General features: G+C 37.7%; 3 protein-coding genes, 2 long non-coding RNA genes and 1 pseudogene across 22 annotated transcripts; 4 read left to right on the plus strand and 2 right to left on the minus strand.

Moving 5' to 3' along the window:
• The first annotated feature begins 12,297 nt into the window (after positions 1-12,297).
• LOC140849601 (uncharacterized) lies at positions 12,298-17,963 on the plus strand. The gene is made up of 2 exons (XR_012131685.1): positions 12,298-16,088; positions 16,486-17,963. It is a non-coding gene; the product is annotated as an uncharacterized lncRNA (long non-coding RNA).
• A 718-nt stretch (positions 17,964-18,681) lies between these two features.
• On the plus strand, positions 18,682-36,296 carry ABRAXAS1 (abraxas 1, BRCA1 A complex subunit). Of its 2 annotated transcripts, XM_017655441.3 has the most exons (9): positions 18,682-18,987; positions 20,975-21,065; positions 24,571-24,607; positions 27,486-27,552; positions 28,795-28,988; positions 30,633-30,752; positions 31,733-31,817; positions 33,917-34,031; positions 34,409-36,296. In XM_017655441.3, exons 1-9 carry the CDS (start codon positions 18,901-18,903, stop codon positions 34,846-34,848), a joined length of 1,236 nt encoding a protein of 411 aa, XP_017510930.3. In that variant the 5' UTR covers positions 18,682-18,900; the 3' UTR covers positions 34,849-36,296. The 2 variants fall into 2 exon arrangements, with proteins under 2 accessions (XP_017510930.3, XP_036877019.2); XM_037021124.2 differs by lacking the exon at positions 20,975-21,065 and having other exon boundaries at positions 18,683-18,987.
• On the minus strand, positions 21,948-24,502 carry LOC108394107 (E3 ubiquitin-protein ligase RNF138 pseudogene; annotated as a pseudogene).
• Positions 34,306-42,463, minus strand: MRPS18C (mitochondrial ribosomal protein S18C). 5 transcript variants are annotated; one of them, XR_005062077.2, is made up of 8 exons: positions 42,326-42,463; positions 41,498-41,550; positions 39,683-39,766; positions 38,620-38,677; positions 38,077-38,136; positions 37,889-37,993; positions 36,781-36,867; positions 34,306-34,638 (listed from the first exon to the last, which is right to left on the minus strand). XR_005062077.2 is itself a non-coding variant. In XM_017655443.3 (7 exons), the coding sequence occupies exons 1-6, from the start codon at positions 42,423-42,425 to the stop codon at positions 37,917-37,919; spliced, it is 432 nt and encodes a 143-aa protein (XP_017510932.3). In that variant the 5' UTR covers positions 42,426-42,463; the 3' UTR covers positions 34,306-34,638; positions 37,889-37,916. The 5 variants fall into 5 exon arrangements, 4 of the variants coding, with proteins under 4 accessions (XP_017510932.3, XP_073093472.1, XP_036877020.2 ...); XM_017655443.3 differs by lacking the exon at positions 36,781-36,867; XM_073237371.1 differs by lacking the exons at positions 36,781-36,867; positions 38,077-38,136.
• A 184-nt stretch (positions 42,464-42,647) lies between these two features.
• HELQ (helicase, POLQ like) lies at positions 42,648-85,190 on the plus strand. Of its 13 annotated transcripts, none has more exons than XM_073237362.1 (18): positions 42,650-43,040; positions 44,028-44,745; positions 48,046-48,224; positions 48,763-48,963; positions 49,386-49,458; positions 52,171-52,268; positions 53,488-53,586; positions 54,856-55,001; positions 57,307-57,546; positions 60,517-60,658; positions 61,019-61,123; positions 73,582-73,840; positions 75,014-75,171; positions 76,104-76,202; positions 79,035-79,208; positions 81,281-81,397; positions 82,296-82,430; positions 84,967-85,190. In XM_073237362.1, the coding sequence occupies exons 1-18, from the start codon at positions 42,837-42,839 to the stop codon at positions 85,072-85,074; spliced, it is 3,255 nt and encodes a 1,084-aa protein (XP_073093463.1). In that variant the 5' UTR covers positions 42,650-42,836; the 3' UTR covers positions 85,075-85,190. The 13 variants fall into 13 exon arrangements, 8 of the variants coding, with proteins under 8 accessions (XP_073093467.1, XP_073093463.1, XP_073093468.1 ...); XM_073237363.1 differs by having other exon boundaries at positions 42,655-43,040; positions 81,284-81,397; XR_012131686.1 differs by lacking the exon at positions 84,967-85,190 and adding an exon at positions 80,287-80,434 and having other exon boundaries at positions 42,837-43,040; positions 81,284-81,397; positions 82,296-82,316.
• A 3,584-nt stretch (positions 85,191-88,774) lies between these two features.
• Positions 88,775-105,920, plus strand: LOC140849603 (uncharacterized). Its single transcript, XR_012131691.1, has 4 exons — positions 88,775-89,173; positions 92,240-92,299; positions 92,748-93,273; positions 103,983-105,920. It is a non-coding gene; the product is annotated as an uncharacterized lncRNA (long non-coding RNA).
• Positions 105,921-119,045: the final 13,125 nt, after the last annotated feature.

Here is a 119,045-nt window from a genome sequence, read left to right on the forward strand (position 1 = left end):
GTTCATAAGAGTATCTTGCATAGCTGTTTAAGCATTTCACCTATAAAATGAGGTTTTGGTTTTGTTTTAATTAGTAGAGCATATTAAAGGACTTCCCCAGGTTATAAAAAATAAAATTCATATTTATTTTAGCAAAATTTAAAGCAGGCAAGGAAAAGTTTCAATCTGCCCAGAAAATTTACGAACTATTGTTCAAACATGTTCAAAGCTTTGCAATTTGGGTTGTTAATGGATAATCTATTAGTATATTTTCAAAATAGTTCTTAGAGATTCCAGAGTTGCTCTATTTTTCAGGTTTCCTGGGTTATCATATGCGAATTATGATATGGCGAAGTAAAACCAGGCAAAACTCTTCTCACCAGTGCTGCAGTATTGTTTGAATGGACTTGTCCCTGTCATGTGGGTTATTCCTCCATAGCATTTCATTGTCTTCTTTCTTTAGTTTTCTCTAATCTGGAAACAGTTTCTCAACCGTTGTGTTTCATGCCATTGACATTTACAAAGAGCACAGGTCAGCAGTTTATAAATGTCCTTCAGCTTGGTTTATGAGATGTTTCCACATGAGAAAATTCAGGTTATGCACTTTTAGCAAGAATATTGCAGAGCTGATATCATCTTCTCAGATAATCGTATCAGGAGGTATCTGATGTTTGTCTCTTTATTTGGCTAAGGTGGTGTTGGTAAAGTTATATTTCCTCCTGTCATTCATAAGTGTCTTTTGGGGAGATACTTGGAGACTATATAAAAGGCCTGTTATGCAAACTTTACCCACTGGTTTTAATATCCATTACCTGTATTGATTATTATGATGATAGTTGCTAAAAGGGATTTTCAAAATTCATGTTTCCTTCTACATTTATTAGATGGCATTCTACTGTAAGGAGACGCTTTCTCTTACCTCACTTATACCAGTATGATTCAAAGATTCTTATTTTATTTAATGGGACATAATCCATTACTATCATTATTTATTTTGGTACTTAAATTGCCTCCAATTTGGTCCGCATCAGCTCTTTTCACCTGATTCCTGTCAGGTTGGCATGTTTACATCATGAGCCCATTTGTATTTTCTGGCACCAAAAAAATGTTCCAGGTTCATCCTATATTTTCTGCCCTAGCCCTTAAAATAAGCCCTTAAAAATGTCTCCAAGGAGTAATAGGTCTTTTCAGTAAAGAAAGGAACAAATTATCCCTTTTAAAAAGTCTTTGAAACAATTCTATTGTGTGTATGAATCCAGTGTTTAGATTTTTAGTAAGTGATCTTTGTTACGGTTCCATTTGGGTAATGGCATTAGTCCATTAGTCTTAATTACTAATTGCCTCCTATTCAAGAATAATGGTTATTAATCATAAGATGGGAAGTTTTCCTAAACATGATACCTTAGATGAAAGGACATGAGTGAAAGCCTTAAATACAAAATTTTAAAGCTTCTGTATTTAAAAAAAATTGCCTTGAGCACAATTAAGAGTAAAAAAACTCAGAAAAATTATTTTCAGTATTTAACAAACATATAAACACTTTCAAATCAGTAAGATATAAGAAGCAATAGAAAACGGGTCACTACTGATGTAATTCCCCAAAGAACAAATACAAATGGCCAAAAAACATGTCTCAGCTTCATGAGCAAAGAAGTACAAATTACACCAATTGAAACTACCTAACAGAAAAATCTTTATCTACAACAATGGCAAAGATTCTATTTAGTTATAGTTCATTTTTTTCAAGGCACTCATTTCTTACGGAATTGCACATCAGAACTGATTTATTGTAGGACAATTTGATGGTTTTTAATTAAAAGGTTTTGGGTTTTCATACTAGGTAGGACACATGCTCCCCAGTCAGGTGTAATATTGTTAAAAAAACAGCATTCAACTGAGCAAATTTTAAAGACCTTGATAGCTTTATGCAAGAACTCATGAGTAAGGCAGCATCCAGTCAAGCAGACAGAAAGGAGCTCCAGGGACCAGTACAAACTGAAAGGCTTTTATAGGCAAAAGGGAGTGAGGACAAGGAAGTCATACTAGACAAAAAAGCAGGTTGTTATACTAAGGTTACAATAATCTTGTTTATTAGTTTGATGTCTTTATTAGCCTCTGTAACACCCATGGGGAAGCTGAGACAGCAAATTCTGTAAGACTTCTGGGACAGTTGCTTGATTTTGCTCATGGAGCCCATCATTTATGGGTTTTAATGGAGTTTTCATTACTTAGGCATCATTGATTAAATCATTGGCCATTGGTGATTGAATTCAATCTCCAGTCCCTCTCACCTAAAGGTCAGGAAGGAGGCTGACTTTAATCCTCTGATCAAGGTTTGGTTTCTCTGGCAACTAGAGTTCCCATCCTTAAGTCATCTCAGGAGGCTCCAAGGGTAGTATTATGAAAGCAGGGACAAAGACCAAATGCATTTTTTATTATATGTGTGACATGGTATCCAAATTATGGTTTTTATTTGCATCTCCCTAATAATTAGTGATTTTAAAAGTTTTTTTTCATGTGCTTATTGGCCCTCAGTTCTTTGGAGAACTATGTATTCAACCCTTTGCTCATTTTTTCATTGGGTGGTTTTTCTATTTGCTGTTGAGTCACAGTTCTTTATATATATTCTGTATATTAATCCTTTATCAGCTATATGGATTGCAAATATTTCTCCCTTTCTATGGGTTGCCTTTTCATTCTCTTGATATCATCCTTTCATGGGCAAAAGTTTTTAATCTGATAAAGTGACATTTGTCTTTTTTCCTTTGTTGTCTGTGCCTTTGCTATCACATCCACGAAATCATTGCCAAATCAAATGCCACAAAGCTTCCCCCCTATATTTTCTTCTTAGAGTTTTATAGTTTTAGGCCTTACGTTTAGGACTTTGATCCATTTTGAACTAGTTGTTGTATATGGTGTAAGATACGGGCCTAACTTCATTCTGTTGGATCTCCCTAAAGGAGGATGCTACTCCAATTCACTCACGGAAGATGTCTCTTGATGCAACAAGCAAGAGGACTTTATTCAGGAGCCAGCTAGCTGGGGTCTAAGTGTCAGCCCGACGCAGCGGGTTTCAACAAGGACCCCGAGCACTCAAAGCCAAGGGTTTATATAGCATTTTCAAAACACTTAACTCATAGTAATTTTCCACAGCTGCACATTATTCTTGCAAGACATACATCCTGGGGTTAGGCAAGAGCAAGATAAGACCACTCTTCAATTGTCAGGGAGGTTCTGCATGATAAGCTTGGTATGTCAGATTAGCTGACCAAGGTTAGCTGACTAAAGGCCACAGCTGCCCACCACCTGGTGTTCATGATTAACTTGTTTTTCAAGACCTTACCCAGTTCTAGTTTTTCTTTCTATGTCACATACTCAGAAAATGGCTTCTAGGCCCTTAAGATGGCTATGCTTATGCTAACCTATTTCTATTCTCATTTGATGCTTAGATTCTACATTTCCCCACTTTCTTTTTGGACTTTCCAATCATGGAATGTTCGTTTCTTTTTGCTGTGTGAGAGAATGATATTGTTGTCTTAGCATTAGTACCTGAACAGCACTTACTCTTTACCTAACGAAGGTCACCAGCCGGTTTAAAATACAGGGGCCTAAGGTGAGGAGTAATACAAAAATGAGCAAGGGCCCTGCCAGGGTAGATATTAGGGTTGTAAGCCATGGGGACTGAGTAAACCAGGATTCAAATAGACTTTGGTTAGCCTCCCACTCTCTCTTCGGTTGATCTAGCCTCTCTCTAAGTTTAGACATTGAATCTCTTACTATTCCAGAATGGTCTGCATAAAAGCAGCATTCTTCTTTCAGGGCTGCACACAATCCTCTTTCTTTTAAGAACAGTAGATCTAGTCCTCGCCTATTCTGTAGCACTACTTCAGAAAGGGAAGTTAGGGACTCTTCAAGTTTAGTGATGGATTGTTCTATGGTCTTTAAATCTTCATCAATAGCTGTTCTCAGTCCCTTGTAATTTTGGTTTCTTTGAATAATGGCGGTTGCCCCTGTTCCTACTTTTGCCGCAACTCCCATTCTTAATAATACGGCTAGAGTCAACGAGACGGGCTCTCTTTTATATCTATGTCTGGGTTCAAATTCTGTTACAAATGAGAAATCATCATGATACATTAGCCTAGGCACTAGCTAGACCATAATACAGAAATTGTGGGAGGAATTAAAGGCTGAGGTGGAGACACACAGGGTGAGTCTAGTATTACAAGCCCACCACCTCTCGGGGGAAGGGACTAGATATCTATTTTCACTTGAGGAGGCTATAGATATGGTTTCGTTACACAGATTCTTATGAGTCGAGGGGACCGTTCCTAGACACTTCCCTTTCCCAGTTACTTCGGTCAGGGTCAGCTTCTTGTGGCTGCCCCAACTACAGATTTCGTGGCTGGTTGTATTGTTAAAGCTGCCCGACAGCCTTAACTTTTCATAATAAGGAGGGCCAGAGGAAAAACATAACTAACAGGATTCGGTAAAGCTAGGGTTGGTTTTGTTTAAAACTCGGAAAGCCCCCTTGACGAGGTTGAGGAGGTGTTGTCCGGTGCCAGGAAAGAGGGTTACTTGGTCAGGAGTGGGGGTGGAGGAAGTGGTGGCAGAGCCCGCTGGTGGAACTAGGGCCTGCTTCGGGGCTGGGGTTGGGAGACGCGGCTGATCTCGTAGGACAGTATTGGGTCTTACTGGGGCAGCCAGAAGGGTCTCAACTTTAAGTCTGATAGTAAATATGAGGCCTTTGTCATATTTAGATTTATAGTATCTGAGCCCCCACTGTCGTTCAGTGGCCCACTTATCATACTGGCGCCCTTTATCACTGAACGTGATATTTAAGGGGTTGCATAGCCCTGTCTGCTCACAGTTAGGGGATGTGTGGTTCCGGACTACTTTAAGGAGGTCTCAACTGGAGACGGGGTTCCAATAAGCATTACCTGTAGGTCTCACAGCCCCAAGAGCTACAATAAAAAGAGTTTAAGCCCCTACACTGTCGGGCTTGTTGGTGGGTTCGTCTGTCACAGGGGCAGACATAGAAAGTAGTGGTTTTTATCCTATTGCGAGCTCGGGGATAACTATACCCGCTATCTCTATAGGAAACTTGGCTCTGGGCTGCAGAATAATCATGGTCTGGTGGTCGAATTAGGTGGGCCTGTCTCCAGGGTATATTAGGTATGTCCCAGGTATCTAATCTAGCAGCTAGGGCACAAACATCGGGGTGCAGGGACGGCCACCAGGTCTTAAGGGGGGCAGCCTTAGAAACAGACCACACTGCCTCTCCTGTCTGAGAGTAAACCTGCCATGTCAGCAACCTGGGCCCATGGGGGTTGGGGTTCTGGAGGGTTGGAAGTAGCAGGAGCATCAGAATCACTAATAACATGGTTCTTTCTACACAAACGAAGCTTAAGTGGGTTATCAGTCCGAGTTACTCGCCAGTCCGGGTCCAGCGGGGGTGCTTTCTTCAGATGTGAAGCATGTACCCAGGAGGAGATGCTATCTACTTTCAAGGCTGTGGGAGTAGTCAAGAGGACGATGAAGGGGCCTTTCCACCGAGGCACAAGGTTTCCCATTTGGTGTCATTTCACGTAGACAGGGTCTCTCACCCGGAACTGATGAGGTACTGAGAAGTCCTCTGGCTGATAGGCTTCCCTGATGGAGGCCCACACTTCTTTCTGCACGACTTCTAAGGCCCGTAACTTTTCAAGCAGAAACTTATTAGTTGCACATTCAGGGAATGTATAAAGATGAGCCGATTGGAGTGGAGCCAGGGCCCCAAACATTATCTCAAAGGGCGTTAGTCCAAAGCGGCCGGGGGTGTTCTTGACCTTAAATAAGACGGAGGGAAGGAGGACTAACTAATCACATAAACTAGTCTCTAAGGATAATTTAGTCAAGGTCTCTTTTAAAGTTCTGTTCATCCTTTCTACCTGTCCTGAGCTCTGGGGTCTGTATGCACAATGCAGTTTCTAATCTGTCCCCAGGATCTTGGCCAATCCTTGACTTACCTGGGCAACGAAGGCAGGACTATTATCGGAGCTGATTACTTTTGGGATTCCGAACTTTGGAAATATCTCTTCAAGTATCTTCTTGGACACTGTCTGAGCTGTCTCAGTCTTGGTAGAGAAAGCTTCTGTCTATCCTGAAAAGGTATCTAAAAAGACTAGGAGGTACTTATGTCTATACTTAGCAGGCTTAATTTCAGTGAAGTCAACTTCTTAGTAAGCTCCTGGTCGATCCCCGCGAAGCCTTTTTCCGTATATTACTTGATGTTTGTTCACATTTACCAACTGGCAAGGAATGCAATTTTTCACTACCTCGTCTGCCATTTCTCTTAAGCTAATGATGTGATAAGGGGAGTTTCGAACTAGGGCTTTTAGGTTCTTGGCCTACAAATGTGTCAACTGATGTAGTTGCCTTAAGTATTTTCCTGCCTCTTTCTGGGGCAGAATATTTTTCTCATTTCCTGACTCGTATGTTCCAAGGGGCGAGGATTTTTGGAACCCCAGCTTGTCCATCCGAGCGAGGTCTTCGGGTGTATACTGGAAGCTTTTAGCACATGTGTCTTCCGGGTATACCCAGAGGGGTAAAATGTTCATTCCCTGGGCTGCTTGTTTTGAGGCTTGGTCCGCTCTCCGGTTCTTTCGAGCTATCAGAGATTCATCTTTCTGATGTCTAGGGCAATGTATTATTGCTACCTCCCTGGGTCTATGGATGGCTTCTAATAAATCTAAAATTTCCTGTTTGTTTTTGATATCTTTCCCAGCAGAAGTCAACAGCCCTCTCTGTCTGTAGATAGCCCCATGTATATGAGCAGTGGCAAAAGCGTATCGGCTGTCAGTGTAGACATTGAGTCTCTTACTTTCAGCCATTTTTAGAGCCTGGGTCAGGGCAACGAGTTCTGCTCACTGTGCGGAAGTGCCTGTTGGAAGTCCGCTGGATCACATGATCCGGTCATCGTCTACTACTGCAGCCCCCGCCATCTTCTTACCTCCCATGATGTAACTGCTTCTGTCTGTGTACCAGGTCAGGAGTCCCAGTCCCTCTAGGGGCTGATCTCATAGGTCCTGGCGGGTCCCTGTCTCTCAGCCAGGATCTCCTGGCAGGTGTGAAGCACTTCTTTCCCTGAGTCAGGGAGCAGAGTAGCTGGGTTTAGGATGGTGGGTGGGAGGAATTCTACACGATTGTGATTCAGGAGCAAGGTTTGGTAGTGAGTCATTCTGGCATTCGACATCTATCTTTCAGGTGGTTGCCGAATTATACTCTCCAGCGCATGGGGAACAACCACAGTGAGTTTTTGTCCCAGCGTAAGTTTGTCAGAATCTTTAACTAGGAGGGCCACGGCCGCCACTACTCTCAAACAGGCAGGCCATCTGCTACTTACTGGGTCTAATTTCTTTGACAAGTAGGCAACAGGTCTCTTCTAAGGTCTCTATTGTTGGGTCAACACTCCTTGAGCTACCTCGCTCCGTTCATCTACGAAGAGGACAAACGGTTTAGTCAAGTCCGGCAATGCCAGAGCGGGTGCGATAGGAGGGCCTTCTTAATATTATCAAAGACCTGCTGTTGTTCAGATCCCCAAACAAACGGGGCCGCCCTTTTCATTAGGGGATACAGGGGGGCGGCTAAGGTAGCATACCCGGGTATCTACAGTCTACAAAATCTTGCCGTCCCCAGAAACTTACGAACTTGGCGTGGAATAGTGGGAACCGGGATCTGTGTCACAGTCTGCTTTCGGGCTTCAGTGAGCTATCTTTTTCTTTCTCTCAGGGAATATCTCAAGTAAGTCACTTGTTGTTGGCAGATCTGTGCCTTTTTGGCAGATGCCCTATACCTCAGTTTAGCAAGTTCAGTCAGAAGGGCTTCAGGGGCCTCTCGGCAGGCTTCCCAGATAGGGGCTGTTATTAATAGGTCATCAACATACTGCAACAAGGTTACCTGTGGGTTGGAGGCTCAGTAAAAAGCCAAGTCCCAGTGTAGAGCCTCGTCGAAGAGGGTGGGCGAATTCTTGAATCCTTGTGGCAAACGAGTCTAGGTCAATTGCCCAGTAGTTCCTGTGGAGGGATCTTTCTATTCAAAAGCAAACAGTGGTTGGCTACTCTGGTGCAGGCACAGACAAAAGAAAGCGTCTTTTAAATCGAGGACTGTATACCAGGTGTTTTCTGGGGCCAGGGAGCTTAGCAGATTATAAGGGTTCGGCACAGTGGGATGAATGTCCTGTACCCTCTTATTAACTTCTCTCAAATCTTGCACTGGTCAATAATCTCCTGTTCCCACTTTCTTTACGGGCAGCAAGGGAGTGTTCTAGGGGGATTTACATTTTACTAATATCCTTTGTTCTATAAGCCTCTGGATATGGGATCTAATTCCATCCCTGGCTTCTTTACTCGTTGGATATTGTCTCACAGTTACTGGTAAAGCTGAAGCTCTCAGTTCTGTGACCCCAGGGGGCTGGTTCGCAGCAAGCCCCATACCCGCCATCTCCACCCAGGCTCCTGGAAACTGGTCAAGCCACTCCTGACCAACTCGGGAGGGTTCTGGTTCCTTAAAAAGGTGGTATTTATCTTTTAATCTTATGGTCAGGATACTTAGGCTCAAAGGTTTCTTTTCTCTATTAGTCACTTGAGTTTCTTCAGCTTGAAAGGATATTTGGGCCCCTACTTTGGTCAATATGTCTCTTCCTAACAGGGGTGTGGGGCATTCCGGTATGACAAGGAATGAGTGGTTTACTCGTTTCACTCCTAAGTCTACTGTTCTTTGGGTAGTCCACGCGTATTGTTTCTGGCCTGTAGCCCCGATCACTCAAGACTTTTTGCCAGAGAGGGGGCCCTTAGCTTGGGTCAGTACAGAATGTTGAGCACCGGTGTCTACCAGAAACTCAACAGGTTGCCCCTCCACCTTCAGGGTTACCCTGGGCTCAGGGAGGGGCTCCGAGCTACATCTTCTCTTATCTTTATCTTCTAGCAGAGACAAGGCATTCTTTCACTCAATGCCTCTTTTCCTTGCAGTATGCACATTGGTCCTTCTCTAAAGGGGTCCAGTTGCCCAGGTACCCTGTCTTGCTAGCTCTGCCACTAGAGGGTGTGCGTCCCTTACCTTTTACTACTGCAGCCAAGATCTTTGTTAAATTTTTCTCATGCTTCCTGTCCCTCTTTTCCTCTTTACCTTCTCTTTTCTTCTCTTTCCTTAACTCCTTCTCTTCCTCAGTCTCTCTCTTGTGATAAACTTTTTCAGCCTCTTTTACTAAACCTTTCAGTGATGAATCTTGTAGGCCCTTCAATCTCTGAAGCTTCTTCCTAATGTCGGGCGCTGATTGTCCGATAAAAGCAAGGGCTACTGAAGCGCTATGCTCTTCAGAAGTAGGATCAAAGGGAGTATACCGCCTGAAGGCTTCTATCAGGTGTTCTAGGAACACTGCGGGTGCCTCAGTGGCTCCTTGACTGACCTCTCTTACCTTGGCCAAATTAGTGGGGCACCTTGCGGCCCCGCAGAGACCCGCCACCAGAGCCTGGCGATAGATGGTTAGTCGCTCTCTACCTTCTGGAGAATTAAAGTCCCAGTCGGGTCTGGTCAGTGGGAACCCCCTCTCTATATCATGAGGGAGTTGCAATGGTCGTCCGTCCTCTCCAGGCACGTTCTTTCATGCCTCCAGGAGGATCCTTTCTCTCTCCTCCGTGGTCTGGTCAGCGGGAACCCCCTCTCTATATCATGAGGGAGTTGCAATGGTCGTCCGTCCTCTCCAGGCACGTTCTTTCGTGCCTCCAGGAGGATCCTTTCTCTCTCCTCCGTGGTGAAGAGCACCTGCAAAAGCTGTTGACAGTCATCCCAAGTGGGCTGGTGAGAAAACATCAGGGACTCTATCAGCCCAGTTAGTCTCTGCGGTTCTTCTGAAAAAGGAGAGTGGCTAGCTTTCCAGTTATATAAATCGGCAGAGGAAAATGGCCAATACTGCAGAGGTTGGAAAGGTGGGTCCCCTTCTTCTCCAAGGATGTGAGCCCTATAAGACCGGACAGGAAAAATACCCGGGGGGTCTAGGGTAGCCTCTCAGCGGCGCCGAGTTCCCTGGGCAGGTCCTGGAGCCGGCCCCACTGCCTCAGCACCAGGGACTGGAGGTGTCAGAGGTGCTGGGGCTGGGGGGGCCATAGAGGCAGGAGGGTAAGGAGGGGGATCATCAACTATGAGTAAATCTTGAGTGTCCTGGTGAACTTTGGTGGTCTCTTTCTTCTTGCTCTGAGATTGGGTCTGGGCAACTAAGACCCGAGGGCCCATTTTCTTTTGCACCCAGGGCTTTACCCAGGGCGGTGGATTCTCCACCAACTTCTGCCAGACTGCAATATAGGGTTGCTGACCCGGGTGTCCCTGAGGCAAGTCCTGAAAAACAACAGCTTTTACTGCTAGCAGAATGGAGTGATCAAAGGTCCCCTCCGGGGGCCACCCAACATCAAAGGTGGGCCACTTGGAGGTGCAGAAAGTCTGCCATGGTCCTTTCTTAACTTTTACTGACAAATTATGTGCCCTCATCTTTACTTCTGTCCAATAATCTAACGTCAGACTGAGGGGGGTCGTCACTGTCTGTCCCATTGTCAGTATAACAATTATTAGGCACGTGAAAGACACAAAAAACAGAGACACACACAGATTAGACACACGGCGGCCGCTCCTTGTTTTCCTCAGATTTTCAATCAGAAACTGAAAGGAATCGGAGGGTTGATACTCTTGGCGCCCGAAAATCAACCCTATCTCATCAGATTCACCTTGCCGAAAAAACAGATTAGAGGCCACCAGGCATCCCTGGCCCTCTGGTCTCCCTGAGGCATCCCCCAGGGTTGCAGCCTGCGGTGCTCCGAGTACATCTACCGACCGCGGTCTCGAACCTTTACAGGCTCGAGACGGCTGCCAGACGGAGGGTACCCCCTTCAGAATTCCGACCGGTCGCACTGAAAGATAGAAGATGAAACACGGACAACCCAAGGCGCCACTAACCTTACCTCTTCCTCCAAGGGCGACTTCGGGAGTGAAGCGGGGTGAATGCTCGATCCCGGACGAGCCCCCAAGAAATGTTGGATCTCCCCAAAGGAGGATGCTACTCCAATTCACTCACGGAAGATGTCTCTTGATGCAACAAGCAAGAGGACTTTATTCAGGAGCCAGCTAGCTGGGGTCTAAGTGTCAGCCCGACACAGCGGGTTTCAACAAGGACCCCGAGCACTCAAAGCCAAGGGTTTATATAGCATTTTCAAAACACTTAACTCATAGTAATTTTCCACAGCTGCACATTATTCTTGCAAGACATACATCCTGGGGTTAGGCAAGAGCAAGATAAGACTACTGTTCTATTGTCAGGGAGGTTCTGCATGATAAGCTTGGTATGTCAGATTAGCTGACCAAGGTTAGCTGACTAAAGGCCACAGCTGCCCACCACCTGGTGTTCATGATTAACTTGTTTTTCAAGGCCTTACCCAGTTCTAGTTTTTCTTTCTATGTCACATACTCAGAAAATGGCTTCTAGGCCCTTAAGATGGCTATGCTTATGCTAACCTATTTCTATTCTCATTTGATGCTTAGATTCTACAATTCTTTTGCATTAGTTGAAAAGACTGTCCTTTCCCTTTCTTGTCAAAATTGTGCTTATATGTGAGGGGTTATTTCTGGTCTCTTGGAATAGTATTATATTTTCTCTCTTTAATCTTTTCTATGGTTACTATCCGTAAAACACAAATTACTTGAAAATCTTTTCATATCAGCAGTGATTTTGCTGAAATGAAGGCAAGAAACTCAGTTTTGGGAGCTAAACATAGTAATTATTAATTAATTAATTATTATTTATTCTTGTCTTCACTGTGTTGCTCAACCAAACACACTGTGGGACCCCTGCCTCCATTTTGTGTCTGCCATCTTGAATAGCTGTGTCCCCTACATGACCCCTGCCTCCATTTTGTATCTTCCATTTTGAAAACTATGTCACTCCATTTTGTTTTGTGTCCCCCATTTTGAGTTTTCCCTGCTCAAGCCACGCCCATTCCCACAGAAACCTTGCCCAGCAACCCTCCTCAGCCAATTAGCTAAGGTCACAATAGACCCCCCACCTTGGAAAGCCCCTAACTGTTCCAAAAGTATAAAAGCAAAAAGGGAACTTTGTTCAGGGTCTCAGACCGAGTCCTGTGTTTTGATGGGCCACTGAGACCCTAGTTCTGTAGGATCTGAAGAATCAAAAGTTAGCATAAGTACAGCCATCTTAAGGCCTAAATACCACCCCCTAACCCAGAAGAAGGAAAATCATTAGAATCTTGAAAAACAAGTTAGTTAGCCTGTGTCAATTGTAGTGACCTTTAGTTAGCCAACTGTAAATCAGTTAATCATACATGCCTAGCTTATCTTGCTAGAACCACCCTAGACATTCCGAAGGTGATCTCATCTAACCAGACCCCAGGATGTGGCGCCAGCAAAAGATTTATGAGCCTATAGAAAAAACCCTGTATTGTAATTATGGAAAATTTTACCCCTTTTGAAAATGCTATAAAACCTTCTGGCTTTGTGTGCTCTGGGTCCTCGTTGAGACCCGCTGCGACGGGCTGACGTGGACCCCAGCTAGTTGGCTTCTGAATAAATTCCTCTTGCTTGTTGCATCAAGAAACGTCTTTGGTGAGTGATTTGGGGCGGCGCCTTCCTCAGGGGAATCCAACATTTGGGGGCTCGTCCGGGATCATGCGCTCACCCCGCTTCACTCCCGAAGTCGCTCTTGGAGGAAGAGGTAAGATTAGTGGCGCCTTGGTTTGTCTGTGTTCTGTTTTCTGTTTTTCAGTGAGACCGGTCAGAATTCTGAAAGGGGGTACCCACTGTCTGGCAGCTGTCCCGATCCCGTAAAGGGGTCGAGACTGCGGTCGGTAGACGTACTAGGAGCACCGCAGGCTGCAACCCTGGGGGACGCCTCGGGGAGGTTGGGAGGCCAGGGACGCCTGGTAGCCTCCCGTCTGTTTTTCCGGCAAGGTGAATCTGATGAGATAGGGTTGATTTTCAGGTGCCAGGAATATCAACCCTCTGATTCCTTTCGGTTTCTGTTTGAAAATCTGAGAAAAAACAAAAAGCGGCCGCTGTGTGTCTAATCTGTGTGTGTCTCTGTTTTTTGTGTCTTTCATGTGCCTAATAATTGTTATACTGACAATGGGACAGACTCAGACAACCCCCTAAGTGTATAAATGAATATATCTTTCTACCTCCGGATGGTATTAATGAAATTGATTTAAAGACAAGCGCTTGTGAAAATTGAGTGTTCTAAAACTTCCAGAAAACCTGGTAAAAAAGTGTTAAGCATTAATGCTAATTTGAGTTTGCCTGAGGCGGGCATGTCCTGGTAGTTGTCCGCTGCCTGAGTTTACCTAGAGTCATTTGAGTCATGTTATCTGCTAAATCTTTTAAGAATAGAATGCTTAGAAGCTTGGCTTTGTCTAGTGTTCAGTGGGGGTCTTGTGAGTAGGCTAGCATAGTTGTTGCAGGTAGGTGAACTGGATAAGTGTGGCAAGTGAACACCTTTTAAATTGTGTGTTGCAGTGTGTATGCCTACCTGCAGCCTGAGAATCTTTGTAGTAACTTAAAGCCTTAGAGTTTTGTTAAGTTGAGAAGATGTGCTCTGTGTTTGCTGGGAGATTGTGCTGTGAAGCTCATGGTTGCAGAAATTGTAGAATGTGTTCGTGAGTTTGTTGGTCTAGAAAATGTTAGTTTGACAGTTTGCAGTGTCCTGCTTCTCAGTGTTCACTAGAAGTTAAAGTTTCTAATGGTTTTAAGTTCTAATTAAAACCACTTAAAGTAATAAAGAAAAACATTTCTCTATGCTAAAAGATGTATGTTTTAATAAGAAAAAGTATAAAAAATGAAAACTCTTCTGCATGCTAAAGAATGTGTTTTGTGATAAAAGAAAGTAACTTTGTTCTAAAGTACAGCTATTTATTTAAAGAGAGACAAAGAGAGAAAACAGCGTGGTGCCTTTTGTTGTAGAAGATCCGCTCAGCCTGTTGCTTTGGGGGGAGGGTTAGGATGTTTAGAAATAAAGTGAGATAAACCCAGTCAAGCCGCAGGCAAGCCCAGGCATAATTCTCACCGGCTTATGTGCTTGGGACCATGGGGCAAATGAAGAATAAATTACTATATTCTTACAGATATAGTCATGCCTAGTGAAATTAAAGCAAGTGAGTCTTGATATCAAGTGCACAGCAAAATTAAAATCTCGTTTCCAGTTAAACAGTTTTCTTTAACTGTTAGTCTGCTCTTAATGTTGAAAGATCACAGCAGTTTCTCATGCTTAAAGTCTCAGTGAGTTGCCATGAAATCGTAATGTTAAAGGGACTAAAAGCTAAAGTTTGTTAACAACTGTATAACCTTTATTTGCCTTTGAAATATTTTGTTATTAAAAATGATTGCATGGCCTGAAAAATTGAATTCCTAAGCAGAATAGTAACAAAGCTTTTTTCAGCTGATTAAATGCACTTAGTTAACAAACCAAAATTTATTAAACTGTAGAATCTGGACAAGATTATGTTTCCCCCAGAAAAACAGGTTTCACTGTGAAGGTTTAGATAGACGAACGTGTGACCACTTTTGAAAAAAGTTGTAATAGATTTTTTGAGAACCACCAGGTCTTCTTGTTTAATGTATATGCTGTATGTTTAAAAAAAAAAAAAAAAAAAACATGGGGGAATCTACTATTAAAGAGTAAAACATTCTTGAAGCTTTCAGGGAAGACCTGTAAACTTAAGCACTTTCTCTGTTTTTTGTATCTGGTCTTAGACACTTATGCTGAGTTATGTTCTTATTATTTTCACTGTTTGTAAGCTATTGATTGTAAGCCAAAGGTCATCATTTCTCAGTCCCTAAATGAAAAAGTAAAATGCCTGATCTCTTTCATCTCAAAGCCTATTTCTGGTCATATCTGAATATCTGGGTGAAAGAAAGAGACATTTAAATTTGAGATTCTGCTTAAACTTTTAAGTTGAATTTGACTATAGCCATATTCATTCTTTGTATGTATCTCTAACAGGTCTTTTGTATGCCTGGTAATATTATACTCTGCCTTGAGTTTAGACAGTTCTTTCAGCTAAATATGAATTCTTATTGTAGCTTTTTTCCCCTCCTGAAGATGAAAGCAGAAGAATCTACCATCTGCTACCATTCTCTCAAGAATGCTTAGTAACCTAGAATTAGTTTGACTTTCTGTATGTTGTCTTTAAAAATTGACAGCAGCAGTCTCCCCTGCTGCCCCACTTTTTAAGATATCTTGTTTACTGTGCTGAGTATATAGACAATAAATGTGTAATGATAGTTCTAAAAAAATTAAATGCAAAAAGGTGCTTTTACCTCTAGTTAACTCTGATATTTTCCAGAGGGCCCCTGGAACATGTCAGAGGAATTTTTTCTCACTAGACAAAGTATTTGACTAATTTGGCTTATTTATCTGATATATATATATATTTATTTACCAAGAAAGCACTGTCAAAGAGAATGATGCTAAACTTTGTTACTGAATGTTTTGTATTACAGAAATATCAGAATTTCCTTATGTCAACTGTTTTACAGTAAGCTCTCATCATATCTTTAACCATTGTCATTTGTAAGTCTTTTGTCATTTATAGTATTATCCCTAAACTAGTAAAGAACTAGATTTCAGCAGAACAGGTATTAGTTACATAAGATTACATAAACTAAAGAAAATGATTTTGTGTCTTTTTGTTTCAAATGTTGCTGGTAAAGTGTTTTAACCTTGTTCTCTTAAACTGACAACAGTTTAGTGAATGACTATCTTTATGAGCAGAATTGAAACATCCTTCTCTCTACTTGATCCCTCCAGAGTTTAAAAACTTTCAGTGACTGTTTTTGTATTCCATGGCAGTATGTTTATTTGCACGAGTTCAATAAGAATCTGCTTTCCTTGTGAGAAGACTACTTAAGAACACTGGTTATACTACCAGGGCTTTGACTGGAATGTCGTACCTGAGAGACATGTGTATAAACTCAGATGTGAACAACTTTAAAGAACTAAAATTGACTTTATAAAGCCAACAAAACCCCTTGGAAGAACTGGCCTGGTACCTTGCTTACAGAGTTCCCAGCAGCCTTACCAGGTGAGTAAAGAAGGTCACTTCCTGGCAGGTGCAGAGACCTCGAGAAGAGAAGAATTCATCCAAATCTACAGGTACTGCAGGCAAAGCCTGATGGCAAGTCTGGCTTGGCTGTCTGGCCTCAAGAGGCCTTTAAAAGTTCAATCTGAAATTCCTTACAAAAAGTTCCGGCAAAGCATATTTAAAAGAGCCTGTGTAATCAATTGCTCTTCTTGCTGCACCTGTGCAAATAATCAAGCCAGCTGTTAATTATTTTCTTAACCTAGTTACTTCTAGTAAAAATGAGAGTGATTTTAGAGAGAAGTATGGTTTCAATAATGCAGCCTCCTTCCAGAATAAAAAATCCAACTCCAGATGTTGCTACATAACCTAATAACACAATTTGTTTTATCTTGCCTAGAAGCCACAAAACTGCAAATAGTAATAAAAATGAAACCCAGAATAGAAGCGCCAGCCTTCTGAAGCCCTCTCAACTGACCAGTGATAGAGACCTAGCTGCACCCTTTACTGCGCCCCCTTCTCAGCATGAAGCAGCCAGAGCGGTCATCACCCCTCTTCCCTAGCAGCAGCTAGAGTCTCTATCTGTAGAAGAAAGAATGAGACCATACCCATAGCCTTCCCTGGTAAAAACAGGTATTTAATCCCTCCTCCCGAGGGATAGTGGGCTTGTAACACTGGAGTGACCCTATGTGTCTCTACTTCTGCCTTCAACTCCTCCCGTGATTTCTGTATCATGGTCCAGCTGGTGCCCAGGTTGATGTATCATGATGATCTCTCATTCGTAGCTGAATTTGAACCTAAGCATAGATATAAGAGAGAGCCGGTCTCGCTGACCTTAGCCGTGTTGTTAGAGATAAGAGTCGCAGCTAGAGTGGGAACGGAGGCAGCCGCTATTGTTCAAGGGAACCAGCATTATGAAAGACTAAGGACTGCTATTGATGAAGACCTAAAAACCATAGAGCAATCCATTACAAAACTTGAAGAATCTCTGACTTCCCTCTCTGAGGTAGTCTTACAGAATAGACGAGGGCTAGATCTGCTGTTCCTAAAAGGAGGAGGACTGTGTGCAGCTTTAAGAGAAGAATGCTGCTTTTATGCAGATCATTCCGGGATAGTAAGAGATTCAATGTCAAAACTTAGAGAAAGGCTAGATCAGAGGAAGAGAGAGCGAGAAGCAGGCCAAGGACTGTTTGAATCTTAGTTCACTAGGTCCCTGTAGTTTACAACCCTGATATCCACTCTGGCTAGGCCCCTACTCATCCTTGTGTTGCTCCTAACTTTGAGACCCTGCATATTAAACCGGTTGATAACTTTTGTTAGAGAAAGAGTGAGTGCTGTTCATGTACTAATGTTGAAGCAACAATACCACTCACTCACCTCACAAGAAGATACAAACATTCCATGATTGGAATGCCCCAAAAAGAGAAGTGGGGAAATGTAGGATCTGAAGAATCAAAAGTTAGCATAAGTACAGCCATCTTAAGGCCTAAATACCACCCCCTAACCCAGAAGAAGGAAAATCATTAGAATCTTGAAAAACAAGTTAGTTAGCCTGTGTCAATTGTAGTGACCTTTAGTTAGCCAACTGTAAATCAGTTAATCATACATGCCTAGCTTATCTTGCTAGAACCACCCTAGACATTCCGAAGGTGATCTCATCTAACCAGACCCCAGGATGTGGCGCCAGCAAAAGATTTATGAGCCTATAGAAAAAACCCTGTATTGTAATTATGGAAAATTTTACCCCTTTTGAAAATGCTATAAAACCTTCTGGCTTTGTGTGCTCTGGGTCCTCGTTGAGACCCGCTGCGACGGGCTGACGTGGACCCCAGCTAGTTGGCTTCTGAATAAATTCCTCTTGCTTGTTGCATCAAGAAACGTCTTTGGTGAGTGATTTGGGGCGGCGCCTTCCTCAGGGGAATCCAACAGTTCGAACTAGCAATAAAGACCTCTTTTGTTCTTACATCTCGCGACTGAGGCTGGTGACTGCAGCTCCACACTGGGGACTCAAGGAAATGGGGCACAACAACACAAAACTCAGTGCAACAAAACCCAGAAATGTGCAATACTAATTTTGCTGGCTTTTAATCATTTAAAAACAGTAACTTAACATATGGTGTGTGGAAAATTGTCAAGCCTTGGTCTTCTCACACCACTTAATTTATATCAAATAATCTAACCCAACATGGGCATACCTGTCATTCAACTACAGGAATGATGATAAAAATTTGGATGTTCTTTAAATTAACCTGAGGCCTGGATTTTCTAAAAGCAAAAAAACAAAGAACCTCCACCTCTAATCCCACACCCCTCTCCACCACACACGGATACACACACACACACACACACACACACACACACACACACGCACACACACGCGCGCGGGCGGCAGAACATCGCTGAAGAGTTCTAGAAAAGAACGCTTTCTGAAACGGGTATTACTATTGTAGAAGTTTCAATGGGTGAAGGGCAGTATCATGCATTTTGAAAACCGTAAATGAGGCATTTCCATTGTGAGCGTCACAAAGCAATGCTTCTATTCTGTCAGCAGTGCTCATTTTTGGTAGCTTTGTACATATATGCCACGGGCCCCTCATCAGCAGCTGGCCACCCAAACGCGCTCGACGCCCTCTGCGGAGGTGTCCACTCAGAACAGCCGGCTCCGCGCGGTCTTCAGCAGAAGCCAAGCGGCACCGCGAGCGCGCAGCGGAGTTGAGCGCCGGCCCGCCGCTTCCGCCCCACCAGGGGGCGCCCGCGTCCCCTGCCCGCCAGTGCGCCGGCGCCGGCCCCGCCTCGCCGCTGCAGCAACGGAAACATGGAGGGCGAGAGCACGTCGGCGGTGCTGTCCGGCTTTGTGCTCGGCGCGCTCGCCTTCCAGCACCTCAACACCGATTCGGACACGGTGAGCCGAGGGGCGGGACGGGATCCGGTGTCGCCTCGGAAGAGGCTCTGCGCGCGGGCGCCCTTTCGCCCCGTGGCCCGGGTCCCCGCCCGCGAGCTGCCGGACGCCGCAGCGCTTGCTCGCCGCGCTCGGGTCTGAAGCCTTCGCCCCAGGGCCGTCTGCGGGCGCCGCCCCCTCCAGGTCGTTAAAGGATTAGCCCCCTCTTGTCACAGGGTTGATTTCCGTGCCCCGACGTCTGTTTCAACACCCCGCCCTACCCCTACCCCGACATACATACACACACCCTTTTCTGGTTAAACTTGGCTGTGAATGGATGGAAAGTTCACAGCGTTCTGCCGCTACCCCTAGGAAGGTTGCCGGTAAAGTTTGTTTCTCTTACTACAGGCAGTGGTTTTCCAAGACATCCTAATTTTTTTATGCACAGCAGCTAGTGTGCATGCTTGTTGAAATGGTAGGATGGTAAGGGAATAATAGATGATGCATCCACTAACAGTTTTGGGGGAACTCTTAGTGAATAAAGAAGCTTCATTTGATATATCGGATAGCAGACTTGTTTGCATTGGTATCAAATTTGTTAAATTGTAAGGCCTCATCTAGTTTTTTTTCTGGGGCATCGAGTTATTTAAATATTTAAGTTTATCCTCATATATTTAAATGCTCATTTCATACTTTTACATAGGTTCAGAAATCTCCAGACGAATTTAGTGAAGTAGTTTCTTAAAATACAGTATTGTGACTATTTTTTTAAAAACTTATAAAATTTAAAAAACACCGTAAAACTTTGAACCTAGTAGTGTCTTCAAGTGCTTAGTAACTTACAAATACAGTTTAGAGAATACGTACCGACAAAGGCTGGTAATTATGAGAAAATTTTGCATCCTTTTTATAATATAAGGTCTGTCTTAACCAGAATCATTTTTTGGCGCAGTACTAAAAAGGTCGGAATTGATATCGTTTATGTATGCAATTTTAAATGACCCTGTAAATTAATAAGAGCAAATATATGATGATGTAAAATGTGTGTGGCCCTGGGAATTATGGAATTTCTTCGGGTAAATATGAACAGAATGGGTACTTAAGTCCTCTGTAGCTTAAAAAGGATTAGCCCTTGCAGGTACCACAGTGTTAGGCCCTTGTTAGATCTTTTTCCTAAAGTGTTTAAAAAGATGCTTTTCAGGGTAGTCAGACTTCCATTGTCCCTGCTTTCTTTCCCGGGGTTTGTCTAGAATACTAGAGTTGTAGATTGTTCCCCCTTGATTCCAGTAAAGACTCACATTGTGGAAACTATTCCTTTTGTGCTCTTCTATTAATGAAATGAAAAAGAAAAAAGCAGTCTTAACTAACTATAAAAATCTACATCTTCTATCAAGCACCTTGGGTCTTTAGATGTGCCAAGAGAAATACTTCAATTCTCCAAAGTTCAAAGAAATGCCACTGCTTGAGGCAAGAACCAAAGGACCGAGGCCCATGGATCTCCTTTTAGAAAGTAGACTCTGATAATGAATATATTGCCCAACTTTTAATCTAAAAGCACAGATCATTGTGTCGTTTCATAGCTCAGAGGCCTCCACAGGTTCCCAGAAGCGCATGCCATTAACCAGAGTCCATGGCTAGTCATATGGAATGTTCCATTACTGACGCTATTCCTATCTATTTATGATTTCCTTACAAGTGGGAGCCTTCTCTTCCAAAGACGAGGCTCTACTCCTTGTTCCTTAAACTCTGTGTACTCCTTTCTGGCTTTAAACCTTTTACAGTCCAAGTTTGCTAAAGTCACAGTAGTCTTTCAGTCTCTTGCATTCATTTTATTTTAATGGTTCATGTTTCCCAACTAAACTGGAAGGTGTGCCTGGTCTTTCTTGCATGTGCCCCTCAGCTGGTAGCACACACTTGCTTACATTGTAAAATATTTGGGAATTGGTGGTAAGGTAAGTAACTGGTAATTCTGACAGTATATTCCATATACTGCTTATTTTTGTCCTCATAGGAAGGTTTTCTCTTTGGGGAAGTGAAAGGCGAAGCCAAGAATAGCATTACTGATTCCCAAATGGATGATGTTGAAGTTATTTATACAATTGGTGAGTCACTTATTTCTGTGTCTCCTGTTTTTAATAGTATTATGCTTAAAAGGATCAGCATAAATTGCCTTTTCAACAGTTAAAAAAATAGACACAAAAATTTATTTCCAAAGAATATATTGCACTCATTTCTCCATATTATGGCCCTGGCCTAAAGCAAAAAACAGTATGGGACATAGAAAGAGGTAAATTTACTGTGAACAAATATCAAGGATGAAATGGCACCTTCATATATTTAAGTGGCAAGAAGGTGGCTGAGCAAAAAGGGAAAGAACCAGTGAGCAACATGAAGAAAGAAGATTAAACATTTTGGCGGAAAGTGTTAAATGCATAAAAGTCATAGGATGAGAACTGAAAAAACTCAGTGGTTAGATAACAAAAACCGTAAATAATTTCTGGAGTGTGGTGGGGAAAGGGCCCAGTTGCAAAGGGTTTGAGGAGTGGGTGGTGAAGCAGCTGCAGCTGGTGGCACCTGTTCTTTCAGGAAAACAAGAGAAAAGGGGAGGGAGCTTTAAAATATATAAAGAGTTTTCTGATTATCTAGCATACCCGGTTCTTTTAAGTATATTTTTTTAAACAAAACTGGTGGTGTACTTTATAAAAAAATTAGTATCATGACATCATACTGTGTTGTGACAATTTTCCCATGTTAAATAGTCCTGTAAGGGTTTTTCATAACTGTGTTGTATTCTCTATGGCCTCACTTATTCTTACAGTTCTATGTGACTTCAGCAGTCCATTAAATAAATAAATTATAGTCAGGGTTTTCCAATTTTTCATTATCATAAATTATACTACAATGAACATCTTCATATGTATATATTATGCTGCATCTATTACAGATCAATTTCCTGTGAATAGTAGTACTGACAGTCTCTTGCATTCGTTTTATTTTAATGGTTCATGTTTAATGGTTCACTGTTCAAAGGGAACAAACATTTTTAAGGTTCTTGATCTGTATTAGCAAATTGCTTTCCAGAAAGATTATGTCCTTTATACTCATAGTGATTGTATTCTTTTGTCTGCCATTTTAAAGGTTAAAAATTAAACTATATATATGTAAACTTCTATGTATTAGTTCATATATGTATGTAAATGTGGTATATTATACTCATAGTGATTGTATTCTTTTGTCTGCCATTTTAAAGGTTAAAAATTAAACTATGTAAACTTCTATGTATTCATATATGTATGTAAATGTGGTATATGTGTATAAAGTATATGAAGTACATTTAAATTGATTCTCATTAGTCTCCCGTGGTAACCATTGTTGATTTCATATTTATCTTTACTCATTCACAGTGCACATAATATACACATGTATAAATGTGTATATACTTTTATTCATACAATGGGGATCATACTATATATGATATATATCTCCACTATATCATTAGTGCAGAATAGTATCAATGTGTATAGTTTGTCATTCATTCTAATGGCTTCATATTTCCACTGTATGAATGTACTATAATTTATTTAACCAGCTATGAATTTTTTGTTAATACAAAATAGTGTAACAATTAATATTATATAGTGTATATCTTTGTGCTTCTGAGTATGTCTGAAAGTCAAATTGTTAGACCACTGCCTTTCGGAAAAGTCATTCCATCTGAGACTCCTCTATAATATGTAGAAGTGCCTACGTCCCCATACTCTTATCACCACTAGGTATTATCAAATCTTTTAATCTTTGTCAATTTTATAAGAAAAAAATAGCATTATAATTTGCATTTCTTGATTACAAATGATATTGTTTATGATTTAAATTTTTTAGCAGGGGGGCCTTTCCCTTTGAAAAGGATAGGTGTGTTCCATGCTTTGACTTTCTACTAGGGTGTTAGGTTTTTTCTTATTGATTTGTAATACCATATTATAACTTAAGGGAATTGGCCTTTGTCATATGTTACACATGCTTATACAGTTTGTAATTTTACTTTCTTAATGTTTTTTTTTTCCTGCTCAGACAACTTTAAAAGCAAGCCCTTAGGGCATTTTTTTTCTGAGTTGTAATTGGCATGCCACCTAAAGTATCTAATATATTTTGAAGATTTAATTAAGCAGCCATATATTGAACAACTTCATTATTCCTAAACAAAGCTAAGCTTTGAGGTTTCAGGCAAGTGCTGTAGGAACACTTAAGTATTTACTCACATATTTTAAAATGTTGGATTACTTTAAAACAGATGCTAACAGGCAAAATCTCAGAATTAGAACTACTGCATTGCTTTAATTAATGAGATCCTCATCATTTTTATATTTTCCCTATTTACATTAGAATATGTCTGACTGGCTATCAGTTATAAAGACTATTTCCGGTGTTTTCTCAGGCAGGATTTACCTGAGGCTAACGTTCATTTGCTAAAAGAAAAATATCTAAAGAGGATGACCGCTTTTCCTTCTTTTTAATAGACTGAATTACTTTTATTAATATACATAGTCAAGTTATTGAAATGGTGACTTCATGAGATTTTCTCCTTAAAGATGGTGCTCGCAGATACAAAGATGCAGAAATGTCTATAGACTTCAGGTATTTACTAGAAATGATTCTTCAACAGCAGTTTGATACTAGATGTCCTCATCTAGCTGAAGATTCACAAATTCTCCATAATCAAACTGATGTCTTTGATTTAGATGACTAACAAACTTTCTAGTAATCTGTCTACGGTTTCTTCAAGGAAGAGACGTACCAATAGGACATTTTACAGGAGTATCTGAAACAGGTGATTACTGTTACAGTGATCTGCTAAATGCTGTCCAGTAAAATTTGATTCTTGTCCAAAGAACACTTGAAAGTGGGATGCCCAGAAGAACTTGTGTTCTCTTGATAAGTTTCTGTGTTAACAGATAGGGATGTTTCACTTCTCTTACTATACCCTACTGAATATTGAGAAATCTGAAGGTTTGGAATGTAAGAGGAAACACCTTGTTCATCTTGATACTTACAAGATTTGTAATGATGTTTCACACAATACAGTTTAATCTGTTTTGCACAGCATATGCAGCTACCAGAATGCAGATGTATTTCTATTGACAAGAGAATAACTCACCTCCAGAAGATGTTGGCTTTTTTTTTTTTTTTCCAGTCTGCAGCTAACACCGACAAGTCCTCTGTGAAACTACTACTTGAAATAACAAGAGGGAATCCTTTTTAACAGCTGTTTTTATCAATTGAATAAAATTAGAACATAACCTTTTTTGGGACTCCATGAAAATATAGCAACTTTGAATTTATCTTTTGTGTTCTCGTTACTAAACCTATGTAGAAGGAATATGGAATTCTAGTTAAGACTGAGGCATTGGTTTGAATTCTGGCTTGGCTGAGCAGCTTAATCAGTTCACCTGTTACTTCACCTTTAAAGCCAAGGGAATGATAACATCTATTTCAGGTTTGCCATGAGAATTAAGTGAGATAATGGTGAAGTACTTCCTAACATGAAGTGCTCAGTACATGTTATTCGGGTGATAATTAATATAATCATAACTAAAAATTCTTTTTTTCCAGATATTCAGAAATACATTCCATGCTATCAGCTTTTTAGGTGAGTAGTATGAGAAAGTAGATTCATTGTGAAAATTATTCTCTTCAAGTTGCAGTAACTTTTAAAACTAACAGAATATCTTAGTTACCAGTTATATGCATAGTGGTACTGATTAAAATGAAAACTTTTTTTTAAATACCTGAAAATTCACTTGTTCACTTCAGCCCTGGCTAATAGTTCTTTCTCTGTATTTATATGCTTGCTTTAGCTGGTCTCCACTGCCTCTCCCAGGTACCAGTTTACCTTGAGGATTGCATTTCCTTCTCACACCAATCACCTCATTGCATATTATGAACTCAGTAACACGTTCTCATAAATCAATGGCAGCCCTTTCTTCTGCCCTTTTATTCCAGTTCATCATGTTTCCTCACTTACCGTATATTTAAATGTTGTCTTTTGTCTGTTAACTGGTTAGGTGCTTTATCTAACCTGCTTCCTATTGCTTTTCTAGGGTAAAAACTTGCACCGTCAGTCCTACAGATGGTAGTACTGTTAGCCCTAAGAGGTTATATTTTTAAAACCTTTTTATGGAGATATAACATATATACAGAATAAGTACACAAATGAATTTTCATAAAGTGAATGTCTATAACCACATGATGTGGTTTTTGTGAAGCAGCTTTATAATTTATATAAATTGTACATGAAAAATTGGCATTGCTATCATACAGTCACACCGTATGTACACATCACTAAGGTTGTGTAAGAGTTGCAGTGGAGGGTATGGTTAAGATGAGAAAGATCCAGGCAGGGGATGACAGAAATAAAGGCTTTGTGTGGTCTGAAACTGCTGTTCTAGAAAGAGGAACACAGCTCCTATAGTGCCTTACAGATACATAAAAATATTGTTGAATGATTGAGGGATTCTTGGTGGAGACTCATAAAAATACTTCCTTGAGAGACTCTGAACCAGCAAAAGATTAGGACAGGAGAGTGGGAAAAAAAGTGATTCAGTATCTTCTGGCAGCTTCCTTAAATAGACAAATTTAGCAGGAGTCTTTTAAGCTGAGGAATCAATCTGATCCAGGGGTGAGAAACCCATGCCTCAGCCTTTCAGCTGTATGAGACTGTGGGGAGAGGATGGGGGAGTGGCATGAGGAGACCCTACCAGAAAAAGCTGTCATTCAAAAAAGTTAACTACACATTTCATTTTCCCTTAACAACAAAGTAATGTGCCTAATATGTTCATGATCTAACCAGTGCCACACTTTGTAATGGTAGGTAGAAGAAGCAGGGTTTCTTGAGTTCTAATCCAACAGCATACCATGTTGTTTCTTCTGTGTTTTAAATAATATAGGTGAACATATTAAAAACAAAGTCTTCTGATACTATACTTCTTGGAGTCCAAGTTGAATAAACTCTAATACCCAGTTTTATGTTCTACTTAAGAGGGTGGCAAAGTGTGGCCCACTGCCTGTTCTTATATGGCCCCCATCAATGAATAGTTAATGTGTTACGGGTTGTTAAAAAAAAAAAAGAAAAAAACTGAGGAATATGCAACAGAGACTTTGTCTCCAACACAGCCCAGAGTGTTTACTGCCTAGCCCTGCACAGGAAAAGTTTGCCAATTGTGCTCTAATACATTGCTTCTCAAAGTTTTCCACTGAAATACACTGATTCCCTTACTTCAGGAATCTTGGGGGAGTACTGGAACATGCCCATTGAAGCCTAAAACTTAGTCACTTTTTTAAAATTATGCAGTTTAACATGAATTCTGCATAATATATCTTTCTGCATAAGAATGTCCCTTTCCCAGAAACTTCATGTAAAGTCATTGCTTACACAGAAGATGTACGTGTTATCTTTGTTATTTCTTATACACCCTGGTGTATTGCCTTATGCCCCAACTTGAGAAGCTCAGAAGTGGACCACCGTAGAGAAATACAGGAATAAATTCTTGTATTTAGATTATTCATGTTGAATTAAAGGAGTAGATAAATTAGAGAAATTTGTTTTGATTTGCTTGAACATTCCCTTTAGATAGGTAGAACACTATTTCCCCATTAAAAGTTTTTGATGGAAAACTTTCAATGTAAGTCTTTGTAAGTGAAAAAGAAAAAATACATTGCCTATTAGGATGTATTTTTTCAGTTTTATATAACTAAATATTTTATCAGTATACAAACTAGGTTTACCAGTAAAAGTCCATTACATTGAATATTACTTGTAAAGGGCTTTGCATAACACGTATTTCACCATCATAGAAAAGAATATTATTGATCTCAATGAATGTTAAATTGAGGAAAATACTATTTGCAATCCCTGTTATTGGAGGGGAAAGAAAGCTAGAAGTAAACACTTTAGAATCTTGTAGAATTATCTTGCAATTCTCCCTGCATTCCAACTACAGAACAAAGACCACTAAACTAAAGCAGTACCTATTCCCCCCAAAAAAACAAAAACAAAACCTATCAACTCCTAAAACATTTCTCCAAATTTGGAAAATTATAGCCTTTGGAATTAGCAATGAATAATTGTCTTTTGTTACTGTGCCTCATTACTCATATTACATATTCTTTTTGAATGTATCAATATTATAAAAAGTTTTAATAAGTAAATTATGAATGAATTGTGTACTGGCTATGTGAATTTACAAATACCTGTATTTAGTGGATAGTTTGTTTTGTTTTAGGTTAAAAAAATGTGATGCTCACTTACCTCTTGAAGTTTCTCCATTCCTTTTCCTTTTTCATGTTTATGAACCTCATTTCTACCACATTAAGTCTGTTAATTTGAGAACTTTCTCCACTATTTATTTTGAACTCCACATGACAGGCAAGTAGGGTAGTTGGGTTATGAGTACAATTAGAAGTGTTTGTTAATAAAATCATTTGTATTTTTAGCTTATTTGAAGTACCTTTAATTTTGGCTTTTACAGCTTTTACAATTCTTCTGGTGAAATAAATGAGGAAGCAGCAAAGAAAATATTGTCAAGTGTCAAAAAGGTATTTCTTGATTTACCTTTTCTTTTTTGGTATTGAATATATTATTTTCAGTGCCTGAGAACATGTAATAGTAATACTTTGACAAAACTTTTAAGCAGCATTTATCTTCACAGTGCCCTACAAGGTAGGTGAGGGAAGGCTTGTTCTTTCCAGAAATCAAAGGGATTGCTCTAAAAGTAAAACTAGTCATTAGAAATATTAATCTTATTCTCGTCCTTTCCCTTGGCTATTCTAATTAACACTGACCTCTTCCTTTTCTACATTCCCACCGTTTTTAACTTACAAAAATTTACATTAAGGTACTGCCTTCCCAGTACATTTATTCTAGGACTTAATCCATTACTGTTCTTTTACATCACTGCAGTTAATATCGTTTGTAGTTCAGGATGTTTTCCTGTACAGCCCCTATTTTGAATCCGCCACAGCTACTTGGTGTTCAGTTAAAACTTGGTGAATGATCAAAAGAAATGTTTTTCCCAAATACAGATTTTTTTCTGGGTATTTTTTTTCCCTTTTAAAACTTTCTGATCTCTAAGTTGAAAGTAAAAATAGATTCAGTAAATTTTCTCAGTTCAGATGTACAAATATAAAACTCAGTTGCTGAAACTGTTACAGATAGATTTCTAGGCAGTGTTTGCCTTTTTAAAAAAATAATTACTGTTTTCAGTAGATGAGACTTATTTTTCCAGTTGTAAAAAAGAAAGGTTTACTAAATCAAAAACATATGTTTAGCATGTTTCAGTTCACAAAATTCTTTCATATGATCTTAATCAATATTGAAACCAATTCTGTGGATAGATGATATCATTCCCACATAGATGTCAGTTCAGAGCTATTGGGTTCAGCTAATTTAACAAACCGAGTTTCCATACAGGAAAATTAACTTGTTTTCACTGACTTGTTTTCATTTAAATTTTGACTAAAGACTAAGATTTTAAGATACCCAATGCCATAAAAGAAACTAGAGGAAGTTGATTGTTTTTTTCTGCAATCTCTGTTGAATAAAATCACAGCCCTGTAAGGAACTGGAGAGTAATTTAACTGCAAGTCAGTGTGTATACTTTACAAAAGTAAAATGTGTACTTAAATGGATACTTTGTTTATATATGCCCCAAATCTTGCTAGATATTAAGAAAACCACTTTTAAGATTGTGGAAGTTACTGCTTAATTATGACAGTCAGACAAGTAATAATTTTAACCATTAAGATACACACCTGATACTTTCCTCTATTTTCTTTCAGGATGTGGTTGGTTGGTATAAATTCCGGCGTCATTCAGACCAGGTCATGACATTTAGAGAGAGACTGCTTCACAAAAACTTACAACAATATCTTTCAAGCCAGGAACTTGTCTTTCTGCTGTTAACACCAAGTATAATAACAGAAAGCTGCTCTACTCATCGGCTGGAGCATGCCTTATATAAACCTCAGAAAGGGTAAATGTTGGCTAGTCGTGGGCTATCTTCAGCCAGTGGAAAAATATGCCCAATGTTTCTATTGTACTTTTGCAGCTTTCCAAGAATTTTCACATAGCGTTGCATTAGATTGTCACAATAACCCTCTGAAGTCTGTCTTCCCTCTATTCTTTAGAGATGGGAAGTGTGAGGTGAGATAAGGAAAAGAGAAGACCAGTATGGAGTCATGACTTGTGTTTTTGGCACTAAGGATTTGCCATTATTTATTCTAAGGTGGAAAAAATACATGTGCTTTCGATATTGGTTACTAAGGGATATAATGTAGAACTTAAGCATGGGTACTTGAGTGTTTTTTCTATAACCTCTACAAAGAAGAAAGTAGTTCTTGATCCACCAAAATGAATTAACAGGAACTCCCCACAGGTTATATAAGCATTTTCATGGAACATGAGAATTAAGTTGAGGGCCAAGATTAGTTTTATTCATGGAAGATAGGCTAAATCTCCATAATATTGCCTTATTTTACATGTGCTAATCAGTGAAAATAGCCATTAAAATATTTTTTTCACACAATTATCTTAATGTTTGCACATATCGCAATGTTTAAAAGACATTTGCCTCAAGTCAGTATATTCTATCTTGGATAAATAGTAAGGAATGAGTTTTTTGTTGTTTAACCTTGTAGGAGAAAGGTAGTTGATAGTAACACGTAGTTACTAATTTTCACTATCCTGTTTATATACATACATTTTTTTATTCTACAAATATTTATTGAGTATTGTGTATTAGGTAGTAAACAAAATAAAAGATTGTTCTGCAACTTTCCTTTTGATGAGGAAACAGCATGCAGTAACTTCGTAATTTTTTTTTTTTGAGAGGGCATCTCTCATATTTATTTATCAAATGGTTGTTAACAATAAAATTCTATATAGGGGACTTAATGCACTATCATTAATCAACTCCGAGCCTAATTCTCAACAGTCTCCATAACGAACAAGTTCTTACATGGTGAACAAGTTCTGACATAGTGAATAAGTTCTTACATGGTGAACAGTGCAAGGGCAGTCATCACAGAAACTTTCGGTTTTGATCATGAACTATAAACAATCAAGTCAGATATGATTATTCATTTGATTTTTATACTTGATTTATATGTGAATCCCACATTTCTCCCTTGTTTTTTTTTTTAAATAAAATGCTGAAGTGGTAGGTAGATGCAAGATAAAGGTAGAAAACATAATTTAGTGCTGTAAGAGGGCAAATGTAGATGATCAGGTCTGTGCCTATAGACTAAGTATTACTCCAAGCTAGACAAGGGCAACAAAACATCCACGGATGCAGAAGATTTCTCTCAGAACAGCGGGGGTGAGGTTCTAAGCCTCACCTCTGTTGATCCCCAATTTCTCACCTGATGGCCCCCCTGCGACTGTGCCTGTCTTAGGTTGTTCCTCCCTTGAGGAATCTTACCCGTCTCTGGCTAACCAGCCATCTTCCGGGGCCTTACAGGGAAACGTAAAGTTGGTAAGTGAGAGAGAAGCCATATTTGAAAAGGTTAGCTTTTTACTTCTTTGCAGATTTATGCCCTGTGGCTTCTATGCCCAGCATTTGTCTTGAGGTATCTTTACCACTTTATCCTGTTTATATTTTAAAACCTTATTTCTTCAGACTTTTCTACAGGATACCATTAGTGGTGGCCAATCTGGGCATGTCCGAACAACTGGGTTATAAAACTGTATCAGGTTCCTGTATGTCTGCTGGTTTTAGCCGAGCAGTAAAAACACACAGGTGAGATTCTTCAGCTACTTCCCCACTGAACTTACTCCTATTCAATTTTTGAAATTAATTTTTGTATTACACAAGCACAAAATAAAAATGAAAGAAATACTGACTGATGACTATATTACTGAAGTAAACCAGACTATTTTTATTTTCATAATTTTTTCTAGCACTTGTCCATTTATAAAATACAGAAGAGAGGCAAGTGTGGTTGTATATCCTGCATATTTTTACATATTTATTCTAAGAATAAGTAGCTAGCCTCGAATTAATAATTTCCTAAGGCAGCAGTTAAGGTTAAAGGCATGTAATTAGACTGGATATTAAATAGACAAAAAATGAAGCCTTGAGACTCATACTATAAGCTGCTAAGCTATAATTTTTTTGTGATCATTAAGGGAATAATTAATGTCAGAAATAATAACACTGGTACTGTATGACACAAAAGTATAAACTTCCTGATAGTAGGAACTAGATTTTATTTTTGTGTTCCCACAGTGCTTAACAGTGTCTTAGAAATTGAATACCACATTTCATTGATTCTAAAATGCTTAGTTTTACATTTACCTCAAATTGGGATGTTCTCCAAACCATGCCTTAGCATTTTTCCTTTGCGGTTTATAAAATAATGTTGCCTCTTTAAAGAGATGATGACTTAAATTCAGTAAAATATTTTAAAAATGGACCAACCCCCTGTCAAGAAAGAAACCTTTTCCCCCCTTCTTTCTTCAGTCTTTATCTCTTTTTACTTAATCTTATTTTAGGGCTAGCAGTAGAACTCAGGAGGCTAAAAAGTTTGCTAATGTGAAGATAGATGAACTAGGTTTTCTGATTTGGTTTTACTGTATTCAATTAGGTTGACAAGATTACTGGTCCCTACAAAGCCAGAAAAAAGCATCTTCCATTGGTCCTCAACTACAAATAAGTTTTTCATTTTATCATGAAAGTGAGTCTGTATATTTGCTTGAGAAAATGGTTATTTTTTACAGCCCTGAATTTTTTACAGAAGATGGATCTTTAAAGGAGGTACATAAGATAAATGAAATGTATGCTTCTTTACAAGAGGAATTAAAGGTAAGTTAATATGTCAAACACGTAATGACTACTTCTAGAGTTCCTATCAAGTTGGTCACAATTTTTTAGAGATAACCTTTCATTTGATTAGATTTGTATTTTTGTATTAGTTTAGCTTCAGTAATAAGACCTCAATCTCAGTGGCCTACAAAAATAGAAATTTACTCTCACTTTATGTCTTGGCTGCAGCTGTTTTAAATTGTCATTCTCATTGTACAATCCAGACTGAAGGAGCAGCCCTTATGTCGGACATGCTCTTCTGATGCCAAAGAGAAAAGAGCAGAAAGGTGGTAAAAATTCATAGCAGCTTAGCAATTTTGGTCAGAGCTGGCATGTTACTTCCACTCACGTTTCATTCGCCAGAGGATGTCATGGCAACAGGCTTTTACAGGATTAACGGGAAGCACTATTTGGGAATGGAACAGTCTACCACAGTACTAAGTTCAATTTCATTGTGTCAGTTCAGGTCCTTTGGGAAGCAGACATCAAGATGGGATTAGACATACAAAAGAACTGGGCCTAAAAAAGATAAAGGGGGAAACAAGAGCAGGCAGGGAAACTTTAGTGCAAGTCTTACATCTGAAAAGGGAGACAGGTAAGGGAGGACATTTGGTTCGGGAGCCTTAGACTGCAGAGCCACAAGAGTTTCAGCTAGGCTGATGGGGAGTCTTTAAGCAAAGTTGACCTACAGGAATGGACTTGAGTACCTCCACTGTGCTTAGTATTGGCTAAGAGCTGCTTAAGGGAAGTGTATACTAAGCACAAACACAGTAGTGGACTCAAAAGGATGGTAGCTGGGGTGTTAATTAACTATGCTTCCTCCAAATAGACATCTGAGTAGTATAATCCATGGCCACCATATTTATCAATATAGCACATTAAGAAAAATGGGGTTAATACTGTGGCACACTACTAATATCCTACACTATTTTTTCAGATGAATGATAACCTAGAAAACTGAATTACACCATTGTAGCTAAACTATTTTTACCTTGCTGGTCTCTAGTTTTCCCTCATGTATACATGCTTTTTCAGTTGACAGTGTGGAGACATAGAAATTTGTGTCATGATTTATATTTGTGTTGCCATATATCATTTTTAATGGCATTGTATTTCATTGAGCAATATATTAGAACTCCTACGATAAAAATACCAACTTGGGTGAAATAGGGAATGTAGAGCTATATTAACAGGAACTGTAGGCAGAGAGCAGCTGAGCTTCAGGAACTAACTGGAGCCAGGAGCTGGAGTGCCATCAGAACTTTTTCTCCCTTTGGGTCTGCAATTGGTTTCCTTCATAGTATCTACAGATCTGTTTATTCATCCACTGGCTGACCAGACAATGGCCAACCCACAGCTCCTGCATTTAAATCTCTTCTGTTCAAGATACTACAATTTGGCAGTTGGCTAAGTGATTCATCTCTGCTTGGGTCAGCTAGGGTGAAAGCTGGTGAGGGGTTGCTGGTGAACTCATGGCAGGGTGAACAAGTTCATGAGAAATACAGTGAGATACTAAAAAGTATGCACCAAAACTGGCTATATACCATCTTATTACCCATAACTAGAAATTAGTTTACTTTTGATTTTATTCTAAGAAACATCTTTTACAAATTTTTGATATATTTCCAAAATGAAATCACTGAATCAAAGGGTATTAGTACATAAAATGTGACACATAAAGCCAGTTTGCTTTTCAGTAATAGGTTTTAACAGGAATTAACATTTCATAGGTTTTTTTTCATATCAGTAAAACATAGTCACTTTTATTTTTCATTTGTTGTCAGTTTCTTAATGGTAAATGTTTGCAGTAAATACACATGCATTTCAAAATAGATAGTATTTTGTTTCAAAGTGGGTTAAACATTTATTTCTGTGTCTCATCAAGGAAATAACTGGTATGATAAAGCTATAAATGGGAAGTGAATACATCTGCAGAGCATGTATTATTTAATGCAGTACCATACAATTGCTTATTGTTAAGTTCCTCAAGAAAACAGGGAAATAAAATTTTTAAAAAAGCAAATATTTGACATTATATGCTGTGAAGAATTTTAGTGCACGACTTGGAACTTGATCTATGCCCTCATTTTATTTTGCAGGATATATGCAAACAAGTAGAATACAGTGAGCAAGCAGTAGAGAAACTACTAACAGATGTAAACAGACTGAAACAAGAAATTAAAAAAAGAAAACAAGCACAGATTCAAGCAGCACGTAAGTAAAGTTCACACATTACTACCTTCTGTGCTTTAAAAAAAATTCTCACTGATGTGACCTATGGATGAGCCAGCTGCACTAAATGATGCATTTGTCCACCTTAGGACTAACTGTTTTATTAATACCTTTAAATCCTCCTGAACAAAGAACATGGTACTGTTAGAGCTATGCTATTCCCTTATTAAAAATATGTGACTTTTAATTTTCTCTTAGAATATTGTGCATATAAACTAAAATTAGGGGTTATACACACCATTTTTCTCAATTTAGATAGTTTGAAAGAATTGTTTTAAGTCTTTTATTATCAAATAGATATTACAAAAGCTTTGTAGAACAAATATTGTATGTTGAACTTTTCTTTTTATTTTGCTTAGGAGAGAAGACTGTTGTCCAAAAAGACCCTCAGGAGAACATTTTTCTTTGTCAAGCTTTACGGACTTTTCTTCCAGATTGTGACTTTCTTCATTCATGTGTTATCTCCTTGAAAAATAGCCGTATTTCTAAAAGTCGGTGTAATACCAGCCATCATCTCAATGAGGTAGACAACCTGACCTTAATGGTGGAATACACAGACATTCCTGAACCTAGTCCAGCTAGCAGTGCGCTGCAAAAGACCAAGCGTAAAGTTTTAGATACAGATGATGGATGGCAAGTTAAGAAGTCACGGCTGTTAGAGATACAAAACAAACCATTTAAAACAGATACTGATAGTAGTAGCCAAGAAAAAACATCCACAACAAGTAGCCCAGAAACAGATGAAGAGATAGAAAAAATGAAAGGTTCTGGTGAATATCCACAGTCACCTACATTTTGATCCTTTTAGGCCAAAAGATTTTTCATTGGCTGAAAGGTAAAGCCAAACATTTCTGTTGTTTTTACTATGTCCAATGATTTGCAGTTACACACAGTAAGTCCTAGTGCATTTATTTTATTAAGTACTTTTAAAAATACCAGATGCTCTTAGTCTAAAACTTTTTCTACTTTTACTAAACTGTTGGAAAAGTAAATATTCTTTTAAACTGGTACAGCACTCTTTAGAACTGGAAAAAGAACTAACCTTGTCTTCACAATATAAGTCTAAAGTTAGTATGAAAAATTTAATTTTTATCTAACTCATTAACATTCCTTAAGTTATGAAAAATATTACATTTATGGCTAGGGTTATCAGATAAAATGCTGGACACCATACAATGTTATTACTTACATTAAAAAATTACCCATTGTTTAGCTGATAATTGAAATTTAATGGCATATCCTGTTTTATTTGTTAAATCTGGCAGTTCTGATATGGTATGACTGTAACGCAGCACAAATAGTAATCTCTCCCTTCCCTAGTCTACAGTCTTCTATACAGTATTGAGTGAATCCAGAATTTGAGTACTGTGCTTGGGATCAGTAGTTGTTCAGCTGAAAAGGCCAGTTAAAATGGGACTTGGAAATGACACATACCTATGTGTACATATATATAATGTCCATCACAGAGATTTAATTTTAACATAAGCAGAAGTGTACATTTGTCAACCTTTTGTTGTAGGGTCAGGGACTTTTCTGCAAGAATATTGGAATTCCAGTGTAAATTGCAACCATTACATAATCATTACAATTCCGTTTTAGTTTCTTTAAAGTGAACAATTTAAAGAAACTTGCAAAGTAACCTAAGTACAAAATGCTACTAGGTTTTTTCATTTCATAGCACCCTCCTACTCCCAGTCTTACTAAAGTGTCCTGACCACACCTAATTTGACAACTATTTTTTAAAGCTAGTTATCAAGTCTTTGCAAAGCATTTACTTAGTTTTTGTTCCAACAGTAACTTTTTCTTAAATGCTTATATTTCATCAACACAATTACAAATGCAACTGACATAGGTCTGGGAACAAAAGAGCACTCTTGGCAATGCAGAACTCAATAGGTTAGGAGAGTCCTGGGCTTCTGTATGATTTTAAAGGATGTAAAGTGCCAGTTTAATTCAGTGAGTTAAGTGGAAGTTGGCTAAGGGAACTCTTACCGTGGTTTTTTTTGGTGTGTGTGTGTGTGTCTTTTCATAATTTTGAGAACTTTCCATTAAGCATATGCATGTTATATGAAGCCTTCATGTTTCACTCACTGGATGAAATGCTGAACAACACACTTTGTCCATTGCTATTCATGACAGAGAAAATTCACAGAATCAAGAACTGTCATCTTTTGTCTCTGTTAACATGCACTGGATACCATGGGGTGCTTACAAGGCCAAAATAAAACTAGAGATGATTTGTACAAATGAGTTTCTGTTGAGATTGTTTTACTGGGTACCTAAGCAGCACTGTGGTGGCATGCAGGGCAGAACGGAAATAGGCTGTCAGTCTGAACCCTAATTTAAAAATAACCACAGACATCACCAAATCATATAGAACTTGATATACAACATCAATGATTATTAAATGCAACCAAAACAAATCCACAAAATTGGAATCTGTTGGAAGATGTCAAGAGATGACCTTGAAGCTGGCCCTGGGCAGAGGCTCCTCAATCCTTCCTGTCCTTGGAATATACACTCTGCCTACTGTTTCCACAGTGGGAACTGTGCCAAGGACAAAGCCCTGAGAGAGTAAGATGCTGAGACCATATGAACTGTGTACATTACTGAACCCAGCTGAGTCCTCAACACAAACTTAAGATTCTGGTGGGTAGGTATGGAGATCTCGTCTTGTGGCCACCTAAGACAAGCCTCATATGTTCCTTTGCTTATTAAAGCTGCCACTTACCAATCTGGAGTAGTCTGCCTCTCTGGTCTTGCTCTTCAGGTGTGGAGCCAGTTTACTAACCAACATATCAACAGGCTAAACCAGAAACTGCAGAAGCAACAAGCAGTCAACATGCAAATGTCTTCTGAAGCCTGAGATTTTTCAAAGACTTAATCAAACTTGTCTAAATGGGCCTTCATACAGATAATTTGCCAACACACTCTAGAGAGGTACAAAAGTATTTAGCTCATTTTATACAGTGATCCATCTTCTTGAGGAAAGAAATCCTAAATTTTCAATCATAGGGAACTTGCTGAGGTCATTAGTACATAGCTAAACTTCCATAATTAAGTTTGATGATCCAACTTTCAACAAAAAGAGAGTCCCTAAAGGACACTTTTTTACCAATTACTCTCCATCTTTTGGCAATTAGTTTGTAGCCCTGGAGTAATAGAAGATGATGTAATTCATTGCCTATGAATCATTTTAAGGACACTACCAATTTCAAGATAAACTAGTCCACGAATAAATGTTAGGTCCTGTGTGACATCACCACTATCCATCCCCATGTACCTCTCTACAAAGCAAAGACCCACTGGGAGGAGGAGGGAAGTGGAAGGCTAGAGCATAGGGGAAGGTAGGGCATGTTAGAAACTCTTCCTAAGTAATTTCAAGTCCACACCATGTCGTGTGGTCTATACATTATACAAGCATTCCACTTTCCTGTACCCATATCCCTAAAATCCCGTCTTATCTGACAGAATCTGGGCCTAAAGTAAAATTCCAATACAAATCATCCTTTCCATTTTTTATACCCCAATATCAGTGGTAAGACTGTATGAGCTATTTGGGGACCAAATATAAGTGGCAACCCCACAATATCAATTCTTTTTAATTCAGGTGAGTAAAATGTAACAAGTTAACATTTTAAATTGGTTTTCTTTAATGAACATTTACTGGTACAGAAAGGAAGCCTCACTCCTGAAATACTTTTTCCTTGTAAGATTTCAAATTAAGAATTAAAAACTTAGTATTTCATAGTTTAAGATTTAGCCTATTAATTTTCTACCCAACAGTTATTAAATAAGTCTTACAGTTTGAGTCAATACAGCACTATACAACCACTTACTGTAAAGTAAGTTTATTGATGATAACCTTCACTCCCGATACTTGATGTTACAAACTTTAGGGTCTTTAAGATATGCAGGATCCTTGTATGTAACTGGCATAAACCCTGTAAAGAAACAATGAAAGTTCTTCACAAAGGACAATGACCAAATTTTGATTAGCCCAATTAAGTTTTTCAGATGCTCTTACCCATTATTTGAGCTCTTTTAATTGCTTTTGTAATTTCTCTTTGTTTCTTCCCACAAAGACCTATAAAAGAAATGCTTTCTTACTTATAAAGAGTGCCAGTATTCAAAATGTATTAACAACTGAAGCGTTGGAAACCTCTAAAGAGCCAGACAGTATCTTAGGCTTTGCAGACCGTACAGTTTCTGTCATAATTACTCAACTCCACTCACAAAACAGCCAGAGATAATACATAAACTAAGCTATTTACAAAAACAAGTGGCAGATCAAATTTGGCCTGCAAGCAATAAAATAGGTCTTTAGTTTCAATAGTCCAGGAATGACTATCACATATCCCAACACATCAATGCAGCTTTTAAGCCCAAGTTTGCTATGTGTTGTCAGCTTATAATTAAACCTAAGCATAAGAAGACATGCCAAGTAATAAAACTTTTGGCCTAAGGAGGCTTTCTCAAAGTATCCTTAGTATCTGGTCTAATAGTGATGTATAGCACAACTTGAAAATATAACAGTAGATGTATCTTCATTTAGGTTGCTATAAAATACCTGTTATGTGTCTTCCATAAATGCATCCAGTAAATGGAGAAATAAACTGGGACAAAAGCTGGAGTTTTATTTGGAAAAGAAAAAAAAGTTAATATATTTATTACTTAACCTTAATTGTATATATTTCAAAAAAACCTAAAACTTTGAAGTCATATAAGCATTTACTAATAAATTTCAACTTCATAAAATATGAATTAAAATACTGAACTAATCCTATTAACAGATCATCTTTGAAAATAAAAAGCTAAAGAAATTACTAAAGTCAACATTTGTATACAATGTGTCAAATTAATGAGCATATTCTTTCAGTGCTAAAGCTGTTTCCATAACTTTTCCATGCATACTTTTCTGAAATACTGCTGCTTTTAACAAGATCCTAAACATTTCATCGATCTTCATACACCATCACATATCAGATTATAAGGAGGTCTTTAGGAGGTACAGGTACATCAGGCCATTTGCTATAATTTATGTTTTATTAATATGACTTCTTCTTTAGCACTGTGCAGTACCAGGCACTGTTCTTGGCACTATGCATTATCCTCCTAATAAGCTGCATTTTAAAGTTTCTTGGTTTTTCTCCCACTATAGCAACTATCACTTTGTACTACTGTCAGTATATTTAACTCCACCATTTTCTCCCCTAAAGTTGCCACTTTTAACTTGCTGAGTGCTAGATAAGAGATAAAATTATATTTGAAGCAGTGATACTGATGCTGAGATACAGAAATCAACTTCACTGGGGCAGTTTTTTTCAAACTCTCAACTCCACCAACTAAGAATCGGTACCATAACGAGCTATTGTAAAGATGTTTGGGGTAGAGAAAAAAGAGGAAGAAACACTGAGCTGAAATGATAGCAAAAGAGGGAGAGCCAAGGGGCTACTGATGGAATAAAATAGCAATGCCTTATACACAGATGTAAGATTTAAAATTACGAAGTTGCTAAATGGTTGCCTCTACACAAAGCGTATTATAAAATTGACTTAATTCTCTTTAGTTAGGACTAATAAAGAAGCAAAATCCTAAAACAAAGTATTGTAATGAAATAAAGCAGATCTCACCTGTACATTCTTATAATCTACACGTTTTCCACATAATACACACTTCTTAAGAGGTTCCTTATAAGGATTTTCCATTGTAATGGGCTAGGATAAAGGGGAAAAAAATCTCATTATACACTTTAATGTGCTAATTTTGAGTTAAAAAATAAATCTTAAGGTTACCACATTTATCTATGCAAAGAATTAGGTGTATCCTTTCTACTCTGAAGAAGAATAAATACAAAAGCTTGGCTTGTAAAAGAAAAATCAAGTGGTTCTGAAAAGGATTCACCATTTTAAAGATTTCAGTGAGCTCATACTTACTTTGTACATGTATTTTATTTCTAGTTTGGCTAAGGAGGAACTAAGCCATGGAGGATGATTCTGGGATAAAATGCAATCTTTGGAGAAAAAAGAGTTTATAAGGAGGAAAAAATTCAAGTCTACAGTGATTCTCTCCTCAAATGTTTTGCCCACACTGCAATTGACTAAACATTCTTAACTTAGATTTAAATTAAGAAAAATTTACAGTACAACAGATATTATATGTGAGTCTTAATACAATCCCTAAATCCATCCCTATATTTATCAGATGTTTTGTCACTATTTTTATGTTTATAAAAAGACAGTGCCCTCATGGCTTACTGTAATAAGGTTCTCTGACTACAGTTTTGTGGCCCAGCCTGCTTTTATAAGTTTGTATCAGCCTTTTTGTTTTTCTGTTTTCACTAGTACCTCTAATGCTTCTGTCACAATGACTCCCTACTATAATCAGTATAGGCTTGTCTCCACTCAAGAGAATCCTAATCTAGAAATGACTTTGAAGTCATTGAACCCCTAGAGTTGTAAGTGAAAATTCAAATGAATGGGACTGAGTATACCTTTTTCTGAAAGAGCCTGTAGCTTTCTGTATAGTCTCAGTGGGATATTTATGACCTAAAAGAAGCTCTAATAATTTCCTTTACTCTCTTAACTATGGTATGAATTAGATGACCAAGATGGATGTTCAGAGGGACTAGAGATCTTTTTCCCAACTCCTCAAACTTTCTTAATCCAACTTACAATCAGCTCATATGTAATAACTCATATGTAATAACTATGTTCCTTTTTTACACTGTGCTAAGTGCTTTGTATGGTCTGATTAGTGTCAAATTATTTTTGTATACAGCAAGAAAACTTCTACTGCCCAAGTCCAATGCTAGTACTTGAAATCCATAAAAATCCCTCTGTGGGTTACAAGAAACTGTAATTAATGTCCTAGTATACAACTTTAAATTTGACCCCTCATTTTTTAAGACAACTCTCACCCCAAATGTGATGAATATGGGCACAAAGAATTGAATTTGAAATGCAAAAGAGAGCCAAAGTACAGGTAAGCTCTATACAATCCTTTTATTGGATTTTCTGCCATTACTGCACCAATCAAAACTACCTTTTTTAATTTTCAAAGCACATATATTAACTTAAAGCCTTAAACTGACAATTCAGGATTAAAATACAATGTTACAGAAGCCATGCTTCTTGCTAGTAATCTAGGAATTCTCATTTCAAAGCTCACTTAAGTGACTGCTCTTGAATGAATTATAATTTTCAAACTCAGACTGATTACTATATTGTTTTGTATTCCAGTTGAACTCTATTCAAATAGCTAATTAAAGAAGTTGGTCATATTTGCAAATGCAAATATGTGACTACTCATAAATAAATTATAATTTTCAAACTCAGACTGATTACTATATTGTTTTGTACTCCAGTTGAACTCTATTCAAATAGCTAACCAAAGAATTTGGCCATATTTGCAAATACCTTATAAAGAGAAAGAAAAAAAATTCTTACCAGGTCCTCATTGCTGGTTCCTTGTTGATATTGTGAATAAAGTCTCCACAGCACTGCAATTAAACAAACAACAAACCAATTTGTTTTGTTAACTCACCAGCTAAGGAAAGGTTTTGTTTTTACTGAGGCAAGATGAATCAAGGGACACCAGAGAAAAGTTTTACATTCATTATACTCACAACGACTGAATAAAAACCTTTAGATTTGAGTTAGATTAAGACTTAAGACGATTGTGCTTTCCGGGGCTTTGGGGAGAAAACATGTATTTTCCCACCTATAAAATCTTTCACCTGCTCACTTCCTAAAATTTCTTTTCCCTTCACTCCAAGGTTAGAGACAAGTTTTAACGCAAATACGGGAGAAGCAACAGAAAAGCATTGTCATACCCAAGGGAAAGTAACAGATCACCTACAGAGGGTAGTTATTGGCAGGGAAGATTAAAGTTCAGAAAATAAGACTTGAGGGCGTCATTTCCCAATTTTGCCCTGACGTGGGACCTCAGACACCTGGAATTTGCTGCTGGGTGACTGGAAATGCCCCTTCCCTACCAAGTCTACCCGAGAACTTAGGCAAGTCCTTGCCTCTTTTTGGATAAGTCCTCCCATCACACCCTTCGTGTCAGAAAAAAAAAAAAAGCACTGGCTATCTAATGCCATCTTCATGTTTACGATACTAGTCACGGCTATCAGAGATTCCTTCCTATCTTGGAGAACCCCTGTATTGCCAAAACAGACGTCGTTCGCCTAGCATTGACCACTCCACCGACCTAATGAGGGCTAAAGGAACGGTTGCAATATGACAAAGGCGCATAGGATATAGAGACTTTACCCGCGTGAATCCCGGGCTCTGTGAGGCAGACAGGAGCCGTTACGATGGGCGTCAACGTTTTCCTTCCTAGACGGCAGCAAACAGCAGCCACAGTCGCCATGGCTCCTCACTCCTCCTCTTCCTTTTCTCCAAAGCGTCCTGACATGTCCCTTCCGGTACTCTTCCCCTGTTGACGCGAGTATTCCATTCAAAGGTTCCGTAGGCGAACGCGGAGAACACAGAGTGGGTGAGGTTTCCAATGCGCCTGCGCAGCACCATTTTGTTCTCGACCTTCCCGCCCCGCAAGCACAGGACACTTATGATTGGACAAGGAGAGGGCGGGCTTCTAACGCTTGTACCTCCGCTTCCGGTCCGATGGCCCTGACAATTGGCTTGTGGTCTTCCTTAAAGGTGCGGAGGTGACTGCAGTTTCTCCGGTTCCTACTCGCGCTGTTCCGCACTCACCGGATCACTGGGGTTTGGCAGCTGGGTCACAGGGCACGACTTCCGGGCAGGGCTCTCAGCCCTTGCCATGGAGGAAGGTGGTCCCCGCATCCGCCGGCGGGTGTCTGTTCGCAAAAGGAGCCGTCCTAGCATAGGGAGCAGTTTTGCCGCCCCTACCGCGGCCGAGCTCAAGCCCAGTGATGAGAAGGACCAAGGGGAGGAGGAGAAGGAGGAGGAGGAGAAGGAGGCTGGCAGCCGGCGGCGGCGAACCGTGGATGTGCGACCGGCCGAGGTACAGCGCGATCAGGGCTCACATTCCGTCGGTGCTTCTTCCTATTTCCACCGCTTGGGGCGGTGATACCAACCCAGGGCTCCCACTGTGCATGCCCTCTGAAAGAGGGCTGGGAAACCAGCTAGAAGGCACAGAACTTGAAACACCAAAATTTGGGCAGCTCCCTTCCCAACTGCAGGCAATCGACCAGTTACAGACTAGCTTTCATTTGCTTACCTCATCTTTGTTATTGCCGTTAATCCTCACTTGTGAGGTATATATGTGTATTTTTACATAGATGACGAAATGTAGACCCCGTGACAGAATTGTTTACGCAGCAAATAAAGTGGCATGACTGAGACGAAAACCAGACTTTCAAGTTACTGCCGTTCCTACTGTACTAATAAATTCTACCATTTATTGCAGACCCATTGTGTGCTGGGTATTTTGTTAAGCTATTTAGGTTGTCTTTTAGAACAGAAACCAAGCCCTGAGAAATCAAGAAACTACACTTCTGACGTAACTTATTTTTAATCACTTCACTATATTGTGCTATCTCCAAATTTACATTCAGTAAATACAGTCAGTGTGCAGACTCCCTCTCAGTTACAGATTCTGATGAAGAGAAACTGGAGAGTCCAGTGGTAGAAGCATTATATGTTTGTTACAGGCCAGTCTCTGTAGATTGGAGTCTGGGAGGAGAAGGGATACTGCTGTTATCAGAAGCGTCCAGTTAGAAAACATCCCAATAGATGCCTGTCAGTCTTGCTACCATTTTAAGGATTTAGTACTGGCTTAAGGATTAGTATTTCAGCGTCACCATTCGCTAGGAATGCAATTTAGGCGACTCACTTAACGTCTCAGGGTCTCCATTTCTTCTGTAAAATGAGGACGATAATGTCTAGCCAAATGCGATCATATAATTACGTATCGGATACAGCCCAAGACTGAAACTTTTATTCTTAGTGAAGCTTCAGTTGGCCATAAATATTTTTATTTTCTTTCCAGAATAATGACAGTGAAGAGGACATGTTTGGTGACTATGATAGCTTTGCTGAAAACTCTTTTTTAGCTCAAGTTGATGACCTGGAACAAAAATATATACAACTTGCTGAACATAGAAAACATGATACAGACCTTGCCACTGAAGATCTTTGTTCAGAGCGCATCAGACATAACAAACTCAGCATTGCTGCTGTAGACAGCTTGACTGAATTAAAAACAGATGAGCACACAAAGAACCCAAGTGGGCATGATGATGTCTGTATTGAACCTGGAGCTGATCTTTTGTTTGATGTGCCTTCTTCACAGGTTTTATACTTTGAAAATTTGCAGAACTCTTCAAATGATTTAGGCGATCTCTCTTCTAAAGAGAAAGATTGGAGCTCCTTCTCTCACAAGACTGTTAGTGAGAAATTGCTCCATAATAGCATAGCACAACCTCAGCAAGCGGATGATTCTGCCTCTAAGGTCAGAACTAGTTCAGATGTGAATAGAAGAAAAAGTCTTAAAGATCAAATAAAAAGTGCCATGACTGGAAATGCCAAGGCCCAAACACCAATATTTTCTAGGACTAAACAACTCAAAGAAACTCTCCTATCTGAAGAAATTAATGTTGCTAAGAAGACAATTGAGTCATCATCAGATGACCTTGGTCCTTTTTATTCCTTACCCAGCAAAGTGAGAGACCTTTATGTTCAGCTCAAGGGAATTGAAAAATTATACGGTAATGCTTTTTGCTAGAATGAAAAGAAACTGCCATCATAATAGTGCAAATCAACAGAGAGCAGATGTTTCCATGGTTATATTTCTCAACTTAAATCAAAATATCAGTCCTCTCTCAGCTTTCCATTTCTATCCTACTACCAAGCCTCCTTCCCTGCTGTTCATGGCATACTTCTCAAACCTTTTATCCTGCTACCTCCATTTCCTCACCTTGAGTAATTCCCAGTCCACTCCAACTTTGGATTCTGTGCTCTCACTTAAGGTGCAAGAGTAGGGTGTCTAAACCCTATGGTACTTTTAATTTTTACCTTCCCTGGCTTCTTAGTAGTTTACCTGACACAATCTACCAGACCCTTTCTTGACTTGACATTCCACTCCTGTTTCTTTGACAGTCTATCCACTCCCTTGTTTCCTTAGCTGGTGTTTCCTTGACTGACTCTGTCTTCTCTACCAAAACTTGGTTGCTGAAATTCCTCTAACCTCTCATATGTCTTGAGTGAAAGAAGTTAGTATTAGTGATTATTGATTTATTCATTAAAACTAAATATCTTTAAAGACAGATGACGTTTAAAGTGCAAAGAGATAGTATTAATAGCAATGTATCTTGTAATGTTTTTTAAAAATCCCAGGTCCTTGCATATATTTCAAATATGTGTCATTTTAGTTGCTGCTATCCTGAAAGATCAACCTATCAGCCAATCACTTCATAAATATTTTTGAAACTTTTCTATTAGTATCTTCTGAACCACATGAAAACATGGGTTCTCATCTTAGGGGGTAGACAATCAGGTTGGAAGTAGGACTGCAGGAAACAAAGTCTAATATAAGACTCTACAAGAGTCTAATAAATTCTAAATTGTGAGGGTCACAGTTTAATAGTTAAAGGTGTGTATTGCTGTTGAAGTAGATGTTAACTTCCCTCTGCTTTCCTCCTAGTACCTTGTTCTTTGTTTAGTGTTCATCTTCTGCCAGAGTGGGTACTCTGAGGACTGGACTCTAAGTCATCTTTTTCTTATGTAACTAACACTAGTGCCTGCTGGGTAGGTTCTCAACTGCTGGGGATTGTCAGCCTAGTTGTGAATGCTGGCCCTGTCACTCAAACACAGGTTTTGCACTCATAGCCCTAGTTCCTCATGTATTAAAAAGGGATGACAATAATAATTGTTTTGCAAGTTTTGTTCTGTGTCAGGACATGCCAAATTAGAGTAATGCCTGTCAGTAATTACATTGGCTACTTCTAAATAAGAATTTCAGTAAGTGACAACTTTTTAAATCTCTTACTTGTAAATCTGGCTTATTGACATGACCAATTTAAAAGATAAATATGTATGCTACTTTTCATTGAGTGAAAGCAGTCGTTCTCAAACTGCAGTTCCTGGACCTCAGCCTCAGCATCACCGTCACCTGGTAACTTGTTGAAATGCGTGTTCTCAGCCTCCACCCTAGACCTAGAACTTGGCGATCTGCTTTCACAAGCCCTTTAGGAGATTTTGATGTGCCTAAAGTTTGAGAACCACTGAGCTAGAGACCTTCACTCTTAGACTGTTACTTTTGCCTTTGTATCATAGAATTACATGCTTAATGTATTTTGTATAAATGTTCAGAACTAAATTAATGTAACTTCTTTTAGTATCTGAATATAAATGATGTGCCTAAATATTTGTTATTTTGGTCTTTTTGTACTTTAAAAATCTAAGTTGGGTATGGTCAAGTTGTATTTTCACACAAACATCTGCAGTTTGATAACTAATGGGTAATACCAGTATGGAGTATTTTTTATTTTTAGGTATTAAATATTAAATATAAGTATTTAAGAATTTTAAAAATATTTTTAAAGAAAATAGTTACCTGCAAATATTTGGGAGTCACCAAAAAGGCATAATAAATTAAAGCCCTTGGCTATCATCAGATGTAACTAGTTTTAATAACTTAGTAATATATCCTATTAGTCATTTTTTATTTAAGTTGTTTAAAAACAAATGTTATATATTCAAGGCCACCTTTTCTATGCATATATTCTTTTCTAATATCTGTACCTAATGGGGTTCATACTATCCAACACATTTATTATGTCTTTTTTTTTACTTAACTGTCTCCTGAGCATATATATTTCAGTCTACCCCCCATTTTCAAGCTGCAAAAAATTAAATCATAAGATTGTATAAGAATTCATGCAACCTTTACCCCTTGATGGCTCATTACATATAAACAATGCTATGAAGAATACCTTCGCATAATCTGTATGTGCTTTTGCTTTTATTTCTACAGTTGTAGAGTCCTAAAAGTAATTCTGCTAGATCAAAGACAATATGCAGTTTTATTTTTCATACCAGTGGATTGCTTTCCAAAAAGATTGTAGCAGCTTTTGCTCTCATCAACCATATACAAGAATGCCTATTTGTTCCCATTCTTATCAGCTCTGGTTTTTACCTGTGTTTGGCTTTTTTTTCTTGTTAGTTTCTTGTTATTTATTTTGCCGACCCATTAGGAAACAGCTGGCATTTTTTCATGTATTCATTATCCATTTGCATTTCTTCCTGCTGTGAAATACACCTTTTGCCTGTTTTTCTAGTGATAAAATACTAATGCACATTTTGAAGACTTTTGAGGATCCACATTATCAAATTACTCTACAGAGTAGTTTTACTAGTTTTTATATCATGTTTTGGATCTGATGTGATCCTTTTCATGAATTCCACCTTGCTAAGTTGTATAAACCCTAGATATGCCAGTTAATAATCCTCATCTATGTTTTAAAGAGTCTTAAAATTTTAAATGGTACTCAGGCCATTCAAAGTTCAGCTCCCCATGAGAGAAAAAGTTGAGTAGTCTTCCTTGGTTTATGCAAAGCTTCATAGATTTTTTTGTCTATCCCTATTTCTCTGTAAGATAGTGTTTGGGTGAGTGGGGAAGGAAAGCTTCCATAATCTTGCAGAACAAAAGAGGAAGGCCTTGGAATTCACACAGATCCTTGTGCTGTCCTTTAGCTCCTCTAATGTCCCAGATGATACCTTTTGTCCAGCAGTCCACCGCCTGCCCTTCTGGAATTGGAGACTTAACATCTGTCGCTGCCCCACGGGTGGGCTATAGTTCCTACCCAGCTGACCAAGCCTGGATTGGACTCATCAGCTGTGCACATCACACATTGAAGATTTTTGACATTTAGTATTGATGTATAATTATGTTTGTCATTATGAGAAGACTACTATACAGGGTAGACTTTGATTTTTACTTCTTAGGAAACTTCCTTGAGATTGAGATTACAATAGGGGGAAATAATGCTTCTTTTCTAATTCTGCAGAATGGCAACATACTTGCTTAACATTGAATTCTGTGCAAGAAAGAAAAAATTTAATATATTCCTTGCCAACAAGTGGTGGAAAAACCCTCGTGGCTGAGATTTTAATACTGCAAGAATTGCTTTGCCGGCAGAAAGATGTCTTACTGATCCTACCATATGTGGCAATTGTCCAAGAAAAGGTGTGATTTTTTTTAAAAGTGGCATTTGCTAGTATTTTTACATTAAGATATAAAAACTATCATAAATCATAATTTTATTGACTGAGAAGAGGCATCTATTAATGAAGAATTATTTTTAGTATGTGCAAAAGCAGTATCGAATACTCAATAAAAATCCTTTTTAATGCCAATTACATGTTGAAGAAAGTTTAATTTTTTTCTGAACTGGTGGATTAAACTATTTTTAAATGTTCTATTCATATTTAGCCTGATTTTTTAAAAGAACTATTTTATAAAAACAAATTACTTATTCCAAACTTTTTTTACATCAGAGGAAACCATTGAAATTTATTTTCACATTTATTATGTAGTTTAAAAGTTGCATTAATTTTGTAAACAACACATCATGACATTTGTTAGAGATGTGTGTGTGTGTGTGTGTGTGTGTGTATCTGTGACCTTGTTCCTGATTAGTATTAAACACTTCTTGATTTTTTTAAATTCCTGTGAGAATTTAGTAATTCTAGTCCTCATTAGTTCATTTTAACTAATATTTTAGATTTCAGGTTTGTCAAGTTTTGGTGTAGAACTGGGTTTCTTTGTTGAAGAATATGCTGGAAGCAAAGGAAAATTTCCTCCAATTAAAAGAAGGGAAAAGAAATCACTTTATATTGCCACTATTGAAAAAGGACATAGTCTGGTGAACTCCTTGATTGAAACTGAAAGGATTAACAGTCTGGGTCTGGTTGTGGTAGATGAGGTTAGTTACTACTTTTATAATTTATCAGCATTTTTATTATACCAACATTTATTATGTAGCTCTGCTTAGTACTCCTATGAGAGTAAATAATTTATTTCAATACAGAGACAATACAGATGGTATTTTATGTATAGTAATCTCAAATTTGCTTTTGTGTCAAATGTTTCTTAAAGGACGATTGTATGTATGTTCAATTTTATGATGGTACTTAGAATTCCAGATGTGTCGTGATGCTGCCTCCATACCTCACTAACTTAAAATACCAGTGAAATAATGCATATGTACTCCAGTCGCCATATCCAAAATGCTTAAGAGTTACAAAGCGAGATTACTTACTCATTTCAAACAAAAAATATATGGATGTTCTATACAGGCCTTATAAGTGGATGTACTTTTCTCCCTTTTTTTTTTAAATCTCATAGCTGCACATGATTGGTGAAGGAAGCCGTGGGGCTGTACTGGAAATGACCCTAGCAAAAATTCTCTACACTAGCAGTGAGTATTTCTTCAAATGTGGTCACTAATTGATTTATAATCAACAGACGTATAAAAGAATTAATTCTATCACTAACTAGATTATGTAACTTAGAGTATAGTATGTAAGTTTTCTGCCTTAGTTCTTTATTTCTAAAATAAGCTTATGAATTTTCACTGGAAGAATGAATAAATGAGCAGAATTGTAAAGATAAATGAAATGAACATTTGAGGACATCCCCTATCAACATCGTTATCGTATAGTTACTAGTTATGTGTGCTTAGGCATGCAACTCAAGCTTTCTGTTTCTTCATCTGTAAAATGAGGATTATTATGGTACCAACCTGGTGGGATTATTGCGAGGACTGTGGGAGCTAACACAGGCGAAGCACTGAGAAGGGCCTAGCATTAGCACTCCAAGAGAGCTGCCTCCACCACCATCCGTCGTCACCATACCCATCGGGCAGTACATGTAAGGAGACACTTTAAGGAGCTATTTTGCAGCATCAGATAGCCTTTAAATGTACATGAAATATTCGTTCTAAATGTCTTCTCTGCTATATATTAATATGCTGGTGCAATATTAGTTAAGTCATATTGCAATAGCTTATATGGAAAAATTAATTATAAAAGTAGAAACTTAGGAATTGTTTTTAAAATTTTGATAGCAATGGTATTTAGGTAGATTGTAGCACTTTCTAATCATTTATTCAAGAAATATTTATGGAGTACCTGCTGTATGCCAGACACTGTGTTAAGCACTATGGATATAACAGTGACTAAAATGAGTCCTTGCTTTCCTCAGACCTGGATTTTAATGAAAGTGAATAGATAATAAGTAGATAAACAGGAAAACATGGTATGTCAGATGGTGACAAGTTCTATGGAAAAATAGAAAGCAGAGAAAGAGGGGAGGGTGATCACCTACTTGTCAAATCCAGTGTACACTGACTGTCTTTATCTTAATTTCTCTTCAGCATTTGATTATCATTCTGTTTTTAGTTTGGGTGCTAAAACTCCATTCTCTCTTGGTTTATCTCCTATCTGTCTGTAAGAGGGATGATGTGTTAACATTGAGAGAGAGCACAGCATAATGTTTGAGGATAGATTCTGGATTCAAATCCTAGCTCACGTTTAACTCTGTATGTGACCTTGGGCAAGTTATAGAAACTTTGCCTCTGTTTCTTCATGCATCAAAAATGGATGAGAATAGTAGAACTTTCCTCCCTGGACTGCTGGGAAGATGGCATGAGGTAATCTTTGAAGCATCTAGCACAGCACCTGCACATAATGGACGTGTGTTTGCTGTGCTGTATACTTATTTGTCTTTCTATGACCAGTGCTTACACTTCATAGATATTTGAATGAAAGGAATCTTTGTAGTTTTTCTTCTCCTTTGTGATACCTTTCTAAGCATGTTTATTATGTACATTTGTGTTACCAAAAACTCATCTTAGACTCTTCTTTTGTTTCTTACTTCATACAGTTTCTGCTGCTTCTCATCCATACTCATGACATTAAGTGCGTCCTGTGTGCTGATGGCTCCCAATCTGTATTTCCAGCTTACACCTCTCTTCTGAGTAATTTTTTCTGCCAATTGGACACTCCTACTTGAATACCCTGTGAATAGCTCAGATTCACCACGTCCGAATCTGAATTCCTTGCCACCATTTGCCAGCCAGCCAAGCCAGAATGTCATAGTCTTCACTCTTGCACATCTGTCAACAACCATATGCTGTCTGGTTTACTTCATAGATGCATTATTAAATTATCTTCCTCCAGTCCCTCCTTACTGCTAAATACTCAGTTTAATACCTCATCCTGTCTTACCTAGATCACCACAGAAATCACAAAGTTCTTTACCTGCAGTCTTGGTCACTGCCCTCTCCCCTCCCAAATCGCTCTTCTTCAGTGCAGTTAGAATGATCTTTCCCAAATGCAAATCCAATTAGTGCATTTTACTCTTTGAAATCCTTTAATAGTTTCCCATTGTTTCTGCATAAATGCCACGTTTCTTCACACAGCCTTTCTTCATTTGGGTGCACCCTCACCTCTTCAGCTTAAAAGTCCGCCCTTATGGAGTAGGATGACACCACACATATTCCTCTCTCAGGTAACATCTTGATAATTTCAAGGCAAAAGACACAGAAATAAAAAAGTATTTGCTAAGAAGGCTCCTTTGGGTTTTGATTAAATAACTAAGTCAATGGGAAGTAGCCATTTTGTACTGCCCAAGAAGTCATGCAGCTTCATGAATTTTACTCCACCTTTTATTGGAAAAGAAGTTAACAACCTGATAGTAGCAAGATCCCATAAGGACTCTTCATGTGGCAAGAGTCTGAGAACTAGTCAGCCCTGGATCCTGCACTGTACATCTGCCTATACCTCTACCTACAGAACATACTGTGATTCTTCATACAGTGGTCCAGGTAGTCAGCAACAAGCGTATTTATACTCATTATTGTTGTTCAGAAATTTTAAGGAAGATCCTACTTCTCTCCAAGTTTGAAATTTTATGAAACTCTAACTAGTAATTTTCATAATACCTGAAGGTTTCAGTCTTTGATAGCCAGATTAGCACTCTGGTAATATGTTTCTATTTGTCTTACATCCTCCCTCCTTCTCCTTCTCAAATCACTCAGAAAGAGTTCAGAATACAAAAAGCTTGCTGAAATTACTATTATGATATATTAACTAACATATTTTCCTCAATACTTTGTATTTTGTTTTAGAAACAACTCAAATTATTGGTATGAGTGCAACATTGAATAATGTTGAAGATCTACAAGAGTTCCTTCAAGCAGAATATTATACCAGTCAATTTAGACCAGTATGTACCTAAGGTTTGCACTGTACTGATTTGTTACATATCATCTTACTTAGAAAGAAAAGTAGCAAACATACTATGTTAAAAAATTCTATGGAAGTAACATAACTCCACTATGCTTTTATGCTAGTGCTAATTCTAATTAGAGTTTGTGCATAGAGAATGTTAACTGTGTGGGGTCAGGAATCTTGGCTTGGTCACTACTGTATCTGTAGCACTTGGAACATGGACCTTCAATGAATATTAATTGAATGAAATTTTCCAGACCCATTCTATTTTTCTATTTCCTATTCTGCAAGATAAATTTTTTCATTTGGTCAAAATTTAGTGATTTCTGTTTTGAGTTATGTAACTTAAGCAATTATCTTAAATTTATCTTGAAACTTACAACATTTATCTTAAATGTTGAAGTATTTTCAAATATATATGATTTGGTAGTTTAATACTTTTTTAATAAGTTAAGATTTGACATAGATTTAAATTTAACCCCCCATAATAGTATTCCCAAAGGCATGAAGAAAGTAAATAAATATAATTCTTAGTTACTTGGAAGAATCTTGTAACATAATACTCTGTCTGCAATACTTATATGCATGTTCTTTGAATAAGTTTTCAGAAAATAATTTTTGAGAATCGTCAAATTTTAATTTGAAATTTGATGTTTTCACATTTGTACCAAATATGAGAATTTTCAAGAGATATTTTCTAACCTTGTCAAATTAAATGCTATTCTTTTTTTTTAAATGAGCTTTACTTACAAATTTTTTTTCTACAAATACTTAAAAGTAGCGTGGTGGTTTAGAATTAAAACTGATGGTGTTGGCCGAGTGGTTAAGGCAATGGACTAGAATTAAAACTGATGGCTAATAAAACAAAATTTTGTATCTTGAAGAATAACACAAATAATTCCTTAGTGAAAGATAGAGTGTGAACACTTTTCTCATGTACATTCTTCTTGTGACAAATACAGAAGTGTCTGGTTTCCTTTTAGATATGTGACTGTTTAATTCAGAAGTATCTCTTCAAGGATGTTAATCTGTATTTTGATATAAGGGAAAAAGAGACAAAGAAATGATAGAGAAAAAACTTAAGTAGAAGCATATTTTATATACCTTAGAAAAGCTAAAATTTTTATATAAATGTCTTTACAATATCACAAAATTTAAAACTCTGGAAGGGGGAATATATATAGTATTAATTGCAAATGTCCTTTTACTACAAGGTTGAATTAAAAGAATATCTGAAAATAAACAGTTCGATATATGAAGTTGACAGCAAAGCTGAGAATGGCATGACTTTTTCACGGCTGCTCAATTTTAAGGTAATATTGATAACCCTTGAATCTTAAGTTCACAGACTTTGTGCCCAAGTGCTCCGGGGCACCACAGAAGTTTCACAGGGGTACCTTGGGATGGTTTAGATATTTGAGAGAAACAGCTGATGTTTGACATCTGTCAGACACCATTCAACAACTACTACTCAAGGTAGTTTCCAATGTCAACATGAGCCATACTGCATTCCTCTCTATGACATCATATCTTTGTGAAGTTGGTGTTTTTTTTTGCAGTTACTATAAACAAATTCCATGTGAAAGTCAATGTGGGACAGGAAATGAGAGTAGCTATGTCCAAACTGATTCTAAAATTTGAAAACTGTGCAGCGCCCCATTGTATGCGTATCCCATGGGACTGTTGTGGTTATTTAAGAACAAAATACAAATATTTCATTCAATAATGTTTATTATTTATTCAAACAGCTACTAAATTCTGAGGAAATATATACTTACCAAGTTGTTTAGATCTAACTACCTAATAAAACTTGTTAGATACTTCTTTTTTCCTTGGGGCCCCACGATGCAAGAAAATGTGAAGACCTCGCGCTTAAATGTGTATTTATTCAGCAGCAACAGGAAAACAGGAAACATTTATATGGACTATGTGGTTCCGATGTTGGTATATGAAAGTGGTAATGCCCACTATATTAGTGTTCTATGAAGGATATTAGAAATGGAAGAAAGGGATTTTACAACAGTTTTAGAATTCTAAAAGGTATATTATTCTAAATCTGTATCTTATTAGTTTTCAACAAAAGTCAAAGAAAGTGAGATTTTAAATAACTACACTTTCTCTATGTTCTTTGAGTTCCTTGTGTCTGCTTGATAAATATATTTTTTATTTCTGAAAATATGTTCTAGTATGATTGAATCTATGGTTTTGAAAACTATTAGTAATAGCAAAAGGTATATCTTATTTATGCAGGCCTTTGACTGTTTTTAGGATCAATCTGTGTTCCTCTCTGTGGGCTTTTTTGTTCTGCATTGGTGGAGAGGGGCATGCAGCGGAGTTATTAATAACATTGACTACTTTTACTTCTTTAATTTAAAATTAAATATACCTAACGAAACCCTAATAACCTAAGAGAAAAGTGGGATTTAAAATTTTAATGTTTAATATAGAGTTCATGTTTTAGATGATCAGGTTTATTAAGTGAGAAGTTCAAAATTACAGATGGTTTACCAACCTTCAAAGCACACTGGTAAAATGACAGGTTTTCATAGTTGCTAACTACCTTGTTCCTACATCTTGTGCAGTATTCTGACACTCTGAAAAAGATGGATCCCGATCATTTGGTAGCATTGGTGACAGAAGTTATTCCCAATTATTCCTGCTTAGTTTTTTGTCCCACTAAGAAGAACTGTGAAAACGTTGCAGAAATGATATGCAAATTTTTAAGCAAGTATGTTAATCTTTTCAAAGTATTCTGTTCTGTTATTTTTATCGTGAATTGTTTGTTCAACAAACTCTAATTACTTCCTGCACAACATTATATTTAATTGTTGCACTAGATTTTAAAGGTCTGGATCTTGCAAAAAGTTTGTGAAATTCACTTATGTGAAATAGAAAAAAATTCTAAGGCTACATGTAAGAGAATGCTTACTAATTAGATGATGTTGATTATGAAAACCTAAGGAAACTAAATTATCATTGAGGTATTCTCAGTAAATCATTCCTTTTCTTAGAATAATTTTAGGTAATATAGCACTGGCTGAGTGATGTGGACATTGAGAGAATAACATTTGACTGGGAGACTTAAGGTTTATTAGTTATACCCTTGACTTATTTTGCTTTGTGATGACAATAGTTTATTTGGGTCATAAATGTTGATGGTTAATATTGAAGCCCTTAAAAATTTGGTTCTCCAGAACCCTTAGTTAATGAATTGTAAAGGATACTTGATACTTTCTTAAAGAGACAGGACTTAACACTTTCTGAAGGAAAATTTCGTCTAAAATAATTTTCCACATTGCTTGCTGCTTTCATAAGCTGAATGCTGAGTGTAGTTTAGCCCCTTGTTTTTGCGGCTGTTGACTAAACTGTTGAGTCATATTAAGAACATACTCTTCAATGTTATTCTGTAATTTACATGTAGACAAAGCAAAATCTAGGGCTAAATGGATTCTGATCTCAGTAGGGTCTTTAACACATGATTTCTTGAGAGTCCTGTGGTACCAGCTTGTATCTAATTATTTGCCTTCTTATAATAATTCACGGGAAGCAGGAGCAGTGGGATCACTAGACTGTGTGTCTGTTTAAGTGCAGGGACTGGAGATTTTTCCCAAGTGATTGTCTCAGTTTCAAGGAAAATTATCATTTTTTACAGCTGTTACTACTCTTGACTTCTAAGTCAAGAATGGCTTTTAAACACTATTTGCTGACAGCTGCCAAAGCTGTGGTTATGTCACTTTATCTAAAAATGGTATCACAGTGCTTCTTAGCCTAGAATGCAGGCTAACATCTGACTCAACTTACTTTTCCATCCTCACTTCATCTACTCTTCATTCACCCTGCAGTTATCCAAACCAAATTACTTTTTATTTATGCATTGAACTTTCCACATCATGCTTTCATTGATCATGTTTTACCCTCTCAGGAATGCACTTCCCAACCCCTTCATCACCATCTCTCTATACTGTTCTTCAAGATCCAGCTCAGATCTTAGTTTCTCCCACAAAACCTTCTCCACGTAACCATGTTTTATCTGGTCAATTATAAATAATGTCTCTCTTCTCTAAAATTATATGGAGATTATCCATATTCTCACCCCATTCAAGACTTTGTCCATGCATGGATGGGTTCATGGTATCCATCCCTTTCAGGACATTGTGCATTGGCTGGAAAGAATAACAAGTCTGCTGCCCCTACTCAGTGTTACTTCTAATTCTTATGCTGATGACTCTTGACCACTTTCTTCCCAATTCTTCACTGTTCTTCTTTTGTCTCCTTGCCTCCCATTTCTCAACTTCTTATGAAACCACTAGCCTTCTGCAGTTAACATCAGCCAGAGCTCTGTTCTTTCAATGAAGCACACTAAACACAGGGCCATATGTATTTTATCTTAGACCATATTTGTTATCAGTTTTCAGAAGTTGTTTTTTTACAGTCATTTAGTTGTACTTAGTCTTTCTTTTCTAAAAGGAATTTAAAATAATAGGTGTTTTTAGATGCAGAGATATTGTAAGCCATTACTGAGTCTTCTAAAATGCTAGTGTTAACATATGGTACATACAATTTAAAAACATATATGTATCCATCTTTAGAGAAGAAATTTTATGATTTAAAATAGAGCAAATCATCTTAAATAAAGGTATATGTTCTAGTGAGAAAAATTATTGTAACTTCTAAAGCAGAAGTCTAAACCTGGCATTCATGGATTCATACGAAGTACAGGAATAAGCTTCAGCCTATGAACCCTCTGGAATTATATGCCAGGTGTTGTGTTAATGTGAATATTTGTCTTTTTTTTCCTTAGCTTTAATCAGATTTTCACAGGGCTCTATGATTCACAAAAAGGTTAAGAGAGACTGCCTAATAGTTAATGAAATCAAAATCAAAATCCTAAGAACATTTTATGTACTTATTATCAATAAAAGTAATACTTTTTTAATAAATGAATGTTTATATGTCTCTACTAAAATTTAAATGATAGGCACATTGTCACTATAAGATGGAGGGTTCATATTTCTAACTGACCTTTTTCCTAGGGACTATTTGAAACACAGGGAGGAAGAAAAACTTGAGTTGATTAAGAACTTGAAGAATATCAGCAGTGGCAATCTGTGTCCTGTTTTAAAGCACACTGTCCCATTTGGAGTTGCTTATCACCATAGTGGTTTAACAAGTGATGAAAGGAAGCTCCTGGAGGAAGCCTATTCCATGGGAGTTCTCTGCCTTTTCACCTGCACATCCACCCTAGCAGCAGGTGTTAACCTACCAGCACGAAGGTAAGATATAAATAAACAGTGACCAGGCTCAAAACTTTTCAACTCCTAACTTGCCAGCAGTTTTGTTGTTTTATTGTTTCTCATTGGTGGGTGAAAATTTATCAAATGTTCTTTCAGCATTTGCTGAGTTGATTGGTTTTTTACCTTTAATATTTTAATGAAAAATAATGCTAGTAGATTTCCTGGCACTAGAATTGCTACTTTCTTTTGTATACTCCCTATGTGGCTTTGGTGTCAGAATTTATTATCCTAGTTGTGTAGAAACAGTTGCTAAGCTTTCCACCAGTTGTATGATCTGAATGAGTTTATTTAACATAGGGTTGAAACCTTGGAACCTTAGAGAACTCATCCATAAAGACTTTTGAGTCCAATATCTTTTTTTCAAGTAGAACCTTGATTACTTTTTCAGTTGTTACCAAAGCTATAGGCTCTGTAATTGATTTATCTTCTTTATAATTTGTGACTTCAAAATTTGTGACACTTTTTCAAATAAATGGTCAATTTTTATAAATCAGTGAATGTTAAAAAATCTGTGTTTTCTGTTGGATGTGCAGTTTTATGTATCTCAATATCACAGTTACTGTGTTATCAGCTCCTCTATTTTCTTACTATTTATGATTCCTTGATTTTTCAGTTTCAGAGAGGTGCTAGTCTCCCACTGTAATTATGGAGTTGTCAACTTTTCTTTTTGAATTTCTAGAAGTTTTTGTTTTGTATTTCAAAACTATTTGGGTATACAAAGGTTTACTACAAATATTGCTGAATTATACCTTTTATCGATATAATAAGTCCTTGTTTTTCTCATTTAGTGATTTTACTTTGAATACTAGAACAACATGATTTTTTGCTAAGAATATCTTTTACCATTCTTTGGTTTTCAACCTGTCACTGATTAAGTTTTCCATTTTTCAGACAATGGGAAGGAAAAAAAGGAAGTTATATGTCGTATTTCTCTTATTTCAATTTTACGCTTAAAATCTTAACAGTTGAAACTAAACATATTTTTCTATCATTTTAGAGGTAATAACTATATCCTCTCCGGAACATAGCAAGAGTCTAGCATATGTGGGTTCTCCTGCACTGCCTCACGTAGGCCTCACCTAGAATTTTAGTTCCAGATTTTTTATTTCTTTTCATCTCATAGTCAATAACTGCTTAAACTTACCTGTAAATTATACTTGCTTTTATGTTTACTACTGCCTCTTGTATCCCTCATCTTCCTTCTCTGGTTTATTTTGTATTTTGCCATCCTTGAATAGTTATTTTTTAAATGCCATATTGGGGTCAAAAATTTTTGAGTCTTTGCATAGGCTGAAGATGTCTTTATTTTAGCCTCACACTTTAACACCTTGCTAGGAAAAGAATCACAGATTCAATTTTTTTTTCCCTTGGGGACTGTAGTATTGTTCCATGTCTTCTACAAGCCAGTGTTCATTTTTGTGTTTGCATAGGTTTGTTTTCCTCTGCAGAAGCTTCTGGACTTTTTAATTTTAAAATGCCATTACAGGGTATAATAATGATTGCAGCTATTACTCTCCATCCCCCATGTCAGAACAGCTTTGAACACATTGTTTTAATAGAAACTCATAACATCTCTGTGAGGGAGGTCATATTTTATTATCCACATTTTATTAAAGGGAAAACTGAGGTGCTGAACAATTAAATAGCTTAACCAACTTCACACCCAACAAATCAGTTTCAAAGCCAAGTTTGAACCTGGGAAATCTAAATCTATAATCCCAACTATCCCAGTTTAGCTACTTTTAATTCATAGGGTTTATCACTTGAGTATAAGTTTTCAATCTAAAGTTTCATGCTTTTCTTCAACTTAGAGTAATTTTTTTTCAAAATTTCTTTTACTATTTCTTTTCTTTCATTATCTCTGTTCTCTACCTTTGTAACTAGAGTTAGACAGGGTTGAAGCATTTTAGACTGTGCTTTTATATCAGCTTTTCTTTCATATTTTTTCAATCTATATGAGCTGTGTGATTTCTTCAACTTAACTTTCTATGTAACAGCATCAGTTTTTAACTATCTCATTCATCCAGTTCTTCTAATTAATTGTTTTAATGAATTTAACATTTTTTTATTAATATCCAAGAACCCTCTTCTTTTACTGCTCTTTGTTTATAATAGTCTACTCTTACATTGTGAATATAATACCCTCTAGAATTTTCTGTGGGTACTAATTAGAATTTTTTAAAGTTCTTTTCTGTTCCCTGTGTTACCTGCTTCTGTCAGTATTTATTCTGTGTGTTCTTGTTGCTTTTCTTTTATGTCATCAATTTCCTTCAAGTGCTTGGTAATCTGGACTGTCCATCATGATTATTAAATAAAGTAGTAGGTCGATTAGTATAGGTAAATGACATAGGTTTTCTCTCATCTTTGAAGAGGAAAGCTGGCTACAGACTTCTGTATATGTGAACAGGACTGAAATCACCATTTTTTTAGGTCAAAACAGTTGACTTATTTTATATAGTTGACAGTAATATAAATTCATAAATAAATATGCATATGTTTATGGTACATGGTCAGATTTTTCATTTATGGGGTATAAAATCAAAAATATCTGGAGACTAGGGCTATCTAGAGTGGAGTGATCATAAGTTTTGCAGCTTAAGGTCAAATCATGATTCTGTTAATTACTAATTTTGTGAGTAGAGGTAAGCCACTTAATTTGTGCTTCAGTTAGCCCCTTTGTTTAAATTTATATATGTGTGTGTGTGTGTATATATATATATATATAATAAAATTAAAAATAGTATTTATTACAAGAGTTTTGTAGGAACTACAGATAATGTACATAAAGAACCTAGAACATCAAATCTTCATAAATAACAGGTACCTATTATTTTGCATTAATACATCCTTAAATTTAATACCACGTAGATATAATGAAATTAAAAATTTTTAAATATGTGCTATTGTTAGATGGAATATCACTTTTAATTAATGTTATCAATTCCATAGAGTTATTTTAAGAGCACCCTATGTTGGTAAGGACTTTATAAAGAGGAATCAATATAAACAGATGATTGGCAGAGCTGGCCGTGCTGGAATAGATTCTGCTGGGGAGAGTATCCTTATATTGCAAGAAAAAGACAAGAAACAGGTAACAGTCTGGTTGTTGGCTGGTTGGTTGATCTTCTTTTCTTGGTCTTTGATTTAGCTCCTTCATGAGTTCATCTCTTAAAAGTTAATTTTTCATTTCCTTTAAATAATGTTTCTCTTCTATGATTAAGAATTAGAATTTGAATTAGTTTGAGTACTTTTGTATTTCAGGCAAACAATGAAAAATATTTTCCCTATTTAACTTCCATTTTAATGAGGACACTTACTAAAGTTTTACTTTTTTCTCTTTGTGTTTTTAACCCCTGCCTTCATAAGATATATGCAGTATATAAAGTTTTATACAGAATACTATTTATTTTTTATAATAACACAAAACGTAGTATTGCTTTATCTTTTGTAGGTATTGGAGTTCATAAGCAGACCCTTAGAAAACTGTTACAGTCATCTCATTCAAGAACTTACCAAGGGAATTCAAACTTTATTTCTCTCTTTGATTGGTTTGAAGGTATTTTTTTTAGTATTTTAAATCTTATTACTGTTGCCTGAGATAGTAGTGGTTAAAAAGTTATGAAAACTGTAAAGTGTGAAAAAAAAGTAAATTTCTAATTGAAAAAGAAATCTGTGATAAATCTGAATCTGGATTTATATGTACATTTTTAGTTCTTTGAGTTGTAAAGAATATGAAAGATCAAAAATCATAACTAGGCATCCATTACAAGTAAGAGACAAGTGGATACTGTGGGGGATATAAGGAGCTGTAAAGATATGGGTCCTGATGTGGGATAATCCAGCATCTCTGCCCTTGCAAAAATAAGATTCACCTGTAGTGCTGTGACCATTCTAGGATATTATAACCATTTGTGAGATCTGCTTAGCCTATAGCAAGCAGAAAATTTTTTTTAAATACACAACAGGAAAATACTCTTTTTCCTAAGATTAGAAATTAGCTCTCTTTTGTCAGGTTACTTTTTTTTTTTTTCCTTGCCTTTTCAAAAAAATTGATGTATACTTGGCATAAAATATCTGATTAGTTTCAGGTGTACATCATAGTAGGGTTTCTCTTGAGTTAAACTTCTTTTGTACAGTTACTCTTTATTTATTTATTTTATATCATTTTTAAAAGGTGGAATAAAGTTGATATACAATATTATATTGATTTCAGATATGCAACAGTGACTTAATAATTACATACATTATTAAATGCTTGCCACAATAAGTGTAGTTATCCCATTATCATACCAAGATACTATAATATTATTGGTTATATTTTCAGTGTTATAGTTCCATCCTATGTCTAACTTATTTTACAATTTGTAGTTTGTACTTCTTTATCCCCTTCGTCTATTTGATCCATTTCTCAACCCCCCTCTCTATTGTAGCCAACAGTCTGTTGTCAGTATTTGTGAGTCTATTTTTTGTTTGTTTGTTTTCTTTTTTAGATTCCACATAAAAGTGAAATCATGTGGTATTTGTCTTTCTCTGCCTGGCTTATTTCACTTAGCAGGATACCCTCTAGGTCCTTCCATGTTGTAGCAAATGGCAAGACTTCTTTTTTATGTCTGAGTAATATTCCACTGTGTATATGTACTACATCTTCTTTATCCATTCCTCTTTCAGTGGCCACTTTGGTTGCTTCCATATCTTTGCTATTGTAAATAATGCTACAATGAACATAGAGGTACATAAATCTTTTTGAATCAGGGATTTTGTTTTCTTTGGGTAAATACCCAGAAGTGGAATTGCTGGGTCATATGGTTATTTCTATTATTAGTTTTCTGAGGACTCTCCATGCTGCTTTCCAGAGTGGCTTCACCAGTTTACATTCCCTTAACAGTGGAGGTGAGCTCCCTTTTCTCCACATCCTCACCAACACTTGTTATTTCTTGTCTTTTGGATAGTGGCCATTCTGACTGGTATGAGATGATATCTCATTGTGGTTTTGATTTGCATTTCCCTGATGATCAGTGATGTGGAGCATCTTTTCATGTGCCTGCTGGCCATCTGTATTTCTTCTTTGGAAAAATGTCTGTTCAGTTCTTCTGCCTATTTTTTAATCAGGTTATTTGCTTTTTGATGTTGAGTTATATGAGTTCTTAATATATTTTGGATATTAACCCCTTGCTGGATATGTCCTTTACATTTATATTCTCCCATACTGAGCTTGCCTTTTTGTTTTGTTGATGGTTTCCTTTGCTGTGGCAGAAGCTTTTTAGTTTGATGTAGTCCCACTGTTTATTTTTGTTTTTGTTTCCCTTGCCCAGAGAGATGTATCCAGAAAGAAATTTCTCATGCTGATGTTCATGAGAGTCTTGCCTAGTTTCCTTTTGAGAATTTTATGGTTTCATGTCTTACATTTAGGTCTGTAATCCATTTCAAGTTTACTTTTGTGAAGGAGTTAGACAGTAACCCAGCTTCATTCCCTTGAATATAGTTATCCAGTTTTTCCAACACCATGTACTGAAAAGACTGTCTTTTCCCCATTGTTTATTTATGGCTTCTTTGTCACATATTAGTTGATTGTATAAGTATTGGTTTATATCTGGGCTCTCTATTCAGGTACATTGATCTGTGGGTCTATTCTTGTGCCAGTACCATACTGTTTTAATCACTGTAGCTTTATAGTGTAGCTTGAAATCTGGGAGTGTGATAACCCCAGCTTTGTCTTTCTTTCTCAAGATTTCTTTGGCTGTTTGAGGTCTTTTATGGTTACTTATAAACTTTAGGATTATTTGCTCTAGTTCATTGAAAAGTGCCATTGGTATTTTGATAAGGATTGCATTTAATCTTTAAATTGCTTTGGACAGGATGGCCATTTTGACAATGCTAATTCTTCCTTTTCATGAGCTAGATTTCCATTTATTTGTGTCTTCTTCAGTGTCTTTCATCAGTTTCTCATTGTTTTCAGGGCACAGGTCTTTCACTCCTTTGGTTAGGTTTATTCCTAGGTATTTTATTCTTTTTAATGCAATTGTAAATGGAGTTATTTTACTGATATCTCTTTCTGCTAGTTTGTTGTTATTATATAGGAATGCAACAGATATCTGTATATTGATTTTGTATCCTGCGATTTTGTTGAATACAGTCATTAGTTCTGATAGTTTTTTAGTGGAATCTTTAGTGTTTTCTATAAATAGTATCATGTCATCTGCAAATAGTGACAGTGTAACTACTTCCTTACCAATTTGGATACTTTTTATTTCTTTTTCTTATCTGACTGCCATGGCTAGGACCTCCAGTACTATGCTGAATAAAAGTGGTGAGAATGGGCATCCTTGTCTTCTTGTTCCTGATCTTAGAGGAAAGCTTTGAGCTTTTCCCCATTGAGTATGATGTTAGCTGTGGTTTTGTCATATATGGCATTTATTATAGAGGTATGTTCACTCTTTACCCACTTTATTGAGAGTTTTTGTCATGAATGGATGTAGAATTTTGCCAAATGTTTTTCAGCATCTATTGAGATGATCATATGGCTTTTATCCTTCTTTTTGTTAATATGTTGAATCACATTGATTTGTGGATATTGTACCATCCTTGTATCCCTAGAATAAATCCCACTTTGTTGTGATAAATGATCCTCTTGATATTGGTCTGTTCTTTCTTTTTTTTAGTGTCTTTGTCTGGTTTTATATTAGAGTAATACTGACCTTGTAGAATGAGTTTGGAAGTAGTCCCTCCTCTTCTGTGTCTTGGAATACTTTAAGAAAGATAGGTATTAGCTCATCTTTAAATGTTTGGTAGAATTCACCCATGAAGCCATCTGGTCCTGGACTTCTGTTTGTTAGGAGTTTTTGGATTACCAGTTCAATTTCATTACTAGCAATCTGTCTGTTCACATTTTTTGTTTCTTCCTGGGTCAGTCTTGAAGAGTGTACATTTCTAGGAATTTAACCATTCTTATAGATTCTCAAATCTATTGGCATAAAATTTTTCATAGAATTCTCTTGTAATTCCTGAATTTTTGTGGTGTCTGCTGTAATTTCTCCTTTTTCATTTCTTATTTTGTTTATTTGTGTGCAGTCTCTTTTTTTCTTGATAAGTCTATCTAAGGGTTTCTCTACTTTATCTTCTTGAAGAACCAGGTCTTGGTTTCATTGTTTTTTGTTTTTTGTTTTTTTTTACTATTGCTTTCTTAGTCTCTATTTTATTTACTTCTGCTCTGCTCTTTATTATGTCCCTCCTTCTACTAACTTTGGGCTTTGTTCTTCTTTTTCTAGTTCCTTTAGTTGTAGGGTTAGATTGTTTATTTGAGATTGTTCTTGTTTCTTGATGTAGGCCTGTATTGCTATAAACATCCCTCTTAGAACTGCTTTTGCTGCATCCCACATATTTTAATTTGTTGTGTTCCTGTTTTCATTTGTCTCCATGTATTGTTTGATCTCCTTTTTGATCTGTTCCTTGAGACATTTATTATTTAGAAGCATACATGTTTGTGCTTTTTCCAGTGTTTTTCTAATAATTGATTTCTATTTGCATGCCACTGTGGTCTGAGAATATGCATGATAAAATTTCAGTCTTCTTAAATTTGTTCAGACTTGTTTTGTGTCCTAACATGTCATTTATTTTGGAGAACATACCATGCACACTTGAGAAAAATGTGTAGTCTGTTGCTTTTGGCTAGAATGTCCTGAAAATATCTGTTAAGTCCATCTGGTCTAATGTGTCATACAGTGCCTCTCTTTCCTTTTTTGTTTTCTGCTGGGATGATTGTCCATTGACGTAAGTGGGGTGTTAAAGTCACCTACTGTAATTGTGTTGCTGTCAGTTTCTCCCTTTAGGTCTGTTAGTATTTGGTTTATATATTTAGGTGCTCCTATGTTGGTACATAGAATGTTTATGATTGTTATATCCTCTCATTGGACTGATCCCTTTATCATCATGTAATGTCCTTCTTTGTCTCTTGTTACATTCTTTGTTTTAAAGTCTATTTTGTCTGTTACTTGTATTGCAACTCCAGCTTTCTTTCTTTCTTCCTTCCTTCCTTTCTTTCTTTCTTTCTGTTTATTTATTTTTTCATTTATTTATTTGGTATTGTTGACATACACTTACATGAACAACATTGTGGTAACTAGATTCCCCCCATTATCAAGTCCCCACTACATACCCCATTACAGACATTGTCCATCAGCATAGTAAGATGCTATAGAATCACTACTTGTCTTCTCTGTGCTATACTGCCTTCCCATGCCCACCCACCCCCAGCATTTGTGTGCTACTCGTAATGCCCCTTTTTCCCCTTATCTCTCCCTTCCCACCCATCCTCCCCAATCTCTTTCCCTTTGGTAACTGTTAGACCATTCTTGGGTTCTGTGAGTCTGCTGCTGTTTTGTACCTTCAGTTTTTTTTTTTTTGAGAGGGCATCTCTCATATTTATTGATCAAATGGTTGTTAACAGTTAACAACAATAAAATTCTGTACAGGGGACTCAATGCACAATCATTAATCCACCCCAAGCCTAATTCTCATCAGTCTCCGATCTTCTGAAGCACAACGAACAAGTTCTTACATGGTGAACAAATTCTTACATAGTGAATAAGTTCTTACATGGTGAACAGTACAAGGGCAGTCATCACAGAAACTTTCAGTTTTGATCATGCATTATGAACTACAAACAATCAGGTCAGATATGAATATTCATTTGATCTTTATACTTGATTTATATGTGAATCCCACATTTCTCCCTTATTATTATTATTATTTTTAATAAAATGCTGAAGTGGTAGGTAGATGCAAGATAAAGGTAGAAAACATAGTTTAGTGCTGTAAGAAAGCAAATGTAGATGATCAGGTGTGTGCCTATAGGCTAAGTATTAATCCAAGCTAGACAAGGGCAACAAAACATCCACAGATGCAGAAGATTTCTCTCAAAGCAGGGGGGGTGAGGTTCTAAGCCTCACCTCTGTTGATCCCCAATTTCTCACCTGATGGCCCCCCTGTGACTGTGCCTGTCTTAGGTTGTTCCTCCCTTGAGGAATCTTACCCGTCTCTGGCTAACCAGTCATCTTCCGGGGCCATACAGGGAGATGTAAAGTTGGTAAGTGAGAGAGAAGCCATATTGTTTGAAAAGGTTAGCTTTTTACTTCTTTGCAGATTTATGCCCTGTGGCTTCTATGCCCAGCACTTGTCTCGAGGTATCTTTACCACTTTGTACCTTCAGTTTTTCCTTTGTTCTTATACTCCACAGATGAGTGAAATCATTTGATACTTGTCTTTCTCCACCTGGCTTATTTCACTGAGCATAATACCCTCTAGCTCCATCCATGTTGTTGCAAATGGTAGGATTTGTTTTCTTCTTATGGCTGAATAATATTCCATTGTGTATATATACCACATCTTCTTTATCCATTCATCTACTGTTGGACAGTTTGGTTGCTTCCATTTCTTGGCTATTGTAAATAGTGCTGCAATAAACATAGGGTGCATCTGTCATTTTGAAACTGGGCTGCTGCATTCTTAGGGTAAATTCCTAGGAGTGGAATTCCTGAATCAAATCGTACTTCTGGTTTTAGTTTTTTGAGGAACCTCCATACTGCTTTCCACAAAGGTTGAACCAATTTACATGCCCACTAGCAGTGTAGTAGGGTTCCCCTTTCTCCAACAGTTGCTGTTGTTTGTCTTTTAGATGTTGGCCATCCTAACTGGTGTCCAGCTTTGTTTCTCATCCCTATATGCATGATATGTCTTTTCCATCCCTTCAGTTTCAGTCTATGTGTGTCTTTAGATCTGAAGTGAGTCTTTTGTAGATAGCAAATAAATGGGTCTTGTTTTTTAATCAATTCATTCACCCTATATCTTTTGATTAGCACATTTTAGGCCATTTACATCTAAAGTAGTTCTCAATAGGTATGTAGTTATTGGCATTTTGTTAAATGTTTTCTGGTTGTTTTTATTGTTTTTTTCTAATCCTTCCTCTCTTACGTTCATGTTGTATGTTTTATTACTTTCTTTAGTGTTACAGTTGGGTTCCCTTCTCTTTCTTTTTAGTATATCTATTCTAAGTGTTTGGTTTGTGATTATAGGGTTATTCTTAAGAAAATGTTAACATTGTGTCCAAGGTCACATAACCACAAAGTGGCAAAGCCAGGGTTTGAATTCATCTTTGTTTAACTACAAAACCAGTATTCTTAACCTGTCATACTTTCTACCTTCATTTCCCCTAACAGTTTCAGTGAAATACAAAAGGCAATTGATAAAAGATATCATGAGACAAGTTTTGATTACCTTGTAGATGAATGATATATAATATAATATCCTCTGGCAATTTAGAAGAGTGAAAGGCTACAAGGAAGAAAATGAATAAGTGTTGAGTATTGAAGGAGATAGAGGTTTTAGAAAAGAAGAGGGAAGGAATAAGCCATTTCAGGTACTTAAAATAGTATGAAAGATGAGAAAACTTAACATGATGTGGGGTAGCAGTCAGTGGACTAGGTGCTGTAGCTCTAGAGGAGGACTGCAGATCCTGAAAAGTAGAAGGTTGTGTGGAAAAAGTTGGCCAGCCTGGGTACCATTGATTTGGGAAGATGGGAGAGCGTGCTTAAATACTGCACTAAAGAGTTGTGATCTTTATCAGTGGAGAATTAGTAAAAGTGTTCTGTGGTTGTTTAGAGCAATGACCCTGATATCATACATACCTGTGTTCCAGTCCCAGCTGTGTCTCTTATAACTCTGGCTAACTTATTCTCCCTTAAACCTCACCAGTTGCCTTATCTGTAAAATGGAGATAATAGTATGCAGAGGTTTTGCAAGACTAGTTTGGAAGCAGTTGTAGTAATCCATGCATAATGTAATAAAGACCTTCAATAGGAGGATTGCCAAGAAATTAATAAAGGAGGGAGAGAGATCATGAAGATCATCACACTTATATTTATATTAGATAAGGTAACAGACTAAGAGAATAGTGATTAGTTTAAGGTCATTCAATAAGTTATGGTTTAGATGGGACTATAATTCAGGTTCCTACCTTGTTGGCCTATTCTCTTTCAATGTGCCATTGTGTATGTGGAATATTCACCAAGACAGACCATATTCTGGACCACAAAACAAGTCTTAATAAATTTAAAAGCATTGAAAACATAAAGAATGTATCTAATGACAGAATCATAGTATAAATCAGTAAATAGAAAGATATTAAGGAAATACCCAAATATTTGGAAATCAAACAGCTATTTGACCTGTGGTCAAAGTAGAAATCACAAGGGAAATTATAAGGTATTTTGAATTGAATGAAAATGAAAACCAGTGTAAGATATTTGGTGGCATGCAACTAAAGAAGAGCTTAAGGGAACATTTATAGCTTTAAATGCGTTATTAGAATATACCAAAGATCCAAAGTCAGTGATGTTAAGTTTCACCTTGGGAAGCTAAGCTGAAACAAACAAATCAACAAACAAAAAACTCAATGTAAATGGAAGGATGGAAATTGTACAGATAAAAACAGACAAGCAAGAGGCAATATTAATGAAACCTAAAGCTAGTTCTTTGAAAAGATCAGTAAGATTATTGATTGAATTGATCAGGAGGAGAAAAGAGAAAACAAATTACCACTATCAGGAATGAAAGGAGGGTCACCACCAAAGATTCTAGAGATATTAATAACTTGAATAACTGTATACTTGATACTGAGAAAGGAATTCAACAGCTTAGATCAAATGAGAAAGATTCTTGAAAGACACAATTACCAAAATCAATTGAAGAAGTAGAAAATCTAAATAGTCCTGTATCTATTAAATAAATTGAATTTATAATTAACACCTTACCACAAACTGATTTCAGTGGTGAATTCTAACAAATATTTAAGGGAGAAATAATATCAGTCATACACAGATTCTTCCAAAAAGCAGAGGAATTGGGAACAATGATTGTATCATCTTACATGAACAGCATTACTCTGACACCAAAACCAGATAAAGATACTACAAAGAGAGAAACAAAAGGCCTGAATCTCTGGGAAACATAGATATAAAAATCCTTATCAAAGTATTAGTAATCCAGCAGTACAATGTAAGAGTAAAATACCATGATCAGTTGGAGTTTATTCCAGTAGTGCAAAGTTGGCTCAACATTCAAAACTCAGTCAGTGTAATTATCCATTTGGCAGGATTCATATCCATTCATGATAAAAACTTAGCAAACTAGGAGTAGAAGAAAACTTCTTCAACCTGATAAAATGTGTTTATTTTTAAAAACCCTACAGTTAATATCACACTTAATGACGAGAGACTAAATGTTTATCTCCCTACAATCCAGAAAAGAAAAGATGTTTGTTCTCACCTTCCTATTCAACATATATCAGAAGTTGTAGCTAATACTGTAAAACGGGAAGAAAAATAAAGGCTTACAGATTGGAAGGAAGAAGTAAAACTGTCTTATTTGCTGATGATACTGAATTCAAAAAAAATCCAAAGGAATGTACAAAAAACTACAGTGTAATTAACAGTGTCACAGGATACAGAGTCAATGTACAAAACATTGTATTTCTGTATACTCACTATAAATAATTGGAAAAACAATTCTATTTACAATAGCATCAAAGAACAAGAAATACTAATGGATAAATGTAACTAAGGTGTCAGACCTACACACTGAAAACTGTAAAACACTGCTGACAGAAATTAAAAAAGAGCTAAAGATATAGAGAGAGATACCATGTTAATGAATTGGAACACTCAGTTTTGTTCATTTGTTACTTCTTCCCAAATTGCTCTATAATTCAGTGCAATCCCAAACAAAATCTTAACAGCCTTTTCTGTAGAAATTGCAGGATGATACTAGAATTTATTTGGAAATGCAAAGGATCTGTAGAATAGCCAAAATTTATTTGTAAAAGAATAACAAAGAGGGTTCACAGTACTTGACTTCAATACTTAGTGTAAAGCTTCCGTAGTCAGGAGATTATGGTATTGGTGCAAGTATAGACATATAGACTGACAGATCAGTGGATCCATAATAAGACTCACATGTATATGATCAATTAATTTTCAACAAAGGTGCCAAGATACTTAAATGAAGAAAGGATAGTTTTTTAAACAAATGGTTCTGAAACATGTAGATATCCATATGGAACAAAGAAAATTAACCCCTACTCTTACAGTACACTATCCAAAAGAATTAACTCAAAAGCTAAAATAAAACTTATAGAAGAAAACATAGAAAATGTTTTTGTTACCTTAGGTTAGACAAAGATTTCTTACATGGGAAATAAACAGAAATGGTGAAAGAAAGAAATTAAATGGCTTTGTCATAATTTAAAAATTATCTTCAAAGACACTGCTAAAAACGGGGGAGAAATATTCATAATGCGTACATCTGGCAGATATGTGTATGTCATGAGTTAGGACTCCACAGAGCCAGTGGAGTAGGAGGGAGTTGGGATTTCACTTGAGACCAGAGCACCCAGGTAACAGGGAGACTCGCTGACTTGGCCTCAAGGGTAGAGTTTTACGGGTCTGGGGATACAAGATCCACAGGGCACAAGTTTCATTTAAGTTCTGTTTTAACAATTGAAGCACAGCAGCAAGTTGCAGGGGATTAGCAGGTAGGCAGCTGTTGTTCCAACCCTGCCCATAGGAGGCAGAATTCCAGCTAGTGGGCCCAGGAGGCTAGTGTCCTGAGGAGGACAGGCTATCTGAGTTCCTCTCACACCTTGGGATAGGCATTCACAGCAGAGCCGCAGCTGTTGGACAAAGGCTGGAGTTCTAGACAGGTTGGAGAACCAGGACATAATCTTTAGAGTTAGAATTGAAGCAGAAGTCAAGTCCTCTGGACAGGAGCAACCAGGTAGGATAGGGGTGAGAGGCAAGAAGAGCAGGATCTGTGGCTTGGTCGTTGTGAGATCAGGAGGCAGGAGGGCAGAGATGAGCAGCCCTGGAGAGACTAGGTCCATGATTTGGTGGAAGAGAAGAAGACTTCAGGAATTAAGAACATAACAATGGTAGGAATACAGGATTCAGGGAGCTTCCAAATGTCATTTATTTATCACAACCATTTTTCAGACACTTACTGTTTTATCTCTGATCCTTGCATACTTTTGAAGTAAGTAATAAAACTCCCCATTTACAGAAAAACAAATTGGAGGCAAAGAGAGGTAGATTATGCAGGCTGCTTTGGATCATATCTCTGCCCTTGTACACTCTGGTCCATGCTACTGCAGTGCCTGCCTGGGTCTCTGTAATTGTCTCCTAACTGGTCTCATTGCATCCACCCTGCCTTACCTTCCCTTGTCTCCTTCAAAGAACTCTACACACAGAATGATCTTCTCAAAATATAAAATCTGAATGTGCCACCCGCTTCTGCTTCAAGTTTATCGGTGGTTGCGTCCATTGCTTTTAGGATTAAGCCCAAATTCCCATCATAACCTACCATGGTAGATTTGGACTCTGATTAGCTCCATCCTCCTTGATCACTAACCTCCTTGTTCTCTGTACTCCACACATAGTGGCTTTCTGTTTTCTTTTTTCAGACATACTGTGCTTCCTCCTACCCCAGTGCTCCCCAAGCCTGGGACTTGCTCATCTTCCCTCCCCATCCATGGTTTCACTCTCACCTACTTCTTTGTCCAGTTAACTCCCACTCAAGTACACTTTCTCAGGGAAGCCTCTCTATGCCTGAGTCCAGTCAGTCTGTTGTATGCTTTATAGAACTACATTCCTCTCCTTTAATAGCACCTGTCAGTTTGTGATTTTATTTTTGTTAGTACCTTTATTTTCATTAATTACAGAATCCCAGTGCTTGTACAATGTCCGGCATGTGGTTGGCATTCAGTAAATACTTGAATTAAGGAATGGATTGACTCTGGAGTTGGACATGGGTTAACTTGCAGGTGGGGGCAACAGTGGAGAATCCAGCTTTGCAAAGCTGGTGGGGGCAGAGGCAGAGGCTGGCCAAGGTGGTTTAAATCACTGTGTCCAAAAGTTTTCCAGAGGAGCAGAAAGATAACATGATGGTAGCTAGAAGGATCATGTAAAGGTTTCTATTCTTTTTTATCCCTAGTGTTAACTGTAATTAACCAAGTAGGAAACAGTATAGAAACTAAGTATGCTGATAATCTAGAAACTGAGTATCAATTCTTGAATATCTTAAAAGTGCAATTCTAGCCTAATTGAATACTATATTAGGAATGATTTTGATTAATAGGAGGAGAAGCACTAGGAAATGTCTGTGCTCCATAATGTTTTGTCATCCTTTTATTGGTTTGATCTGAAATAACTACTTAAGTTTTCCAGTTGAAATATCATCAGCATTTTAAGAGAAAGAAATATACTTATTGATTGACTATATCTTACTATAACATGCTGATTTCAATAAAATTGGCGAATATAAAGTTATTCAAATTCAGAGTCAACTCTACATCTGAACAGCAAATGGAGAGTCAAGTATTACTTACAATTGCCATTAAAAGTTCTAAGTAGGAAATAAGAAGGGGAGAGAAAAAGGCAACAAAAGAACAGAGAAAGATGGGACTAAAAGACAAAAAGAGGTAGAAAACTGCTGTTTATTTTTAGGAAATACATCAGAGAGTGGAGACTTTCAGTGTGTTTTGTTTTGTTTGTTTTTAATACAGTTTTTAGGGCTAAAAAATGATTTCATGGGTGGCTGGAGAGAGGTAAGGGAGGATTTCGGAAGGAAGCTGAGTGGGAATTAGTGATAATTGGTTGGGGAGTAAACAGTGCTTGTAGCTTTGGGGATATATTGTCAATTATTCAAAAACCTCAGGAGTTTTTGAATGAAAAGTATCCTGATTTCATAAAAAGTATGAATTTGATAACTATCTTCTTTAAATTGTTTTTTCTTGCTAATTAAAGGGCCATTATAAAATTACCCTTATATATACAAGTATGTAAAGTTTATACTAATTTTTTATTTCAATAACTTTGAGGTATGGAAATGAGTCATCACCTTGATTAATGTACTTTCAAAATGATGTTTAAATTAAGAAAAATGCTCTAATGATGTCCTGAATTGTTTCAGATTACAACAAATATTGGTGACATATATCACTTCATGAATGGTACTTTTTTTGGTGTTCAGCAAAAGATTTTGTTGAAAGAAAAAAGTCTCTGGGAAATAATTATCGACTCCCTTAGATACCTGACAGAAAAAGGACTCCTACAAAAAGATACTCTTGTAATGGAAAAGGATCTTCTACAGAAAGACACTATTTATAAGTCTGAAGAAGAGTTCCAATGTACTTTTCATATTACAAAGTTGGGAAGAGCTTCTTTTAAGGGTAAGAGTTTACCTAAATCTCATTATTAATCTGAGGAAGTGCACTGAAAAAAGTAGAAATTAAATTATTTTACTTTAACTTTATTTTACTTCATTTGTAACTTCCTATTAATAACATTATTCTTACAAACTATTAAAACTGCTTCAATTTAAAAAGTTGAAAAGTGCTTTGAATTATAAGTAATTTAGAATACTGCAGGAGTATATAGACAATGGCCATCCTCCAGGGTGCTCCCTCCCCCAGCAAGCATGCAAACCTGAATATCCTGCCAAGGACTGTTTGTTGTATGTCTTCCCAGAAGTTTTCTGTACATTTCATTTCAGTGCATATGCATGTATACAGGTTTAAGATGTTTTAGGCTTTTAATTGTAAATATATATAACTTTAAATATAAATAATCATTTATATTGTTCTGGAACTTGCTTTTTTTTCTTAATGTAATAGAGATTGGTCCATGACAGTGAATAGTTTCTTTCTTAATTGATGTATCATAATTTACTTAATGAAAAATAATACATGTCTGTTGTTTAAATATACCCTTAAAACTCGAATTATGTAAAGGAAAAACCACATACTTCTGTCCCTTTTATACTCTCCTAGGGGCTTCCACTATTAACAATTTTATATATATATATATACCCTTCCAAATATTTTTATGTGTATACATATATTTATATACACATATATATATGCATATGTAAATAGTCATTTAATGGAATCAGTGTATTTTTTGGCAGCTTGCTTTTCTCACTTAAAAATATCATGAGCTTCTTAACATGTCAGTCCCTTTAAATCTACCTCATTTTTCTTTTGATATGATAGTAATCTGTAATAGAGATACCTTCATTTATTGAACTATTCCTCTGTTGACGGACATTTGCACTATTTCTGATTCTTCTCAATTATAAACAAGGTTGCATGGGCACCTCTATTCATGTACTGTGGGATATCTATGGAAATATTTGTCTGGGTTAGATTTTCAAAAATAGGGTCATCAAGTCAGAAGGTACGTACTTATTACATATTGATGGATACTATCATTATCAAAATGACCCAAAATAGTTGTTCTAAGTTATATAATATATTTTGGTGACTTCTAAAGACTTTCTTTAAAATCACCTCTTTCCCCCTTTGGTAATTATGAAAGATGAAATATTTGTATCTTTCCTTTAGGAACTATAGATCTGGCTTATTGTGACATTCTCTACAGAGACTTAAAGAAAGGTCTTGAGGGACTTGTGCTTGAAAGCTTTCTTCATCTGATTTACTTAACAACTCCCTATGAAATGGCTTCTCACTGTCACCCTGATTGGATGATATACTTCAGGCAGGTGAGAATATAAGACTCTTCAATATAGGCTACTTAGTTTATTGATGATGATGTGATTTTTGTCAAGTGATTATTTACTTTTTTTTCTCTGTTAAAACATATTTGAAATTGGGTCCTTTGTCTTTAAGTTTTTAAAATAGTAATACCGCAACAGCATTTTTGGTTTGCTTAACTTAAAGGTTACTTTTCTGTTAAATATAAACATGTTCATTATCAAAAAAATAAGGATAGGTGCAGAAAAGAAAAAAGGGATCATGCCTGGTCCCCTTCCCCCAACAATAGTTACTCTTAGGATTGGTAACCACTACATTTTATAATACCGAGAATATAAAGAAAACCAGGGTCTCTGATGATTGAGAGTTTAGTTACATGAAAACTCTTATCAGAACCAAGCATGATGACCAAACCCAGTGACATCAGTTCCTGAGGAGGAATATCCATTTTATCACCAGTAACAAGGTGTGACTGCCTTACCTGTTACCAAGCTAGGTGTAGAGCAGTCTTCTTTGATTTTACTGTGAACAGGATAGATGTATAAATACACATAAGGTAGAAGAAGCAGCATACAGCTTTTAATTGCAGGAAACTTTTTAATGTTGCATTTTTTTGTAGTTGTAAATTTTTTTAAGTGATACTATATAATGCAGTTATTTTCAAAAGCTTTCCCTCTTCCCCCTTCCCAGGCATCTCCAGTATTAAACATAATCTCATAGTCCATGGAAACTATAGCCATGGTTACAGTTCTTGTAACCATGTATTTAAATAATTCCACTAAAGTATCTTATATTTTAATAATATATATTTTAAGCTTGCAATATTTGTAAATAAAATTTGTAAATCATGAAAATGTGATATCACTGGATTTGTTTCAAATGGCAAATTTTTTAATAGTCACAATTTGATTTTTCTATATGTTTACTCATTTCCATATAGTTTAACCAGCTCAGTCCAGCAGAACAAAATGTAGTTTCTCTTCTCGGAGTCTCTGAAAACTTTATCGGGAAGAAAGCATCAGGTCAAGCTATCAAGAAGGTACTTTAATCTTCTTTTCCTTCCTAAATAAGTTCATTTAACAAAATGAATGCTGTTGTGTCATCTTTTTTGCTGACTTGATCATTTTGTTTCACATTTGTTTCACATATTGTTAAATTAATGTAATTCCCATATTACTATTCAGAATATCTGAGGACCAGAAATTTAAGCATTTTTAAAAAGTAGTATTTATTTCGGGATGGAGTGATAGCCTTTTTTTTGGTACCTTTCTTATTTCTGAAATTTTCTGTCATGTACATGTAGGCTTTTAACATAGGGAAAGGAAAGCTTACTCATCAATTTTTCTTAGGCTTATAAAAATTGTAAAATATTTCTAAAATGTTTTCACAATACTATATAATCCTGAAATAAGTTCAGTTCATGGGAGAAAAAATGTATTTTCCAGGAACTTTTCATTAAGCTTTCTATTTGGTATCAGGGATTCTGAGACAGGACAAGTTTTGGGTTTTTGTCATTGTGTTTTGCTGTCTTCAAATAACTCCTAGTTCTGCTACTTAGATTACATAAAGCATTTAGAAGGTTAGAGTAGGCAAGCTAATACTCTTTTGGGTGTGATACCTTGTATTTTGGTGTTTTAACGTTTGATCAGCATATGTGCAGCAAGTGTCTAATGCATACGCTGACTTTAAGAGAAGTGGAAATAATTATTTGGCAAAAATGCCTTCAAATTCCATAAGGTAGTAAGTATCATCTCCCATCTCAGAATATGCATTTTTTCATTTTTCATTTTCTTTGGTAATCCAATCTTCATTGAAACCTAATAATCTTATCCATCATTTCTCCCTATATTTTTAAAATTTACATACATGTAACATTTCATTTTGAAAAAAGGAAGATGTTGTTTACTTGCATTTGAATTGAATAGTGCACTGTCCCATGTATTGCTGTATCATAAAATTATAAATATATAGTACTTCAGCATTCATGTTATAATATTTAGATTGGATCTTTTATCTCAGAAATGTCTATGTTGTTTACACCTTCAAAATGTTAAATAAAAATATTTCTTAAAACAAACCTTTTATATCCAACTCTAAAATACAAAATAAAAACAAAATCATGTTAATTTGGAACTCACTACCAAATAATAAACACTTAAAAAATCTTATTAAAATAATGCATCTTTTTTTTAACTCAAATCAGAATTTTTGTTACATTTTTTAAATGTAGTCAGCAACTGTTCAAGTAATAAAAAATTTTCAATTAAATATGAATTTATCTAAATTATAAATGGATTAGTTACTGGTTTGATGTTTTAGAAATATCTTCTTTTAATTCTAGAGAATGGGATACTTAAAATCTAACTGATTTCTCCACATTGAATAAGAACACGTCCCCCACAAACCTCTTTTCTTTAAATATTTCTTGGCAGTGGTATAAAGCGTCTTGTGTTGCCATGTAATATAATTATATCATTTTTCTTGGCTTAGAAAATACATTCAAAGCAAAAATCTACATTTACTCAATTTATACTTAATAATGAAGGTGCACTAAAATTGGGAAATGAAAAAGCAGTCTTTTCCTACTAGTTATTCAACTATTTTGCTTTTTCAGCTTAATTAAAAGGGTGATCCAGTATCAACATGCAGAATCTGTAATTCACACATCCTTCAGATATGTCACCCTAAGTTCTCACCTCAAACATTCTTTCCTTCTATAGTCGAGAAATAATTTTATGTTATCCTTTTTTTCTAGTTCATCCTTTTTTTCCTCTGATTTTAAGCGTGAGTTACTCAGTTTCTAAGTTAACATGATATTAGCTATGAAATACTATACATGAAATGTAGTCACTAGCACCACAGTCAGAAGCAGATACACAGAATAGAAATTGTCAATTATAGGAAGCGTTTTTTTCTTTCAGTGTGCTAACTTTGGAAACATTAATTCTTTATCATGACCTGTAAAAATCATACAATCTAACATTTACCTATAGTTTATAAGAAACTAAGAGTAGCTAGTTGATGTGTTTTTTGACATATTTATCTAAATAAATGCATTGGTCAAACTTATAATCACATTCACATAAATATGCAACCTAAAAATATCACCTTAAATGTAAAGCTCTCCCAAATTTCTTCCCTTCCTGTGTTCTTTTTCTAGAGCTGCCATAACAAGTTAGAATAAACTGAATATCTTAGAAGAACAGAAATTTATTCTCTCACAGTTCAGGAAGCCAGAAGTCTATAATCAAAATGCTGGCAAGGTTGCTTCCTCCTGGAGGCTCCAAGGAGGAAAGCAGCTTGCCTCTCTCCTAGCTCTTGCAGGTTGCCAGCAATCCTTGGTGTGTTCCTTGGCTTGCAGGTGCATCCCTCCAGTGTCTGCCTCCATCTTCATGTCACCTCCTTGTCTCTGCCACTCTGTGTCTTCTCCTCTTATAAAGACACCTGTCATTGATAAAAGAGCCCTGAAGGGCCCCCTGTACATCCAGGATGATTTCATCAAGATCCTTAACTAACTGCATCTACAAAGATCCTATTTCCAAATAAGTTCACCTTCACAGATACCACAGTTAGGACTTCAACATATCTTTGGGATGGGGTGACTCACAATTCAACCCAGTATATTCCCATATAGAAGGAAGTTTAATTTAAATTGGAAATAATTTGATATATCTCTCTACTTATACTTGGAAAAAATGATTTGAGTTAATCAAAAGCACAGATGTTAGAATTGAATTTTTATTTCTGTGGGTCACTTTATCCTACTCTCCTATAATACAAATTCATTAATTTTACCTTTTGTCCAATTTGAATATAATGTTACATTTTTAGCAGGTCCAGTACATAAATTTATTTGATTGTGTCTTTCTAGAAGGTGGACAAAGATATCGTCAACAGACTATACCTGTCTTTTGTTCTTTATACCTTGCTCAGAGAGACCAACATTTGGAGTGTGTCTGAAAAATTTAATATGCCTCGAGGATATATCCAGAATCTTCTCACTGGAGCTGCTGCATTTGCATCTTGTGTGCTTCATTTCTGTGAGGTAATTCCGTTAAATAGATGATATATGCTTTGCTTTGTGCATCTTCTGGTTTTAACTATGAATAAACTCATAAACAAGTTAGTATTTTCTTATTGTTGACTTTTTCTGCTATTATAAAGCACTCAAAATTTATTTAAAATATATTTTTGCATTTATTTACTTTTAAAAATACTATATACATATTTATGGTAAAGATACAAAAAAGATAAAACCAGCTAAAATATATAGTGAACAAGTACCTAGTTATCCTAACTCTTAGAACCACTGCTAACAAAAGTTTCAAGTGTTTGTGATCAACTTTCAAAATGACATTTCTCCATTGATATACATGATACCATGTAAAGTACTTCTACAGTATGTTACACTATCCAGCAGCTAGCTTGTGACTGCTTAGTACCGTCTTCTCTTGATTGCCACAGTAATTTACCATTTTTGCTTCCAATGTCAGGAAGTCACTTTACGTTTCTACATCAAATGTTTTATAAAATAATTCAGGAAGAAAACTTTATTTTGGTCATATGCATTTGAGATAGATTTGTTTGTTTATGATTTTACTAAAAGAAGCTTTATCAGAATTTCTTTAAATAGCTCAACAAAATTTACCAAACATTTCTATTCAGATAATTTTTTTTGATGAATTTATAATATAAGACATTTTTGTTGCATTTAATTTCTTATTGAGGACATAATAATCCTTTCCATATTTGTTTCTATGCTCAATTTTTTAAAAACTTTTCCCCTATGAATTCTATTTTTAAACTTAAAGTCTTTTTCATTTTCCCTATCTTAAATCTCCATATTCTTTGTATGTATGTGGCAATTATTCTACCATATGTGCTAATGAGCAAATAATAAAAAATACTTGACTTTGCATTGAATGATAATTATTTTAGCAAATTTACTTTTCTAAATATCTTTTACTTTTACTGATTTCTTAATATTAGCTTACACTCCTTAATCACATACTAGCTAAGAAGTAGGCAAAAATTATGAATAATAAAGAATACATTTCCTATGTTTGTTGTTCTTCATATTTAAAGATGCTTTCCCTAATATTCTATATCTTTGTTTTACTTAGAACTATAAGGACTTTAGTCTTACAGAATTGTCCAGGTAAAAGAATCTGTAAGTTGAACTTGGAAGACTACTGTAATTTGATGATGGATCCTAGGAACAAATCTACCTGACAACTTCTGCCCTCATGAATGTATTTTCAATATTTTAAGGTGTTTTTTCTTTTTAAAAAGCTATATAAGTGGTATACCAGTTGTATTAGTTAAGGTGCCTTTAACTACAGTTAATAAGAAAACTCCATAGAAGTTAAACCATAAGGAAAAAGATTATCTTGTGTGAGAGGAAAGCTAGAGCTAAGGCAATTCCAGGGTGGCTGATTCCCTAGTTCTGCTCAAGGTTTTCTTTTCTTCTTTTTAACTCCGCCACCTTTAATACATTGTACTTTCCCAGTGGTCACAAAAATGACCAGCTAATGCCATTCCATACCTCACATACTCTAACAGTGACACCCAAAGGTTTGAAAGGGATGTTTAAAAAAAAAAACTGCTATTATAGAAATTTTCAAACATGTTCAAATGAAGACAAAATAATGTAACTAATACCCATTTACCCACCCAGCTTTAACAGTTATTGACTCATGGTTTACATATTTTTATTGTTTTAAATATTGCTGCACTGAGCATCATCATGTATTTGAATCCTTCCGTTTTAGTATTTGTCTTCAGGATAAATTCCCAGAGGGAAGAATTGTTTTCAGTCATTTAGGAAAGAAAAACTATGCATTCACTTGGTGGTGTTTGATAAAAGTGAATAGAACTCTTCTTAAATTGTCTCATTTTTTGATTTTCGATCTATTTCCTCATCCCAAAATCACTTCAGCAAATTCCTCAGAGTCTCTGCCATGTTTCCTCATAATAATTTTACTTATTCATTGTTCATCTCTGGCTTAATCCAAGTTCCAGAATTTACATAAGGGAACAGCCTCTCTGAGCCCTCTACCACACAAACTAAACTTTGAAATAACTTATCAGATTTAAATTTTGTTTCTTTGTTTTCAGCAGGAACTTGAGGAGTTTTGGGTTTATAGAGCCCTTTTGGTAGAACTTACCAAGAAGTTGACGTATTGTGTAAAGGCAGAGCTGATCCCTCTCATGGAAGTGACTGGAGTCTTAGAGGTTAGTAGCTTCCCAGTCTCACAACTGACATAATTTCAGTTAACAGAAAAACCAGATTTTACTGTTCTGTGAAGTTTTATCATGGGTAAGGGCCAGCAACAGCTTTATTGCTCATTTGTCATTGGAGTCTTTTTTTTTTTTAATAAATTGTTGCCATGGCCTCCCAGAGATCTCCTGTTAATTTGGGAGCAGTTCTAATGAAAAATTGCATTTAAAAAAATTAATAACAGTAGAGATAAAGGTGACACTCCCCAAGTATATGTGTGCTACCACTCCTCAGCGTCTCTTCTTCCTCCACTCCAGTAAAGAATTACCTTCTGTCAGTTTAGACTGTGCTTACTTAAGGTAGTGGTGATTCAGTGATAACAAGGCTTCTTTACACTACCTAAAGGAGTGAAAAAAAGTATCCCGAGAAAAGGTGGTTTCTCAGCTTTCTGTTTTTGTCCAACCCTTGATTTCAGTTTGCTCTCTGTTATTCAGTTCTTGAATCAGAGGGGTTCTGCTTTGGAGCACACACACACACACAAACACACACACATACTGGTGAGTCCCCTGAATAAACGGTGACAACATTTTAAGTATACTGGACTAGAACAGTCTGGCTGGAAGACTAAAATAATGCCCCCAGCACCTAATTGCCTTAACGGAGTTCTCCTTCCTGATTGTAAATATCAGTTGACTTAATCTGCATGGAAAGCTATCTTGCAATCCAATTGGAACCACCTAAACACATCTTTTAAAATTCCTCAGATTTTTGATATGTTATCTCATCATATTTACTATACTATTCAGTTTATCCCTCTCTCTTCCATGTGAAATATTTGCCTCCAGTAAAACACTTAAGTATTTTTTCCTAGTCCCAAAATCTGATCCTACTCATTTTTATAATACCTTTCAGGGTCGAGCAAAACAGTTATACAATGCAGGTTATAAAAGTCTAGTGCACTTAGCTAATGCAGATCCTGAAGTGCTAATAAAGACAATTGATCATTTATCAAGACGCCAAGCCAAGCAAATTGTTTCTTCAGCAAAGGTAAACAAACAAAGCATTTTTTTAACCTTCATGTTATTTTGTAGTGTTATCTCTTTATACTTAGGACATAAAAACAAAAATATTTAACTATAGACACAAATGTATATACTCACAGTATGTGGATAAAAAGAGTGCATCTGTTATGACACTAATCTTGCTAAATAGAGAAAAAGGACCTCCTAAAGAAATAGACAATTTCAGGAGTTCATTGAAGTAGAGGGAACTCTGGAACTCATTGCATTCTGCCTCCTTATACCATTTTCACAGAAGTCCTTTCCTCAGTATCCCTGACATCTGGTCTTCCCACCTTTGAACACCTTCATTGACAAGGAGCTTACAAGCTCAAAAATTAGCTTCTATTTTTGGACACTCTTAATGTTATAAAAGCATCCCAAAATGATGAGGCTAAATGTTGCTTTCTTAGCAGGTCTACCGTTACATTGCTGTACTCCCTTGGGACTACTCTGGTCCTTTGTTCATATGACAGTTTTTCACGTTTGGAAACAGCTCTCATTGCTTTCATAGTTTCTATTTTTTTTTTCCTTCCTTGGTATTAAATAATCTAGTTTTAGGCCATTCACTGTCCAGGTTACCCTCTGCTAGGTGCAGTCCAGTTTGTCCTTACCTCCTGCTCCATGTGGATGAAGCCATTACAGAGCAGTTTGTGATTATTTCCTCTTTGATCTCAGTTGTAGTTCTGTTCTTGTAAACTGATATTACTTAGCTTTTTTTAAAAAGTTCATTGTTATACTATTATCATATCTAGATCAGAAGTAGCTAAAAAGTAAATTCCCATCTTATTTTTTAGAGGGTGCTCACATTGTTTATATTACCTTAATTGATCTTTACAACAGCCTTATGAGATGGGCAGAGTCCGTGTTGTCTTCAGTTCGCAAATGGGGACACTACAACTGACCTTGTTTCATTAGGTTAACTCAGTTGGGAGGTGCGGTGATGCAGTTTTTCTACTTCATGGTTTGTTTTCAGGGAAAGAATTTTTTATGAGCTGAAGTGCTTTGATTCCCATTTTCTGTTTTCTTTTTATATAGTAGTTTTGTATAATGAGAACTGCTTATGCCTCTGCATTTCTTAGACAGAAATGGCCATCTGGAGTGGTTTATGAGAATCCTACTTCAAGAGTTTCTCACTGTCTGTTGTAGCAAAGTATAGTTACTTTAACGAAGGGCTTGGGGTAGGAGAGCTGTATTGTTTGATTTTTTTTAGCTTCCTTTTGTCATACAGGATCCTAAATTATCCCCTCCTATTTCTTTTTTCCCTCACTGTTCACCTTCCAAAGGGACATCTCCCTTTTTACCCATTTTTCCCCCAAAAGCATTGCCTTTCCCAGCTGCCTTCTAGAGTTCCACACACTTGAAGTCCCTTCCTATACACCATGCTTTAACCTACCAATAGACTTTTCTCAGTATTTTTGTACTTGGGGTAGCTTTCTCTCACTGGAGGTGCTTATATTTCATCTGATACTCTCTGTTTCCCTCTTGCTTTTCCATTAGTTTCTATCAACCCCACCTTGATATCTGCAAATACTTGATGTGGGAGCTTGAGAAATGGCTCTGCTGGACTTTTTTAGTTGCAAGTAATCTGACATTGATGTTATTCTGTGTATTCTAGTAATGCTGCACAGGAGTTTGGTGTGGTTTACTTGCTCTTTTTCTGGTGTAATTTTTAGAGGATGTGTTGGGAAATTCATTTTACATAGTCACCATTACCTCAGCCACTGGGAAGTGTACCTAGTTACCCTTTAATCTCTTTTCTATATAATGCTCTGTACTATGCGTATATCGAATTGGTAGAATGGGGTTTTCACTTTCGCTTTTGTGTCAAGATTTTTTCCTACTCCCTGTTATTTGGCCAAATGTTTTATTATAAAATATTGTGAAAAAGTAGTGCAGATACTGACCAAATATTCACAAAACCCAGCTGCAACAAATACCAAACTTTTATTTCTGGTTTTGAAAAGAAAAGGGAAAAAATCTATTCAGCAAATGTTCGTTGACATCTAATATGTGCCATGTTTAGAAGTACTTTGTTTGCTGTTTCCTGGTTTCTTTTGAAAATAACCATGTAAGTTTTAAAAGCTTTAATAAAACTACTTTGAAACACTGAGAGATTTTTAAAAGATAGCATACGTAATTTTGAGAACTATTAAATGCATATAGAAAGGATAGCATTTCCAAGAGCTAATACAATTTTTGCAAAATTGTCATAGATTTTATAGATTAAAAGTGCATTTTTAAGTAGCTGAGTCTTCAATAAAACAAATCTTTGAGAGTATTAAAGCTCTTTTATTTTTGGTATACCAAATGCAATGATCAGCTAAAATGGCTTTCACTAAATGCTTCAGCCTCATTTACTATAATTGCTTGTTCTTAAGTGGCTATTTTTCAATCTCATTATTAGTTTTAATGTCTCGATTTCTGATGTGTAAGGATTCAGGTGTCTAATAGATGGTGATAAAAATGTTAGTAATTCTCTAGCAATGCATATTTTGGCCTCCTGACTTGATTTTTTATCGTAGATGCTGTTGCATGAAAAAGCAGAGGCTTTGCAAGAAGAAGTAGAAGAGTTACTGAGATTGCCTCCTGATTTCCCTGGCACTGTGGCCTCTTCCACTGAAAAGGCATGAAGCTATTTGATGGGCACTTTCAGATATGAATTATTTATTGTACATATGTTTTATTAAATATTCCCTGTAATTTGTAAATGAAAAAAATACATTTTAATTATACCTTAAGAACTATGGATGATGTTTGAATATATCTTTCACCCATAATTGCAGTAACCTTCCCACTAAGAATCCATCTTGCTCAGTACTTACACAGTAATTCCCTGCTCAGAAATCCAGTATCTGCCACAAATGGAATCCAACTTCCTCAACATATCTCCAGCCTACTTTTGCAGCCAGAATCTGTCATTATTCTCTTACCCATTTCTTTCATCAAACTGGACTATTTGAAATCTCAGGGTTTTTCCCAGAATTTTCAGATCCTCCACTTCCTAACTACTTTAAGCTATTCCCAGAGCATGGAAAATTATCTTTAAAATGTACTATGTACTTCAGGTGGTAACTAAAAATGCTTAAATACTGTCTCCTCGATGAAATTGTCCAGGTTCATGTTCACCCCACCCATACATACATCTTTCCCTCCTGTAAGTATTCTGAGCCCCTCATTTACACCCATGTCTTTTTTTAATGCTGTTAGTTTGAAATCTGAAGGGTCGAGCCCTTTTTTATCTTCTTTGTATGCCACATAGCACCTACCACAGTACACTGCTCAAACGAGGAATCTCTGTGAAGAATGAATACCACCCAAATTAAAAATTCAAAGATTCTCTAAACACAAATATTGCCTCTCCCCTCCCTTTTCAGAGTTATAACTCAAATGGAGATGACTAGTTAACTGTAGGAAAAAAGGTAATAACTAGCAATGTTTATGAGTACTAAACTGGTTTAAATTTTACTCACCTGCTTAAGACGTCCACTGGAAGGTTTCCAAATAGATTCAGTCTAAGTTCTTTGTGCCTTAGCATTTTAGGGCATTATAATATAGCAATCATTTGCCTAGTAATCGCTATTTGCCAGGCACAGTTAAAAGTGGTTTATGTCACTAATTTAATCCTTACAGCAACCCTGTAAGGCAAGTACTATTATTATCATCCCCATTTTACAGATAAGTAAACTGAGACACAGAGAAATTAACTTGCCCAAAGTCATGTACTAATTTTGTAGAGCAGGAATTCAGACCCAGGCTGTGTACCAAACCATTCTACAGTACTGTCTTGGTAGAATTTTCCCATTCTGTGCCTTCCTAAGTGATTCATCTGGCCTTGATTTTATCTCATTCACATCCCACCTCATATGAGTCCAAGTATGGCATCCTAATGTCTTAGAATCTTGGGCTTCACTCACATATTTGATTTGTCAGGTAAAAAGACTAAAAGAGCATCTGGTGGGCCTGCTGGCTGCTTGGGCCCAGCCATCGGGGTGTGCCCATGGTGGTCCATGGTCAAGTGTCCAGTTTTTTTTAAATCTAGAAACCCTAGTTTTATTACTCTGCTTAAGTAAGACTATAAGTGAGCTCTTATTCCTGGTGACCAATTTATAAAAGACTGTTTAATAATCCCAACTTAATTTATTAATTTACAATTAGAGATGGTGAGGTTGGCTGGGTATCTTTAGAAAGTAGAATCCCTATATCTGCTCCCAGGACAATCTCTCCCACCCTTCATCAGTGTTTCTCTAGGTCAATCCAACTGGAAGGCTGTATCAAGTATAATGATGGGGTATTAGCCCTAAAAGATAAAAAATGTAAAGAAATTGAAACATTTCAGTTCTAGAGAAGAGATAAGTAGATTAGTGGAAACAGTGGAGAATAAAAATAGACTCAAATACATTTAAAATTTTAATATATAATAACATGGTTTTTCAGTTTCAACTAACAGGCACCCAAGCATGTCTAGCGTAAACAAAAAGAAGTATTCAGTGGCCACATTTTCAAACCAGGGCCGGGTTAGAACTGGCTTAGGGAACTGGAAGCACTCAGTACAATCAGGACTTGTGGCTAGTTCATCATCAGGCATCCAAATTTACTTCCTTAGAGCTTCAAGAACAAAGCAGAACGCTCTCCGCTACTACCTCCAGATAAAAAACATATCTGGGAAGGATCCTAATTGCTCTAATTAGTCCTTTGCCCACTCTGTGGCCAGAGTGTGGTGTTCTGGCTTGTACTTTTCCCAGGAGGCAGGGAGAAGCAGTGGTAGGCAGAGAAGTCAATAACTAATACAGGTGACACTTCAACCACACTGGAAACGATTGGTACCTCAGTGAATGCAGTTGAAACAGCTGGCTGCACCATGTTGTAGGAATATATTAAGCTGAATTTCTAGCTCTCAAACTTAATTAAGTTTTAGTTAAATGAAGATTTGAATCTGACTTCATTTGACTATCACTGAAGCCTCAAGTAAGGACCTGCAGTTCCTTCACGTTAGGCTTCAAAACACTAACCTGTCAGCAATTCCAGTGTAGCATCAGATTGTCCCTTTTTTAATTTTTCTGAAGCTATGAGGAAGCTTGCCCATTTCCAGGATGCTTAACTTCACCAAGGTCTTTCTAACGTCCTAGCTCCTTTTGTTTTACACCATGAACGTAAACAACCACCACCAAAAAAAAGCTTTTCTCTTGGGCGCACCAAAGTTTTGGTCAAGATTAAGCCTTTCCAAACCTAGCTGCCTTCTTAATAAATATCCAAACTGACATTTTTTTCAGGAAGGACTAATATCCTTAGCTTTATGCTTCCATTTGTAAGAACCTTCCCACACAGGAATCACTGCCACTTTTGAACTTGACCCCATTATGACAAAAAATAGTACCAGTGGTACAAAATATTGTTATATGTGCTTGTCTTTGACAATTCCAGTAACTTATTATATTAATAAGTATATTTTCTTTTGTTACTCTTTTAAGGATAAATAATAATGATGACAATAAACTATTCATTGAGGGCTCACCATGTGCCAGCACTAAACATTGTATATGTGTTATTTAGATGATTCCTTACATCTAAGGTATGTGTTATTTTTTACTCTGTGTTACAAATCTAGAAAAGGCAACTTGCCCATGATCACCCCATGAATAAGTGACACGACCTAGACTCATATCTGGGTCACATTGATAATTCCTTTTTTGATTGTGTGTATTTGCATTACAAGCTACCCTGCTTGTGTTTGGAAAGGAGTCAATCAGTATGGCACACAGAGCATATGTATTAGCTCTTCCTCCTGCCTAAAATTCTATGAAATAATTATAAAAATAAAAATATGATGCTAACATGCTCCATTTCCTTCATTTTTCATTTTTAAAATAGTCTTTTGATCCTTTTCCTCAGTGAACAGTTACCCAAGTGATAGGTGGCCATTTGAAGTAGAAGGTGTGATAATTGTCTTTCGGGAGAATGTAAGTATGTGATATAAAAATCCTGCTATTTATGAATGGATAAAGAAGGTGTGGTACATGTACACAATGGAATATTATTCAGCTACAAGAAGGAAACAAATCCTACCATTCGCAACAACATGGATGGAGCTAGAGGGTATTATGCTCAGTGAAATAAGTCAGGCAGAGAAAGACAATACCAGATGATTTCACTCATTTGTGGAGTATAACAACAAAGCAAAAGCTGAAGGAACAAAACAGCAGCAGACTCACAGAACCCAAGAAGGGACTAGCAGTTACCAAAGGAGGGGTGGGAGAGGGCGAGTGGGGAGGGAGGGAGGGAAGAAGGGGATTAATGGGCATTATGATTACCACACATAATGTAGGTAGGTCATGGGGAAGGCAGTACAGCACAGAGAAGACAAGTAATGACTCTAGGATCTTACTGATGCTGATGGAACAGTGACTGCAATGGGGTGTCGTGGGGGACTTGATAATATGGATGAATGTAGTATCCACAATGTTGCTCATGTTAAACCTTCATAAGGTTATATATCAATGATACCTTAATAAAAAAAAATCTTGCTATTTAGAATTATAACTGTCACTCTGGAGGAAATGTGTGGTTTTGCTCTAGCTGAACCAAATGTATTCGATGATTAAACCTCTCAAACTGAGATGTGGCACTGAGGTGGCAGTAGACGCTTCAGTATCAGGACTGCACTAAAACACACGGGCCTAGCAGCACAAAGGAGCACCCAGGTCATACCTGCTGTCTAACGTTTGATGCACTGTAAGTTCAACTGTATGTTTTGTTTCTTCTGAGTATTTACATAATTAACTTGGATTTTTGTTGTTTTAAGAATTTTCGACTCAAAGACAAACATTGTATGTTCTCACTTGTAAGTGGGATCTAAATAAGCCCAACTCACAGAAACAGAGAGTGGACTGGTGATTGCCAAGGGCCTGGGGAGGTGGGGTAGATGTTGGTCAAAGGGTATAAACTTCCAGTTATAAGATGAATAAGTCTGGAGGATCTAGGTACAGCATGGTAACTACAAATCATGGTACTGTATTTATATACTTGAAAGTTGGTAAGAGAGCCAATCCTGAATGTTACAACCACACACAAAACATGTTAGGGGATGGAGGTTAACTAACCTTATTGTGTTAATCATTTTACAAAATATACCTGTATCAAATCACATACATTTTAAGCTCATGTATATGTCAGTAATATCTCAAAGCAGGAGAAAAAAAAGAACTTCATCTCAAATGTGCATGATAACTGGTGTGGTAGCAGAATAACATCATCACCCTTCGCCTCACCCCTGTGAAAGAGATCCACCTCCTAATCCCTGGAAACTGTAGTTACATCATGTTATATGGCAAGAGGGAGTTAGGGTTGTGGATGGAATTAAGGTTGCTAGTCAGCTGACCTTGAGATGAATTGTCTGGGTGGGCCCAATATAATCTAAAAAGGTCCTTAAAGGGACAGAGGGAGACAGGAGAGTTAGGGTCAGGTGATATGATGGGAGAGACTCAACCAGCCACTGATGGCTTTGAAAATGGGAGAGAAATTCAGGCACCCTCTAGAAGGTGATAAAGGCAAGGAAACAGAGTCTCTTCTAAAGCGTGGTGACTCTTTAACAGTGATGTATTATATACTTGAACATTGGTTAGAGAGATCTTAAGTGCTATCACCACAGACTCAAGAAAGGAACTCAGCTCTGCTGACGCTTTAGAGACCCTTTTGAGGCTTCTAACCTCCAGAACTGTAAAATAATAAGTTTGTATTGTTTTAGTCTACTAAATGTGTAATAATAGGTTACAGCAGCAATTGGAAGCTAACATATCTGAATATAGCATGGAATACAATTGGAAAACCACCAATTTTAGAGGACCCATTCTAGATCTTAACTTGTGAACAATCTAAGTTAAATGTGGTATGCCCATTGAAAGGATTATTTTGTATACTTGAATACTATAGAAGTTAAGTGTGATAAATACCTATGATTTTTATTAATTGCACTTTTCTCCAAGGGATAAATTTCTTTTTACTTATCCTTTTAACTTAAATAAAAGTCCCAACCCTAGTTGGTTACAATAAAACAACAACAAAAAGATCCAATTACAACTGAGATTCGAATCTCTAACTTCTGAGTTTTATAAGCCATTTAGTGGCTCTTAAATCTAGGGGCTCTGAAATGTCATCCATGACATTTTCCCCAACTTTTTAAAAATTCTCTTTAAATGAGTACAAAGTATATTATCATAATAAAGAGAGGTATATCAAGCTATGAAAATGTAGGCCAACAGCAATGTAAGTACAAAAAACTAGCTATTGTAATGCTATATGCTAAATGATTTTCCATTGTGGTAAAATATAGTATTACTGTATGATCAAATAAAATGGGAAGAAAATCCACAGGCAACAGGCTACTCACTCTGTACAAAGTAAGTAACACTAGTTTGATTCTATATAAATTTGTACGCACTTTGAGATCTGTAACAACACAGTCTACTGCCCATCCTAGAAAAGATGGAGGAATTCAACATCATTTTGCTGAAATTTGTCAAAGCCGTTTGTAACTCCAGGGAAAGGAAATCCCAGGGCAAAATACCTCTAAAACCGAAATCAATCAAAGGGAGAAATAAAGTTTAAAACCCGTTCATTGCTTGTGAACTGCAGTCCAGGACTGTTTCTCTTTCCTGCTCTGGCAGAAGCAAAACCAGCCCTCCCCCTAACCTCTCAGGTTCCGATAAGCCCTCAGTTGCCCAGGTATATGGAAATGAACGACTCTCCACCCTTGAGGAAGACCTGTTAATATGCAAATGCACTAAAGCCGGACGAGATATTCTGGAAATATTACAATTTTACCCACACCATATGAAAGCTCAATGAAAATACTTAAATGCATTTTACTGAACAGTTTCAATATACTTAGCTTGATGCTAGACCCTGGTAGAAAACAAGAGGTGGAATATTTGGTTTGGTTTTTTTTTTCAGGAGTACTAAAGCATAATAAGTACATGAACCATGAGCCAGTGGCAGTAACAAAATGAAATACAGTATATACAAAAGATAAATGCTGATAGGCATTAGAGAGAGAGAAAAGGGAGGTGGAGTTATTGAGAAAGAACTTGTGGAAAAGAGACCATGAACTAGATGCTAAAAGGACGGGAGAATTGGGAACATCTGAGCCAAAGAGGGAGCAGGGCATCTGGGAGAGGAGAGATATGAAGGTAGTCTTCAAGCTGCGGTATACAAGGGGAAGGCATAAGCCACACCATCTGCGTATTTGAGTTCTTAAAGGAGTAATGAGAAACAAAAAAAGCAGCAGGAAATGGTTTGTGCTGAGCCATCTCTAATTTTTCATCTGGTGCCCCTTATGATCAATGAAGGGAACACCTGGCTGAGCTGAGACTGCAGTGTGGACAGAACTGTATGGAGATCAAATTCATAACCTGTCTGTCTAAACTAACCTTTGCCCTAGGGCAGATATAAAATGTAGATCTGACTTTTCTCAAAGATGAGTGGGAAACCAGTTCAAGTGGTCAGGATAGACTTTATTGAGTAATAACTATTGCAATAGAGAAGAGGGTCCAGCATAAATGAGCTCAAATCTCTTTGTTGCAGGGGTGATGGGCAATTTAAAGGGAGAAGAGTGAGTAAGGAGGGAAACAAGGGGGAGCTCCTGCAGAGACTGTGTTTATTATTGGGTGCTTATCTGGAGGAGAAGAAACTTGTAGTATCTTTATGCCAGAAGGTAGTGGTGCAAGTTAGAGAAAGTTGCCCAAGGCTTGGGAGGCAAGGCAGGAGGAGCTGTTTCCCTCAATGTTTGCATTTCACCTACAGGGCCCTCAGATTCTTGAGAAGCAGTTCTGTGTGGTGGAAGATCTACATCTCCAAACACAGGTGACAGGGTGAGGAGGGCGGTGTTCAGGGGCCTATCTATTAGCTGATTTGAGCTAGAACAAACAGTAAAATCTGGCAGTTTCTCAGGCAGACACTTTAAGGGGCTGGGGTCATCCTAGTGGCACAACCTTGAGCTGTTAGAGATTATGTTAGCGTTTGCTCAGGTCTTTCAGTTGGGTTTCAGGGTAGTGGACAAGATCATTTGTGCTGAGAGTTCGCAGTTTTTATCGGCCAAAGTTAAGGCCTGGTCAAAAGGAAGGCTCTGAGGAGCCTGTCTAAAGTTTGTTCAAGAAGAGAATCTTTGTCACTTTCCAGTATTTGTTCAAAATGCACCACTTAGCTCACCTTCAAAAATGTCATCACGAAGAATGGTATTTGGCTTCCTTCAATCTATATTTTAAAACCTGGGTCTTGGTTTTTAACTTTAGTACTTTGTTCTTTTTCTCAGCAGATCACAGAGAAGTAAGGAAGAAGGTTGTGCATAAGTTATTTCAGCTCTTCACATAGCTCTTAAGATCATCTTTCAAGACTCCTGTATTTGCAGGAAGCCTTTAGAAACCAGAACAACCTTGAAAAGCTTCCTGTACCTATTGCTTGGGCCTGAGCAGGTGCAGTTCTGAATGACCTCAAGGGGGCTTCAACTTTCATAGGCAACAGGCTGCACTTTAGTTGTTTCAGCCTGTGCAGACACACTAAATCAAAATTAAATGTTAATGATGGTTGTGTCTGTGCCACTCAGCTGGGGAAACTAAAATAGAGACACAGAGCTCTACCAGCTGTCAGTAGCGGGGTCAGTCTTCCCCTGTGCCCTGGCTTCCCAGATTTATGCCAGCTTCTGCTGTCAGTAATGACACTGCTGCCAGAAAGACTTGCTTTTGCCAACATGTTGGGCTGGAAGAACACATGTTCACGCAGAAGTTGGAAGTCCTTGAGAGAATCGCAAATGGAGGGCACGAGTCCACACACAGGAAAGGGTAAGAATGATGTGGTGCCTCACTAAATAGTAGCATGCACAGAACAAGTTTGCAGTGGCCTTCTGAAGGCAGTGCATACTTCTGGTGGGGGCTGACTTATTAGGTGACCTTTTTGTTTTCTTTTCCTGCAAAATGAGCAGATTCTAGCAGATGCTGCCAAAACTTCTTTCTCGTCCATTCAGCAGAGAGAAAGGGTATTTCCCCTTATTTATTCCAAATGTATAATCGTTATGGTATTGATTCATAATGATTAGTGATTTCATTCATAAATTGTGGTTGATTGGGTTTCTGTGTCTGATACAGGCCGCTAAGCAGACTAAGACCAAAGAATTCTATTCCAGGTTTCTGTTCTTGCCCAGCAAACTTCAGTGATCTCTGTTGAATGAGAAGCTTGAATCCAACCCTTGGAAACAAGTGCCCTGAAACTGTAGGGAAATTGTCCCCTAGGTAAGTGAGATGGCTTGGAAAACAAAGAGCTCCATTCCATATCTCAGGGAGCACTCATCACATCTATATTGTAAATTAAGAAGCTCCCAAGTGTTATTTGGTGCTTTATTTAAGCACTTCAGTTTGGTCTTGCTTATATCCCAACATAAATCAGTTGTGTTGATGTGTGTGACAGCTGGGGGTATGGTGGAAGGACTGTCACATACAAAGCTCTTCTCGCCATTTAGGCAATACCATCAAGTTAGCAATGTAAGTAGACCTAGAAGTGAACTATTGGGCTTGCCGTTTGATCAGTGGGCATTGTTTCTATCATAATGGAGTGCTCCAGAAGGGGCAAATGGTGAAGCAATATCACGGTGACCACAGAAAATGAGAGGGGCCAGTCATTTGCCTATTTGTTCTTAGAACCAGTCCCTGCTCCTTTCTTCTCTGAATTGTAGGGGCTGGAGTCTGGACACTTGTACTTCCCAGGCTCCCCAGCTCAGCTGGCCTGCAGTCAGGTTTGGCTTATGGAGATGGCAGGGGAGGACAAAGTTTTCATCAAAACCTCTTAGGATCCCTGCCCGGGGCTGAAAATTAATCTGACAGATAGATTAGCAGGAGAAAGGCATACACATTTATTTAATATAAATTTTATGTGACACCTAAAGAAACAGTTAAACCTGAGTATTTGCTGGGTCTGATAAAGAGTGGGCAGTCATGGAGAAATATGACAGGTCAAAGACTGAGGTAAGTATAGTAGGGGAAAGAGTGAGGCCTGTTTATTTGGATTGTACTCAGTGTCCCTTTGTCTTCAGAGATAGGGTGTTCCTTTCCTCGGGGTGCAGTGGGGGGCACCTCTCCAGGAAGGATATCATGACCTGTTTCAAGGAAGAAAGGCAGGGGTCAGAGTAATCTCCCTGCTTCTGCTGTTTTCTCAAACTGCTTCATCTTGAAGTACCCAATATGCTGCTATATTTTGGATAGCATGTCCTGAACTCCATCAGGATCAACTTGAACCCCAGAGTTGATGTGAAGATGATTTTAGCCTAAAGATACTTGACATTCAACAGGTGCAGAAAGAAGCCATCTCGGAGCTTCCCTTATCTGATTAAAAGTAGACACTTCTGAAAACAAACTGTCATAAGTTCTGTCTTGGGGGTGGGTCAGCTCCCAGGAGAGAGACCAAGAGTAAACCCACCTTAAATCCTCTCTGATGGAGTTTCATAGTGGCAAGACCACTTGCACCTATATAAGCAGACATTACCACAAACTCCCTTTCTTATCTCCTGTTTGTTCTCCTAAAAACCCACTTGTCTTTCTTATGGAAACCTGTTTGTTCTTCCCATAGACACCATTTCTCCCTTCTCCCTATCCCCTGCTAAGCTAGATATAAAAACCCCCAAATTTTAACCACCTCTTTAGGTTACTCATCACCAAGCATGCCTGCATGATGGCATATTGCACACCTAAACTAACAAACACCTAAGCTTTTCTCTTGTTATCCTGGTTTTATCAGTTAAATTTGCAGGTGTCCAGGTACTAAGCTTAAGAGGGTAGTTTTTCTCCAACTTGCCAATGAGAGGCGCTGGCAGGTAACTGGGCAGCATCTCTGGCTGTGTTTCTTTCAAGGTTCTGGCTTCTGTGAGGCAGCCCTTCTTTGGTCTCTGCTCCTCTGGCAGCCCCCACTGTGATTGGTTCCCATGGATGGTGGTGGTCCTGGCTCCTAGACTCCTGACACCACCTTCTCCCTTGATCTCTCAAGCCCCATATGTAATGGCAGATGTCTGCTGTTACTAATATATGACCAGCCTCCATGTCCTTTATTTGCCTCTTCTACTCCTTCAACGCTTTTGTATGCAGTTTCCTAACATCATATTCCCTCACCTGAATTATCCAGGAAGGGTTCTGTTTTCCAAACTGCACCCTTTCTGATAAAACAGTAGTCATGGCCTGGTCTTCCACAGCACCATCAGGGCCTTTCCATTGCCAGCCACTCTTGAACTTTTTACAGGAACAAGCAATCTCTTGGTGTTTTGAGGACAGTAGGAACTCAAGAAGTATTGACAGGATGGCAAAGGAAGGGGCAACTGAGCTGTCTGGCCATTGCATGTGTCCAAAACTATGAGCGAATAATACAGAGAAGGGAAAGATGGAGTCCACGCAGTTAATGGGAAATAAACAGGCCCGGCTTCCAGATTCTGAACACTGCTGAAAATCTTCCTCTAATCTTACTATGGAAACCAGAAAGGTATCAATTTAAGACACATGTACATCACAGAATTTGGTACCTGTAAATTGCTTCATGCAATCCATTCCTTCTGTTGAGGGTCTGCTGTGTGCTCAGAGAATATAAAGGTGAATTTGATAGGATCTAGTCCTTAAGGAACATGTAGTTCCTCAGTAGCAGAGAGAAAGCATCTTCATAAATAACTATAATACAAGAGAAGTGAAGAAGGGAGGAACTTCATTGGGGAGGGAGATCAGAAGAGAATGTCAAAAGTACAAAGCTCTTCTACCTCCACCTCCCCAGTCCATCTGGGATGAAAGGGAAGCATGGCGAGTCTGGGAGTGCTGTGTGCCAGTTGCATGCTGAACTCCCAACTGTGGCTTTGATGACTCACATTAACAAACATTACAGAAGCAATGACTTTCAGGCATGGCTAGACCCAGGGCTCAAATTTTGTCCCTAGGATACTGTCTCCTTTTATCTTATTTCTGCTTCCCCCAGAATTGCTTCTATTCTTAGTCAGGATCCCCCCATGTTTTTGGCCAGATAGCTGTCTGAAGGATTCTGTCCTCACATCTAAGTAAAACCATCCAAAAAATAACTCATCTTTTGTCCTTTTCATGATGACTACAAGGGTAGATTGTAGTGATTGACAAGGTCTTGGATACCAGAAAAGCCCTGGAGCTACAATGATTTGGGTCATAACTCTCTCCCCACATCATGATGACTGAGAAAGATAGTCAAGGTGTTAGCAAAGAGAGAGGGAGAGAGAGAGAGAGAGAGAGAGAGAGAGAGAGAGAGAGAGAGAGAGAGAGAGAGAGAGAGAGAGACTGGCTGCTGGGTACAGAGATGTCTTCCGCTAAGAGGACTTGACTCTAAGTTCCTTTGGGAATGGAACTTAGGTTCACTCAGTCATGGTGTTCATCCATGCATCACCAAACATTCCTGCAGCATGCAGCAGACAGGTGTGGCTCATGTAGAGAGATAAGAAGGCTGAGTGTTTAGAAAACTTATTCTAAGCCAGTGCTTTCAATGGAGGGCAATTCACACCTCTACCCCACAAGGGACATTTGATAATGTCTGAAGACATTTTTAGTTGTCATAGTTTGTGTGTGGGTTGCAGGTGTTTGACCGGCATCTAACGGGTAGAGGCCAGGATGCTGCTTCTACAATGCACAGACCAGCCCCCACCACAGGAATTATGTAGTCCCCACAATGTTAACAGTGCTGAGGTAGGGCAGGGAAATGGGACAAGGGTCATGCCCTTATAAAATCTACTTAGCCTGCGGAAAAGGCCCAGTTTATTCTTTTACTTAATCTATTGGCTGTTCTTCCTCTTCTGCCAGCCTCTTAATCAATTAGGTAACTTTGTAACCAGGACAGGAGATAGACCTTCAAAGTGTAAATGACCCTAGTGGATAAAGAATGCCATGATCCCAAGTCAACACTGTCACCTAAATAGCCCTATTCATAAGGCAAAACTTCAAAGGAATTATGAATCATCATGCATCATGCCTTATGCTGACCCCTACCCACAAGGCCCTGTAAAACACCAAACTCCAAACCCTTAAGTGCACCTTCTCTCTGAGGTTGCCTGCACTCGCTTTTCTTCAAGCGTGTCATTCTTTCTGTTCTACTCCAGATAAGTAGAGAGAGGCTGCTGAGATCTCTGATTTGGCCTGCAAGTTCCCATCACCTGGGAACTTGCAAACTCAAACAGGACTGCAGCTGTATGATCATGACCCAGACAGGACTGCAGTTGTATGATCGTACTCTTTAGTAGCCTGCATGAAAATCTTTCTACACCTTTGGGAAGTTTTCAGAACATCATCTCACTCCATCCAGTGCTCTGCAGCTCCCCCAAATCCTGAGGTGGTAGGGACTTAGTTCCCACACTGTGCAGATTCAAGAAGACACAGGATACCAGGTGACCCTGGCTTTAGGAGTTGGCAAGGGACTTGCCCTATGCCGAGCAGTAGTTCAGCTTCCCTTTCCTGCCTCTGTCATTCTTTGCTTTCTGCTGCTGCAAAACAGCTGCCATTCCCTACTATTCTTGCTTTAATGAATTCCTTCCTCTCTGACTTCCCTGCAACTCAGAACTGAATTTCTTCCCAACAAATTCACCTGTGCTGACTGGTTAATTCCAGACTGACTGTTTAGGATCCCACTCTGGGGAGAAGGGAGAGGTTGAAACTGTAAGTTAAATAGTAAGTTTTGGTTTGGTAATGTGGTCTTAGCACAAGTGACTTCATTTTGGACCTGTGTCTCTTTTTTAAACACCTGTAGATTGCAAAATCCCAGAAGAAATTACTCTAACTCCTCCTACTTCCAAAAAGCAAAGAATGCTGACTATGCAGTTAACACTTAAAAAGCAATGGCAAATCTGGATTGAAAGTTTAAAAAAGAACAGCAAATGAGTAATCTAGAGGTATTGCTTATCTTGTATTTTTAATCACTTACTTTTATTTTTAATATTTGCTGTGAAAGAAAGAGCTTTTTTATTATACAACTTTATTAAGTGCTGAAAATTTGGAAAAAAAGAAAAGCCCGAGAAAGGAATTTTTAAAATGTCCGCATCCAGAAAAAAACTCATGCTGACACTTTGATGAATCCTCTTTCCTTCTTCCTTTGCAAACATATACATTTTAACAATGTAATTGAATGTGCTGCCTATTAGTCCTGTGGAAGGGGTCACTGTGGACATCTGTGGTTCAGACATAGTTCAGCAGTTGCTAGAAGCTGATATCACACCTTTTTTGGCAGAATCATCCATTCTTGTTAAGATAATGTTCCAGGATGTTTGTATATGTACATAGTTACATTATATAGTCACAAATGAAAACAAAATAGCACTTTTCCAAAGACTCTGTAGGGGAAGAAAAACTTTTTCCTCTATCCTGTTAAATTTTGTACCTGGGGCCTCTGATTTAAACTGACAAAAGGCAGATTGACAGGAGAAAAAGGTTTATACACACAGGAGCCAATAAAAGAAGTAGCTGGCTCATTAAATGGTCAAAGTTAAAAGCTTATGTATCTAACAGCTTCGATGGGAAGAATAAATAGATTTCTTTAGGAAAGACAAATGGATTTTTGGGAGAACAAATGGGAGATAAGAAAGTTTGTGATGATGTTGGTTTATGCAGGTGCAAGTGGTCTGTCCGAATTCTGCAGGTTATGAAATACCCCTGGAGAGGAAATATATGGCAGGTTTTTCTCTTGGTCTCTCCTGGGAGTAGAAACCATCTCAAAGAGAGAACTTATGGCAGCCTCATTTCTCAGAAGTTTCTGCTTTTAGTCAGAAAAGAGAAGCCCTGAAAAGGCCTTTCTTTACATCTATTGAATCTTAAGTCTCTTCAGCTTAAAATCATCTTTATACTAACTCTGGAGGTTCCAAGTGGGTCCCCACACATTCAAAGAGGAAAAAGCAGCAAAAGGGATGGAAGCAAAGACTTTCAAATTATGGTTCCATGGGTTGGTTTTGATTAATCTCATTTTATAAATAGCAAACTAGAGGCTCAGAGAAGTTAAATAATGGACCAAATTATCTGAACCAAATTGTATTCGAAGGTCTGAAAATATTCTTATTTTATTCAGCAAGCATTTGGAAGTGATTCCTCTATGGCAGTTTTTTTACCAGATACTGAAGATGACAAATAATAAATTGCTCCTGCCCTCAAGGCACTGCAGTCTAAGGGGAAATCAAAGCAGAGTGATGACTACTGTACAACTTATAACAGGTGCTATGGCAGAGATGGGTACTCTGCACACAGGTAAAGCCGTGTTATCCAGAAGCACAGAAGAGGAGCACATTTATCAGCCAGCTGACAGCCCTGTGGCTAAGTCTAGCCCTCATAGGGATCCTATTTGACCTGTACAGTTGATATGGGTTGAACCATATCCAAAAAAAGTATGTTGAAGTCCTAACCCCAGTATCTCAGAAAGTGACTTTATTTGGAAATAAGTTGTTGGAAAAGTATTTAGTTAAGATGAGGTCACAGTGGAGCAGGGTGGGCCCTAAGTCTAATATGACTGGTGTTCTTATAAGATGTTGTGAAGACGCAGGGGGAGAATGACGTGATGAAGGCAAAGGTTGGAGGGATGCATCTACAAGCCAGGGATGGCCCTGCTGGCACCTTGAGTTCAGGCTTTTGGCCTCTGTGAGAGAATAAATTAGTTTAATCATTCCATTGGGGTAAGCCACCCAGTCTGTGGTGCTTTGTTAGGGCAGCCTGTAGCTCCAGGGGGAAGGATGTTCCTGGCTCAGGACGAGTGCCCTATGAAAGCAGTGAAACCGAAATGTCAAGGGAAAGGTAGGTTGGGAGAAAGGTTTTTATTTCTTACAGTCACTAGCCAGGTTCATCACCAACCGTCTCCTCCAACCGGGCTCACACTCTCCTTCCCCAACCAGAAGGAACCCCAAGGGCGGGTCCTTAGTGACTGGCAGACGCCAGACCAGTTATGTACCAGGAATGGAGGGGAGAAGAGACTGGCCATTTTCTCTCCACCCCTGCCCCAGATACAGAGAAGATTCTGTAGTGGTAAACACCTATTGTTATGTAAATGAACTAAGGCTAGGCAGGAGATTCTGGAAATTCTGCCATTTACCCCACACAGCCCTAGGTTGTAACATTTAAAAATACTAATTTGATGACATTCGTGCTGGTTCTTCTTCCACACACCTGGTCTCCTCTTCCATGTGCATAAAGGGAGCTCCGGACTACTCCTGGCTTCTGTACCCTGTCACTCACTCTTCCCCAGCAGAGGTGCACCTTCTGATTGCTGAATTAGGATAAGGAACAGGGTGGGTATCCTAGGTTGTCTTCTCTCAGTTTCGTCTTTGACGTGATCCTGCACTCAGCTCTTTCACGCATGAATATTATTGGGGCTGACCTCTCTTTGGGGGTAGGCCTTTCATTGGGTTCCCTAGAAGCAGACCTGAGATTCAAATTCATGTTCAAGTGCTTTTGGGGGAGGTGCTCTCAGGAGACAATGAGGTAAGAGGGCAGGGTGGGGAAAGAAACAGAAGCAAGCATGTTGTCTCTTCTGAAGCCTAGCTCAGTCTAATCCCTTGGAAAAGCTCTGGATCACAAATTGCAACACAGAGTCAGTCCCCTTTGAGGTCATTTGTACCCTCCTTCATCAGTCAGTCTTCATCAGTCAGTCATTGGGCAACTCAGACAGGCAAGAGAGTGGCAGAGCCTCTTGGGCAGGCCAAGGCAGCACCTGTGTGGTCAGGCAGTTCTCCAGCAAAGAGCAATGGGGCGTTAGCAGCCCCCACTCACAGCATTGGTGGGGGGTGGGCACCAACTGTCAAAGGGGATCTGGGCCTCCTGACACCACCCCCACCACAGGGAGCCTGCTGTGGGCCAGTGCTGCTTCTGCCTGGGTGGGCAAATGCGTGTAATCTGGGAAAAATAAAATGGAAGCTCCAAACCAGAATGAGAGGCCTCTTCCTCCTGCAGTGTCCTGCAAAGTCTAACAAACTGATCGCAAACAAGAAGTGCTTAAAGGGCCTAGCCCATTATCACAAAGCAGACAATAGAGGGTAGATTTTGAACTGAGTGGCAATAAATTGATAACTAGCACACCCACTAAGATCACATTTAGACACAAAACCTTCCTTTGTTTTTCTTCTTTTTCTGCTTTCTTTTGAGCATTTGTAATATTCACCAAAATATTACCAAAAGAGCCTGTGCTACATCACTTTTGTGCTGAGGCCTGCAGGGCTGGCAGGATGGGCAAGTGTTGCAGCCTTCATACGGCCTGGAAGCGCTGATTCCCCCATGAACCAGAAGTTGGCAGTGATAAATAGTACAACAAACCCATTTGGGAGCATCCCTGAAGGCCAACCCCCTTGGAGGTGCTGGGAAAGGAGGGGGTCAAAGCCAAACAGCCAAATTCTCCCATGCATCTGTTCAAGCAATGATGGCTGCTCAAACTTCATTGAGGAAAAGGGTAAAATTCAGGTTGTTGGATTTGGTCTCAGAGGTTGTGCTGTTGGAGACGTTCCTGGAATCTGCCTTCAGACTGTCAAAGTGGCCAGGGTCTCCCTTTTGGCCTTATATAAAGGCCAATGATCATAAATTTTGAGGGTGCAAAAAAATTCCTAACTGCTTGCCAGTACTGACACTTCCTATTCCTATATGTTAGGAAATAGATTTACACTACTTATATGGCTGGATTTTTTTTGTTGTGTTTTAATTGTGCACTTACATGTATCAGAAAAGCTATTCATTTTTTTCCAATGATCAATAGAAAAATGTACTACAAATCAACAAATGTCTTTATCTTTATGGGGTGATTTCAGAGAGTATTATTATTATGTTCTTCCATTTCTGGGAATACTACCATTTAGAGGATTAATGGCAATTAGTAAAAACCATAGTACACTATACTTACTGAAAAATGTCATTGATATTATTCTATTTATTTATGTCTACTTTTATGAATGAAACAAATGCTTCAAATATTTGTTAATCTGATGGTGTAGGTAAGTCTGGCGACGAGATTGGGGAACATCGTGGAGATTTTGAATGCTAGGACTTCTCTGTAGCCATATCCAATAGCCTGTTCTCAGTTCTCATTCTGCTTGATGTCTTTGAAATGCCTAATTCTGTCGCTCAGTCCCATGCTCTTATTTATTCCAGGTGTCGGCAAAATACTGATTCTCTTCCAATCTGTGAACTACTGCATAGGCTCTGCTTGTGCCTCTCCACCGTGAACTGGTATACACCAGACAGTCCTTCCTCTTCTCTTCACTGTAATCATAGCATTAAAATGCATCTTACTGGTCCTAAGTTCCAAATTCCTGCCCATATTGCCTTTCCCCAAAGGTTCCTGTGAATGCCCAGTGACACGCTCATATCCACCCATAAGCTCACAGCCAGGGCTCTAGGGGAGCTGGACCCTGAAGCAGACAACCTGGATTTACAATCCCTGAGGTACTCGCTCCTTGTGTGAACTCAAGGATGTCACCTTGCCTCTCTGAACCTGTTTCAAAATCTGTAAAATGGGGCTGTCTGCCCTACCTTGTGTGAAAGTCACAAGAGATTACACACATGAAAGCACTTTGTAAAAGAATAACTTCTTTATAAAGATCTTACCAAAATGCAGGTATCATTGAGGGTATTTTACACTTATTGTTTCATTTAATTCTAATAACAACTCTGTAAGATACACATTCTTATTTTACAAAATGAGAGAAATTAGAGCTTAGAATGCTTATAAACCTTGCTTAAGCCACAGAATTAGTGCCAGAACTGATATTAAACATGAGCTTGGTGGCAAACCCCGCCCCAAGCAACAGTGAGGGTCCTGTTCGCAGGTGACAGAAACTGACACTGACAATATGACAGGAGGATAGTGGGGCTCTACAGTATTGACCTGAGGCCTGAGGATCAGGCTTGGAAAATTCGCTGAAACCAAGACAGGTCTAGGAAACAAAACAGGAAGTATATAAACTCATCTTTTAGCCAGGACAGTAGAGAGGGACACTGTGACATCAGACACTGCTGCCATCTCCACAGAATATCACTGCAGTTGGCAAGAACAACTACTTGTGCCAGAGTCAGAGCCCCAGGTGAGCATCAGATCCAGGGAGCCTGGAACACGTGGCCCGGCCTGGCTGTGACAGGATGGGAGAGAGGTGCCTCCTGGCCCTCTTACCCTGAAACAGGGGGCACTGGAACATGGCAGGCAGGGACTCTTCCAGTTTCTGCACACACCCCAGCGCACACACACACCCCAGGGCAAGCGCACACACACACACTGTCTTTACTTTTTCCTCGTAAGAGGGTAAAGTGTCTTTCTTGTCAAGGCTAATATTTTTTCTCTTACTGAGGCAGGTATCTTCCCACTTTCTCCATCTCTCCTCTGATTTCAACCTCTTCACTCTACTTTGTTTCAATCCCCATATAAAGGAATTCAAATCTGTCCATTCCCTACCAAAGACAAACACAATGGAGCTGGTGGGTTCTGCTTAAATTTATGGTTTCAGTCCTGCCCAGAAATCATATTACATTTCTCTGACCATTTTCCCTCTTTCACTCACCAGAACAACTACTTCAAGCCATCAGATCTCTGAAGGATGTAGGACCCATTGCCCTCCAGGTTGGAGAGAAAGATCTTACCTGTCTCAGATGCAAAGGGTAAATAACTCACAAGCCTCAACCACTAGGAATACAGCAGGTGGAGTCCAACACCGGGCAGCAGCAGAGGAGAACCAGCACCCAGGTTAAATGGATTTGCCAGTGACCACCCTAAGCTGCCTCCTGACAGACTGAGGGATGCCCCGGCTGAAAACAAAGAACACTTTGCCATTCTTGCCGGTAGTGGTCTGAAGCTACAGACAGGTCTTGGGTGCAAAGCAGCAGGGTTACATAAAAGCATAACTTTATAAAGGAGACATCATTACATATCAAATGAAGAAAGAAAGGGATATGCAGAAGGTGATGCTGGAATAATAATACTTAAAATTTCAGAGAAATAAAAACCATTTAGTTTCTCATTTAAATACTACCAAAATAAACTTAAGATACTTTCAAGTTATATAAATAGGTAGAAAAAAAAGTAAAACACTGTAATTGAAGAATCGAGGAAAGATGGGCCCATTTGACTACATAAAAATTTTGCCTCCTAGATGTAAAAATAAAATAAGATTTGGAAAAAATGTATTTGGTATGAAAAATGCTGAGAACACAGTACTTTAGCTGGCAAAGGACATTGTTATAGGCTAAACTGTGTCCCCTTAAACTTATGTTGAATCCCGAACCACCAGTACCTCAGAATGTGACTGTGTTTGGATATAAGGAATTTACAGAGGTAATTAAGTTAAAATGGGGTCATTAGGATGGGCCCTAATCCAATATGGCTGCCATCCTTAGACCAGGAGATTAGAACACGGACACACAGAGAGGGACAGCCATGTGAAGACCCAGAGAGGAGCGCTGCCCACAAGCCCAGGAGAGAGGCCTCAGGAGAAACCAGCCCTGTGGATACCGAGCTAGGACTTCCAGCCTCCAGAACTGTGAAAAAACACACTTCTGCTGTGTGAGCCACCAAGCCTGTGGTACTTTGTGATGGCAGCCCTAGCAAACTTGTTCAGACACATCCTGATCTTTTACAGACAAGAATATAATGAATAAACAGAAGTACCTTAAGACAGAAAGGAAATCCTCTTGAAAGAGATGACTTTTGAGTTATGTCCTGAAAAATGAAAGGGAATTGTTGATCTACAGTGAGCTTTAATCATTATTTGCAGCTGGTTTGCTTGCTTAAAAAAACAAACAACACTTCGTATATTACCAAAAATGAGTGAATTTGAAACACCAAACTTAAGTTTGTACTTTTATGTGAATGAAATAAACCCAGACAACAAGCTGATTTATGCCTTGTTCAAACAGGAGTGTGTGTCAGATACAATCTAGAAGCTCTCAGGATTGCTTTGATAGGGTTTTGTGGTTGAACTAATCATAGGGTAACACATGACAAATAGATTAGATTCCTACTGGGTGCTTTTCTGCTAAATCACACTCCGAGGAGATTGCATTGAATCATCTGCACTGACTCACTGCTGTGGCGGCATTCTTCCCGCAGTAAGCCCCAGGTGTGCAGCTGCTTTACCGGGTTGGCAGTGGTGCACAGGCAAGTAACCACCATCCTGACTCCCTTCTAGTGTGCCCTCGAAAGCTGTAGAGGCAGGAAAATCAAAACCGACACTTTGCTCCCCAGATTTCCTTGCAGATAGGGTTCTAGACATGAAAAAAGTCCATGCTAATAAGATGTATGCACATCTCTACTGCTACTTACTAACTACCTGTGAGGCCTGGATATGCTTACTATTGTTTTACCTTAGGTTCCTTGTCTGTAAAATAGGGGTGATAACAGCACCTATTTCATACCATTGTTTTGAGAACTAAGTGAGTTAAATCATAAAAATTGCTTAGTCTGGCACATAGTATCTGTAGTGCTAGCTTTCTTGTAATCATTGCTGTTATTCTGAAGGTCAGGTAAGGTGGAGGCCACCTTTCTGCTATGTAGCTGTCTTCCTCTGGCAGGTATTGTCCTGGGCTTCCCTACAGCAGGTTCTGATGTCCATCATTAGTTTCATGGGTGTGAGAAGCAGCTGGTCCTAGATCAAGCCTATGGCAGTGTGTCTTCAAGGCTAAACAGTCCTGCTTCAGCCTCTGATTCTCTGGTGGGCCAATTCTACAATGCATTCTTGAGCATCATCTCATTTACACCATTATCCTTCTTTCACTTAAGATCACATTATTTTTCTCCTAAATAAATTAATTTTTTAAAGAAGATTTAGATTTTGTGGCTAATACTTAGGAAGTATCCTTTATTTCTCAAAGTTATTTGGGTTACAAGTAAGAGAAATCCAGAGTGAATGGGCAGATATATTCTGAAAAGCAGGGTCACTTCACCAATTCCACGGACAGAATGTACACTCAGGTTCACAAGGGCCTGGAACCAGGAACCAGAAAGCTCTCTGAAACCAGCTGCTCTGTCTCTCTCCCAGGATGCTGAGCCCTTATCTACCTTTGCTTTGCTCAGCACATCTACTGCTTTCTCTCTGCAGATGGCCTCCTTGGGCTCTACAGATGTGTGGTACAGGATGGTCACCCCACAGCAATGGCTTCAGAACCCTGGTCACAGGGCCTCCCATGTATATACTGGCAGACACTCTCCTGGCTCTCTTCCCAAAGAGGAAAGGCCAAGTTCAGATTGTATTCCCACCCGTGCTCAGTCAACTGTGGCAGGAAACAGTGACCATCATAAAGGAGAAATTTACTGCACAGAATCAGGCCTGTGGACGGTGGGAGCAGCCTCTTGGATGCATGAATAGTAGGCAAACACACCTTAGTGTGTGTGTGTGTGATAATATCCCAGGGAACAAAGACTTTGTAACTTTAATGTGAAATGAATATAACTATTAAATTGCCGGCATATATGAATATCATGGCCTTCACATTTAAAAAATGATACTCTTTGCATATTAATATATATTCTCTTATAGCAATTTAAAATAACCCACATTATCTCAGCAGCTTTAGTATTTCCCTTATCCAAGCAACATGACATGGCTGCTCTGAGAATAGTTATCACAGTAACTAGTAAGTTAACTAAGGAGATAAATAAAAATAGAATTCTAGATGTTGCTGGATGGCTAAATCATGCTCAGATGCAAATTAGGCAATTTGAAAGGGGCATCCATTTATTCAGGCCACTAGGGCACTGTGTAAGGAATTATTTTCCTAGTAAATGAGGGCAAACAGGCCCCTAGTGACTGAAAATTTTGACGCTGCTTCCAAAAGATCTAATCTGCACCCAGGGAGTAGAGAGAAGAATCAGGGAGGAGTAAATAGCCAGATAAATAATGCAAAAACAGAGTCTGGACCAAGGTGGAAGCCAAATTTGAGAGATCAGGTACTGATAGGAAGATTTAAAGTGTGTTTTGTGCAAAGATGACCATTGCAAATTGGTTAACACAGAGCATTGACAATGGCGTGTCAGTATTTACAGCATATGCCATATGACTTCATAGATACATATTTGGGCTTGGGACTGAGGCCCCCAAATGGCAAATATGAGGTTTGGGTAAGAGGAGCAGACTCCTGTTCTCACTTGGTTCCTGGTATCCCCGCTTTACACAAGCTGTCCTCCTCATTACTTACCTAAAGCAAGCTTCCTCCACTGTGGCAGTATATATTGTCAACACATTTCCTTATATCCTTCTGGGTGGTTTTGGTGAACAGAGAGAAAGTTATTTTCATTAAAAAAAAAAATTTGTGTTCTAATTATTCAAAACCTAATAATTATTTCTTAAGTTTTTAAGAAGTCAGCTTCAAAAAATAATTCTCTTTATAAATCTAGACAATTTTAACACTCTCCTTAAGGATTTTTAAAGTGAGTAGATTCCCTTAAATATTTCCAACTATATTTATACATTTAACATATTTGATTTTCCTTTAAAAAACAAAACAAAACCACTCCATGTTCTTAGATAAGTTAAAATCTAATCAGTTTTAACTATGGCACCTCAGTTTAAAATCATGAGATAAAGCAATTGCTCAAATGTACACTTAATTGGGAATTACAAAGCTAAAGTATTATTCTAACGGCCAAATTCTCTTAAACATTAAAAATCAAATAAGTTCAGTTTCTTCAACCTAAAAATATTCACGTACAGGTGTGTTTTCCTCAAACAGTCCTATACTTAATACATTCTGAGGTTGAGAGATGCTTGCCCACCAAAGAAAAGATTCTGTCATTCCACGCTCTTTGGGGATTTCCTTCAAGGTGCTTGAGAGCTGCGGAACAGCCTGAAGATTCAGCCTGGACATTAGACTTCCAGGCCAGATACTTTCCACAACCCAGACCTAGGTTGAATTCCCTTTTATAATTACTATAGTTTTTTTAATGTCATAATTTAAGAAGGGAGTGGTTCATAATAGGGCTGACTAATCCACTTCAGAGCAGCACAATATCTAGGACCTACCATGCCAACATTAAAAATATGTTTTAATTTTAACTTCTTTTAAAATAAGAAAAATATTAATATGATAATAATGAATATATAATGCCAAATCAGGTTGGATTATATTCATCTTTACATCAATGCAGTAATAAAATAGAAGTTTTAACATCTTTTTCCCACAAAGGCAAAAGTACCCAGGGCCTCTTGAAAGTCAAAACATGATCCTGGTCACTTAGCCTACATCCCTCGGTATGAGTTCTATGAGGCACTAATTTTTAAATCAATTTACAGAGCTTGGACACCAGACCTAGACTGGCCCATTATGCCAATGTATTTTGCATTTCTTTTGCTCTTCAGATATTGAAATATCTAATTTTGCAGGATTTTTCATTCTTTTTTTATTTTTACTATCTTAAAGAGCATACACCCCTTATATATGTTAAAATGGCATACAGCTGACAACAATTTGGACAGTCATTTCATAAAGGAAGCTATTCAAATAGCAAATAAGCACATAAAAAACATAATTAGTCATCAGAGAAATGAAAATAACCACAATGAGATAGGATTATATGCCCTGTATGGTTATATAATGGTTCAATTTTTAAACTGGACAACACTGAATGTTGGTGAAGATGTGGAAGGACCAGAACTCCCATACATTGTTCACAGAGTATGAAATGATACAGTCACTTGGGAAAAGTTTTGGAGGTCCTATAATGAATGACCTTATAGCCCTACCATTCCACTCCCAGCTATTTGCCCTAACCTGAATTAGTTTCAAAAAGTATTATGCTGAGTGAAAGGAGCATTATGCAAAAGTATATCATGTGTGATTCTTTATTTTTTTTAGCTCTAGAACAGGATAAATGAATATATGATGAATGTTGTCTCTGGTGATGGGAGCAGGGATTTACTGGGAAAGAGTTTGAAGGAACTTTCTGGAGTGATACAAGTTTGAGTTCATTAACTTGTCAAAACTCATCCAATGTTACAATTGAGATTTATGCATTTCACTTGTTAGAAAAACAAAATTCAACTGAGTATATTTTAAAGATCTTATTGACTTTATTTACTGATTCATGAATAGGGCATCATCCAATTTGGCAGACGGAAAGGAGCTCTGAAGAGCTGGACAAGATGAATGATTTTTGCAGGCAGAAGAGGGTGGAACAAGGAAGTTAAAATAGGCAAAAAAGCTGGTTGGTTATGGTAAGGTCACTTTCCTTATGTGAGATGACAGGGCAGATTACCTAACTAGTGCTGGTAGGCGATTCCTTGACTGTTTTAAGATTCCATTCCTGAGATTGATTACAAAAATGTTAATTAAGTTAGGTCTTGGTGTGGTGAAGCCATTCCATTTTGGGCCTATTGTCTTGTTTTTAACACACTGTATGTAAATTTTACCTAAAAACAAAAAGACCCATAAACAAACTGAACTCTAGGTAATAAATAACATGCAGGTTGAAGTCTTTAAGAGTAAAGTATACTGTCTGCAGCTTATATTGTAGTATCAAAAAAATTAGATGATAGGCAAAGGATTTAAATAGACATTTCTCCAAAGAAAATACACAAATGGCCAATGAAAACAACAAAATGTTCAGCATGATTTGTCACTAAAGAAATGCAAATCAAAACCACAATAAAATATCATTTTTCATCTATTAGAATGGCTATAATCTAAAAGACAGACAATAACAAGTGAGTGTTCCCAAAGATTTGGAAAAATTGGAACCCTTATATGTTACTGGTGGCTATGCAATATGGTGCATTCACTGCAGAAAACGGGCAGTTCTTCAAAATGTTAAACACAGAGTTATCGTATGACTCAGCAATTCTGTATATACCCAGGACTATTGAAAACATGTCCAGTGTCCACGCAAAAAGCTGTGCATGTTCAAAGGAGCGTTCATTATACCTAATAGCCAAAAAGGAAACAACACAAATATCTGTCAATTGAACAATGGACAAATACAAGGCGGTATACCTGTTAGGCCGGAGGACCGATATAAGGGAATGAAAAGAGGGTGGGGCCCACCAAGGACTCAGGGAATTAATCAGATAAAGTCAGAGAGCCAGAAAGGACTCACAGAGGTAATGCACTTTGCAATGTGCGTTCATTCCACATGCTCTGAATCTGGACTGATTCTGAGATTTGCTCTAGCTAATGCAGGTGCGATAGGGCAGAGACATGGGACAAGCACCCTGATTAATTTTCCTAAAATTGCTGAGATAAGAATAGCATAGTAAGAACAGGAGGGACTTATCTTAAAGCTAACATTCCATTTTAAAAACAGGGAGTTGGGAAGTTAAGATTCCTAACATATTCTTTGGTAATCAGCCAACAACCTATCTTAAGGCAAGGCAAGCAGCCTTAACTGGTATGCTCCCAGTGCTTGGGGGGCAGCCACTATCTTGGAGAGGAACAGCAAGTTTATCCTACAGAATTCTCTAGAGGACTGACTAGGGATAATGACATATTGTCTCTCACTGGAGACAGACATCACAAGACCACATGACAAGCTTACGCCCCCTGACCCTTTACCTTTATCCCATTCTTGAAAGCCTTAAAAGACAGAACCTTAAGCCCTTAGGTACACCTCCTCCTCCTCTCTGAGGTTGCCCACAATCCCCTTTCTTGGAGTGTATATTTTTAAAAGACTTCTTACTGGTCAACTCACTGCATTTGCCTCTGTGATCTTCCAGTGGTGTCCTTGTCACTTTACTATTTCATTCTATTTTCCAGACTTTAAGCACAAGTCTTCACTCTCTCTGTCCTACTTCTAAATAAATAAACATTGTGATGGAAATGGATCTCAGAGCAAAACTGAGGCATGTAGTAAATATAAAACTTTAAAGACATTTTCTATAACAACTTAATTTTTATTCTGAGCCCTTTCCACGAAAGGAATGTTATAGGATGGAGAATGTAGACAGGGTCAAGGTGTGGTGTATGTAGGGAGCAGACACATGGTGGGTGGTACTGGTGTTCTAGGCATCTGTTCACAGCCCATCTGCCCCTTGGTCTTCTGCAAGCCCTTTCTGCTAATTTCAGCTTCATCATTACTTTGAAATACTGTGAAAAAGTTCAATTGTATTTAAAAATCCATTTACTTTATCACAGGAAATTCCACCATTGTCTTTGTCATGAAAGAAAAGGAATTGCTGTGAGAGTCTTTTAACAATATTAACTATTAAAATTTATTATGTACTTGTGTGAGCAAAGCTTTGATCAAGAATTTGAAGTGATCATCATCTAAAAATTTTAATCAAGTTGGCAACCAGCCATTTCAAGCACAACGCTGTATATTAGAAGTTTCACTCATGTAATCAAGCTCAAGTTTTTGCTAAGAAAATGGAAAAGACATTATTTAGAAATTCTATAAAAATCAAATTTTAGCAAACACATGCTTTGTAGTTTATTTTTATTTTTCTTATCATAGTTATTGTGGATAAAATTGCAATATTCCCAGAACCTATCATCTGGTCTCAGTGTGTCTCCATATCAACAGGTGTTTCCAAGGGGTGGAGAGAAGTAGTTCATCTCCATATCAGTAGGTGATTACAAGGGAGGGAGTAGCAAGGGTTTATCTGGACTGGAGAGGTTGGGTGGGGTCCCTTTTTATAGCCGGGTTTTGAGAGACACATTTTTCTCCCTTTGACTGATTTCTGCTTCAAAGGTAATTTGCTCTGGGCTGGGCACTTATTTTCCTCCTGGAGTTACAGTTACATAATACACAAAATGGAGTACATTTTTTAACCAATGTATACAGATTCCCTCCAAAGCACTAGCTTTCCCCAGAGTGCCCTACAAACGCTGCAATTGTCTCTGTATGTCAAGATGTGCAGAAGGTTGGGACATCCCACTATGGAGAAATGCTACTTCAGATGCACTTCACATAATCTCCTGAATGGATTTAGGTTTAGGCTTTTGGAAATGAAAGCTTCTTTCCTTTTTCTGTTTTGTCCCATCCTGAGGCAATGAGCCTGGCTGGCTTCTGTTCAAAGAGACTAGAAAGAAAAAAAGGACAGAGAAGTTGGCACAAGCTTTCCGCTATTGAGATGAATAAGGTTTGAGAAGCCCAAGTAAAACATGGTGACTGTAGTCAACAACACTGTACATATTGTATATTGAAATTTGCTTACACACGTACAGCTTACATGTTCTCTTGCACACACACAAAGTGATAAATATGTGAGGTGATAGATGTGTTAACTAACTCAATGTGGGGAAATCCTTTCATAATGTATACCTGTATCAAATCATCATGACATAGACTTTAAATACTTCCAATTTTGTTAATTATATTTAGATAAAACTGAAATTTTGGAAAAAAACTTAAAGGACATAAAAGAATATCTATAAAATAACAGTTCTTAAAATGTGGTCCCCAGTCCACAAAGAGATCTGAACACCCTTGCAGGGGGTCTGAAAGGTCAAAACTCTTTTTTATAATAATACTAAGATGTTGTTTGCTCTTTTCATTTTTATTCTCTCATGAGAATAGTGTACACTTTTCCAGAAGCTACATATGTAATGTAACAGATTGACTATAGTAGTTGATACCAGAATCCAGCTGTCTCCTGTTAAGCCTGACATGAAAGGATTTGCAGAAATGTAAACAAATGCCACCCTTCTCACTAATTTTCTTATTTTAGAAAAATAGTTATTTTTCATTACAATGTTATTAATGTGTTTATTATAATTATTTTAAATGAATTCATATTTTTTATTTCTCAGTTTTAATCTGCATATTAATTATCACAGATATAACCCATAAAAAATTCTTTATCCCAATAATTTTTAATAGCATAAAGGAATCCTGAGAGCAAAAATTTTGAGAACCCTTGCCAAAGTTTTATTCTGCCTCACACCTTGTATGGCAGAAAACTGTGTGGTAAAAAACACATAACATAAAATTCACCATCTCAACCATCTTTGAGTATTCAATCCAGCAGTGCTAAGTGTATTCACATTGTTGTGAACAAGACCTTCAGAACTTTTTCATCTTGCAAATCTGAAACTCTATACTCATTAAACAACAAATCTCTCTCCCTTCTCCCAGCCCATAGCCACGGCCATCTTCTTCCTGTCTTTATGAATTTGACAATCTAGGAACCTCGTATAAGTGGAATCATACAGTATTTGCTTTTTTGTGACTGGTTTATTTCACTTAGCAGTATGTCCTCAAATTTCATCTATGTTGTAGCATGTGCTAAGATTTCCTTCCTTTTTAGGACTTCATAACGTTCCATTGTATGTATAATCCACATTTGTTTATCCATCAATGACAAGTGAGTTGCTTCTAGAGATACCAACTTTTTTGAAAGAACATGAATTCACCTTATCAATAGAAATAAAGCTATTTCTGTTTTGGAAAAAGACAACACATGCTCTCTCAACAAAGCACAGGTAATAAAGAGAAGGAAAGTGGGGTACAAAGTTCTTTAACTTAGTTGAGACCTTTGCAGGACTCCTGGGAAGTTAATCAACTATGATGACAAAGATTGTCTCTAACCCAAAGAAAAAGAAATAAGGGTTTGGGCTGATTCTTTGTGCATAAAATCTAGAAATCTACCCAGAGGCTGCAATTTACTCTAATTCGACCATTAGAAATAACTATACCAAACTATAAAAATTAATACAAACAAAATAACTATAATAAACACATTTTCAACTGATTCTAATTTCACTGTGAGTGATGGAGTCTCCCCTACAGGCTTGTCCCCATATTCTCTCCTCTCCAAAGTAATACAAGGAAACTCATCCAGACAGTCCCTGGCTTTCACATATGCCGCATGTGTATAAGAAAGGAGTCTGAAAGTTTACCATACCTTAAGAGAGCTTCTGTCTCCAGATAAAACCATTGTAAAATCCCTAATTGCATTTTGCCTTTTACACAATCTGATGGTGTATTTCTGGCATTCTTTTTAATGGTCTTTTAAAAACTTTATTATGGACAATTTCAAATAAATACAAAAGTAGTTTTTAAAAACTATTATGGATAATTTCAAATAAATACAAAAGTAGGTTGGACACCATAATTCACCTCTTTTTCATTTACCTTTTGCTGTGTTAACAGACAACCTCAAACTTTGTGATCTAAATCAAAAGCCATTTTACTGCATTCATGGATTCCGAAGGTCAGAAATTTGGGTGGGGCATATTAGAGATGGCATGTTTTTGCTCCACAGTGTCTGGAGCCTCAACTGGAAAGATCAGATAGCTTGGTATGAGTTGAATCATTGGAACTGGAATGATCTGGAGGTTTGTTCACTCTTATGTCTGTGCCTGGGCTGGGGTGACTTGAAGGCTGAACTTAGCAGGGGCTGCTGACCTTTCTAGGGGAGCACCTACACATTGCCTCTCCATTTGACTTGGGCTTCTCATAATGTGGCAGCTGGACTCCCAGAGGGAGCTTCCTAAGAGGGGTGTCTGGATAGCTAAGGTACCAAGGGAATCAGATGGGAGCTGCACAACCTTTTATGACCGAGCTTCAAAAGTCACTGTGTCATTTCTATTATGTCTTTTTAATTAAAGCAATTACAAACCTGCCTACTATTCAAGGGGAACATACATAGACCCCCACCTTTCTATGGGAAAATGAAATTACAGAAGAACATGTAGGATAGAAAAAACTGTTACTGCTGTATTTAGAAAATAAAATCTGCCGCAAACATTGCATACCCATTGCCCCACTTCAGCAATTGTTCACTCATGGCCAACTTTGTTCCATCCATACCATACCCAATTCCCTCCTCCCACTGAGTTTATTTTGAAGCAAATCCCAAACATCATGTCAGTATACCCATAAACACTTCATCATGTGTATTTAAAAGATGAGGTTTCTTGAAAAACAGCCTCAGTGCCATTATCCCACCTTAAAACAAATTAACAATAACTTGTTTAATATTATTAAATATCCAGTCTGTGTTTCCCAAATTGCCTCATCAGTATTTTCTATAAAGTTTATTTGTTTGACTTAGGATTAAAATAGGGTTATTTCTAACATTTTTGAATAGGTTCTTTAATAAGAGTTTTTCCTTCAGAAGTGAATGCACATTTGACCTGCTTATAGCTGAAGAGCTGAAATTGAGGATAAAGATTTATCTCCATCAGCATATCTAATGATTTTCCACCTGGGTTGCAAATGAGGTAAGTTCATGAGACCCATATGTCTCTTCAACTGTATTTTCCATTTTCTATTCATTTTATAAAATAATACAATCTAACAAAATATTCAAATAATTGCACAATCATGCCTAAACCAACTATTGAATACAAGATGTAGAAGTAATTGACCACCCGAACTTGTACTTCAGCTGCAATCTGGGTGCAAACAGTAGCCCTTTCCAGGCCTCAGTCACCAGTGCTAAATTGGTTCTACCACAAGGAGTGTTTCCTACCCAGGCCACCTTCCTTATAACTCCTTATCTAGACTCAACAAAGCAGGAAATACTTCCATCCTACTTCGTAGCGATTATTTCTTGGGAGAGCCACAAACTAACTGATGCTTGGTGAAAAGTCAAGAACACAGTAGAGTCTAGCCTACATATAATATCAGAATAGGATGTGTTCTTCCTCTATCCCCACCCCAACCACTTCCCTATTTCTGGTGCATTTTCTGAGCTCTCCCTTTTCTGTCTGTGTGTACATTACTTACACTGTTTATAGAGCCTGGGGGTAACAAAAAAAAATATACCACTTAATTAGTTTTTTTAGCATTAGTATAATTAATAGGGTCTTCCAGGGCCTGTATCATCCCAGAAATGGGTGTTCAAAATTGGGCAGTCAGTATTCCTCAGGAACTTTTGAGTAAACCTACCTGGTTATGGTATGTGGCTGCTGGGAGTTTTGAGTCCTTATTCTAGGGACACTTCCTGCTTTCTCTGATAGGTTCTGGCTCACTGACTGGCCCTAAATGCCCTTTCCTATGAACATGGGGAGAAATACATATTTATAGGGTATATATAGACGTAAGCTTAACTGAAGAAAATCAGAAACCCTGTCTAAATCTATAGAGAAGTGCACATCCATCTTCTATAAACAGACATCTACACTAGAAAGGAAACAGACTATCTATAGTTTGTCTTTGTAAAACATAAATTTGATCATATAACATCTGCCACACCAGGCTAGAGGCCCTGTCAATGGCCTCCCATTGCTGCAAGGATACCACAGGGCCCTGCTACTTCAGTTTCTATGTCCCCCGCTGCCCCTTGCTCTCTATTCAGCTCCCCCAGCCCTCAGTCCTCTCACATCCGTGCTGCCTCACCTTTGCACCTGCCATCTCCTTAGCTTTGAATGATTCCCCTCCTTTGCCCACTTGTTTGCTCATCTTTCAGACCTCAAATTAAATATCACCTCCACAGGAACTTCCTTACCCCACCCTAATTCAAATCCTCAGCATATACTTGTAAAGACATAATCATCTTCAGAGCACCTGCCACCCTTGCAGTTTTACTTTTGTGTGTGTTTTTTTAAAAAATAGCATCTGCCTGCCCAGTAAGCCTAGAAACTCCAGAGTGCAGGGGTCACTCCTGCTTACTGCTTACTGCTACCTAGCTCAGTGCTCGGCACATGGTGGGCATCCGTAAATATTTGAATGACTGTATGAATAAACAGGTAATGAAAGCACCTTAAAGAACAGCACATACTCAACATGTTAACTTCCTTCCTTCCAGCCCCTAGTATGTAATTGCTTTTAGTTTCTCCTTGTTTTAGAGTATAGTTTGATCACTAAAAACTTAAAACTGAAACTTAACTTTAGTAAGCCTTAACCCAGTAACTCAAAACAACATACTATATGCATATCATTTACACAGCCCAGAGGGAATAACAAATGCCTAAGAGATTGCCCCCTCTAAGGGATTTTTACATTAGGAAAATCTTAATTTTCTAGACAGACAAGTGAAAAAATGATTATTTTCTGAAGACACCCTGAAATCAGTCTGTGTTCTTACAAGTGTTTGGCCAGGTAACCGTTGTGTGAGTCCCTAAAAACTCAGTGCCACCACTGACAATCAATCCTAGGCCACATGCGAATATTACCACATTATAATTATTAAATGATTCACATGAGCTGCCCTAGTTCATTTGAAGATTTTTATTTCTAAATCTTTATTGTCACATAACTTTTGGATCACCAAATCTGGGTTATGTAGTGGAAAAATTCTGGACTTGGAATTAGTAGGCTGAGTCTAAATCTACTTTACAAGGTTACTGTGAAGATTAAATGAAGTAATAATAATAATAAAAACTCACCTGCTGAACAGCTACATAATATTGCATATGGAGCTAGGTGTGTCACATAAAGCTAAATAATTCTCAGAAAACACAGTAAATTGTGCATTATTACCCCCACTTTACAGTTGAGGAAACTGAGGGTCTGGGAGGTTGAAATACCAAGATTCTGCACCCTTCCAAGCTGCATGGCTGGGATGCATGTAAGAGGTCTCTAGCTAGGATGTATGTAAGCTGAAACTTGCCATAAAAATGTAGCATATCTAATTATATAGTCTCTGAAATAACCATTCCTACTAATATTACTGCATAATCCTTTCTCCTATGTTCCCATATATTCCTCTTACCTGGCAGAGTGGATCAAACCAGCTAGATCCAGGAGCCAGCAATATATCTGATCTCAATCAACAGATCATCACATGTGCAAATCTCTCTTCTTCACTTCCTCATTTATGTTTTCCCAGTTTCCATTTTAGTAACTTGCATGTGGACTGCACTGGCCCACATGTCACAAGGATTTACTATTTAGAAAATTCACAATGATCTACTTTTCAAATCACCCAAATATTCCAAAGTAATTGATGTGACTTTTACCCACAACAGGGGCAACGTGGTGGGATATAGGATCAAATGTCATGACAAAGGCAGAAAAAGAGCCTTTGCATCTGCTTTTCTGCCTCCATTTCTGCCACCATATGATCTCCTGGTGCTGATATATGATTTTTTTTCTTATCTGTAATTGTAGACTGTAAGTCTGATTCAGGTTGCAAAATAGTAACTGATACGTATACACACAAAGCCTCCAAACTGTAACCTTCCTCAATTAACTCTACATTTACCTTCTAAGTTGCTGAAGAACAGACAAATCTGTGCAAGTCAAATAAAATTTCAAACCACTTTTCATTCATTGCTTTATTGGTGTTGCAACCTAAGTGGAAAATTCTAAGGGTTTTGGTGTTATTTGGTGCCTTCTAAAGTGCCAATCATGGTGCTGTGTCAGTGAGCACAGTAGACCAGACAAACCACATCTCTGCCTTTGTGGAGTTTATAATCTAGCAGATGACTCCAGCACGTAGCAACATTCACAATGCTAACAAATGTGGAAAGTTCTAGCAAGTTCATGATGCTGTGCGAGTGTGTCCTTCAGGACCGCGGCTGCCTGGAAGTTCAGGCAAAGCTTCTTTGAGGAAGTTACATTTCAGTTGAGGCAGGCCACCGTCTGTTTGTGGTTGTGCAACTGCCTTCACATCCCAGTTCTGACACTTGGCCATATTAATGTCCCAGAGCTTGGGTCCTTACGTGTAATAGGAGGACAATATGCACCTGGCAGAGCTGTGGGAATAAGAGACAGTACAGGTAAAGCACCTCTTTCAGTACCAGGCAAACAGAGC

Source organism: Manis javanica, chromosome 5 (genome assembly GCF_040802235.1).
Source record: "Manis javanica isolate MJ-LG chromosome 5, MJ_LKY, whole genome shotgun sequence".
Taxonomy (NCBI): domain Eukaryota; kingdom Metazoa; phylum Chordata; class Mammalia; order Pholidota; family Manidae; genus Manis; species Manis javanica.

Excerpts from the sequence above, each read along its gene's own strand:
- ABRAXAS1 (XM_017655441.3), top strand. The coding sequence starts at position 18,901 with ATGGAGGGCGAGAGCACGTCGGCGGTGCTGTCCGGCTTTGTGCTCGGC. Across the intron at positions 28,989-30,632 it reads TTATATAAACCTCAGAAAGG|ACTTTTCTACAGGATACCAT; the intron begins GTAAATGTTGGC and ends TTATTTCTTCAG. Across the intron at positions 30,753-31,732 it reads CGAGCAGTAAAAACACACAG|CCCTGAATTTTTTACAGAAG; the intron begins GTGAGATTCTTC and ends TATTTTTTACAG.
- MRPS18C (XM_017655443.3), bottom strand. The coding sequence starts at position 42,425 with ATGGCGACTGTGGCTGCTGTTTGCTGCCGTCTAGGAAGGAAAACGTTG. Across the intron at positions 39,767-41,497 it reads GAACCAGCAATGAGGACCTG|CCCATTACAATGGAAAATCC; the intron begins GTAAGAATTTTT and ends CCTTTATCCTAG. Across the intron at positions 38,678-39,682 it reads TAGATTATAAGAATGTACAG|CTTTTGTCCCAGTTTATTTC; the intron begins GTGAGATCTGCT and ends ATAAAACTCCAG.
- HELQ (XM_073237362.1), top strand. The coding sequence starts at position 42,837 with ATGGAGGAAGGTGGTCCCCGCATCCGCCGGCGGGTGTCTGTTCGCAAA. Across the intron at positions 44,746-48,045 it reads GGGAATTGAAAAATTATACG|AATGGCAACATACTTGCTTA; the intron begins GTAATGCTTTTT and ends CTAATTCTGCAG. Across the intron at positions 61,124-73,581 it reads TCTCTTTGATTGGTTTGAAG|ATTACAACAAATATTGGTGA; the intron begins GTATTTTTTTTA and ends GAATTGTTTCAG.